This window comes from Leptidea sinapis, chromosome Z (assembly GCF_905404315.1).
Source record: "Leptidea sinapis chromosome Z, ilLepSina1.1, whole genome shotgun sequence".
NCBI classification, from domain to species: Eukaryota; Metazoa; Arthropoda; class Insecta; order Lepidoptera; family Pieridae; genus Leptidea; species Leptidea sinapis.
The window spans coordinates 19,556,614-19,690,641 of record NC_066312.1 but is presented as its reverse complement, the minus strand read 5'-3'; the positions used below and the strand labels follow the sequence as shown (position 1 = coordinate 19,690,641).

The following is a 134,028-nucleotide window of genomic DNA, read 5'->3' as shown; positions in this document are numbered from 1 at the left end:
GTAAGATACATCGAGCGTCTTAAGTTAAGAATTGATATTTCTTCTTCTTTGCGTGTATTCTTCTCAGAGGAGGTTGGTGATCATCAATCCACATCTCAAGCCAAACCACCCGTTCAGTTTTCTCAGCCATTAAGGTTCAAGTTCTTCTTCTTCTCTATTTTCCTTTGATCTTTGCCTGTATGTTGAGTTGTAGGAGTTGGTACTTATTACGATATGGTCAAATGACTTAATATTTCTGCGTAATGTTTTTTTATGACAACACGGGACGAGGCGAGTTGGACGTTCAGCTGATGTTAATTGATTCGCCCTGCCCATTACATTTCAGTGCCGCTCAGGATCCTTGATAAACCCAAAATTCTGAGCGGCATTACAACTGCGCTCGTCACCTTGTGACATAACATCTTTAGTCTCATTTGCCCGGTAATTTCACTAGCTACGGCACCCTTCACACCGAAACACAGTAATGCTTACACATTACTGCTTCACGGCAGAAATAGGCGCCATTGTGATACCCATAATCTAGCCAGCATCCTATGTCCATCGAAAGCTGCTCTTGGTAACTTCAACCAGCCGTCCATGCCGCCGTTGCACATGAGGAATGACACTCTGGCCCATACGGCAAAAGAGATAGCCGATCTCCTGTGCGCTCTTTTTGCCTCCAACTCGACTCTTGACGACAACGGAAAAACACCGCCGACCATCCCGCGGTATCAGAGCTCCATGCCTGAAGTACAGTAAAGTACATACAGTTCAGACAAAAAAATGTTCGGCGAGCTCTGTTTTCGTTGGACGTCAGGAAGTCGAGCGGGCTGGATGGCATTTCTCCAATCGCGCTTAGAATGTGTGCCCCTGAGTTGACGCCGGTGCTAACGCATTTATTCCGGCACTCTTATTTAAAAGGCGTAGTCCCTGACTCATGGAAGTCAGCCCTTGTCCATCCGATCCAAAAAAAAGGAGACAGTTCGGATCCGGCAAACTACAGGCCTATAGCGATTACCTCCCTGCTTTCCAAAATCATGGAGAGCATAATTAACCGCCAGCTCTCGGTATACCTTGAGGGTCACCAGTTGATCAACGACCGGCAGTACGGCTTTCGCCATGGTCGGTCGACTGGCGATCTTCTGGTACACCTAACACATAGATGGGCGGCGGCTATTGAAAGCAACAGGGAAGGCCTGGCAGTTAGCCTGGATATAGCGACGGCCTTTGATCGCGTATAGCACAAGAACTCCTCTCAAAACTTCCATCATTTGGGCTTCTCGAGAGCTTATGCAAGTGGTCGACAACATTTCCCTTAAAGCCTCGCCTAGTATCGGAATACTGGGTCTCGAAATCTCGAGCGATTGCCAATTCCTTGGCCATCTCGAGGGCAAAGCCAAATTGGCTTCGAAGAAGCTGGGGGTCATTAATAGAGAACGGCAATACTTCAAGCCGGCCCACATTCTAGCACTCTACAAAGCGCAGGTCCGGCCACACATGGAGTATTGCTGTCATCTCTGGTCTGGCGCACCCCAGTATCTGCTCGATCCATTTGACCGGGTGCAACGCAGAGCAGCTCAAATTGTCCGGCACCCAGTGCTCTGTGAACGGCTGGATCACTTGGCATTGCGTAGAGACGTCGCTTCAATGTGTGTCTTCTACCGCATTTATCACGGGGAGTGTTCCGAAGAGCTGTTTAACCTAATTCCTGCCGCCGATTTCCACCTTCGCACGACACGCCACAAATTAGGATATCATCCCCACCATCTGGATGTGTGGCGGTCCTCCACAGTGCGGTTTTCAAGGAGCTTTCTTCCTCGTACTACTAAGCTGTGGAATGACGCTTCCTTGTGCGGTGTTTCCGGCACGATACGACATGGGTACCTTCAAAAAAAGCGCGTACACCTTCCTTAAAGGCTGGCAACGCTCTTGTGATTCCTCTGGTGTTGCAAGAGAATGTGGGCGGCGGCGATCACTTAACACTAGGTGACCCGTACGCTCGTTTGTCCTCCTATTCCATAAAAACAAATGTACATGAGCCTTCCACTGGTAAAGATTGTGTGTTGTATTCTGTGTTTGTTTAATTTGAATTTGAATTGAAAATCCCTGTCAGAGGCCGGCCACAATGCATTTCTTTCTTGACTTCACTCTAGGATGCTTTCCTTTGACAGTGACAGTCCTCCACCAGACTTGCATTGAACCAGCAATGGCTTGGCTTGTATTATCCTTGGACCTTCCAGCCTAACGCTACATTTGGCTGAAATCATTTCGAAGTACAAATACTTTGGACTATCCAGTATAAATCATGATTCTTGAAACGTACGATAAAAGTTATTTCCTAGATCAGTCGGCAGTATTACAGATCCATTTCTCTATTTGTTATATTTTTAATATATTTCCTTTGCTTCTGACACTTCTACCCTATTCTACTTACCATCCACAGCGGCAAGACGAGCTGGTGCTATTGTATTAAGGACATATTTTTTTTTAACTTTACTTCTCTATTCTTTTATGGTCTATTTAAAAACGTGATCGTAGCATCACTCTTGTGTCTACAGATACAGGACTCATCTGCAACATACAAGGGAAAATGTTGAATGAGTGAGAAAAAAAACACGTACACTGTCCTAAAAGGCGGTCAAGTCAAACTCCTTTAATTCGTGTGGTGTTATTGAAGAATGTAAGTTACCCTAGTGTGTCCTCCTCTTCCATGAGAATAAATAAATTCCACCAGAGTTCTGCTGATATATGCATAGAAGGTATCTAAGTTCTTATGGTACATTGCTGTCTTGTATAGATTTGGAACAGAAATACCACAGACATAAGGTGATAAGACGCAAGTTATTTCTAAACGTTTCGTAGGATAGCCAACGGGAAACTAATAACAAAAATCCGATGCCTGTTCGTCTGCCTGTCTTTCAGCAGGCTATTTATACCTCATAAACAGCATTAGATACAAGACTGATACTTTGGCAGACTATTTCATCTGTAACACAATTAATAAAAGCCATAATGAATATTGTTTATCTTACAAAACTATTTGAAAACTTCATGGTGCATCACTTGTAAGATGTTAGGTACGTCACTCTAAATCACATTAACGTTTTGTTCATATATTTTAAGGCACTTAACTTCACTCGCACTTCTTACAGGGAAACTGTTTATAAAAAAGGCCCGATTAATTAAATAGGTCCCTTGCAATGGGTAACTCGAATTCAGAACCAACGAGTCGTGAATTACTTCTGCAAAGCTTTTCCAAAAAGGCTTAAAAATGAGAGGGTTGGACCACAATTTGCGTATTTATTATGGGGACGGAAACTTCAAGAGGTCGTTTTGAGTTATTTTTATGATTATAGCGGTGGAAAGAGTTACTTATTTTTGTAAATGATTCATTCTACATTTTAACGGACTCTTTATGTTTCATGAACGAAAATGTAGTGGAATAAAGAATAAATTAATAGAATAGTTACTTTTTGTGAAGTGAAAACATTTATAAGCGTGTGGGGAAATTCATTTTGTGGGCATTGAATAACTTTTACCTGTTACTCTCGGCTATGTAACGGTCATTCGGGTAAAATGAGAATCGGAAAATAATAGAATTAAGCTTTCGATAGTAATTTATACACCCACATAATTATATCTGAATGTAATGAAACTCTGTACGCATGTAAACATAACCACACCGATGAACAATTCGAGTTACGTTAGCTCCGGATAGATGGAGCTAGTGGCAGTGATTTTAATCAATTAAATTTATCTTTTGAATAAAAAGGTCGAATTGATATGAAATTTGGTATACCAACTGGTTACACTGGTAAATGCGGAATGTTACCCGTAATAGCTATATTATATTTCAAATGTAATTATTTTCTTAATAAAAATCACAAAAAATTTTATATTTTGCATTATTAACTTCCTCAGGATGATTGTTTTACTTCCATCGTGTAGTTTTTAGCAGACACCTTTTTTCATTTGTTATTTATAATAGTGTCAACACTCCTTTTAAAAATTTCATCTGTGCAACTTTGCATGAAACACATGAAATAACTGGCAGATACATGAATGGACAGTAAGCGGAGACTTATTGATAGTGTTCTCGTTGAATTCGCTCGAAGAAAATTTTGAATTTTTTGTATTTTTTGAATCATCAGAAAATATTTAATTATGCAAGAAATACTTTTTAAATAGTGTTTTTGGTGTTTTAAAATATTTTTTTCCATCTCGAAAATGCCAACATGCATGTGTTTACATACGTACATACACAATAAATACGAGTATTGCAAACTTATGCACAGAGGTGTCGGTAACGGTGACGGTGTCGTGAGTTTATTGTTTTTTTTTTCATCTCCCAAATATGACATAAATATGTATCTAAATACGTACATACACAATATATGTACATACTTACATACAAAGTTGTCGGATAACGGTAACGGTGTCACAAGTTCATTATTTTATCCATCCCAAAAAAATGCCAAAATGGAATTTGTATCTGTATACACAATACTTACATACACAATACATGTACATACTTATATACACAATATACGTACAAACTGACATACAAAGGTGTCGGTAACGCTAATGGCATCACGAGTTCAATAATTTTTCTCGTGTAAAAAATTAAAGATGCGCCTTTCGAGTTATGAAAACTTATAATCACTAAAAACAAACTTAAAAAAAACTCAAGAGATAGATCACTTTAGAACACGTCGTTTCTTAAATTATTAGCTACTGCTGCTATAACTCAAAAAGATGTATGATAGTGTGTGTGAAGTAATTTAATTCAACAAGAACAGTGTGTTAGCACGAACTAGACAATATAAAGATGATCGGTCGACTTTCAGACTCATGTATAATGTACATACAAATTTAAGTGGGTGCTGGGAAGGCGAGTGACGATTTGACTAGCTTCTTATGATAAGAGCAAGGAAGGAGGCACTGTGACACGTGTCCGCCCAACCCAAGCGTCTTGGAGGACGCTGTTCCCCCTAACATGTGCCACAGTTCAGATAATATACAGTTGGCTTACAGTGATTTTCTGTAACATTCATTTTAATTTTAAATCATCGATTAATGAAGCATATCGATAGCGATAATAAATTCCACAATTAAGAGATATCACAGTTAATGTGATGATTGCAAGTTTTACATGAATAATCCTGGTTTATAAGCTCGGTACATAATATAAATACACGTAAAAGGAATAAAAAGATATAATCCACTCTGTTTAAATAATTACTAACGTACAAAAATAGACTATGTCTGTACCCTCTGTCGATGTAGTAAAAAATTAAAAATGTAATCCAACAGTACATGAGCTCTGCTGCATCACGCATAGGCATTATTCTGATATTTTGTAATATTTAAGTGTTAACCCTCAGTCCTCGCGCCTCTCGGGTTACGTTCCAACACTCTTACCAACTAAGCCCACCGTCTGCTTTATTATTATTATGGAAAAGTAGGACAAACGAGCGTACGGGTCACCTGGTGTTAAGTGATGAATGTGAGTGAAAAGGAATCACAGGAGCATTGCCGGATTTTATGGAAGGTGTACGCGCTTTTTTTGAAGGTACCAGGTATTGCATCGTCCTGAAAACACCACACAAGGAAGGAAAATCCACAGCTTTGTAGGATGAAAGTTCCTTGAAAACCGCACTGTGGAGGACTGCCACACATCCAGGTGGTGGGGATGATATCCTAATTTATGGCGTGTCATGCGTATGCGGTGGAATTCTGCGGCAGGAAAGTAAGTCACTATTATGATACAAGTCTATATAATTTCATAATTTTTGATTCTCAAGTGATCTGAGAACTGTATTTATTCTGTACTGTGTCTTTACCTCCTCCATGTAGACTGTACATGTGTAACAGCCCGTCGACGCTTACTTGCCACGTTCTAGGACCTCCACTACGAATTCGGTGTCGTACAAACTTTGTTCCACTCTCATATTTACATGAAACGAGATTTCTGTACACTTCCTCATGCGGTAACACATTGTTGGAAACTGTATTCAATTTTATACTTTATATTCAAGATAGTTATACTTTATAATTAAAGCTTAGAGAATATAAGGAATTAATCACATGTCTATATTGATTGTTATTATATCGTAAATATATCAATTTCAAAAGTATTGTCATTAAATATTATGAATTCGCTAGGGAATATGCTTAGTGTTATATCTCTATAACACAAAAAACATAACATTCAGTTACAGAAAAGTTGGAACCCCGTTTAAATGTCAGTCTAACAACTAACTTATTAACAAGCTGTATGTACTTATTAGCCATTTCTGTGCAATATATTCCAATACGCCATTAGAAATATGACTTTCCTTTATTGCATCGCTGATATCGCAATTAAAGCGGACATATGTCATTTTCTTTTTACAATTTGTAAGCTCATAAATTAAAACTTTTGACACGTGAAATGATACAATAAAGAACACTCCACTGAAACCGTTAAACACTTAAATATTTTGATGTTCAGCTATACAAGAGCTTATTTAATAATGGACGTGTCTGTGAAAGCGTCTCGACAAACCCTCAACAAATAATTCCAGTTTAGGAGCTTAATACGTTGATAATAATAACGCTTTTAGCATCTACATTGAATTCTATGAGGCCTACATGAGTGTTTATATTAACATACAAAGTTCAGGCGCTCCCCTTTAAGGAACCACCCTGAAAGGGTGGCGTTATTAGTATAAGCAGAAGAGGTACACCCCACCTCCGGAGACGCGAGCTGCATACAATGGCATTCACATTGATTTTGAGTTAAATCACCCCTTTGCCTATCTCCTGCATTGTACCTCGAAGTTGTACAAATACAGCGATATGAATTATTGTGACTGGTTCTAACATGTATGTTTTCATGGGTATTTAGTAAGAATATTACGTTACTCAAACGATTGATCCATACATACTTGGTAATATAGTGTATTCCTACAAAATTTACGTAATATCATTCGTTTCCCAAGCTAACGGGTTATTGAAACGAGTATTTTTTCAAGTATACTTTGTTAGTCGCACTGAACACTTTAACTTGTGGGTAATACTTGTTTTTTTCTACAAACGCAGAATTGCACGAGGAATAAATAAACTTAAAGATGTTTGCTTTGTTGGGCCAAAGAAGTATAACTTCTTTTTTTTACTTCATTACTCCTTTACTTGTAACCTGAAAGCTTTCTGGACAGTAGCTAAAAATATGATTTTTAATATTTTTTTGGGAGAGAAGGTCTATTAATTAGCGTATGGGTCGTCTGATGTTAAGTGATCACCACTGCCCAAAATCTCTTGCTACACCAAAGGAATCACAGGATCATTGCCGGCCTTTTGGCATAATATATGCCCTTTTTTAAGGTACCCATATCGTATCGTCCTTAAATTACCGCACAAGCAAGCTCATTCCACAGCTTGGTTTACATGGAAGAAAGGTCCATTAACTCCACACTATGGAGCCACAAATCCAGATGGTGGGGATGGTAACCTTATTTGTGGAGTGTGTTGGAAAGGTGGTGTTAATTAATGTATAATTAATTACTACTATCTTTATTATTTGAACCGTTACATAATATTCAAGTGCGTTTTAATTCCAGATTAATTGTATAAGTTTGTTATGTGTAGTAAATTTTAAAATATATTAATCTACTAGCGGCCCGCTCCAGCTTCGCACGGGTATAAAATATATAGCCTATGTCATTCACTGGAAAAATGATTAAAATCGATTCAGTAGTTTTGATTTATTTATTTCTGCTGGTGGGCCCGCACGCGTTAAACCGCCGCGCCGCAAACGCTACGTCCCGGAATTTTATAAATCTGTAATATCTTCGAAAATATCCATATAAATCATATGCTGTAAAAGGCCATATAGATCTATATTAAATCATCAATGTATTGAAGCTATTAAATTAGATAAGGATTAATGCCGTATTGGTTAAAATCGCTTCGAAAATTAAGCATTACCTGTCGTAAAAAGTAAATGACAAAAAAATGTTATTGTGAGCACGGACGAGTAAAAAAATAAGGACTCCGTGTCACCTTATATAACAGTGAGGCACCAAAACAAGCCGGAAAACGTGTAAATACATAGCCCCACGCACACACTCACACTAACGCAAGCCGATCGGCCCCCATTATGAGATTTGCCATCGTCTGTGATAGATCAGTTTGCGTCGCAATAAAATATTTTAAAAATGCTGTCGTGCGTTGTGAAAATGTGTTAAAACTATACTATAAAAGTTTATATATTATGATTATTTAAGGGAGAAAAAATTGTGCAACTAGTATAACCCGTAACCGCACGCACACTAGCATAAAGGTGCTTCACTTGCTAATATCACGGCGCGGAGTCCTTCTTTTTTTATTAGTCCGTGATTGTGGGATATCCATAAGAGATAGACATATACCATAGCGGAGTTTTCTGTAGACCTTTTCAAGGTGTGCAATACTTAGTACATTGTTTTGATAAATCTTGTAGTGTTCAGCCTGCGTTTGCTATGTAATCGGAAAAAATGTAATCATTCACGACATCACATTAGAAACCTCAAAAATAACAGTTTTCTCCACTATTTAATGGATGTTATTATACATACAAACCTTCCCCTTCAATCACTCTATCTATTAAAAAACCGCATCAAAATTCGTTGCGTAGTTTTAAAGATTTAAGCATACAGGATATAGGGACAGAGAAAGAATAATTTTAGACCAAGTATCAGAAAAAAAAGTAATTAATTATATGAAAAATTTTAAGCGTAAGTATAAAACACGTTTTATCTATAATTTGTAGAGCAACTACGCTAGTTGAAATTTTTTAGATGGCACGGACGATAAAATATTTGTTCTCATGAATATTTCCTCGGAAATAACCAGAAATTTACATCAACAAGTCCTCATTTAAATAAGTTACACAATAAAGAATGACGGTACAATATTGATTTTCATGATCAAAAATAACTTGTTGAATAAATTGCTATATAATGATTGACTCTTGTAAAATGAGGATAAATGGAGGTATTGATAAACTGACATTACCTTCAACTTTTTATTTCAACAGCAAACGAGAAATGGGGCTTGGATATATTTTGGGATCCACTGATAGAGATAGCGTACATGTTGGAAACTAAGTTAAAGCTAAGATAGTTGTAGGACGGAATAAAAGTAACTTAAAGGCAAATAGTATGTCTAGAAAAAGTGAGAGAAAAAAGATATAAATAAAACGAATTATAATTAAGTACTATTATTATTAATTATACCAAGTTGTGTGGGTATAGGTTTTTGTTACAGATATTACAGATATTGTTATTTTTGTGACTATAAATGCTTACTGTATCATCTTATATATAAAATTCTCGTGTCACATTCGTATTTCGTGAATCTTAGCGTGCATATCAGCTAGGGTGAAAAATCGAACAACATCTAGTATTCATCCCCCTAAATGTTAAGGGTGGTCCTAAAATTTTTGGTAAAAAGTTTTTTTTTCTTATTTTTTTATGATACAGCATAAAAAACACATACAACCCTAAATTTTCAACCCTCTACGCCCTTTATAATATTCTATTCCATCCACGGATCCGCAATAGGGTTGCAAGATGGCAATCGAATAATTGTAGTACGATATATTTGGTAGGTCTGAGAATCGGTTGCATCCCTAAAAATTTTTTTTAATTACTTTATATGGTAATACAACGTTTGCTGGGTCAGCTAGTAAAGTATATAATTTAATTATTGTATAAACCTAGCTATTCAGGTTTTTAGTTAAATGTACGTAAGTAGAGAGTACCTACAATTTATAATTACCTAGTATTTAAAATAATCGTTACAGATAGGTACCTTTTGCACTTATTGTTCGTTTTTCCTAAAATAAATGACTGTATTGATTTAATTTAACAGGCATTGAATTAATTTTTTTTAGGATTTTTACAACAAATTCATAGTAAAATTATAATTATAATTTATATCAACTTGCCTATGTCCGATGTTTTTTAATTTTTTAATTATGTTTCAGTTCTGTCATAGTCCTTTCCAGCCTATTGATTTTAGTTTTCCTTGTTTAATATATATTGTGAAATGATTCAGTTTTGATTTAAAGTTTCAGTACTGGGCTTACAAATTCATATTCAAATATTTTTTATTCAAAATAGGATTCAAAATCACTTATTGAACGTCAAAAACTACCCACCCAACCCATTCGAAAAATACTGCCTCAGACCTGAGAAGAATGGGCGCAAGAAACTCAGCGGGCTATATTTTTATATAAAAATATAGATCACAATGTGATATCGTACAATAAACATTTATAATTTAAAAGCCTAAGGGTGTTCGCTTCATTCCCACTCTGTGGTGTCACTAAGAAAATCGTTTATGCTATAGTAACCTTCCCACACAAACGTTTATTAACAATTCTTTTGAATTTCGTAATACATTTGTTTTGTATATTTTCTGGGATCATATTGTAGAGGCATATTATACATCGTCCAATAAAAGACTTACTAACTCCACCCAACCGAGTATTAGCAGTAACAAGTTTATGTTTGTTCCTCAAAAGACGTTTTCAGCCCACGACTCCAAAGAACTCTCTTACCACTAACTTAATGCTACTTACTTATAATATACTGCCGTAAAGATGACCTGACAGGCCGGTAATGCGTGAGCTATATTTATTTGTCAATGTGTACGTTAGCTAGTGGTTTAATATTCAAAAAACTAAGGAGCTAATGCAAGCGTGGCTGACTTTCGACTTGTCAAATTCGGTTACAGTAACAAAATAATCGTTTCCTATTGTATCTTGCTGTATCACAGTTATAAATTTCCTTCTGTTCTAGAGAGATGTTCTAATCAATTGTAAGTCTATGAACTTAGCCGTCCTTACGAAACATCCCAAATACATTTTGATATTTTCTTTGTTTAAATCTCCAGTTGTCAGTGCTTCTACAGGATTTACTCAATAGTTACAATTAGGAAATCAAGAATATTGCCAGAAATTATTTAAAGGAAATAAAGATAATTAATTAATCCCTACACAGAATATACGCGAAAAGTAGACCCAGACGTGTAATCTATGCACACACGGAATTGTGTTCGATAGCGGACCATGTTAAAATATCAGAAAAATTGAGAAGATATTACTTACAAAATCTGTTTCAAAAAATAATTTTTTTTGAAGTAAACACAAGTGTTCTAGTGGATAATGCAAGTCCAGAAGACTCTACTAATAACGTCAGTGCCACAAAAATTTGAATAAGGCACTAAAATCCATCACCGATGCTAAGCCATAAGAAAAAGCCCTTCAGACCGCTCCACCAAAGGACAGTTGCTAAGCCAAATCAAAGACTTATTTATTCACTTCCTTTTCTTCACATGCCTCGTGGCTGTTTTCACTTTCGGCAGTACCAAGTCCTCAACAGTACGAAAGAGGGTCTAGAGGTCAAGCCAAAACACTTTTAGCTTGGAATGGCACTTCAATAATTGCGCTCGTCACCTTGAGAGATAAGATATTAAGTCTTATTTGCCCCGTAATTTCACTAGGTACAGTGCCCTTCAGACCGAAACACAATAATGCATCCAAAATCTAGCCGGCATCCGGTGCAAAGGAGTTCTCTTTCTCTTTTTATGCCCTGGGGAAGCACAGGGTGTTGTTTCTAATAAACCATAAAATGATACATTTGAAGAAAAATACTTGTAAGCTAGTTGAGCATTTAGGTAATTACCACAGTATTGGATCTTTATCAAATAGTTTATCCATATTTGGAAATCTTTAGCTCATAAGATATATAGAGTTATATTCCCAGTATTTGAATGTTAGATTTGCTACAAGTCTTAATAGACTTGTAGCAAATCTAAAGAATTGTCTATGCCAAAAAATAAACCATTATTGTACGATAGCCACTTATTTACAGTTACAAGACGTATAGAAGGCAATAAACGATAAATTAGAATATATTTACAGACTTTTAATCAATTTATGTAAATCATGCCTATATTTTGAATAATATGTTTGATGCCAATATTGTAATATGGTTAAGGAAATGTTTTGGCGGAAAAATACTTCCGCGGATATCTTGTTGGTAAGATCAACTAAATGAAGACAAGATGAAGTGCCCATTTGCATGCACTATTATTACAAATTACTACTGAAGATTATTTGGATGAACAAAATGTTTCTTGTGTTAACAGCCTACGCACTAGAAAAATTTAGTTCCACAAACTGCTATAACTTTTTCAATGGGTAATAAAATGAACGCTGTCACTCGACCGTAAGTTAAACAAAAGTAGATTCCACATAAAATCCAAACAAATTTCCAAATATGTTACGAATACGTAAACATTACTTATTTTTATGGTTAACAGTCACATTTTGGGTTTGAATTAAGTTTGGTTGAAGAAAATTCACAACCCAATGTACCTGTGTCATCTATGTGTTACAAAATTGGTATGCCTAATACTGTAGTTATACTTCCTTTGGTGCGTTAAAGATAAAATATCAGCGTGACTTTTTAAGGTGCGCGTGCACACCGTCACGCAAATTCGACACCCTGACGTTGAACTGAAGCCCGGCTTAGCAAGTTTTAAAATAAAAAATCATTTCTCTCTAAATTATGCGGTACAATAATGTTTTCACTGGTTGTATTTATTTTATCTTTATTAAAATACTAGCTTTTAGGATACTTTACAAATAATACACTTACAAACTGCTCTTTCCGCTGTTGGCAGCGCTCCTCATATTATACAGCGCATATCCCATGTCATTGTCAGTCACTTAATAGTATTTCCCTTTGAACTTTAATCTCATATTTGATACCCATGTAGGTCAATGTTTCAAAAATGCTCCATCAAAAATTTATAAATGATTTCTTATCAAATGCCTTAATACAATGTTTCATGGTTTTCAACCACTTCATTTATTTTTTTGCAATAATGTAAACTATGTCCTTTTCTAAGCTCTAGTCTATATCTGTACTAAATTTTATCAAAATCGGTTTGGTGGTTTAGGCGTGAAAGCGTAACAAACGAACTAACATTCATATTTATAATATTAGTAGGGATTGTATTTTGTACAGATGTAAAATAGCACGCGGAATTACTTTTATAAGGATTTTTGTATTAATACGCCAAAGAAGAATAACATCTTGCGTGCGTATATAAACTTTTATTGTAACGACATATACATTTATTTATTAGCTGTATTTATTTATATATTATTATGTTTTTATTTATGAGCATTGCCAATATAATAATCACTAACTAATTACATCGAATATTATTCTAAATAAATCTAAATCTTAGTGTACTCTCAGGGAACGACCATAATATGCAAATATTACATTTATTAAGTACACATAAATTTTTATTTTTATTTATGTAACATTAGAACTAACAATACTAAAAATACAATATAATTAGTACAAAGTAAATTGAATTTTTTTTTATATAGTAACCAATTTTTAAATCTCATTCATATCTATACCAATCTGTTCTCCAAATCCAATGTTTATGTCAATATTACAAATTATTATTTTTTTTTTTAATTTTGTTATTGTTATTAAGAATATCTTCTCTACTAGCGTTGTATCGTGCAGGTATAGCACGCGGCCACTAGTAAGTTTAACATCTTCCCTACTATCGTTATATCGTGCAGGTAAATAGTACAGAGTGAGTCCATCGGTGTACTATAATACAACATTTCACTAGTTTAGTTAGCTACATATTTATCAAGGTGAAAATCCCTAAGAGCTGTATTACTAGATTACCGCTGCCGATTTCACGTTGGTTAGACAATGTACAGGATATGTACCTACAGCACTAACTAAGGTGCTATGACTTCACATTATCTAGATATTCTAGATAGCATTCAGCTATCTTCATAATTCAATAAGAACTCTCTTCTTAGTGAAACTTTAAGTTGTGATAGAATTATGATACACAAAGTAAAATCACAAAGTATAGAAATCTCCTAATATTATAGTGTTTAATTGGAAATGTGACACAGAAAACTTAAAGTATTGAAAATTTACAATCTTATATAATATAGAATTCTCGTGTCCCGTTGTTTGTTACCAAACTCCTCCGAAACGGCATAACCAATTTGTTTGAAAATATGTGTTGGCCGGTAAACCTATCAGGTAGGTCAGAGAATCGGCCAACATCTATTTTTCATACCCCTAAAATTATTTTTTGACAATTTATTTTATTTTTATTTTAATATGATTCAGCATTATAAAAACAACTTCAAATTTTCACCCGTCTACGATCAACACCTATTTTTGTATAGGGATTTTTATATTATTCTGTTCTATCCACATTTCCGCAATAGGGTTGCAAGATGGCAATCGAATACAATAATTATTATAGTACAATAAAATAAAATATTACAATAACTGGCAATTCACCTTATGCTGGGTCAGCTAGTAATCTTACTATTTATTAATTTATATTATTATTGAAAAGGATCCTGTGCTAAGAGCTGAATGTTGTTGATTCAATATATCATCAAGTTCTAATTAACTTCCTGATGGATATTTTCAGATTGGATGAGTTAATTATAGGGCCATAAGTTCAATAGCCATCTTTAATAACAAAAGTATGAATCGGTCGCTTATATCGGACGAACATCCGGCCTACTTATATCAAAGACCATTTATATTGAGAATTACCTGCTTTGATGTGTATTTGTCAATAGGGTAATCCGTTAACACAAATACTTCTTTTTTTGTAGATAAGTTTGTTCAGGTGCACACTTGTGACAATACAGTACTCTCAGGCGGTTTAGGTGTTACTTTTTGACAGCTCAAATTGGATTTGATGTTCCTTTAGATTATAAGCCAATAGCAAACCGAACTGCTCTTTCTTAAAAGTATTAGATTTCGGTTTTCGAGCTTATATGTGTATTTCGTATGTTCTTCTCACGAGCTCTACTTTATCTGAACATATGGTAGATTCAGTAATTTAAAATAAATATTAATGACGAATCAAAAGCGCTTAGTTAAATAAATTATTTTTGACTTTCACTTTATGTTCATTTGTTCAACGCTCTTGTGATTCATCTAGTAGGTAGTACAAAGGGGTATGGGCTGCGGTGATCAGATACCATTAGTTCACTTGTATGTATACTCATTCTTCCGAAGAGGAAAAGTACGTAAGTACCTACATGTGTAATGGATTCCCATTCGGCGTCATTAAATTCGCATTACGCTCGATTGAGACCTTTCAATAATTCATTGTAGGTACTTTTCCAGTATCCCTGACAAGACCTCTAACATACTCACCGTTTTTCACTTGCAAGACGCTGAAGAAGATACACAGTAAGCCGAGACAGTACTTTACTACAAATTAAAGGCTGCAACCTTATAAGGCACAAATTCTGCCTGACATGTAGTTTTGAGCTGGCTACCCAGTACCAGCTTCTTCCATTTGACCGCATACAATGAAAAACGGCTTGAATTATCGACGAACAAGACATCTACGATCGTTTTTTTTATGCCAATACGAGCACGACGTTCTACTGATGGTAATTGATACGCACTGCCCATTACAATACAGTGCCTTTTAGGATTCTTGAAAAACCCAAAAACTCTGAGCGGCACTACAATTGCGTTCGTCACCCTTAGACATAAGATGTTAAGTCTCATTTGTAATGATAATGTCCCAGTAATTTCACTAGCTACGGCGCCCTTCAGACCGAAACACGGCAGAAATAGGCGCCGTTGTGGTACCCATAATCTAGCCGGCATCCTGTGAAAAGGAACCTCCCACTGGTAAGTACACTTTGGCGTTGCTAAGAGATTTATAGGAGTGCTCAGATGAGTTCTCAGGAATGATTTGAGCAATTGATTATTCTCCGGACATTACGTCAAAATGCGAAATTTCACCCGCATCATGCAAGACGCGTTTTGCAAGAAATTTTTGCCTCGTACAGTCACTGTGGTATCTATAACCGGCTGCAGTTTTCTCGAACTGATACGACTTAGGCACCTTCAAGATAAGAGCGTATTCCCAGAGTAAAGACCAACAACGCATCTCTTGATCACCACGTTTCATTAAGTGAGCCTCTAGCGTATTTGCCGCATCTTATATAAAAAAACCGTGTGGTGTCGTGGGACACCGGATAGGAACGAAGTTCCTTATTATAAAAATATTAATTTTAAGATCCACTCGAGGTATAAAGAAAATAATTATTCGAGTATAAATTTTTATTATGTTTTTTTTGTTGATAAAAAAACACTACTTTACTAAGTTATCAACTTTATTTTATTTACAATGATTTATAAATATCTATGGTTACCACGTGTTTTATTTTGTGGTTGTATGTGTATTTTTATTTCTAATACGATTTTTTTTATATAAATTGGATTATTTTATTTGTTACGTTATTCATGTTGCATTAAATAACCGGAAATATATTGTCGGGTAGCAACGCTTCGACGTACATGAAGAGAGTTGTCAAACTTCATGTCTTACGTTACGGACGTTTTTCCCGGTCAGGGTACCCCTCCTCATTGTCCCATAAGGAATTTCGTTCCAAAATTAGAATTAAAGTTAAACGAACATACAAAGTCATACTCGCATTTATGATATAAGATAAGACTTTTTAATCAAACAATGAATATTCTACTAGCCCATCAAGGGTTCAATTACCACAAGAACAACGAATCTCAAACAGCCAATCCCTAATGCGAATACGCAGTCGCACCAGAACAACAAAAAATACAAATGTTCTCGCCGCTTTGTCCTTTATTCATATTGGATCTGTGAAGCGACAAAAAACAATAATTTCACGGTACAGCATTAACGCATGTAGGCATAACAGTGCGGGACAGGCTAGAGCAAACATAACCATAATATATTAAAATGTTGTCGATTCTATTTACAGTCATTTTACTCTGTGTTTATCTTATAAATCTATTGTGTGCACGGCGGTTGAAATTATGGGATTTTTGTGTAAATATTGACTGAAAGCGGGTTTGTCGGTCTTTGCGTTTAACACGTCCCACCGGTCGATCGACAGATGTTTTACTTTGCCGGTAGGTGGCGGTACATGTCGAAGAGTTATGTTCTGAGAGTAGTACACCTTGGTGCAGTTGCACCCGTAATTTATATACATTTATAGATAACGAAATGTAATTAAGATAAAAGTTACTCATATGGACTGACAATATTGTTTTAAACTTTTATAACAGTTTCGTCATGAGTTTAGACATGACTAAAATTGAAGTACTTACTTATCTGTTTGGACTGTTTAAATGATACCTTAATTTATAATTGGTAATTAAATCACATAAGAATGGATGATTTCATAACCATCCTTTGAATGTCCGTAAAGAGTCGAGGTAAAAAGCTTAAATATTATTTTACATAAGCATGAAAAAAAAATTACGTGTAGTTGTAGTTTAAAACGGATTTTATACTATACATTCACTCAATTCCCAACCACTTCTAAGTTGATAAGTACGCTTAAGAACGACTTATATAAGTTACATTAAATAATCTGCACTAAGTATATTTTAATTAAACGCGACTTAAACTCGACCGGAAAATTTATTCAGCAAAAAACCAGACACAGGGTAAAGATTATTGTTTAATCTCTATACAATTATTTTTTATTTATTCTACATTTTTATTGAATTATACAACCAGTTACTTGTTAAACAGATGTTAAAAATGTTAGTTTATTTACGTGGACATTGAGATAATCATAAATTATTACTCTAGCTTACATTCAATGGATTTATTTTATTCAAGTACTTGATTTTAACAAAATGAACTACTTTTATATAATGCAACGTAAATTAAAATGTAATATTAAAATTTTTGTTTTTATATTTTGAGAATATTTCACAAATGCATTGTAATTACCGTTTCGAAAGTTTTTTGCAATGTTGGTCGTCATTATGTTAGGACTGCAACCCTTATCTCTAAGCGATAATATTTATAAGCGAAAAGTAAGATACCTGGAACACGACGTTTAGACATCTAGCTGGTGCAATATTTCCCCATCAAAACCCGTGTTTTGTAAAATTCATCAAGAAATTTGATAATGTCTGACATTATTATTACTCGTTTTATAGTATTCATTCTTTTAGACTCCTTTGTCGAAATCAATTATCGCATCTGATTAATATGAAATAATGTGCTTGATAAATGGTTGGCTTAAGAGCTGTATAAGAAACCTATCATGAATAGTTTATGGACATAAAATGGTTTTGAATTGAAAATGAAGGTCGAATAAGGTGAACAAAATGTTTATTATTTTAATCAACCTGAAATAACGGTGTGGGTTCTGACTAGAAATTAATTTAATCCTGTACTTTGAAATTGTAAAATGTATTGTGTAAACTGTTTGTTATCCCAAAGAAATAAAAAGTGCTGACCCGCCAAACGTTGTTTTGCCATAGAAATTTAGTACCCAGGACCCGCTCATTATATAAATGGTCACATTATACAATGAAATATTATTACATAATATGACTGAATCGTTTGTATAGCGGCTGGAACCCGAGACAAAAGTGATAACTTAAACTTATCAAGTTGAACTCTTTATTATTAATATTGCTTAGCTTGAGAACAGCTTAGGTTATTATTATTAATTAAATTTTATGTAATATATTAACATGATGATATATGGAAAGCAAATTTATTAATTAAATCTTTTATTGATTACAAAATATATTTCTTTCTTAGTTAAAATTCTTGAATATGTATTGCAAGTTTGTGTATGAAGATTATTAGTATAATTATTTAATCCTATAAAAGTAACAATTGGTTAGAATGGGACAGGTGGAGCCTTCCTATCGCTGCCGTATTCGTGAGAGAAAGAGAAGCCAGACCGTCGAAGCGGTTCACCCTCCCGTACTAAGTTATCACTTCAAATATAGATATTCACCAATATATCATAGACTAAAACTTATGGTACAAATATTATTCTTTTCAGTTCAGTAACTTTACTAGTTAGTAGCTCTCCATTTACTAGTATAGATTATATTCTATTAAAGCTTTTCGTGGACACTTGCCTTATGACGCCGGGATGTCATTAATGAAGACTGCCTTTCTAATGCCTAACTGCGCACCGCCTACCATTGTCACGATAATAATGAGCAACTAACGACTAAGACGGGAACAAAAATTTAAAATAGTCGAGCATTTTTAGCAGCGATATCGAGATTCATTAAAATCTCCATGCGGGAAGTTATAATAAAAAGTTACCGCATTCGATCAACCATATTCATTTTGCATTGTCACAGCTGTTTTTGAACGCAGATGGGTGGATATTTAAAAGGTTTACGACGATCTGGATTTTATTGTTGGTTTTTAAGCGTTGCAAATCATTGTGTTTATCGTTTTCGCTCATATCATGAGTCATTTGTTTTCATTTGATAGTGTTACCAGGGTTCAAATGGTTGCCCTTTCAGTTCAATCACGTAAAAGATATAGCTGTATTTACTTAATAATAATAGTAAAATTTATTACAATGACGAAGGAGTTACTTAAATATATATTTATGTTATTATTTATTTAATTTTGAATCATAATATGATCACACACATCACAGCCATTGTGTAGATGTAAGTGCTCCTAAATAATGGTAGAAACAAGCCAGAGCTTGTGGTGCGATTCTGGATTCAGTTCAAATACTTAATTGTACACGCAAATTATAAACTCTTATAGGAGAGTTTTTATAGTTATATTTGTACTAGCCTTTCCCACCCCCTTCGCTGTGGGAATTTTAAAAAGAAGAAACGGTGGTATTAAAAAATAAGTAGTTATAAACCATCTAGGATAAATTTCGCATCGAATGGTGGTAGTTTCATCTTGGTACGATCAGTGGTTTAGGCGTGATTGAGCCTCAAACAAAGACCATTTTCATTATATATATATATATATAGAGATTTAGATTTATGAAAGTACCTATTTGGTTATATTCACTTAATTTAAGTCTACGATACAATACAGAATTCATTACGGGTTTAATAATTGTTTTATTATATACCAGTTTCATATTTCACGTTACCTTTGTAATTTATCAAGCAGTGTTCTTGTCAATACATTTTTTCTTGGATCTTGCGGTATAGTATGGGCTTACAACACAAACATAGTTTATTTGGATTCGTGTGATTTATCGACGCTTTAGGATCAACTGCGTCAAACTGAGGTCATCCCCTGATTCAACAAACTGTGTAAATATTACGGTGAACCAAGGCGGAGCAAAAGCAGGGCTTACAATATTTAAGTTTTTGAAAATATACTTCTTCAGACGCGTTATGAAAAATGATGAGAGTGAAATTTTTAGATGCACGCGCATCACTGTAAAACAAAAGTAACAGGGTGAAGTTGGATCCTAAACTTTTCTGCCGTTTGCGATATTCGATTTTTTTTTTGGTGTCTTCGTCCATTATTAGGACAGGCAAAGGGTTCAAGCCCATACAGCCGTATTTCGTTATTAAATAATGAATTGTCAAAGGCATCTTTTGCAAGATTTTTACAAAATTGTTCTTTCTACAATCGTAAAATAGCAGGAGCAATAAATAATTTTAAAGATTTTTGCATTGTACGCCATGGGTACCACAATAGCGCCTGTTTCTGCCGTGAAGCAGTAATGTGTAAACATTACTGTGTTTCGTTCTGAAGGGCGTCGTAGCTAGTGAAATTACTGGGCAAATGGATGAGACTTGACATCGTGACGAGCGCAGTTGTAGTGCCACTCCGAGTTTTTGGGGTTTTTCAAGAATCCTGAGTGGCACTGCATTGTAATGGGCAGGGCGTATAAATAACCATCACCTGCTCGCCTCGTCCCTTATTTTCATAAAAAACACACATCACAACATATCGTAAATAATAGTTGGTGTCTATTTTGAATTTAAATAATATTAATGTTTTCCTAATGTGGTTAGGCGATAAAATTAAGATATTGTTACTCAGATAAATACAATTATCCAGACAAAGATAGTGTTGGTAGATGGCGTGGTTTTTACACTTACTGCAATTTGTTCCATCTGTATAAAAAAATTCATACACCAAGAAAACAAAATTGTTTGCATTATTTACATTTTGTAAAGCAAACCTTTGTCATCCATATCACCGCCAAACGTTTCAATGACGAGACTCAATCTAAAACGATGCATGGAAAACAGTATGGATATCAGTTACATGCAGTTAGCTTGACGTTAACCTACATGACATAGATGCATCCACCTACAGTGTGTTTGCAAATCACTTTGCTTTTGTAACGGCTAGCCAAGCAAACATTGAGAGCCTACGGGGGCACTGAGCGTAACAATATACATAGAAAGCCTGTAATGTTTGCTTTCGTGTGATTTATTGGCTTCGTCGGATTTAGAAACACGCACGGGAACTATCGGTGTTGAGTTACGCGGATAGATTCTATTCCACACTATAGGATCATTTCCATTAAAGCTCGTAACCGCCATTATTGCAATTATCATGCACGCCATTTTGTTTAGTTTTTATTGAAGTTTCTAACAACTCAGACACAAGTGTTGTTCAAAATTTAAATTATTTTTAAGATATTCTACTAAAACAACTACGACATATTTGTCTTTTCTCAAATTAACATGTTTAACTATCATTGTATTATTATACGTATGAAATAATCTTACAAATGTATGATTTAAATGTTAATTTGTGGTTTATCATGTTAGTGACAGTACCTACATCGTAATGAGAATCAAATAAATGTATTATACCAAATAAATACACTTTCAATAAAGTCAATTTTTTCAATGTAGGTAATTTTAATATTTATTTAAAATGAAATATATAATAAAAAATTTCACACATTAATTTATAAAACATATTAGTTATTATTGGTTGAGGCGACAGTAAGTAGAGCTGATGTGGATGAAAAAAGATTAACTTAAGTAATTTTTGTAGCGAATGTTGGCGGAAGATGAGTATAGAACCTAGAACAAATTGGGTTGGTACAGATCCAAATGAATAAATAAGCTTGCATTAAGGACTTAGTGATTTCCAAAAAACTTTACAGATTTATCACAATTATCTTACGAGCAGGCCCCGCGACTTTGTCTATGTAGTTTTTTTATGGAGATTAGACAAATGAGCGGGTCACCTGATGTTAAGTGATCACCGCCGCCTACATTCTATTTTAATACCAGAGGAATCACAAGAGCGTTGCCGGCTATTTAGAAAAGTCTACACGCTTTTTCGGGTTCCGTAGCCAAATAGCAAAAACGGAACCCTTATAGATTCGTCATGACTGTCTGTCTTTCCGTCCGTATGTCAAAGCCACTTTTTTCCGAAATTATAAGAACTATACTGTTGAAATTTGGTAAGTAGATGTATTCTGTAAACCGCATTAAGATTTTTACACTAAAAAGAAAAATAAACAATAAATTTTAGGGGTTCATCATACTTAGAACTGAATCTCAAAAAAATTTATGCATCAAACCCTGTGGGTCTTCAAAAATAATATGTGTCCTCCCTCTGTAACTTCTAAAATAAGAGAATGATAAAAGTAAAAAAAAATATATGATGTACATTAAGATGCAAACTTCCACCGAAAATTGGTTTGGTCTAGATCTTAAGTAGTTTTTTTTAATTAACACGTCGTAAATCATATTATCAATAACTTGGATAATATGATTTATAATTATATAAATTAAATATATAAATTATATAAATTGAAATAAAATACACTATAAAACATCGATCAAAGGTACAACGAACTACAAGAAGTTCTATATTCTGTTACTTGCTGCTGTGGAACCCTTCACGGGCGAGTCCGACATGCACTTGGCCTCCTTTTTGAAGGTGCCCATGTCGTATCGTCATGGAAACACCACACAAGGGACCTCATTACACAGCATGGCTTAGCGTAGTTGTGAAGACCGCTGTCAAGTGTCAGCTAAGCAATACAGCCGCAGTTCAGCGGTCTTCTTGCGGGTCACACTGTGCGTAGGACTAGGAAACTAACCTGATAAGGCTGCACCGATAGTGATACTTAATCGGGTCCTTGTTTGTAGTCCAACTGGTTGAAGCCGTCTTCCTCCTCTTCACGTATCGTTTCGCGGCGCGTTCATTTGGTGCGAGTTCAAATGGTATAAATATGTATGTATCTTATATATAAAATTCTCGTGTCCCAGTTTTTGTTACCAAACTCCTCCGAAACGGCTAAACCAATTTATTTAAAAATATACGTGTATATCGGGTAGATCTGAGAAACGGCCAACATCTATTTTTCATACCCCTAAATGATAAAAGGCAGGCATAAGAGGCATTTATTTTCTCAAAATTGATTCCTTTAGAATTCTTTTTGATGTCATTTCTAATAACTACTAGATACTACTACTGCTTCGGAAACAAATGGCGCTCTGAGAGAGAGGAAGCGGCGCAAGAAACTCTCCCAGCATTCTTTTTATTGCGCTCTTTTCAATAAAAAGGGTAAGAGTCACCAACCCCTAATTATTTTTTTTGCCAATATTTATGTTTATTTTATTTTGATCAGCCTTAAAAAATACATACAACTTCAAATTTTCACCCGTCTACGATTAACACCTATTTTTGTATAGCGATTTTAATATTATTCTATTCCATCCACAGATACGCAATAGAGTTGCAAGATGGCAATCGAATATAATGATAATTGTAGAATGATAAATTTTATGTACGATATATTTGGTAGGTCTGAGAATCAGTCTTCACCTTTTTTTCATACTCCAATAATTTTAATTCTTGAATTTTTTATATTACTTTATATGGCAATACAACGTTTGTTGGGCCAGCTAGTATAAATATATATATATATATATATATATATATATTATAGTTAATTTGCGAGTTGCGGAGCAAGTTCAATTATTATATAATATATAAGTGGTCTTAACAGTAAGTTATCTGTAAACATATTGAATTGAAATCTATATATATATAAATGTTTTGCTGTTCGTTAGTCTCGCTAAAACTCGAGATCGGCTTGACCGATTTGGCTAATTTTGTTCTTGAATTATTTGTGGAAGTCCAGAGAAGGTTTAAAAGGTGAATGATGAAATAAATATGATATTATATGAATTCTCGAAATTAAATAAAAACAACAATTTTGCTTTCCCTTTGATGTGTTCAGAAATCAAATTGAAAGAATAGTTTAAAATGAATATCTAATTAGAATTTATATCTTTCTAACATTCTCAGGAGGTAAAAATAAACTTTATACAGAACAACGTCTGTCGGGTCAGCTAGTAATCAATGGAGTTTGCGTTGCCAAATAATAAAGCTTCAAACAGTCATAGAATATTGTAGTATCACCGGTAAAAGCAATTTCTATTGATTATATTACTTCAGACCACATCTCATAGATCCATAATCCGTATGCTATGGGTTTTATTATCATCAACTTCCATTATCGTCAGATATATCTAGGAATTTTATTGCAAAATAAATATTGGTAGTTAAATCACATTTACCTTGTTCAATCGGCCCTCTGAGAATTCCAGTATATAAAAATCTTCAGGGTTCCATCCCCGCATAAAACAGCCATTCTTCAAGGCATATAATATTATTTATAAAAAAAAAAATATTTTAAAATTCAAGATACAAAATAAGAACAAAAAAAAAATGCATGTCTGTACTTTTGTATGCACGTAAGAAATTATTCTTCTTTGGCGTAATAATTCAAAATTCCTTGTGCTATTTTACGTTTGTAGAAAAACCAATATTACAGTAAAGAAAGGATTACATACAACCAATGAAAATATTATTATACAGCATAATTTAGTTGAATAACGAGTAATTAAGTATTATTAATTTTTTTTTATACAACTGAAGTGAAATATTTATTTTCTATTTTAAAAAAGGAATATATTTTGAAATTATTTATTGTTTTTTTTAAATTCTCGTCTATTGGATGTGGTTCAGTACACAAATTGTGATTTACAAGAGTCTTGTTAGCTGAGGTAAGATACAAATGGTCTACTTGACCAGCTAACTTCAGGATGTCAAATTTGCGTGACGGTGTGCGCGCATCGTTAGAATTCACTCTGATAATTTTTCCCTAACGCGTCAATAGATTTAATTAAATAATAAAATAACAAAAAATCACTTTAATTGGTCTGATAACTCGTCAAGTAAACCTAACTGTCACAAATATTACAATTATTTAACGTAAATATTTATCTCTACTCAATGTTATTACAAAGCCCGTCGAAAAGGTTAAAATAAACGACATCACACGACATATCCGAACACACCATACTGTAATAAGGATCATTAAGAGATTGGACACCTTCGGAGGCCTCGGGCTCCATTATAATTAACGCGGCGGCCTAAGCCTCGGCCTCGACCGGTCTAACAATAAAAAGGAGGGTACAGTATGTCATCTGCTTTCAACATAATTAAAATCACTTTAAATATCACCACGAAGTGGCCAACCCTGCCGAGGTTTTATTTTACTGTGCTATTAGCATTAAATTTAGTTTTGTGAATGATTATGTCCCGTTCAGGCTCCCTAGAATATGAACAGCGAGTGCTTTTTGTGAATTATTGTTCAGGACATACACCCCCGCCTTTTATAACACGCTTATTCCAATTTTTCACTACCGCGGGTGTTAACTCGAAGGGTGGGTTTTGAGCGGAATAGGAAATCAAAAGAAATTTAATGACCCGAGGAAAGTGGCTGCTTTTTAAAGGACTCTCCACCGGCGGATTGGAGCATACATTAGCCCCTATTATTTTCTTTTTGCCCGTCATAAATACTTATGATGAGTATTTAATAGATTCAATTGCCTTTTAATAATGTTTTAAGCTATTTTTATATTATTTCCCAGTAAATTGACTTCAGTGTGCCTTCCTTTTTTAATTTATTATTGCAATCGTTTTCTCGCTACTTGTTTTCAATTTTAAACTTATAACATTAATTAACGTTACCGAATAAACATAAGCACAACAATTTTACACCATGTTGGAGAGATGACAGCTGTCATTGACATAGTTTTAGTGTGCCTGTATCTGTGGTTATCGGTTAAAAATTAAAAACAAATAATAAAATACATCCAAAATCAAATATTTTCATTCAGTTTTGTGCCTGGGGCACGGGGAAGGACGCTGGTGTGGGAGGCGACATGCGTCGACACTCCTTTTCATATCCATGTTACGTCAATTGGTGATTTTGCTGCTGCCGTATGTACTACAAACGTCGCAAATATGTCGGTCTCTGTGAGTCTTACATCTTTGTGCCGTTTGGTGTCGAGACATTTAGCCCGTGGGGCCCAGAGGCGCGGAGAATGTACAAAGTACTATTTACACACCTCAATAAGGCTACTGAAAACCCAAGCGCAGGCAACATTTTCGGTCAACGGATCAGCCTAGCTATCCAACGTGGAAGTGCTGCCAGTATTTTTGGTACACTTCAATGATAGTTTCCATTTAATGTAATCATAGTTAAGCATTGAATTAATTTTTGATGTCATTCCAGAACAATTATGAAAGAATCTTTTATAGTAACTCAATATGTATTACTTTAACAAGTAAGCCCAATGATAGATTTTCTGAGATATCTGCTATGTACAGACAATTTTCTCAGAAACGTACACATTGCCATATAATTCTATCATAAATATTGCTCCAACTTAAAATTTAACTGAAAATATTTAATATTTTAGTTAATTTTATATGAGAAATATACTAGGGTCGAAAAAACAAAATTTCAGTTTTTGCCTTGGATAAAGTTGGTACATGGAGCTTCCGGTATTTATAATATATAAATACCTTTAAATGCTTGGTATTATATTGATCATACATCATACTTAATTTGTCAAAGACAATCAATAACTTGGGTGGCTTCGTGCTGCTATAATATTAGAGGCTGCAATGCTGTTAGAGCCACGTTATAGCCCGTATAGCGAATACGGGCTATACTATATAAACACTGTAATGAAAATGACGTGGGAACCTTCAAAAACTGTCTAAGAAGCCTGTTCCTGTGATTTGTCTGGTGTTGCAATAGAATGTGGGCGGTGGCGATCACTTAACATCAGGTGACCCATACGCTCGTTTGATCCAAAAAATTAATACGAGAAATAAAGGTTTCCGATATCGATGTGGTGACGTTTAACAAGACCAAGGACTCAAATCACTTACAGTTGAAAATAAAAGGATCGAAGAAACGCCTGACATCGAATAACACAGGTGAAAAGCACATAAATATCCTCCTTTCTGATTAAAACAATTCTTCACGATTGAAGAGCACTAAATTAAACAAAAAACCAAATTTATGATCGGCTCTTAAAAAGCCTCCAAAGAGGTCTTACATTTGCAGCATGGTCACCATTCTTAGTCAGTTATGGTTTACAGGGTTATAAATGTCACAGAGCTTAATTATTTTGAAAAAAGAGTGATGAGCCATAGGTGTATAGGGTTAACGCGTAACCTTGACGCGTGTATTGCAATCATCCCTTTGAAGATATGCAGAGGCGTTTCATCAGCTTCAAGGCAAAATCTTCAAGATTTTTCGTTTCTGATTCTGATAAAACTTAGGTACTTGTTTAGGCGACAGTGCTCTGACAGCATCTTGATAAATAGGCATACGCTTTTCCTATTCCGTAGTAGGGCTTCATTGGCGTGTCTATTTACTGTTGGTTGCCTTAATCAGCGCATTGGAAAGGCTGAAATCTGATAATTACCTATAGCGTAAAGATATTGTAAAGGAGCAAATATGTTGATATTGGCTTCGAAAGGCCCACATATAGGTTCCAGACCAGATTGGACTGCTCTGGCTCCAGATCTAGCGAGCTCTTCACTGAGCCATTTTGTTGCCTATTATTCTGCAGTTTTAAACGAATTTTGACGCCGTCAATTCTGCGTCTAGAGCCAACAGTGCTGCTTGACCGTCAAAGGGAATGAATATTGTTTGGTTGAAATTTCCACGCATTCAATAATGGCGTTTACCTCTGCCTGGAAGATGGAGCAAAAAATTCCCAAATTTGGCTGGATTTAAACCTGAGGTATTCTCAACAGACAAAGCAGAACTTCCGGACTCCATAAAAATTCACTTCCCATTTTGTACCTTCGGGTACACCATAAGAGGCTCCTTTTCTTTCAGGAGACTTTGTTGTTACTTCAGCAATCCCTTATAAGTGGTCTTGCAATACTGAGTGTTCTAAGGTCCTGAGACATCTAGTAACATCACTCCCTCTAGGAGATTGGCCTCAACATTCTTGTATTCACCTGATGTTATAAGAAGAGTGGCGGTAGGTTAAGATAGGCCTCAATATCTACATGTAGAGTAGACGTCACTGCCCCAGGACTCACCCTACAGGCAAGTCTTTCAAACCGAACTGCAGGATCCTCATTTAGCCTAGACGTGAATCCGTAATTTATGAATTATTGTAAGCATTACTGTAAATGAACTGCTCTAAGCAAAACACTGAAACTCAATATCATTATAGAAAGCATTGTCTAACTAAATTTCTCATGGAAATAGTGCTAAAATCCAAAGATTACTTTCCAAAATATTACATACCATAACCATTTAGAATTTTAATGTTATTATTATTTATTAACTGTCTAACTTTCAACAAATATGTAAGTTTTAATAAAAGTAAATACTTCATAATAATAGACGTTTTTTTCTATGTTACTAGCTGAGCCAGCAAACGTTGTATTGCCGATATTAAAATCGCGATACAAAAGTAACTGTTGATCGTAGATGGGTGAAAATTTTAAGTTGTATGTATTTTTTAATGCTGACTCATAATCAAACAAATTTAAAAAAAATGTCAATAAAATTACTAAAAAATTTCGTGGAGCTGGACTGATCGTAAGGATGACCATCGAGGATGGTCATCCTTAACATTTAGGGGGATGAAAAATAGATGTTGTCCGATTCTCAGACCTACCCAATATGCACTCAAAATTTCATGAGAATCGGTCAAGCCGTTTCGGAGGAGTTCAAAGTTTAACACCATGACACGAGAATTTTGTATATTAGATAGAATCTAAAACTGGACTAGGCTTAGTACAAATAACATGCAACTCAATATAGATTATGTTATTATATAGATTATTTCACAATTTGGTGAGCACTACACAATGTTGGACATTAATTACAATTATTATTAAATTGAGGAAATAATTACAATACGGCGATCAATTTCGAATTGTAATTAAAATTACACGACGAACTTGAGCACGCGAGGCTACCAACAGGAATACATACGTACCGACAAGGGGACATAAAGTTTGCTGAGAACAAGTCTTATCTGACTTATCGGCGGCTAAGATCTGCAATGAAAAAAAAAATCACAATTCGCTTGAATTCTTTTAATTTATCCATTGCTGTTTTAAATTCGTGTTAAGATTCACTGTTTGTAACATTTTTTTCAATTATCGCTTCACATCTCTTCGCGTCTTTGCGGACGCTACTGCCTCCAACACGCCAGTCCCTCAGGCTAATACGAATAAAAAGAGCTTAATTCTGAATGCTTTTGTTCAATCAACATTTTACACTTAGTATTTCGATGTGATTCACTTCAATGTTTACACTTTTAAGTGCGACAAAATAATTTGTAACAGCTGAATTGTACCGAACAAATATTTATATTATCAATTTTAAATAAATATTGAGTGGAGGGAATTTAAATCTGAGATTATTACTAATGTATGTAATTTTTTTTAAATTAAATTAAATTCCGTAATTAATTCAATGTAGGTTAGATTACTTTAAGATAGTTTACTTAAAAATATTCAACCGTGAAATATTCAGTACAAAAAGGGTCCATTTTATTCATAATATCAGAAAATATTAACTGACATACACACAACATTGGCCTTCCAGAGGTATATGTAGGTATTGATTTCCACTAGGCGTGCAAATGGATTGCATCGAACCTTCCATAACTTTTTTCTAATTTTGTACTCATTGTGGTGAGCCCAGTGGTTAGTGAACCTGACTATATAGCTAGAGGTGCCGATTTCGATTACATTAACGTTTATTTCCGAGTAATGTGCTTGTTTATTTTTTTTAAGTATGTATGTTTATTTATTTATTCATATTATTTATTATTTCTTCAAGCAAAGAAAATCCTATAATCATATTATTTACTATTCTACATACAAATGATTACGTTAAATTAAAACTATCATTATGGGGAAGTGTACCAAGAATACTGGCAGCGTTGCCTCGTTGGATAGCTAGGCTGATCCGTTGACCGAAATAGTATGTTTATTGTACTAATTATTTTGTTGGCTGGCACCCCATAACACAGCCTTTGCTAAATATGTGTAATATGGGACTCGACAATGTGTGTAAAGTGTGTTATATGATAATAGCGACAAATAAGAGCGTGGCCTTCGAGTCGACCTTTGAATTATTAGGCGGCAAATATGTAGAAATACAAATTTTACTTGAAAAAACATGTAATAAATACACAATACGGTTTATTTTATCATTATGTGTTATAATAGAGTAAGTGATGAAATAGTAGATAGCCCTATTAAACGGCATCATCAAAACAAATCACTAACAACCTAAGAGGTAGCCTATTAATGCGATTCAAATATTTTTATTCAAAATAAGATGTGACATCACTTATTGAAAGTCAAAAAACTACCACCCATTCCAAAATGAATGCCTCAGACCTGAGAAGAATGGGCGCAACAAACTCAGCGGGCTTTTATTTTTCATCGAATAAATATGTTTACAAAGTAATATTGTACAATTAAACTTATTATTTAATAGCCTGAGGGCGGTCACTCCATTCCCAATCTGTGGTATCATTAAGAAAGTCATTTATGTTATAGTAACCTTTACCACACAAACGCTTTTTAACAATTCTTTAGAATAACTTCATCGCTTAATTGATGTTCATCATCGTAATAATCTACACAGAATCATCACAACGCTTATTATGGCGTTAATCCTCAATATTTACTTAATTCTTAATAGTTTATATTACATCTTGCTTTAAATATCACATCATTATAATAGTACGTGTTATTTTAAATTAACATAACCCTCCATTATTCTACGTGTGTTTCAAACAATAAAATAATTATCTCGTATTATCATTACGACGAACTTCGGTAGATTCTCCGTACGGATATAGTTATCAGTGAGCTTATTAAAACAAATTTATTATTTCTGTGAAAATATTAACAAGCCCCTGGTTACCTAAATCTACAAATTATAAATTCTTACTAACGCAAACATACTTTAGTTACTATTATATTAATATCATTAAAATATATTACAATGGAACAAGAAATATACATTAAAACATGATAATGTCTACAGAAGGTCTACAGATATATAAATTTTAAGCTCTTTTGATTTACTTTACCTTACCTTTAAATTTAATTAAAATTTGGACGATTTTTTCTAAGACTGGCGAAGTTTCCGGTCTTCATTCGGGCTTAGGAATATGAAAAATAGGTAATAATAGGTACCTATAAGTATTTTTATTGTTATTTCAATAGAATGATTTTTATTGAATTTAACTTCTTTAGGCGCGACTTGAGTATAACTCAGATTTATCAACCGTAAAAATTTTGTAGTTTTGAAAAAATTGTTTCAAATTTCTTAGCTATAAGGTGTTTTTTTTTATTTTTTTTTTTGAATATGTAAGTGGTATTAATGAATGTTATATAAAAAATATAGAATTAAGTAATAATCAGTTAAATTCAATGGTGGGGTCGCAGGAACATTTTTCATTTATAAATAAGAATCAAATAGAAAATCAAGAACCCGTTATGACATGACCTGTAAAAAACGTAAGTGTTTATGTAATTGTAATGTAATAATTGTAATAAATTAAAATTATATTCCTTGTTACATTCTTTGTAGGTGCAATCATTTATATGATGAATATGGATGTTTGTTTGCGAGTCATGGATGTTTTATATGTATTCATGTACGTTTAAGTAAGTATATTGTATTAAATATATCGTTGTCGTGTGCCCATAGTACAGGCTATGCCTAGTTTGGGGCAAGATTATTTGGGTAAAAGTGTGTCAATATTATTATTATTATTGTAAATTTATAAAATGTCACTTGTTAGAATAATATATTTTCAAAGGAATTTTATTATTCTAGGTAGAGAAAATGTCAAAGATTACGTTATATCCTCAGTGTTTGCAAGAAAAAAAAATAGCTTACAAATCTAACAATGCTCCAAGCTCTCCTAATATAACGTCGCAGATATGTTGGTCACAGTGAGTCTTACATCGTTGTGCCGTTTGCTGTCTTCGGCAATTGAAGCAGCATACTGACGTAGCTTGGACATGAGAATGAGAATTCGTGAATTGTAGTACATTATAATTTTTTTTTTCAGGTACCTGGGCGTTATAAGAATATATTTTTTTCACGGAGCCCCTTTTCGATCCTCGCTCGCCACGTACTAAAGCGCTTTCAGTAATTGATTTCATATGATGATGATATTTTATTCGATTCGATTTATCCTTAAGGTACTATGTTATATGTATGTCCGTTAGTTCTCAATTCCATAAAGTAATAATGCTATTATTATAATACCAAAACTAATACTAAGAGATAGATACCTACCGGAGTCCGTATATATTCAGGACACTATAACACCATTATCATTCCCATATTTATTATTGAATTTTGATGCAATTGCTACAATTTGACGACACGCCGTGGAGATTATGCAGCACTATATGTAATTAAGTTGATATGACCCTTCTATTATAAGCGATTCAACGTTTAACACATTCAGATAAGCTAACTGAATGGTTTTAATCTCGCCTTGGGACCGAACTTAATTTGGTTTTAGTTTAATTCACTTATTTCGTTACGTTAGGGAGCTCTTCTCTAATCTTAGGGTGTAACATTTTTTATAAGGACGGATTTGTTTTATTGGGCCGTTGGCACACTGATTATTTGCAAAATGATTAACTTGGAACGTAGAATCTATAGGAAAATGATTTTTAAGTGATATTACAATATTTAGAAGTGGGAGGCTCCTCCTTTGTACAGGATGCCGGCTAGATTATGCGTATCACAACGGTGCCTCTTTCTGCCGTGAATCAGTAATGTGTAAGCATTACTGTTTTTTGGTCTAAATTGTATAATTATATAATTATAATTTGTTGGAAATTACTCGGCGAATGAGACTTAACATATTATGTCTCAAGGTACGAGCACAATTGTAGTGCTCGGCTTTTTTTAGTTTTTCAAGGATCGCGGCACTGCATTGTAAAAGGCAAGGCATATCAATTACCATCCTCTGAACGTCCTGCTCGTCTCGTCCCTTATTGCCATAAAAAAATATAAATAAATATTACCACAATTCTAATATAATTCAGGTCATACTTTATTGTTCTATTTGGTTGTTGTGAAACCAGAACACTGATGATGCGCAGTTATTATAATATAATATAAGAATCAAGAATGTAGTAAGTGAAAACCTCTTGGCTTCACAGACTTGTAGAATTTATTTTTGGTTTGTTAAGAAATATTTTGGCAAGGTTTTTTAACACTGTAATTTTTTATTAGTATTATTGTGCTGTTTTCTTGAAAAATAATGATTGTATCTATTAAATATAATTTATATAAAATTTTATCAACAGCATTTTCAACAGTATTTTCATCAATTTTCAATCAAAATGACAAATTTCACCTATTGTAAAATAGAAATATAATATTATCATTGTTAAGATAAGAATAACGAACAATTTTAATTCAACTTTTGAATTCCTGTCGAATACATGGTATGCTAATACTTATTTTGATCTCTTTGGTTATGGTTACGCATATATGTCTATTTACCCATCCGAAAGGTAGCTAATAAAATAAATTTTCGCTTCAAAATTAAAATTATTTGTGTTATTTTATAATAGAAATTCGTTAGACTTCTAATGATGATTGATGGTCTATTAATAATAGACCTAAGCTTTAATAGACCTCTATAGACCGTCCTTAGACATTGCTCAGACTTTGCTTGCGTAAAACTCAGCTGAGTGTAGGCATAATCTTTGATCTTGTTTTTATGGGCATTTGATAGCTTAAATTATGATGAGCTTAAGCTAAAAAAGTTTTACTTAAGTCAAGTCTAGGTACGCTCTAAAGATCACAGAGCACAGCAGCCACTGTGTTCTCAATTATACCTATGTTATTAATAATTACATCAGATTCATTACTTTTATCCCTTTTGCACGAAAGGCTTTTACAAAATTCGTGTCTTCTCGTGAATCGTTGTGCGAAATTATTTTAAATAAATAAATAGCGACACAAAAAAATAACCTGAAGCATTAAAAAAAAACACCAGAACAACAAAAGACGACAAAATTTCGAATAAGAAAAATATGAAATTGACAATTAATACTTTTATTTTACTATTATCAATTTCAATAGAATTTACCTACATTAAACAGGTATCAATACTTGTATTGGTCACAACTCACGCACAATAATTATTGCTATAACCTAAAGTGTAGGAAGTACAATAGTTCAACATCAAATATTATTATAATTTACGATCATGATTAATAATTTGATTGATAACGCTTTGCAATTTCACAAATGACAAATGTCTTGTACGATAACTTATCTCCTTCGTATTGTCCTTTCATTTTACACTAGTTTCGTCTGTGACATCGTCCGTAACGATAAATGAAGATAAATGCTTACGATCATAGATAAAGAATGCCAGATCTTTAAATATTGGATGAGATAAGGCGTCGCTTAAGATCTTGTTTTCAAGAACCGTTTCCTACGCATCAAAATTTATTGTAATCGTATTTTTTAACTATAAAGATACGAGTGTGCAGTTTTATGAATGTTACAACTAATTTACTTACATAACATAAATATAATCCATTGCTTTCCTGTTTCCCACTTCGGTCAACCAAGTTGCTGACACCTCTCTGGCTTCTTCTAATGGCATTAACTCTTACGTGGAAGCTATTTTGTTCATAGCTTAGCTTTTAACTGGTCGTAACTGGCTTGACAATTTTTGTCTGGTCGTGATATATAACACCTAAGTCAAATTTCGCAATACTTTTTTGTAGCATCTCTCTATAACCAAATTCAAAACAAATCTAATCTTATTTGATAAATCTATTTGCAAAATAAAACAAACAGATTGAGGTATACCTTATTATTTGTATGTAGGGTTTGGCATAGAATCAATCATGGCATTCTGTTCAAAGCAACATGTCTTGTTGTATATAAGCGTAGGCGTCTTCATCGTTCTTAACTCGACGTTTATTGCATTCATTTATTATTATTAATACTTTGCTCACATTATATGTAAAGTTAAATATTGATAATAAGTGTCCACTCTTATTTTCGTTATTTCATTTGGTAGCTGTGTAATATAGAGAAAATAGATCGATCCTGGATAAGAATTCGTCCTACGTTTCGGTGATAAATTTCATTGTTTGAGTACAGATGGTATAAATCCATCTAAGCCTAACTCTTGCGTATAAAATGGTGTCTTTAGGTAGGATAGGAATAGGACAAAGCGTTGTATCACCGATCGCCGCACGGAACCACAACGACGTTAACAAATTACAATGGCTGTCCACTTTCTGAAACAATATACCAGTTGGCGTTTAACTTATCTCGGGAGTTTTCGTCCCGTGTAGATAAAGCGCTGTATTACTAAAATGTCATTATGCTCGAGGCAGCCGCGGCACTCTTGCGTTTCGGTCGGATAGATAATATTTCATTGGGCGCGGTCGAGCCGGTATCATTCGATCGCCATTGCAGTTGCCGTAACGATTTGTTTCCTTATCTACTTACTATACTTCGACCGAGGTTGTGAGGTCAACATTAAGGTATCTTACGTTTTAAAATCTACTAGTTCGACAGTCCTCAACAATTTTCAATAAAGAATACTCCTATTGCTAGAGGTTCAGTCTATTGTTCCACGATTTAACTCAATAATTTTAATGGTATATCATACAATATATTCCGGTTCATTAGGTTGATTTTAACTAACCAAAACGAAACGATTATTTCCGATTCGATAAATCTTTTATTACAGAACACGTCAAGTTTGTTAATTAAGAGTTCAACATCACACGGACTCTTAATTTTACAATTATAAGATTTGCATTTAAAAAATGAAAATGTGTTAAATTTGAGAGCGAGCTGCAACTGTTTTTACATTTAATTACTTATGAAACACGGAGTTGTATTATTTGTTGCTTTACGAGTTTATTCAATGTTTGTTATATAGAGTATAAATACAAGTGGGAATTAATTATGCGCAGGTAATTATATGGAGGTAAAATCGCAGTGAGAACTAAGAAACGTTGTCCACAAAGCGTTACAGAAATATTTGGAGTGAGAATACTTTTGACACCTTGCACTCGTTGGCCGCGAACTTCTTTTCAGACATATAACCATCACATTACTATAATATACTGTTCTATAAACCCATATAAATAATCTGAAATATGTTTCCTAATGAATACAAAATTAATTTATTTTCATGAACATAGTGTTAACGTTGAAATAATTTATTATTACTGAATCATTGATGTAATTACAGGTATGTATTATTTGTTTACTTTACTAAGCTTATTTTGAATTTATTTAAAGACATTAATTACAATCCACTTGCATCAATTTTTTTAAAGTAAGCATTACAAAAAAATTATATCTAGATAACTTTTTAGTTTATTCTCCAAGAAAAACGCAAACACTTGCGTTTGGGTTTAGGTTCTAGGCCAAAATCATAGGAGAAACCTGGAGCGAAATAATTAAGTCAGATACTTAGGACCGTCCCATATGGACACACATGACGTGTAGGACATGTAGAGTATCTCTGCATCTTCTTTGGGTATATATTATCGGAAGGGTTCAGATCAGGTTAATACTGGTTACAACTATGTCACCATATACACATACACAGACTTATACACACACACAAGACTTAGAGACCTTCAAGCTTATAGCATACTCCCGCCTGAAAGATTGGCATTTAAAAAGTTTATAATTCCTCCTTGCGTGGTAATTGTAGACTTGGTTGATTCTCTTTCATATTCCTTTCCATGATCTGTATGTTTAAGTTAGTTAATTGAAATAAAAGCCAAAAGTATACTTTTCAATAGATCAACGGATCAGCCTATCAACGTCGTATAGTTTTTATGACTACCATGACTATTTTCATCATTGTCATGCTACTCATGGAACAGGGATTGACTGCTCAATCCAATCCACTACCTTTGGCTATTAAGCCATGATGCCTTCTAGCATTGATAGTTATTATGACGCATGATATGGTCACAGCAGTGTAGACTCCTTTTCGGTGTACTTCAAGTTTTCCCCCACCTTTCAAAATTTCAGTTCCTCTACTACCACCACATTTTGTGGATCATTATGTTTTAAATGTATAAATTATTTATTGTAAATGAATTTATAATAGAAACTAAAAAACATATTCGTTATAATTTTTTTTCTATTTACAACCGCATCTGTAAAAAATAGCTTTAAAGACAAAGAATGGCAATACTCAAATTGGAATGGTTCGAGCATTTAGTTTGAACTAAGCGTAGGTTTTCTATTCTTTTGTTCGAAATAATCATAAAATCGAACATGGCTGCTCTTTTAAACAAACTTTTTAATACAATAATCGGCATAGTTTTAGTAGCATTCAGCTTAAATTACGAAACAGAAAAGCAATCCAACAGTTTATTTGCAATTATTTAAGTGTGTTTTCATCAGTTGTCGGAAATAAACCTAAACTGTAACGAGATAGAGTTCATTTTCAAACGAATAGCAAAGCGTATATAATTTTTCCTTCGCGTACAAAAGCCTCAATCAGCAACAGTAGGGTTAGCTCGCTATAATTAAACAATAGCTCAGCTTTAATTACTGTGCGGACGCCTTAGTACTTACTCACCTAATTAATTAACTTTCGTAGTTCCTAATTAGTAGCCCACCTGCCTCTTGTTTCGATTACTGGGTTAGTCAACAATCATTTTTACATTCATTATTTTACATATCCGCTATAACATGAACATGATCATAGCAAAATTATATAATACTAAATACTAGTTTTGAATATTCTAAATAATATTATAGGCGTATGAATTTTGGTGTATGAGTTTTTTGACGAATAATACCGTTATACTAAACATGTCTAATTCTTAAAACTTTATACTATGTTTGCAACATAACTTTTAGAATTCCCGGTAAATTGTAAGACTAGTCTACAAATCCAACGTGGATGCCACATCGGTTAGTATTACATAAAATCCAATTATGTAGTTTGCTTCTGTATACCGTTCACTCGAACTTAGAACGATGTCGCTTTATCGCAACAGAAAGGCATCGATTAAACTCTTCTCCATCATGTTGCCACGTAGTTTTGAATGGGATTAGACCCGAGTTAATCTGACAGTAGTATACACGATAGCATCTCATCTCAACAGTGATATATTGAGTTCTTATAGAAACAGCGCTGCCCACGGTTACGGCGCGACGAGAAAGGTGACCGTAAAAACTAATAGTGCTGCTTTTTTACTGAGTGCCGGGATTGAAGCTCGAAGTGATTTGTCTAAGGCGATGCATCATTTGTGGATGAGAATAATTAGTGTCAGCGGTTGCATCGGGACGCGACCGCGCTTGCGATTACAATGAGCGCTGTGACACGCCATTCAAACAAATCATTAATAATTCTGAGCGTTTTTCTCTGACGTCCGCTGTTGTTAAAAATGGTTCTTAACTAGCTACTTAGGAGGACACTTTATCTATGTGACAAAGAATATTTCACGTTTCACTATTTGCAGCATAAGCTTAATGATCTTACGAAGGTCAAGAGACTCCCGTTTTCGGAATACTTTTGTGCGAATGAAATGTTCAAAATATTGAAGGAATGGTTGGTCACGGTCCCACAACGCGTTCCGTTGGAAACGAATCGATGTGAACGACCTGAGTACATACAAAATATATTTTAATACGCATTTTAAATGTTAATAATGTTCCTATTGTCTTGTGTGTCGGAATGTATTATGCATAATAGTTGTAACGAGACGTCGTAAAGTTTCAAGAAATGTGTGGATTATAACAAGACTTACCTAGCCTACTGTTGCGGTTTCAGAATTCAAGTTACAGAATTGGCTAATATATACTGAACTCCTTTTTTACACTAGATTAACATGCAGTTCTTTTAATACTTCAGCGTATTTTGCGGAACTCTATTACTGGGCTAGATTTGATATCAATGAAAGTAGATGAAACTATTGATCTGTCAGATATTGTAACAATTGACAGTTAAGGCATACTTCGGCTAAATTATACAAGAGATAACACTAACAGGGTTAAGATTATACAAGGGATGTACTTGTGAAATACGCGTACTTTGTAGAGGGTGTTATATTAATATTATGTAATAAATTATTAATATGGAATTTTGGCTTTTGTATTTATATTTAACTATGCTAGCTGACCCAGCAAACTTTGTATTGCCAATTAAGGTAATTAAAAAAGAATAAATAAATAAAATTTTTAGGCTGTAAAAAATAGATGTCGACCGATCCTCAGACCTACCAAATACTACAATTATTGTATGCCGTCATGTGTTTTATTATGCTAAATCATAATAAAATAAAAATAAACAATTTTGTCAAAAAAAAAAAAAAAAAGTATTTAGGGGTGGGTCACCTCACCTCATCTATATGACGCCTATGCGTTTGAAAAATAGATGTTGGCCGATTCTCAGAAATACCGGATATGCACACACAATTTCATACAAATCGGTTCATTCGTTTCGGAGGAGTTTTATAACAAACATCGGGACACGAAGAATTTTATATATAATACTAGCTGACCCAGCAAAACGTTGTATTGCCATATAAAGTAATAAGTTTTTGGGGTGTAAAAAGTAGATGCAACCGATTTTCAGACCTACCAAATTTATCGTACCTCAATTCTTGTAAGTATTGATCCATTACCATCTTGCAACCCTATAGCGGACTTGTGGATGGAACAGAATAATATAAAAATCGCGATACAAAAATAGGGGATGATCGTAAAGGGTTGAAAATTAAGCGTTGTATGTATTTTTTAATATTGTATCATAAAAATATAAAAACAAAAAATTACATCCAAAAAATTATAAAAAAGAATTTAGGGGTGGACCCTTAACATTTATGTGTATGAAAAATAGATAGTAGCCGATTCTGAGACCTACTGAATATGCATATAAAATTTGGTAAGAATGAGTAAAGCCGTTTCGGAGGAGTAAGGTAATTAACATTGTGACAAAATTAATAATTAATTCTAATGGCGTAATACAGACTCTGTCAACATTTTAGTTGTCTAGTTAGGCAAGGCAGTATCTCATAAACCGGAATAACTTTTGCAGTAGCGACACTATGACAGGCAGAAGGACAGCGGAGCAATATTAATAGAAATAGAAACGGTTCAGATCGTAGACTTAGAATATACTAAAGTATAGCCAAGCAGACAGCTTGAAAATCCATGACCAATTCTGATTTGTCAATGAGTACGTAAGCTAGTAGTTAGCAAGTTTAATTTTCAAAATACTTAAGCTTAACGTCAAAAAAGCCAAAAAAAACGTGTGTTACCAAAACTATAGATTTGCTGTCCTTTTCTATCTTGTTGTATCTTCGTTTAAAATGTTACACTCTCTCGCATGCTTTATTTGTCTATATCTATCTCTTTCCTTTTTTGATTCACAAAATAGATATTGTGAGTCTATGGTCTTAATGTTCAAAATTCAAAGGCACAAATGCCATTCCATTCCATTTGATAAACTTTTTAATCATTTCTCATGTCGTAAGTACCAATTTCAATGCCTACCTATCTACCTTTAGCATGGATTGGTGTTAAAAGTGAACAGTAGCATTTTCGTTATATTTTTTTATTGAGTAGGTGTCCAAACGAATCTACGGTTCAATTAATGGTGAAATGGTTGTCAATATTGTCTTAATATGCTAAAACATTGACTTCTTTTAAAGCGAGCCTTCAAAGGCACATACTCAATAATTATGAAATATTTCAATAACATATGTCGGTTGTTTTATGTCTTATCTGTTTGCCTAACATTGAATTGCACCCACCATAATCATTGTTGTTAAGTATTTTATAATTTGGTGGTAGAATATAAATAAAATTCATTTCATACAATTTAACGGCCTGGTTTTAGTAACATAGCACATGAGCGTAGCGTGCCGCGGCAGCGGCCAGCAAGAGTCAGAACTGAATCAGCCTTTATTCACTACTATTTCAACAATAATCCCAGTTGGAACATAGAATACACTGCTAACTTCATTTGTAATATACAGAGATTTTTTATAATAATATAAGTCACTAAACCAGGCCGTTAAATTGTAAGAAATGAAGTCGATAGACAATCTACCGTTAAATTGCACTACTTACCTTTGAGAATATACCAACGACATATTATATACCAATATATCTTCTGTTAACCAATCCAAATTGCGGAATGTTTGAAAAATAATGAGCAAGCACGTGAGATAAGTTTTTTCAGTACCCTAATGTAACAATAACAATATAAATTAAAATATAAATGAATTTTTCTTGACGTATGAAAGCTACACTTAAGATACAATTGTATAGATTTTAATAACTAATATTCAAATAATAAATTTAATAAAGCGATGACATGGTTGCATTATACGATAGGATATATTTTTCACATCGAGGCTTTCAGCTAATGTTGAAATTTAAACATGATGTCATAACATTATAAGAGATGACACGACGTAAACCGTCGTAACCCTATAAAGGATAATGGATACGGCGTGTGAATAAGGGAGAATCGATACTGCCTTTCAAATGGGAGCTAGCTGTACTAAATTACTTCCTGATATAAACATTTATCTTATAAATATTATTAAAAGTTTTGTTGTTACGATAACGCTAGTTTAGTACTATAAACATGTCTAAAACAGGCCATAGTGATTAGTGACTTTGATTTACACGGGGTCACTAGTTAGAACTCCGGTAGGTGCAAACATTGTTCTGTTTTATAATCATGGATTATTAATATATGTGTTATTTATAAGTGGATAATTTGTGAGGAAGTGTGCCAATACAAAAAACAAAGTAGGTGCGTGTAATCTTTACGCGCGATTGAAGTAAAACGTAATAATGATTAACTTAAGGAATAATTAACAGACTTTTTCTGCCGGAAGTACTAACGTTACTTCCGTCAGAAAAATACTCCGAGTTCCCCGAAGTCACGCCTAAAGAAGTTTCACTTCAAAAAGTTTCGCTGATAATGAAATTATAAATCCAAGACCATTCTCATAAGTATAATAGCTATTAGAATGTAATATTTACTAGATGTACAGAGGTTAAAGTAAAGTGTCCTTGCGGATTCCGCAACCCTTATTGGATTTGGTGCATCCTTGGCAACCCACACCACGTCATTTCTCTACACTGTTTGCAAGGATTGTGTTATGTCTTAGGGAGAGAAAGCTTAAATGAATTCAAGTTTCAATGTATTTAATCATTTTCACTACAGAAACTGGGCATTTAAGAGTAAAATCGTTTTTGGATGACCAACTATATATCATAAAAACAATTTTCAATCCAAAACCTTTGAATATCTTTACTTATAGTATATGGAGAGCCGGTGTTTTCCTTCGGTTATGCTGCAAAAACTACTGAGCCAATTGGAATAATACTTAAATCTTATTTAAATAGTGCAGCGTGTTTTGGAGATGGTTTTAATTTATGATTTGTTGGTGACTACTTATCCGGAACGTATATTTTTTTTACGTATACATTACTAATTTACCTATATATTCGCACACAAATAATTTAGTTAATGACATTTCACTACATAATATGCCAATTCATAGAATGAGCTGGCTGAATGACCTTTTTACACGCTTTTTATTAGCTTCACCTTATATATGTTCGTAACCGACTCATTTGGGCGCGATTATGACCCATTTTAAACAGCCAGATTTCATTCAAACTTCATAGATTTATCGATGAAAATACATTAATTTGATAATAATTATTTCAATTTGTAAAATAAGATTTTTGTTAATTTATATAATTAGTTAGGAAGTGATATTCATTTTAAATTTCAAACCATTATCTTTTAACCAATGTGTGTTTTTTAGCTTTTTAAACTATTTTTTATTATTTAAACATAAATCAATCAATCAAGGCAATCACAGTTATATTTATATATTTTCATGTATATCTATGGACTGACCATTAAGGTATACAATTTTATGCAAACATTAATGAATGTGTTGGTAAGAATTTAATTATCAACATGGTTATAGCAGTAATTATGGGATACATCAATATATCATACAAAAACGAGCGAAATCTGTATTAGCATAAACATGAAAAATATTCTGGGCCAGTAATTAAAACTACACTTGACGTAATGCCGTCCCAAATGATTTTCTTACATTCACACGCAATGTAGGAGGTTTACAGTTAATTATAATATAAGTCTTCTACATCAACATATTACATGAAAATTTAACCTAAAGGTATGTATTATGCCATTTTAAGTTATTTTTTAATCTTATGGATAAATAACGGACCACTTAACCGTAAGTAAATGAATTAAAAAATATATTTTAAGCGTATCCAACAGAGCTTTGAGGCTTTGGCAACTCCAACATAAACCTTTATCTATTATTCTACTTAAATGGATTAACAACTATTTCAAGTGCACACAATTAATATTATTTTATAAGGAAAATTCTCAATTAATATACCTACAAGTCAATTTATTAACTATTGATTTCGCAGGTAAACACGAGTCGCCCAAAAAGATGGCAAATACTAATCATTGACCCACAAAACTGACTTTTCAGTATCGAATAATATTCAGGTTGTGACTTAATGGAATCAATCCATGCAATCCCAATAAACTATCCCAGAATTATTTTCATTAGACGGTTGGTATTCTGGTAGACGGTTGTAGATCAATTAATTTAATTATTTAAGAAATATATGTAAAATTACTGGAGACTCAATTAAAATATAGGAATATATACGGATCATGCAGCATGCGGATGGTTGGCTTAGGTGTTAAGAGGCGCTGGAGCGTAAGCGTATCCACGAAAGCAGAGAAGAGAGGAGACGAGAGGACATAAGCCGCGAAGCTGTCAGGTTATTTCCACCAAAGTGGAGATGTGAGCTGTGCTTATAACATAGTTTTCGGGTGTGCGAGGCGCGGGGAGAAGGCAGCGGGGAAACGGACGTGCGAGGGAAAATTCTATAGACAAATGAGACATCTCCTGTCCTCTCCGCTTGATCAATTTCCACCAAAGCTTAGCGGAGAGGAGATGTCAAAATCTGATTGGTTATCGAAATACATCTCCTCTCCTCTCCTCTCCGCTTTGGTGGATACCGGGCCAGCCAGAAAGGCGCGGGTTCGAGTCCCATATCGTCCATAAATTTTGGTTCAAATTAAATTTGTATAAAATAAAACTAGTCTCGGAAATAAATGGAGTTACCTTGTCTCCGTATGATCAGCTTTAAGCTGATCAGACTTAAAGTGAGATTGTAGGTATAAGTAAGTACGTACAGAGAAAAAGGGTAAGAACATGTTACAATGAAAATAAACACTGCATGGGTGTATTGTGTAAGTAGATCTAGGATACTATTTTCAATTTGCATACACACCAGGATTCAAATCAAATTGAACCAAATCAAAAAAAAAGAAGAGGCCAAAAACTTGATGCCACTATTTTTAAACAACACAACACTACATATAGTCGGTGCAACAATCTAGAATGTTAATAAATAAAGATGTAATGTAAAAAATATGTACACAAATGAAATAATTATAGAAAAAAAAACTAACATAATACTTTATTACCCTTTAAACCTGAGTTCACGTTAGCAGAATGGCCTAGTTACCCCAAGCAACTTCCGTTCACGAAGACGATATTATGGACTAGTCACCGCTACTCTCGTCATATTTATGATAAGCTCACGAATTTTCCACAATGGCGTCAAAATATATATAAATTTATATAACCATAAAATGTTCACAAAATACCTCTACTTACAGTGCATGTAACACGGTTAAGTTTTATTTCCCAAAGCCTCTATTGTACTCTTTTAGTATCTATCTATATGCGGACTAAAATCTATGATGGTAAACGACTTGGGTACAAAAATCTTGATATGTTGCAATTCAGTATTAAAAAGGGACTGTTCAACGGTATACCGTTTAGTGATGTTCTGATTTAGTTTTATGTAAATAGTATATAGAATATAAAATATAGTATCATCTTTTGGCGTTGACTCAAGACTTCGTATAACTTTCTTCTACGCCACGGAGAGTCTAACACATCTCTGAGCTGTAGGGTAAATATCGCTTCATTAATTGCGTCAATTCCTATATCGCATCAAACGAAACTTAAATATCATTCTCAGAATCTGGACTGTCGCCTGTGTGTGTCGTATAGGAAAATACAATATGCACATTGCTAAAACAAATTCGATTATTTTTTGGACGAAGATAATCATTACAAAAAATTTGTCGGGACGATTTATAGAATAGTGTAAATAAAATATCAAACGTTTGAAAACCAGCATATTCTTAAATCGTTTCGAAAGCATAAATCTAAGAAAACAATATTTTAAATACCCTTAATATCGTGCGCCAGATCTTGCTAATTTCATAATAAGCATCCGCTATGGATGTTTCGTTTTCTTTGAGTTTATATCAAACAGATGATATCCGGACGGATTTTTCGGTATTGGCAAGAATACACAAGAGTACCGCAGCGACGAAAGATTTAATGACTTAACCGAACAACACAGATATCTTTCACCTGAGTATTTAGCTCTTTGAATAAAAATAAATCTCGCTTTCTCGGAATACCAACAGTGTCAAGTCAAGTTGTCTTAGAGCAAAGATTATATTTGTCAACGACGATCGTTCGCTCGTTCACGGGCTGTCGTCAAATAAAATGTAACTTACGCAATTATATTATGAACAAGCCGCTGCCTATGACTTCGCCCTCAAAGATCTCGTAATCGTCGTAGCCTATTGTTCATCGGATTTTGTTGTAAATTTTATGGGTTAAAATTTTTGTGCGCGGCAAAATAAACCAATGTCTAAAACAAGTAGCCTTGTTACTTCTTAAAACAATCAACTATCTGCTATTGAAACCGTCCCGTCAAAATTTATTGGATATATTTTTAATTACCTACTGACATCATTAAAAATAATGTATTGATGCAGTTTAAACACTTTTTTCATATATGTTTCATAGAGACGATAGTAGCTTCCGAATAGAACTAATCTTAGAAGGTTAAGAACAAATATTTCAAAAAAACTAATAAAACATAAATTGTGTCTATATAAATTATCGTATATTGTATGCATCAATGTTTAGAGTTTAGATTTATTGTTTTTGTTAGGATGCTTCGTTAATATGATGGCCAATTAGACGGTATAATTAGTAGATAATCATAAATTATTATCGTGGACCAGGGCCCAAGAAGTACCACTCTTCACAAAGTGACGCATGGACCAGCCGTCGTTCCTGTCTCACATATTTGAGGGAAGGAGAAATACGACGCCACCGCAAGCAATATTTGCAATTTTTCGTCAACGGTGGTACCTTCGGTCGCCATCCAAAACAGTTAAACAAAACTGCATTAGAAAAATAACGAATTTTGCAAAATTAAAAATACTTTTTAACCTCAAACAGCAACAAAATCACTGCAAAAATTAAATCGTACATATATATTAGTAAAACATACTCGACACTTTGTTGGCTACAAAGAAAACGCAAGCGACAAAAAACGTCGTAAGCCGAAGATAATTGTGGATTCGCTAAAAAAATCTGTTAAAACTATTAATGAAAAATTTGAAAACATATTTTTTCCCAGACTCTATCAACGTTTGCCACGATATTATCTTTATTTTAATATAGGTTAGCATAGAACAGCTGAATGCAAATTTTAAGTAATGACTTACTTGTTTATGTCTGCTATACTTTGTCAACAAAATTCTCTCTTAAACAAACTAGTACAATGTTAATAATAACATACACGAATTTATAATTTATTATCTGCTGAGTTTCTTGCGCCCGTTCTTCTCAGGTCTGATGCATTTTTTTTCGAATAAGTGGTAGTTTTTGACTTTTAATAAGTGATTTCAAATTCAATTTCGAATAAATCGACTTAATATTATAGTCTAGTAGTAGACGATTTTTGATGAATTAAGACGATGGGTGTAGATTTTCTTTCTATGCGGATCCTCTACTATATAGAAAACTGTCAACACCGTAATTTATAAGAGCCACATTTTAATAATAACATTATGCTACTGTCATTAAACATTGATGAAATGACGAAAGCTGTAACAAATAGTGTTCACACCTACCTTTTTATCTAAAATGTAAGAATTGGCCCCTCCTTATGCAGATGTATTTCTCGTCTTAAAATAGCCTCAAATTTTATACGACTAGTGTAGAGCGGTTTATTTATAGAGTTGTCATCTCGACTTAAATACTTAATGATCCGTTTCTAATATGGTGGTATGGCAGCACTCGTTCAAATCCCTGTTTGTTTACTTAATTACTACCCACACGTCACTGTGATGTTTCTCGTTAATGTTTTAGGATTTAAGGGAGGGAGGATTTTTATTTATGGACTTCCTTTTACTTTACATTTTGTACAATTTATTGTTAGGTGTGTTTCACAGATCACACGTTCAGATGTAGTTAGGTTCGTATAGATACATTTTTATCAACTGCAAGTAGAGGTACTTTGCCAGAATATTATTTTCTATAAATATTTAATATTTTGTAAATTCTGGTTGAGTACCCGTGGAAAGTGCTCATTTATAAAAAGGTGTGTCTGAACAAGGTGTGTATGCACCCAAGAAGTTATACCTCTTTGGCCTAACAAAGCAAAAATCCTCAAAATTATTTATTCCTCGTGCTATATATACTCCGCTTGTAGAACGAACAACATTGTAAAAATCTTGCATCGATGGCTTTGACAATAATTACTAAAATACGAATATGGCTATACGGGCTTGAACCCTTTGCCTATCCAAATAATAGACGAAGAAACCAAAATAAAATAACGAATGATTCAGTAAATTTTAAGAACCAACTTCACCCTGTTACTTTTGTGTTACAGTGACGCGCGCGCTACTTAAAATTTCAATCTCATTATTTTTTCATAACGCGTCTAAAGAAGTATAACTTGAATAATATCATTACTTGTGACAATATCGTGGTAAAGGTACCAAACCAAACATATAGTTAGGGGAGTAATTACTGATCCATATGCCATACTTGAGAGCGGACGCTGCTTTTAATAGCTGGTCCATTCTATCATTTGTAATAACCTATTAATATACCATTTTAAGTGAAATTCTAGTAAGAGAATAGCCTCTAAGTTTCTTTTTGTATAATAATAATAATATTGACACACATTTTACACAAATTATCTTGCCCCAAATTAGGCATACAGCCTGTGTTATGAGTTGCAAGACAACGACATATTTTATACAATATACATACTTAAACATACATAAATGGATATAAACATCCATGACTCGGAAACAAACATCCATACTCATCATATAAATTCTTGCACCGACCAGTATTCGAATCCGGGACCTCTTGCTTAGTAGGTAGGATCGCTAACCACTCGGCTATACAGTTCGTCAATTATTTAAAATATGTATGTAATTGCAATACCGCTCAGAATTGTGAGTTTTTCAAGACTTGAGCCCTTTAATGCTTTAGCATTGTAATGGCAACAGCGTATTTCTTTCCTTCGAGTATTTTCACTTCTTAACTTATTATCGACTTAACCTACCGGCTTGTTACAGTTTTTTAATAAGTAATTATAGTAAGTTAATATAAGTTTTTTAATTATTAAAAAAAATATATATATTTTATTAGTAACTAACTGTACTCGTCTAGCTGTAAGTTCTGTTACAAATATATTTTTTAACATAATGACATTTTTAAAATCTAATTCTGATTCTCGGCTAGGTCGAGTTAATGAGACTTTTGTGGGGCGATGTATTTGCTTCTACAACAAGATCCCATAAAATGTTCAAAACAAATTTATTAAAAAATTCAGAAGTTAAAAGACGTTTGTGTGGGAAAGGTTACTATAACATAAATTACTCTCTAAATGATACCACAGATTGGGAACGGAGCGATCGCTGTCACGCTATTTCAATGATAAAATAGATTTTATCGAAATTTTATATAAAAAATCAGCGCCCGTTCTTCTCAGATTTAAAGCATTCATTTTCAATTTTGAATAAAAATATTTTAATTTACATATAACTTATTGTTTAATATAATTTATATTTAGATATATGAAAGTTATATTATGTTTTAATTTATTGAAGTCTCGGATATAAATAACAAAGAGAAGAAATCTATTCAAAATGCCTACCTTTGATTTCAATGCAGGCTTTTAATGTGACTGACCACGAATCTATCGTTTATACATTATCTCTATGGGAAATTTAGTCACTGCTTGTTCTAGAGATTTCTTAAGCGATTCAATGTCGGCATGTTGTTTGCAACTGGCCATGTATTCTAAAATATACTATTATTTGTAGTCAAATGGTGATAGTTCAAATCCGTGATAGACGCGGGTCAGTCCTTAGCTTTTATAAATTCCGTTATAAACTTTGACTTCTACACAGGCTTGGGTAGTTCGTGCCTTATGACCAGGTACAATCTTGCTGGAAAGTTCAAAATACATAAACAAAAAGGATTTCTGAGAGTTTTTAGATTTAAAGACAGTCTTTCATACACTTTGGTTGAATAATAATACTATTATGCAGCTATTGTTCCAAAATTACAAACTCATCGACTCTCAATTACTGCACATCGCCAACAAAGCATCAATAATACTTGTTAGTAAACGGTTCGTGTGTCAATATTAAAATTAATATCAATCTTGTTACAGAACCCGTAATACTTAAACATAAAGAGTTACTTAATGAAATGTTGAAATAAAACTTAAAGCAAGAAAAAAATTTAAAATTATTCACGATCGAAAGTAATCAACGCGGCTAAAGGAACGAAATGTGATATTTGAGACCGGAACCGTGAATGATTTACAAAATGTCCCTGCGCTAGTGAACACAACCTCAATTCATTCAGATTAGGCTTAAGACTTAAATTATTATATTAACTTTTAGTGGAGTACGAGTAACTGCGTTATGTTTTTTTGGATCACAATTTTTTTGTGTTATAACTAATTGATGACCTGAGTTAGTTGTAGGCGTTTCGCCATATGCCTGACGAGCTACTATGTATGGGTTTGATCCCCAATGGCTGCTTCCGAGCCTTGTGTTTAGTAGCTTTGATCTTATGAAACATTCCGAGCTTAAATCTCGACATTCAAAAACGTTTGTTTCCGAATTGTGGATGTTATATATGTACCTATATTTAAATGCTTACATTTGTGTTTTGTATTACATACAGTAACATATGTAACACTAAAGATACTTAAGAATGGGACTCGGTACTTAAATATCATTCTAACCATGTTACAAAATTTGGTACATTCTTAATTTTTGAAAAACAAAACTCTTTATATAAATGAAGTGTGGATACATCACTGCACGGCGTGATTCTTTCATTACCAAAGCGCAAGCGCCAATAGGTCCGTGTTGCTGCTGTTACGTACGTATAATCCGTACGCGCGCACATTGGTTAATAAATTACTTAACTTTTTGTTCACTGAGTAGTCAATTAATTTGTTATTTTTTCTTTATAATATGGCACGCTATGATGGCCGTTTTGACATATTATAATAGTATAGTCAAATGAGGTGGTCTCCTGTACTCTCTCCTCGACTCCAAAAATTACAATAATCGTAACTAGAATTAGATTTCTAAATTAGATTGTATAAAAATACGCAATTAGTTGAATACTTTTTAGTACATGTTATATCTATTGTTTTGGAATAGTGTTTTTGAAGTTGGTTGTTTTTTTGTAAATTTATTTTATTTTTAGTGAATTTGAAGTACACTTACTAAGAATTTGTCTAAATATGTGTAGATATACTAAATTTTTCAATGCAGCAATGAACGTAAGCGCTTAATTGAAGAGTTGCGTTACTTCGCCATGGATTCCGTAATCAGAATCTAACCAAACTCTCACAAAACTATCTTTGAAGTATATATCCTTTCCAATAAAAAAGAATCATCGAAATCGGTTGGCGCGATATTGAGTTATTCGTAAATTTATCATCCACTTTGCTATAAGTATGTGTAGCAAATTTAAGACTTTTATGGTTTTCTCATGGATGCCATGGTCAGATCTGGACCAAATTACAATGGGACCACACGAGAAGCACCAGCTTTCAAATAAAAAAGAATTATCAAAATTGGTTCACCCAGGCGAAAGTTTTGAGGTAACAAACATAAAACATACCGACGAATTGAGAACCTCCTCCTTTGAAGTCGGTTAAAAAGTATTACGTTATTCAAAAGAATTTTTAAAAAAACTTTGTGTGGTTAAGGCTACTATAACATAAATGACTTTATTAATGATACCACAGATTGGGAATGGAGCGACCGCCCTCAGGCTGTTAAATAATAAGTTTAATTGTACAATGTTACTTTGTTACTTTGTAAATGTTACTTTAATTGTAAAACATGTTTTTGATGATAAAAAAAGCCCGCTGAGTTTGTTGCGCCCATTCTTCTCAGGCCTGAGGCATTCATTTTGGAATGGGTGGTAGTTTTTTGACTTTCAATAAGTGATGTCACATCCTATTTTGAATAAAAATATTTGAATTTCATGTGAAATGTCAATTTACTCTCGAAAAAAAAATCAAATCTATTCGTTTTTGTTGCAAGTAGTAACTGACTAAAAAGGTTTAATAATATAAAAATATAAATGTTTACTTAACATATTTGACTTAATTGAATATTGGAATGAAAATAATTATACGTACATTGTATGCACATAAGAAACATATGAATACAAAAAGAAAAAAAAAGCAAAAGGCCAGATTTAATCAGATTCGCCCATACTGCTATTTTCACTGTCGTCGCTGCTATCATCACCTACATTAATTATAAGTTCGTTTTCTAAAATATATCTATTTTCACACATCTTTCATAATCTTCCCTTACTAATTAAACAGTTCTATTCACAACCTCTTCCCAGTCTCCTTTAGTCACATGTTCAGAATCTTCTTCTTATATTTTAGCAATTTTGTTGTTGTAAATGGGGGTTCTGTATTGCGTCTTGCAGCATATCCCTTAATTTGAGCATTGACGCGAGTTTGCCGGAGGTTGAAGTTGTGCTGGCCAGCGATTCTATTTGACGATCGTATTAGATTTCATTTTTAAAAATTTTGAATTTCGAAAAATTTATTCCGTCTTTTGTGGTAAATAAGTACGACACCAATAATTAGAATCTTATAAAAATAAAAAATGGATGTTCGCGGGACCCTAATATAGTATAGAAATCAATTTAATAAATAAATTTTGTGTCCTAAAATTATACATTCGATATTTTTTATGACTAACTGCACGTCACTATGGACAATAAAGAACAGTAATTTGCTCCTTCAATGTAATTATTAATTAATTCGAAACTTGATGAGTGGACAAACGTCAAAACGGCCATCATAGCGTGCCGTACGTATAGTGTCTCATCAGTAATGTCACTTTAATACCTACAGACCATGCCTATAATGGGGCTTAATAATTTGTGAAAAGTATGTGTAATTTTTTCCCAGTCTAACTTAGTGTTAGAATACGCGCTATTGCGAATGATGGAATTGTTTTTACTTCCCAGTCACAAATGTAATGTTTGTTAAGTTTGGTTTGTTTATTTCAGCGTAAGTTTATAAGCCTAGTTACTAGAATAAAAAAATAAAAACTCGTTGAGCGTGATAAATCTCATAAATATTTGAATTATGCATAGATTATATAGGAGTAGATTAACTCCAAAGAAATAGCACAGGATGCCGGCTAGCCACAGCAATGCCAATACGCAGTAGTATGTAAGTATGGTTTGAAATGCGCCGTAGCTAGTCATTTTACTGGGCTAATTTTTTTTTTTTTATTGAATAGGAGGACAAACGAGCGAACGGGTCACCTGGTGTTAAGTGATCACCGACGCCCACACTCTCCTGCAACACCAGAGGAATCACAAGAGCGTTGCCGGCCTTTAAGGAAGGTGTAATGGTACTTAATATCTTGTATCAAGCTCAATCGCAGTGTCACACAGAATTTAGGGTTCTTCAAAAATCCTGACCTGAATGGAGAAGTCGTATCACAATCATTGAACCAGATGTTACTTCACAATTAGCTATTACTATAGGTATATGTGCAATACTGTCTTTTAATTAGGAACACAAATTGTTTCAACCATATGATAATGGAAGATTAACATGAACATGATATTGGTGCTAAGGCTTATGTGTAGATGACATGAGCTATCCTCAATTGCTGTCGCAAGGTTCCAGGTACAACACTGCTCCTTACGAATAAATCATATCTATTCATTCAACTACAACTAGGTTAAAGATTGCCACTGACTAGAATATGTTGTGTAAATTATATAACAAGTACTTGTTTGGCATTGATCTCTTCATCTTAGTGATATTGCAACTAAGATTCAACAAAAAAAAACCAACTATTTTTAATAACCTTAAATGTTGATATAGGTGACAGTTTTGTATTTTCGTATATAGATAGTTTTTGTAAAATTGCATGTTCTTGTTTAATTACATTTGTAAGTTCATTCCCATTCATTACTAATATCCTTAGGCTTATATATTTTTAACAGGTGGTGGAATTGTGATTTCTAAAACACTTATATTTCAGCTTCTATTTTTTATAAAATTAACTAACACTAAGATTTGGGCGTGAAAAAATCAAAACGTTTTTCTAAAAACAAAGTTGCTAATTATATATGTGTTTATTAAAAAAAGATTTAAAACAATTTGAATTTCAAGGCCCTAGAGTTTTCCATTTATTTTGATTTTCCCTCGCCATGGATTAGCCACCTGTTCCATCCCACATTCAGAGTTTTTCGGACCCACGGCTGATGCAAAGTTCCTTGTTAATATGCAAATTGTAGTTGAGCTGCGGAAGATATTGAGGGAACATTTCATCAAATCTTACCTGCGAATTTATTATCATATTATAGTATCATCTTATATTTTCAATTTATATATTATGTTATCAAATGAATTTACAAATTTTTACTCAATGGTATGCTTTTTTTAGCCACTAACGGCCGTTTTCAATAACGTATCTCTAGTTGCGGATATATTGCTGTCACCGTTTAATGACAAGATCTATCCATAGTTATGTCCAATATAGTTATAGTCCAATGCTTTATGTCGAAAGGTTATTGAAATGTAAGTAAGCTTAAAAGGATAGATTATTCTACCTCTAGTAAGTTAAACTAACGATAGATAGGTTATTGAAATAGCCGTTAATAATACTGCAACTCGCAGATATGTTTACAACTATTTTCATCCTTAAAAAGCAAAGAAAAAACAGGAAGTGCTTAAGATACACAAAGATGTTCTGGTCATGATCGCCGGCATAGAAGGGCAGCGCAGGACCGATCGTCGAGGAGATCTTTGAGGGAGGCCTTTGTCCAGCAGTGGATGATTTGCGACTGATGAGCTAGGTTCTACTTTAGTAATGACTAAGTACCCCATTTAAATCTCAGCCTTAGACTTAAAAAAAAACTAAACTTAAAACCAGATCCTAGCAACGGTACTCTGTTTGTAAGAGATCATAGAATTACAAGAGTTACTTATTACTATACCTGACAGAAACAGAAACAGATTTGAAATAAATGTTATTATTATAATGAAGCCAAAATGTAAAACTTGTACTTAGTGCTTATAGTTATAATTACCGTACCCTCGTTTGATTCTTATCTGGGCTTGCTTGAATGAAATATACACAAAATAATATTTTAAGGACCCGGCAGTAGACAATGTCTAAGAACTCGTATTCAGATAATAATACTTGAGCTAAACAATAATTTAACCACTCACATTCTCATCTGAATGGAGGTATCATAGTATTTAATTATTTTCGCCATAATTTAAAACTTTTATGAAAAATAAAATCATACAGTAAGAAGCGTTATTTAAATTTTAATATATGGAAATGGATACGCAATTAACTCTTTTGTCCTATTGTTGTCGTAATTAAGTGTTTATGGTGAAGATCATTATAAAATTTTGAATGATGTGCAAATGATGCAAAATGTCTATGTGTATGTGACCGGCTTATTATTAACAATGGTTTTTCGTGAATTTTAGAAGGAATAACTCATCTATTTAAATAATAATGAAATGCAAAATGTGGTAAAAGTCGAAATCGGCTGGAGCAATTTGGATAACATTTTCTCATATTCGTTTGCGAGCTTAAAGAGTTTGGTTATTTATAAAGAGAATATTTATTTTTATGTCAAGCTTGTACAATATTTCGAAAGCTACATTTAAAGAATTCAATCTGTTCAAACAAAACAATCAACAATTTTATTAATAATTGTAGTTTGTAGAAGAATTAATGGCTGGTCTTATTTTGATAGAGTTTCTAGTGCCAGTTAAGTTTAAGGAATAACATGTTGGAATCGTCATAATTGTTTCATAACTAACCCTTTAATTTGCGATAAAAAAATTGAAAATTGGATGACTAATGATTATATGAATAAAATTACAAGAACAATGCCTGTTTAGTTAATACAATAAAGGAAAATCCCTAAAAAAACACCAAAAATTTGAATTCTAGCGTTTAACCTTCTGTTGCATATACAGCATATTAATAATATTATCACCAATACAAAAAATTTTAATTATTGAAGTGAAACTTTTATTACATCGCAAATTTTTTCGTTCATCTAACGCATGTCACATTACAGCCCGCCGCGGAGTAAGGGTCAATTATTACCAATTATTATTCCAAACTTGTATTCAAGGCAGGTTGGCCGAGTCGTGTGAGGCGAAAGATTGCAGCTCTTGTTTCCGAAAAGGAGTGTGGGTTCGAACCCCGGGACCCCCCCGTAATAAAGGTTTTTTTTAATAATATTATATTTTTATTTTATGAATAATAGTACCTGCAGCTATTTAAATTTTTTTATTTACATAATTATGCTGATATTTGTGCAAATTGAGAAAAAAAATCTCTTGTACACACGTCACACAATTACTTTTATCAACACATTTATTTTAATCATTTTTAATGACTAGATTTTTTAATAAAAAAATATTTATTGGATAGCATGAGGTCTGAATTAGTGTGGAAATTCAAATTCAATGGCTAGCTACTGCTAATTTAATAATAAGTGAAAATAAATAATAAGTGAGTGAATACAATCTCCATTAGCGCATTAGTATAGACGCGGTCGCAACTGAAACCAATCACCGCTTGTCTACTCAAGAGGACTACAATTTATAGCATGCCACTTCATTGGTTTCCGAGAATCTATAATCTATATAGATCTTATTATGTGTTTATGACGTAACCATATTATGTGCCTTAATCTAATCTATGTAACCACATATTCTATCCCACATACTCACATATTGCTGGTAAATTTTATAGCACTAAAAGCTAATTAAATAATATTTTTATGAATACTACGTCTTAACCTCGTGAGTTGATTTATTGGATTTAGCACCTGTGTGTGATTTTTTTTTTTAATTCCCGTTTATTTAGTTCTTTCTTATGGGTCCGTTTCAAAACTACTTAGTCTGGCCATAGATACTGCTACAATTAGAAATAAAAAAATTATAAAATTTTAAATTTGGAATCTGTCATTTTTATATGATTGTTCATTGAGAGTTCTCTTTTTGGGACCAATACATTGCACTTTTTTTCCGATATTAAAATGGAGTGGGTTGATAACGAGAACCGAATCGCTTTGATTGCATTACACAAAGTTGGTATGGAGCCACATACAATTTTTAAAACTCTCCATACGCTAGATATTAGTAAAATGTTTGTGTACCGGACTACTAATAGGAACAATGAGACCTCTGTTTGTGACAGAAAAAGATCTGGCTGTCCACCTAGTGTTCGTACGCGAAAGGTGGTCAAAGCAGGAAGGGAAAGAATTTGAAGAAATCCTGTCCGAAAGTAAAAGATTTAAGCTCGAGCGATGTAGATAGCACCTAGAACCATGACGCATATTTTAAAAGATGACTCCGGACTTGCAGCTTATTTGAGACGTACTGGTCACTTCTAAACTGATAATTTAAAAAAGAATACGATAGTAAATTCAAAAGAACTTAGAAGTGGTACGCTGATCACAGAAAAAAAGTTTACGGATGAGATTTTTTTTACAATTGAGCAAGATTTTAACAAACAAAATGACCTTATTTATGCTCAAAGCTCTAAGGAAGCTTCCCAATCAGTCGACAGAATGCAACGTGGGCACTATCCAACTTCATGGTTTGGTGGGGTATTAGCTATGAAGGAGTGACTGAGCCATACTTTTGTGAAAAAGGCAATCAAAACATTGGCACAAGTGTATCAAGATACTATTCTTGAGAAGGTAGTTAAGCTCCTTAACAGCACCATGTTCAATAACCAAGAATGGTCCTTCCAGCAAGACTCGCCGCCGGGTCATAAATCTCGGTCTGCGCAGACTTGGTTCGAAACGAACGATTCGGACTTCATCAAAGCTGAAGACTGGCCGTCGTCTAGTCCCGATCATAATCCGCATGGATTATGATTTATGGTCAGTCTTAGCGAGTATCGCTTGCTCTAAACGACATCATAATTTGGAGTCCCTAAAGCAATCCGTACGATTGGCAGTGAATAATTTTCCCATGGAATGAGTGCATGCTTCTATTGATAATGGCCTCAACGTTTAAAGGACTGTATTGCAGCCAATGGAGACCACTTCGAATAAGCTTTTTACATTTTAAAGTGATTGTTGTTTAACGATGAATTTGGTTAGGCTATTTGAAATTTATATTGGTTCCGAACCTCACTGTATATTTATATAATTTTTTACCACTGAAAATAAATTTATATAAATACAATACACCTAACCTACTATAGAGTACATTAATGCTAGTATCTTTATTTCATTTAATAAAATAGTTGGAAATGATACATAAAATAAAATATAATTTTTATAATCAATTAATCTAAAATATTCACTAGTTTGCTTTTAGGTAATCGGGTACTATTCATGTGTGTTCACTTCTCGTAACAAATACTGAAAACAAATCTTTCGATAAAATTTATCATAAAATAGTATTTATTCACTGTCCAGTTATATGGTCTTCTTACTTTCTAATGAAGACCACAAAAGATTGTAATATTAAATATTATGGTAATAATCAAAGGCATTATATTCATTTAAATATATAATTAAAATTAGCGGTTTATTTTATAAGACGTGTATTATTTGTACAACACAGACATTAAAATCAGAACAGATGAATTGCGTCAGACAAAACAGTTATACGAAGATAATATTTAACGCGTTAATTAACACTTTCGTAGTTTGCGTGTCCTAATTGCTTAAGTATCAACAAATTAAGATGTATCAGATAAGGGATGACAAGAAATACAACAATTATTAATTCATGAGCTTTCTAAACAGAGCAGTCATCAGCGATGATTGAGGTCCAGAATTAATTATGTTATGAATGTATTTCGTATAAAAAATTGTTGTTTATTTGATAGTCCCAACAAAATAACATTTAGATGGTATGACAAAACCGAAGCCCGTCAGGATTGTTGTCGAATACTAATATGGCTAAAGAAGAAATAAAGGCTCGCATTATGTTGTGTCGTATTTGTAATATGGACGTCGATAAATCATAGTGAACGAGCACAATCGTTCCGATGACATGGCATCTCCGCAAAAAATAATACAAACCATCATTTGGATGGTCAGGAGGAAAGAGTGGGGGGCGCGGATTTGATGCAGGGTTGTCTAGCTCGAGTGGCCTTTAAATTATTTTAAAATTCAATGTTAATATTCATATAATTATTAAAACTCTCGTGAGACATAATAACTTTATTTTATTAACAACACCAAAAGTGCTGATGATTACATAGTTGACATTGTGAGTACATTTTGTGCACTCGTGACCATTATTAACCCCCGCCTTGTCAAGCCGGGTGCTACGAGCACAGGTCCGTGGTATGAGAACGGACGTTATCGAGAACCCACTCCACTCACTCTGATGAAGGACCTCCGAATGGTCCGAAACAAGTCGGTACCCACACCGATAAGCTAAAGACTTATGTTTACGGTATAAAGCTATAATTATAAATAAAGTTAATGTACATGTAATGTTCAATGTATCATAAACTAAAATGCATTCCTGAAAATGAGCAACTATTCAATCAGTTCCGATTATTTTAACCGTAAAAAATGTCCAACATCTAACATAACAAATAATTTTATAACTTATATTATTGATGTGAGATCTGTATATTTATTTTAATTTAGTAGACTAAAATATAGACCTCTTCTCTTGATGAATCTCAATGATCATACATGATCCAATTTGAGATTCATCAAGTAGAAGTTATGTGCAAAATCTAGTCTGGAATACACTTTGAATAATGAATTAATAAATTCTATTCTTGTCTATGAATCTCCTCTAAAAGTAGCAACAAAACATCGTCTTAACAGAAGACAGCTTGCAAATATTGATAGAATATAAATATAATGTTCAGCAATAGATTGGAATTGTGTTATGATAAACGCATTCGTATACTTTCAACAAAAAATACTAGTAGATCCATATTTACTAACGATAGATATGTATAAAAAAATTGTAGGCTTAATATAAAGAAGAAAAAATTTGACAAAATTTTCTCTGTTCATCTTGTGAATGACTAAAAACTAGCTATGAAATATTTTTGGTATGCCACAGAAACCTGGTAACTAAAATACGAAGTTATTTGAAATTGGCTTGATGTATGCCAGCCATGCCAAGATCCGAAAATCCAAAAGAAAAAGAGGAATTTTTGTTATTATCTCTTTTACTCTTAACTTTATAGACTGTTCGAGTCAAAGTCAAGCATTTTTAACACTGTGACACCGTCAATACATAACAAGTTTTACACAAATTTGCATTCAATATACTTACTTTGAATTTAATATGTTGCGGCTACATTCATATATATGGAAATACTTTAAAAATAGACAAAATACGTATTTTTTTTTAAAACCATAAGGAAGTTCCCTCTAACTGGTTCTCCAAAATACGACACGTGTTGTCTTGTACACGTGACGTTCTATACTTTTACTAGTACACGTTTGCACTTTCGTAGCGGCTGTCCCTTATCTGTATCACCTAGTTTCATATTGTATAAATTACTATTTTATTATATTAATTCTGTTCAAAATGGATGTAATAAAGCTGACATTACAGCTGCATTTTATCTATTTGCACGTGACTTATTAGTATTAGTTGAAAATAATGTTGACATGTAAAGTATTTTGTACGAACCCGGTACAGCCCTGTTTTTGTACATATCGATACTAATATGATAACCATGTAGGTACCAGGAATAAATTTGAATCATGAATTTTCAATAAGGGCAGTTGTGTCGCTTTTTGTCGAAATTGACTACAGATCACGATTTGATTGCAAACAAGATAATATATATCTAACTTGAATTATAATATGGATTAGTCTTAATAAATTTATCTACTTATACGATGACATTATAAGATAACATCGCAAAATAAAAGCGCTGTAGGAATCTCTACATGTTCCAGTATAACTAATATATTTTCAAAGAATATTTCCGACATGTGGGACAAATTTTAAATATGCATACATTCTCATGCTGATACCGACTCATTGTTTGTTACTACAGAACGAACAAAACAGCAACCAAGATGGAGATGTCCAATATTTCAGATGGCATAGCAGACGTCTTTCGAACTCGGAATTCTTGCCCCAAGGATTCTCTCATTTAAGCAATTGGAATTTCACTTATAAGTCAACAATATATAGAGTTCCAATTTCATTAACATTTTGTTGCGCAACCAAGCCGTATCTGGTCTTGAACATTTAGATTAGTCGATTTAGTGATCAGCTATGCAATAGATAATCATGTTTTATGCTAATTCTATAAAGTGAAACACCCATTTCAAATTTACCAAAGTTAACAGAACGCTAGAGCCAACAAAGAGGATAATTTCGAAGCGTCCACCAGAAATATTTCCGTCTGTGTGCATATAAAATTATGAGCAATCAACACTTAGATTGTTACATTGAATTTTACCCGTCATCGACTATTAAGATTTCTTTGTTATAGAAACATGTTGGACTATTTACATAACACGCTTCTCAACGCTTTGTTAAAATAACAGAGTTTTTTACTTTCTTGTCGGTCAAAGTATATCTCAGGAGTATTGAATGAAATCTTCAAGTCACTGGAGGTATGCGACGTTAGAATTTGCTTTGAATATGGCTTTATAATGTGAAAGAAGGCCTTATACTCGATGAAGATATAACAATATGTTGGCTCGGTGCGACAATGATTCGTGATTGGTGCGTGAGAGAGTAATTGCAGTGAGAAATAAAACATTTTAATATGAGTCACGTCTGAGAAATGTCGATTGGTGTGGATCTGTCGATGATCTCGTTAAATGTTATGTACTGCTTCAAATGTGTTGACTACCAAATGTTAATTGGTGATAAAGTATTGGTTTGAAATGTCAAACGAAGCATGTCGTTTCAATGATTATATAAGTTCTTATGGTTTGTTTGTTGTAACATTTTTGGGATTATTTAAAGACTGGGTTTATTCTTTCTTTCCGTCAGCCACCAAAGGATGCGGCCACACTATAGGGATTTAACTCAGCTTTGTATATTATTAAAAATATATGATTATAAATTAACTGTCAAGGCTTTGACACTATCAGTGCAATAGTTATAGAAGTTAAGTGTTTAATATTCTACTGCTTAGAGCGTTGATCACATAAAAAACGATCACGGAAAATATTTAAGTTCATCACTGTTTATCAAATTATAGCTAGGTATATAACCCACTCTCTTAGAAAGTCCAGCGTTCTTTTTAGTAGCTAAAAGTTTAAGAAAATAAAGTGGGATGATCACTCATATTTTCATATTAGATGACAGTTACAATAAAAGTATAGCTGTTTGGTAGAAAAATATGCTGAATCTATTAAATGAATATAATATTAATAAACAAATCAATTTAACTTATGCTTGTTTTTTCGATTTTATATAAAATTAATTTAGTATTAAGACAAGCGTTGTATTCATATCAAACGTATCCTTAAAATTTTAACTCATAACGGTTCACCATTCATTTTTTACCTATTTGTTCCTACAGAATCAACTTAATTTTTAGAATATATATAAACAAAACAAACCCAAGGGTCGACTTAAGAGTATTTTAATATGCAAAACGAATTTTAAAGTATTATGATTTAAAAAATCTAACGTGTTGCAATGTGGTTATTATAAAAATCTACAAAAATAATCTGTCAGTGTAAATATATATTATATAAAATAGTTAAAGTAATTACTGGTTTATTAAAATCTGATAGTATAATAAAATAATTTTAATTTTAAAATTTTTGTATTCTGCAATTTAGAAATATTACTATCTTATTTGATCACTTGTTTTTAAAAGTAATAAATTTAAACAAAATATTCAGTTACCCTTAGTAATGTAGTTTTCATATTTTTAGATAAGTATTAGATGTAATGATAGTTAAAACCAATATTGGTACACAAACTATTACTGATTTGGATTCAATACGTCATGTCTCGTGAAGCTTGCCTATTAGGCAGATCTACTCACAGATTCCAATATAATTCAATCATCCCTTTCAACATCGTCACACGTTCACGATTTATTTATTTATGGTGTGGACGCTTTCATCTATGATACTTGGGTAAATAATGAGTGTACAACATATTATTATTATAGGGTGATGCAGCGGCGTCACCGGACATGGGCCACTTCAAAGGGTTATATCCAGGTGATTTATGTGTATTTGTTAAACTCCGACCTAATTACGGTTGAAAATTTGTGCATTTTCATAATGAACTTATTACCACTGTGCGCCTTTGATGTACTAATTGGACTTGGCTCATCTTAGACCATATTAGTATGAATCTTGATTGATTTACAATGGGATAAGACTAATGTAAAACTTTTATGTTTGCAATTGTCAATTATGAAGTTATTGCGTATAAAAGTATTCTTAAATTAATCGTAAGTAGATATTTGAGCATAATAAAATAATGAAAAGCGATTATTTATTTTGGGTATTAAATTTTATTGCATCTATTCATACACTTTCCTGTAAGTCGGTTAAGACGTTGAAGCTCACAATATATTTATATATATATAAACAATAATATTGCTTAACTTTACTCGTGAAAAGTGTGGTCGTGAAATTAGACAATTAACATCAAAAAAGTAAATCTGTCTAAATTTAAACATTACCACTAACAGTACTAACACATATGAATATTTACTGGAATTTAATATATGTATTTGAATACTCCGAATCGTAAGAACTCTTTCGTTGCACACATAAAGATTGTTCTTAAACTATATACAATTTCTTTGCAATTTGAGAACATATTGTTTGTGTTAACTATTATTTATTATTCTTAATATGATTACAATATAATATGTATGCTAATAACAGAGATGTAAGTATTTACAAAACTAAAGACTCAATTTTGACTTTCAGTCTCTATATTGGAGAAAATATTTTTACAATATTATATAGAACCAAATTAACGGTGACAATTTTACAAATATACAAGGCCATGGACTTATAACTATTCTGAATAAAATACTAACAGAAACAGTTAACAAGCCAATATCGTACGTAATTATATTATAATATAGATCATAATTTTGATAATACCGTCAAATTTAAACATTTTGTTTTTCATTTGAAGGAATTCGGTTGAAATATATCAAATGAATTGCGTTTTATATATTTTATCCGTTCCATTTTGAAAGCCTTTGAAAATTATGATTTTTAAGTATAGACTCGATCTGTAGATTACTTAGTCTGGGTAAATTTACATGGTATTGTACATAATGATTTTTCAAGAGTTAATTGCTATAGTAGTCACCATTTCATTTAAAATAATGTATTATGTAGACAACTATAGTCCCCTGACTAGATATTAATAAATCAGATAACTTAAAGATGATGTTCGGAGCTAAATATCAACGCACTGCTATTACTACTGACCTCGCATCAATAAATATTATAATTCGTATGATAAAACGTTCACAAACTTTTACACAATATAGGATATTGGACGTAATTAGGCACTAAATATAAAGAGAACGTTTTAAAATAATAATTTACAATATACACATTAAATAATAATCTAAAACAGTGTCGTTTATAGTAGACGAAACGTAACACGCATTAATACCTATACTATTAAATCACTTCGTTTCATCAAACTGTGATAGTATGTCCGGAAACTTCACGCAAGGTCCAATTTGAATTAGCACCTAGTATTGTCGGTCGGTCGGCGGCGGCCAGTCGGACACGGGACGCATCCGACACGGAAGCGGCACGACGTCAGTTGCGAGCGCACGCCAAACGGCTCACATGTTGTGTCTCTGTCCACTATCACAATTCTAAACTTCACTACTGGTGCCTTATTAATAATTATTATCACGAATATTATATACGTATGTATACAAATTTATATAAATGGTATTTACAGATGGATCGCATCACTTATTTATTCTGCCGAGATCGCGGTTTATTGTCGGTGCACGAGATGCGGACGGGTGGCGAGCGGTCAAGCGCGGGGGGGCGGCGGGGGCTCGGCAAGCGATGATGTCGACGAGGAGGACGGTGAGGGCGCAGGGGGCGCGGGGGCTGGAGCTGCCAGAGCCAGAGATCGGGAATATTCTAGAAGTGCCATATCTGCTGGATGTGTAGGTGGATACAATCCTCTGTACAACTCAGGCCGGTATGGATGCGCCAAGCGAGCGGCCGCAGCGGCAGCCGCGGACTGGTAAAAGGCAGATGCCGAGGCTGGTGGCGCTGGAGCCTCTCCTTCTTTGCTGGCCATATCAGCGAGAGACCATATTCTTGGCTTCGCAGAAGCTGGTGTGCTTCCAGGTGGTGCTCTTGAAGGTAGATGTTGAAAAGCGGGATGAATAGGCCTCTCATAAGGCTCAGGTGATTCGGGACCACTGTCAGCTCGTGATTCCGACCATTCCGATTCAGCTCTCTGACCCAGAAGGTCTAACCTTTGCTGGGGCCTCTCCCCATCTTCACTAGAACCAGTCCCGGAATCCTTTCCATCTGAAAGAAAACTGTTATTAATATATTTGAAAGCAGAGAATCATGCGCTCTATACTAAATATTTCGCATTTTTTATCAATTATTTATGTACCCATCTAGAGAAGTATAGTAAAGAAAACTTTTAATCCAAAAAAACTGTAGATATATCAGTAAAGGTCCAATTAACTTTGGACAGCGTAGAGTCTGTTTTGATAGTATCGTACAACGAGTGTTAACATACCTAATACATCTTTGCCATCATTGCTCTTGTGATCGTCATCATCATTATTATTATCGTCATCATCGACCCGGTTTCTTGGCTCCCAAGTCATTTTGTTCTCCTTCTTAAGACGTCTACGTGCATTTGCAAACCATGTCGATACTTGTGTTAGGGTCATTTTTGTAATAATTGCTAGCATAATCTTCTCTCCTTTTGTTGGATAAGGGTTCTTCTTGTGTTCGTTGAGCCACGCCTTCAATGTACTCGTAGTTTCCCGGGTTGCGTTTTTCCGCCTTGCTCCATTGAGATCCATACCGTATCTGCCAACAAAATCATTAATTTTTTATTTTTCTATTAAATAATGCAACAATTTACCTTAAGTATGAATATGTGAAGTATATTATATTATAATAATACAAATTTTATCTATAGTACCAAAATTAAGTAAGTGACGGATATCACATAACAATAACGAACTATATACTATAATGTTTTGTCTGACCTATCACTCTAATTTAGGTTAATAAGGTGTAATTAGGTGTATAATTGTTTTAATACTTTTTTAAACTAAATTAAAGTTATACTCAAGTGTTAGTGTTATAGATAATACGTTATATTTTAACACATAAGTATTTATTTTCTGTACTAGCAATACATTGACGAATATTATTGCAACATTTTATGCTACCATCACTTGATTTGTAATGACATAAAGAAGGTTATATTTTAAAGTCAATGGCATTAAAGGATTTAAACTGATTTTGAGTGTTCATACATGATACACTTGGAATTAGAGGAGATTTAGAGAGATTGTGAGCCCCTTCCGAAGCGTCGCCTCCAGGGGTCGGGCACTCCAATGAAAGCGCTAGTATAATAATTGAAATCGAGATAACCCATCGGCTACTGTGCCGACGTTAAGCCGGAGCTTATCTTCAGCGTCCGTACGCATTCGTTTGCAGACCACGCACCACTATACAAACGTATAAATATTATCTCGATTGTAATGTGTGACCCGTACAATCTTATCTATACTAATATAATATAGAGAGTGAGAGTTTTGCCAGTTCTTGTAAATCTAGATGGTAATGTCCGGAATCACAGTGTTATATTTATAAGCTTTTTATAATATGAGAAGTGACAAGACACGTGGGATATTCAACTTGTGGTAATATATAATCTGCATTGTCATAAAATAGTCAAATAAAAGGAAAAGACGTAAATTCTCATTGGCCCAGCGTTTTAAATTTTTTAATTACCAATTAATTAAATCATATACTCGAACATTACCAATTTCTTTCTAACTGTTTATAAAAAAATGTTACTTATTAATGATAAACTAAAATCTGACTGATACAGAAGGTATCTCTTACATATTATTAAATATTGTGATCAAATCGAATCAAAACTATCCTCGAGTAGGTCAAGGAAGTAACACTTCTAAATGTCATAAGTTTTCTTTTCTTTTTACATTTACGTTTTTGAAAAAAGTTGTAATATAACGAGAAGAAGTGGCAAGAAACTCTTTTAAATGAACATTTACAGGTTCATCGTTTTAAAAATCATTTCAATTACATTACATTATGTAAAATGATGTAACAAATATACTTAATGCCTTTACATTAACTGTATTGAAGAAGGTTTAAATGTTCATAAGAGGTTAACATTGTCATTACTTTATTTTTCCATATATTACTATGCCAGAATAAAGACAAGAGTTCCTGGGAGATATTTTACTTTTAAGTAACTAAGAAGAGTACAAAAGAAGAGGAAAAGTATCTCTTCCCAAAGGAATAACAGGAAATTTGATGTACAATAATAAAGAAAAGATGTTTAATTATTTAATAAGCACTTTTACGAGTCGTATCGTAAACAGAGTCCATATGCCACCGTTGCAGTTGGTAACCGAGAAGGGTGGAAAATAGGGATGAGTATGGGAAATTAATAAAACTGTCACTTAAATCGCAGAAGTGACGGGCATCGCCCCTGATTCAAGACAAGACAGTCGATTTTGAACTTTATTACTAACAGAAAACCGTCTTATTTTGCACCATATCACAAACGAAATGAACTCGCTGCCTATTGTTAAGTTCGTTGTTGACTTAATTCTTCTCACCCCCCAGAATGAGATTGTCGTAAATAAATATGAAATGGAATATTTTGTTTTGTTACCGTTTTCATTAATTCCACCGACCAGCCTAATTTAATAACGTTCAACTCGCTATAAACAACCAACAATTTGCGATATGTACGTACAATTATTCGTGAACAAAATTGTCAAGGAGAGATTATATTTCAAAAGTTATTGTTTATTTAAAATGTGATATAGCTTGGGCGTAATATTTAACGAAGGCTTGGCTGAATGAGCTAAACAGCCATAGAATTGAAGTGACAATACGAAAGTGGGACGCAGCTTAGGCGTATTCAGTAAACAAAAAAACGTTCATTTATTCACAACGTGCCACTTTCACAGCATCCGTGCTCGCGGGGATGGGTACGTTTCATTTTTTTATTTTTTCCCAACCCACAACGGGTGGTTGGTTAGCTGTGGAGTCACCCCACGCCTTCAATTAAATCCCTATCTGTGAAGCCACCTCGCGTTTCCTACTTAAACTCGTAAAAATGAGATAAACACAAAAATATTGCTGCTACCTATCACGGTTATTTAAAAGAAGCAAGCGCTCGTCCCTGATTCAGTTGGTTTATAGATGATATCTGGCTGGATTTTATCGTATCCTAATTATGAATGAACTGCCTTTTTATTTTTATTAACAGCAAACACTTGGGTGAATGAATGAATGCTTGAATTTATTAATACTCCTTGTTGTTTTTATACTTAAACACTTGGCGTAGGGACTCTACCGAGAGCATTTGACTTATAAATAGTAAAAAGTTCACAGTTGGTATGTGAAGATTCCTAATAATGTGTTTATTATCTTTTATAGGAATAAATTTTTGATGAAAAACTTCTTTACTCAGGCTTGACTTGAAGTTTAAACTGGTGAATGCGTGACGAGAGCGTTACGCGAACGGTGATTTATCGATTCGTAACATCATTTCGTTCTTGAACAATATTCTAAATTAGTGTTTTGTTTTACTTCAGTCATGTGGTCTAAAGCAAACTCTATGTGTTGAGGTGAAACTTCATAGCACCAGCTTGACTTAAGCTGGTGAATGTGTGACGAGAGCGTTACGCCCGAACGCTATGGTTACGTGAACGGCAATTTCTTGATTATTCCCTAATATAATTTCGTTCTTGAACAATTTTATAAATTAATATTTTGTTTTACTTCAGTCGTCTGGTCTAATGCAGACCCCTTTTTCGTCATATAAGTATAAATTTAATTCTAAGTTGTTATAATTAATTTAGACTAGTATTATAATTGAACATGACGTGATTCTACCAGTTCTTTTTGTTGCGCCTTAACTGCACAAACAGTATTAAAATATTGCGAACACGTTGACAGGGGTACAGAAGAGGTAAAAGGGATTTATAATATAAATTTTGACATAGGTAACGTACGAATTTCTACAAAGTATTTTACTGACTAAGCGGATTCGATTAAATGGCTGTGACAGATACAATCAAGGAAAATTAAAAAAATAACTATATTCACATCAAATTCTTCTCTCCAAGCATTTTTCAAGTGATATATATTACATAGCATAAATCTATCCATGAAATATATATACATATATATTTTTAAATTATTTCATTTATTTACTTTGATTAACACGGTTACAATACATTAATCACGTACATTGCTATTGCTAGACACTATTATGCGAGCACTCACAAAGTTGGAACAGCAACTGTACCAATACCTTAAGTCTGTTAGTAAATAGATCACAATCGGGGCGGGCTTCTACATTTATTTATTTATTTAATAGGTACACACAACAAAATTACAACAAATAATTGGAATTCATTCATTAAATAAGATAAATAAGCAAAACAGGAAAAAAAACTATTTATCTAGTCACCCATATCTAGCCCATATATAGTCGGCCTGACATGTTGACTATTTGGCTGGTTAAATCACTTTTCAACTTATTCTCTTACAGAAAGTAAGTGTTAGATCTTTCGTCACATGTTAGATCTCTCGGGTACCTGTAGAAGTATTTTTTACAAAAAAACTATCAGCTAAACACAAGATATTCTGCAACTGCACGAGGGTGTGTACACAGCATGTTTATCAGAAACCAATAACTAATAATACAATAATAAAAAAATCGATTTTATAACTAGTTTTAGGTGATTTTATATTACAAAAGAAAGTGAGAGAAAAAATATATATATTTGGACAAATAGACGGGAATAATTATGGTAAGGGTATATATAATATTAAGATTTTATTAAATAATTTAAGCTATTAAAGGAACTTATACCAACTAGATTTCCATTTACAAACAGATGAACTGTGGATGTCAGTTACTTTACTATTTTTAAGTAGTAGGGCATTGTATTGACGACAAATCCTATAGATACGAGTATATTTATGGAAGGACACGTTATTATTACAGGTATGATAACATATATCCGAAAAACTGGATTTTGTGAGCTTCTGCGTACCTACATGTGAAGTTTAATCTCTGGAATAGTGGTTCCTTAATAACAGAAATAACCTTTATAGGAATAAACCTTTTGTCATTTTGATTCTATCTGGAATAATGCAAATTTATTTGAAATGTGCATTATTCACGGCCATTATATAATATATGGACGGTGCTTATTGCTCTGTATTTTTTCATCTGTTTACTCAATATTCGAATTACATACTAAGGTCGAGTTGAGACTTTAATAAAATATTGGCTTGCCCGCAAAATAACCAACGTTGTGTGATGAACATGCTTAGCGCATAAGCGTTTATAATGAAATATAGCCTGTACATAATAAGATACAATAAAAAGTAGAGTAACCAGTTTGTACAACCTTTAATGTGAAAATATAACGCGATAGTAATATGTCTTTGAGAAGCCGCCGCCGCCATGTAAGTACGAACAACTAGGATTAAGTTACGTACTATTCAAATTTACCAATGACAACGGCCGAGCCCATACAAATGTGCATGGCGTGAGGTAATAGTTGTGCAGTGTGTAAATATAATCGTCCAATATAGACCTTGTTCCGTTGACATACGTAAATGCAATGACAACATCTATGTCTTCCACGCCAATGAGTTTATCAGTCAAATGATACACCGCCTATGAAATTAAAGACGCCTTCTTAACTCTCAGTGACAGTTTTGTGTTGATAATTTATCGGGCATTGTACAGAAGATCGAATTACGTGTCAACTAGAGAACGACTTATGTTTCGTTATAGGTGAAATTAGAAAAAATGCGACGACAAAATTTTGTGGAGCTGACTTAATGTATTCTTCTTATTTCTATTTTCAATCAATAATTCAATCAGTTAGTCCACTGTGTAACATTCGAAATAGTTTTGAAAATATCTCAACCTTTTTACCATGAACTCTAAAAAACAATGCCAAAAGATCTGTGTGTCTCTCTTGTGGATTGTGTGAATGTATCTCTTTACCAGTGGTAGACTCCTTTGCACAGGATGCCAGATAGATTATGGGTACCACAACGGCGTCTATTTCTACTGTGAAGAAATAATGAGTAAACATTATCGTGTTTCGCTCTTAATTACTGGGCAAATAGGACGTGTTGCAATTGTATTGCCGCTCCGAATTTTTGGGTTTTTCAAGATTCCTGGGCAGCACTGCATTGTAATGGGCTGGGCGTATCAATTACCATCAGCTGAACGTCCAGTTGGTCTTATACATTATTTTCATAAAAATATCTTGTTATTACTCTGGTGTTACAAGAGAGTAACGGCTGCGGTAATGACATACCATCAGATGAATCTTAAGCTCGTTGATTTTCTCATAAAAAAACGTCTTCCTATTGCGTGTATGAGATACAGTCTAAACATTTGTTTAAGGGTTACGCATTACGCTTTAGGTACAGAATCATAGATATAATACTCAGTAAGTCATAATTAGCTAATAATATGGTATATATATATATATCTAAATAAAATTGGAGTGTCTGTTTCTAATATTAAAATAACATGTATATGAATATGTAATATACGGGTACATATACCAAAGCAATTTTTTTTGTACATTTTGTCCGTTTGTTTGTTCCGGTATATCTCTGAAATGGCTGGACCGATTTTGACGGGATTTGTGTTGGGAGGTAGCAGATGTAATAAGGAGTTACTAAGGCTTTTATTTTAGAAAAATTATTTTATTTTAGAAAAATAAAGTAATGTTAAAAAAACAGTCTAAGTCTAAAAATAATTTATATGGCAAAACAACGTTTGCCGGGTCAGCTAGTATGACTAGGATCTCCAATAAGTAGTTAAATTGGAATTCATTCATTAAATAAGATAAATAAGCAAAACAGGAACAAAAACTATTAATCTAGTCACCCATATCTAGCCCATATCTAGTCGCCCTGACATGTTGACTATTTGGTTGGTTAAATCACTTTTCAACTTATTCTCTTACAGAAAGTAAGTGTTGGATCTTTAGACCCGATAGATCTAACATGTGAATGTTAGATCTATCGGGTACCTGTAGAAGTATTTTTTAAGTTATTTTGTGGCTAGATACACAAAGTAACTATCTATCTAGTAATATCTTCAACCCAAAGTTTAGATATAATGTCACTTCCAAAGAATTGAACTTGTGAAATTCATAAGCTGTTATTGAAATCTGTGAACTGTACAATAGACCTATTTAATTAAATGATATGTGGTTTGTTTTAAAACAAAAATGTATTTAATTTACCTCCAAACCAGAATCCTCAACACGTGATTCATGGCTAAATAGATTTACACTAAACTATTTTTCAAATTGGATTGTTAATTCATATTAAGTGATAAACAACCAATAAATTAACCCATCGTACTTACATGGTTATCATACCCTCCAGTGTTATTATATTCGCCTTTAAAACAATATAAAATTTAAGCACTCAGTAACAATGTATATTTTTGGCTCGACTCCAAATTAACCCGATATTAACAATATACAAAACATCAGCTAACCAACAACAGACCCGACAGCCACGAAACAAGCAATCCACAAAGAATATATAAATCACAAACACAAAGCGTCCATTAATATCGTAATTTTACTGATAAAGCTAATTATTAAAATACGACGCAATATAGGAATCGACTCACGCAACAAACAGTCTTGCTATGACGATGTTTTATAAAGGTATGCTAAATCGCTACTAAATAATGTTTGGTCAGTATTGTTGGGGCGCGCCATGCCAAAAACACATTACCTCGTTGAAAAAGTACTATTACGGCCTACCACACGCATTCACATATGCGATAACGGTCGTATATGATATCACGGGGCTAATAATTGACCGCTTCGAGACAGCTGTCACATGTGTGGTAATACGCGGTCATAAGAGGGTGGATTTTGGGACTTTAAACCCCCATAGGTAATGTTTTATTCTGATAATAGGGCGTGCTGGCCTCGACTGGGCGGTAGGTGTTTACAACCTAAGCGTAATTCCACCGCTCGTATTTAACAGCCATCTTTATTTTTATTAGAGGGTTGTTTCATAATTTATACAGCCAATTCACAATTGGTTATAACAGTTTATTTTACGCTAGTAAATGATCTAATTTATATTGCAATTTATGTATTCAGGTATAAAGGTTAACACTGACAATAGTGATTGTTTAACTAAATAGTCGTAAAGTTTCACATTATCATGTCAAAATTTTGTTAATGCATGTTTATGATGTAAATGATCGTAAAAACTTTAATTTTATATGCGTTGTTATAATTTGCTCGACACAACGATAAAACGATGCATCACCAAACCGTCAATAAAGTTATTTGAATGCAAACATTGTTTATCAATAAAATATAGAACTTTATTTACAGATTATAAACTATCTTTGTGTTTATCAGTGGCAAATTATTTTTCTGTTTCATTTGATTCTTGACCTCTATATACGTAAATGATAACACGGCTTGCATACGAATATGTACTGAGTTTTAATTAATTTAACAATAATAATAAATCAAAGTGATAATATAAAGCTGTAGGTTGCTTTGAGTATAACGGTCACATTACATTGTTATAAAAACTCTCATCTCACTAGAAAGTAATCTCACGTCTAAACAAATACAATATGTATGTTAAATCATTTTATTTTGTATTTTTATAGTTAGTGAAATTATATTATAGTTAAACATGAAACTTTCACCTAAATTAGTGTTAATAAAAAAGATAAAACAACTGTATTATGACATTGTCTACGAATGGAAATCAGTTTGAATTTGATATAGTAAGATGAAATATACTTGCGACTTTAATATTACATTGTTTAACCTGTTAATGATAGCGTAGAAATTTTACGTAGGTGTTTAAATAGGAGTATAAAAGCTTTTTAAAATCATAATGTTTTAATGAACAATATTGTATGAATTATCATTAGGTTTTCTTCGCTAATTCATCTGTGTTGTCATCTTTTCATTACTGATGATCGGGTCTGTGAAAGTCTTGCCTTATAGGTAATAGGCATATCGGCATAGGCATATGGTATCGATACTTGTTGATTTCCGATAGGACTCTGCTTATCATCACAGGAATTTTGAAGCTTGGTTCTTAACGTCTGTATAGAGGTTATGCCCTAAACATATTCTTATAGAGTTCAAATGCTTGTTGTACCGATACACGATGAACGATACGAATGAAAGCAAAATGACGAATGTGTTCGCTCATAACTCCAAAGAAGTTTTACAAGGGTTTGGAAAATTCTAACGTGGTCATCATTAAGGAGTCATAAAGCTTCATTTATGACTCCTTGATGATGTAGACTCTGCATCTGGTCACAAGACTCCAAGCACCCAAGCTTGGCTGGAAGCCTACGTGCTGGCTCTTAAGAGAGCTGAACTGCCTTTATATGTACCAGATCTGAACATTTTGGGCTACGATTTTTTGACATTAACATGGTTTCTTAGTGAAAATAAGGGACTAGACAAGCAGGACGTTCAGCTGATGGTTTATGATACACCCTGCCCATTAGAATATTGCATTTTAATCGCTCAGGATTCTTGAATAGCCCCAAAAAATTCTGAGCGTCAACAGTTGTGCTCGTTCCCTTGAGATATAAGATGTTAAGTCTCATTTAGCCAGTGACTTAACTAGCTACGGCATAGTTCAAGGCAGAAATAGGTGCCGTTATGGTACCCATCATCTAGCTGGCATCCTGTGCAAAGGAGCCTGGTAGCGTAAAAAATATGAAGTTTATTCAAAACGATCTCCATTGGCCTTTGTACTTTTTACTGTTCTCTAACTTCTTTAAGGAAAAATTCTTCATTGCTTACCTTATTTAAGGTCTGTTTATCTTGATCATTTTAGGGACTCCAAATTATCATAGCATTAGATAATACTATGCTCTATCAATTCACAATAAATAATCTCGCGGATCTTGATCAGGCCAATCTCCAGCTATTATGAAGTCAGAATGGTTCTTTTCCAACCATGAATTGAATATAAAAGACCTGGATGAGCCTTACTCAGTGTGAAAATTCTGGAAAAAACGTTTTCCACGCTCATCTTTGGCACACCTGGATCGGTTTTTGTCAGCAAAAATTCGATGTAGTAAATTACAACCAAATCCGTTATGAATAGATTTATCGGTATGAATAAATCAATTATTTAATAATATAAAGTCATTGATCAAAATGGATACTTATGAAGTTATTATGTATATATACCTATGTATACATTTTTATTTATTTTCTTTATATTTGCTCATCCATTTGATACAAAATATACATGTGAATCATGTAATCATTTTATTTGGTTAAAATCATTTGTGAACTTGTTAATAAATTAAAGTGCTAAAATATTCTTTATTGACCAATGAAATTTTACAATGGCCGGGTTTGATTTCGTTTCTCTGTTTTGTATTAATATGATACTATAATGATTCGTAACACAAATATAGTAGCAATTAGAATTAAACTACCTTTTTTATAGATCTAAACAAATTATGCGAGTAATTAATCTTCTCATATGCTCAGTTGCCAAAAAATATTAGAATAGCTCATTCATTTCATTTACCACGACTTTAACTCTCAACAAGAGTCGTGACTCTTAGACTATGCATCGTATAAGATATTGCAAAAAAGGTTTAACTGAATACGTCATTTTACCGCTGAGATTTAAATTAGTATTCGGATTCGCCTTCTTAAAATGCTCTTGCCAAAATATAAATTGTAAGGATGTACCTTTACGTGATTAAGTAAATATTTAAAAACAATATGTTAAAGTCTTTGGGATCATAATAGTATGACTTCGAAAATTGATATCATATTATATCTATATAACCACGTTTTACAAGGGCTTACTTATTAAAATTTTGACTTCCACATTGATTGATTTATATATTTATTTCAAAAATTATCTTTGTTTTTGATTATACATAAACCTTTTCACACGTCCAGGTAATAAATTGGCAAAACTCCAATGTAATCTGACAAATTAATTTTCTTGTATTAGATGTTCAAAACACATTTTAATGCTTACAATATTATTTCACTTATACAGTCAATAATAAACTTAATTTATGACACACAGACACTTATTGTAGCAAGTAACAATTAATACGAACAAATTTGTTTACCGCCTTGAAGTACTTATCAGTTCTGGTGAGACGTACATAATATGTCAACACCGCACTATCAAATGTCAGTAAGCAGCAGTATATTAGAAATGTAAGACTGTTGCTTGGCGCCAAATGGCTGGACCCCACAAGATGTCTTAATATTCGCCCTACATAACGAGTATACTATATCGGCTCTTATCACTAACATATTATTAATATTGATGAGAACATTGAATTTACAAAGTGGGAGGCATTGTTTTGTAATCATTTTTAATTATGCTGCTATATTTGTTGTTATTTTAAATAATAATTATCAGCGGTTGAATGGTCAGTGCCGCAGATATTAATTTACTTTCATACATTGTCTCATATTATATTACTTATAAACATTATTTATTTTTAACCATTAGCTGTATTAAAATCACATTAATAAATAAATATATCGCTTGCTCTTTCGGCATACGAATGTACATCAAGATCGTTGAAGCCATTGTTGAGTTATAAACGGAAAAGAACTTCAAAGAATCGTTTAAAATGTAAATGCAGTCATTAACTTATATATTTATATTGTCGTATTGATATATATATATACTTACCCCCTTATTCATAATAGTCTGCTAACTTAAAGCAGTGCTAATTCTCACTCTGTCTTCTTCTATTGACCTAAGTCAGGATGAGAAAAAACACTCCTTAGCGGACCATTATGAATAAGGGTTACTGTAAGTATTCAATTTTAATGTAAGACAACTGTTTTTTTTTTTATATTTGCATCACCCCCCATCTATTATTTATTACCATGTATTATGTAAATAATAAAATATTTATAACTAAATAGATACCCATTGGTAAAGTGCTAGCTTTTATCAGGATAATTCTAATGTGAACAATTTCAAACTTAAGTAATTATTATTAGCTACACATAACTCTAAATTGTTATTTACGAAACTCTATCATAATTTAGTAAAAAAATAAATAATATTTCTAGAAGTTAGTATGTACAAAATGATATTTCAAAAAACGACCTGTGCTAAGATCATACAAAAGAAGTGCAAACTTCATTATAGTCGTACCGGTCACCTGATGTTAAGTGATCACCGCTGTCCACATTATCTTGCAGCACCAGAGGAATCACATGGGCCTTGCTGGACTTTTAGAAAAGTGTTCACTCTTTCATTGAAGGCACCCATGTTTTATCGTCCTGGGAACACCGTATAAGAAAAATCATACACACACCCACAGCTTGGTTGTACGTGGAAGAAGGTTCCTTGAAAACCGCTCTGAAGAAGAACGCCATACATGCAGGTTGGTGGTGATGATATGCTAATTTGTGGCGTTTCATGCGAAGGTGGATTTCAACGGCAGGGAATCAGATCAAACAGTTCTTCGGAACACTAGACATAAATGCGGTATAAGACGTTATATAATGAAGCACCGTCTCTACGCATCGCCAAGTGATCTAACCGCAGCAGCAGAGTATTGGATTCTCGACAGTTCGAGCAGCTCCGTATTGCACGCAGTCAAATGATTTGAGCTTACTCTGGGGTGTGCCAGACCAGAGATGACAGCAATACTCAGTCCGGCATACAGCCATACCAATACTTAATCCGGTAGAGTCCTGGCCGTTCGTGCTGACGGTAGTGTGACTCTCCCACTTCTAAAACCCCTAATGCACCTCTTACGATACCTAGGGCCTTGGAAACCTTATTATTTTTACGCCCCGGGAAGCACAGGGCAAATTATATCTATTTTGATTTCAAATTGTAACAAAGTATGATGTACTGGTACATGCTTTAATACGTGATTTCCATCGCTTGTATTAAATACACTTTTATTTTATTTATTACTCTTTGAAAAAATATAACTATCACTTGTCTACTTATGTTTTCCTGTAACCTATAAAATTTTCAAAAACTTTTACAAAGAGCCGTTCACTTAAAAATAGCTGGAACTAAAATAAAAGGTTCTAAATAAAACACATAATCAACAGTATAAATTAAAAATACTTTTCCAATATAAGATTTTCTGGTAGCTATTTATTTCTTGTTAATAGGAATGAAGGTTAGATCTGCTGACATATCCATTTACTCTCCCACAATGTTAATGAATATAGACGTGATTCACTTAGAATCGGTTTTGTGACCTGAATCTAATATAAAACTAAATGATATCTAGTGGCATATATTTATCTGACTGTCACTTTAAATTGTTACGATTCTATTATAACAGTATTATTTACACGTCTATTTTCTAGAAAACTTTGATATGTATGATTATTGTGTGTACATGTTTCCTATGTCTAAAGAATTTTAATTAATGTCGGATTAAGAATGTGTTATTGTAATAGTTTAAATCTTTTCTACGAACTTGGTGGAGAACAGTTCCAATTTAAAATATGACTGATGTATCTTTTACGCTTCTTATTCTCCGTGAGAAAGTCAGTGACAACAATAATTTAGATCAATATTTTTATTCAAATTATTCTAGAAAATCGCTAATATACATGCGCAAAGTAAGTTCGAACAAGTATCCTCTGGGTAGTTTGTGTAATATTTAAGTTATGACGAAGTGACGCGGGCTGACTCGTGGCCGCCGCTGACCGATAGGAAAAAGGAAAGAGGAAGCGTAAAATGTGTCTAGAATGAAATTAGCCCCTCGGTCAATTACTTCGAACCGACTGAGGCTTACTAATGGCACGCGCGCGTTCATAGCATACGATTCTGTTCATTTATATGCTGTAGCGCACACTCTTTATTGTTCCATACTTCGGTAATACACGGGAGGACTGGCAGTTTATTATGTAAGTACACGTATACACGATAAACAGTGGCTAAAAGTTAGGGCGAGGACACATTGATCATTCAATCCAATATCATATTGGAAACTTATTGTTATTAGATTGACTTTACTAAATTCATCTGAACAAGAAAGAAAGAAATTATTTTTATGCATAATATTTGTCCTCAGGTTGATAAATGCAGGGCTGTTATATACGCTGACCTCAGCATTGGCTTAGACAAGATAGATAAAAAAAATGCTCATCATCATCACTTTAAAAATAGCTGCTTTGTGTCACAAGGAATCGTATTCAGGTGCTATGTAGTATATGCTTGCATTTAATTATCTTAGTCCACGTATAAACACTCATGAGGTCTTTCATTCTTAACACCCCAAGGGAGTTCATTTGGTCCTCTTCTTTTTATAACATTAATTTATCAGCAATAATTGTAGCGCTTTATTATTTTCATTTATTCCTTGATTTTTATCAAGTCATTTTAAACACTATCGCTGTTTCAAGAACAAATAGCGAGAATAGAAGCTCAAGACTACTTGGAGTGGTATAATATACGTTATTTTAATAATAATACTTTTAATATGATGAAAATAAATAATTTCTAAAGACAATCATTTTTTACTTCCAGGCACTTTTAGTTTATGTAATCTGCAGTTGAGACTAAATGCAGACACGTTTTTTAATAAAACTTTTAAATTTATTATAATAGAAAGTATATTAAATTTCCCTACTAATTATTGTGTATTTTATATAGTCAACTTTAATTAGCAACCCACAATTCCTTATATCGTACGTTGGAGCTATTAATAATAAAAATTTAAGCAAAAAGTAACAATTTTTGTGAACACATTATAAGTATTACTTTTTCATAAATATACTGTGAATACACATTCATATAAACTATTCCCGAAAAGACTGACCATAAACAAACTGATATAGAGCACAGCTCTCTTCTGCTGTGTAAAAGCTTTAACAATATTAGGAAATTTTAGTATGTCATAAAATATCTCACCCCACTCAATGGTTTTACTAAAGGCATATGAAACGAAAATCTGTATGACACCAAATACATGAGCTTAGACATTAAAATTTATTATATTATATTAGGCTTTATACTATCTTCTACTACTAATTACGTGTCAAATTCAGTAACGTTTCGAGTACATACTTCGTGTACTTTTAATTTCATTTTAATACGACACCTATTTCGGTATACAATATTCTTTATATCACTTGAAATCCTTTAATTATATTTATCAATTATAATTTTCCTTTTGGATTGAGATAAAAAGTGGCAACGTATCAATTCTTGGCGTATAGCATAAATGATCTGAAATTATTATTAGTTGCAAGTTTTCCTTGATTAAAAATAAGGTTTTAATGAATTTTATATGTTTTATTAAAATGTAACTAGATTATAGGTCAAACAAGTTCGAAATGCTCTTGCCACTGTTAAAGTTAAAGATAACAATTAGGAGGAGAGACGAAGTTATAGGTAATCTGGTTGTAGGTGATCACCACCGCAATTGCTTCCATTCGAGCTTTACTGGCCTAACAAATAAAAAACATGTTTTTATTTACTATAGTGACAAAACGAAAAAAAAATCTCTGCAAATAATTACATCCATCGAAAAACTATCATAACCACTAATTATATCTACCGTTCCTTGATGGAAATTGAATTATTAAATTTGATTGAAGGTGCAAAATAACGGGTTGTAACAATAATAAACAGGCGTTTGTCGTCCCTTTGATATGTTTCTGACCTTATAGGTGGAGCGAAAACCATGTGAGTACAAGCCGACGATGAACAGTAAGGTGATGTCATGTCAAATAGACCACACAAAACACAGTGACATGTCTCTACTTAGTCGGTAGATACGTTATGAAACTCACCCTTCACTAAGAATGTCTAACCAACTTTTGCAAAGCAAATAATTAATCCTTATTAAATATTCTTTGACTTGCTATATTATGTTCTTTTATCCAATACCTTAAAAAATAATGAGAAGGTATTTTGTTGGGTCGCATGCATCTCTGTTAGGTTCCATTTTAATAATTTTACAAACCCCTAAATTTTATTGTTTTATATTGAGCTTTTTAATGTTTGCAAGACACAAATAACAATAACCTTAGAAAGGATATAAAGGATAAATCCATTGATATTATTTTATACAAAACGGAATATTTTTACTGTATGATACAAACCTAATTATTAATTAATTTATATTTTAATTAATACTAATACAAAGAAGTTTCAATACTTAAAATTTTAAATGAGTTCTATTAAATAATATAACTTTGTAGAAACTAATAACATTAGCAATTCCTATGGATTATGTAAAGAAAATCTTCCACTAAACGCAAAGCTATAAGAAACTTATAGAAAAGAGAGAGATTGTATAAAAATCATATAAATACAGTAGATATATTATAACCAACTTGATTAACGTAATCTAATCAACTTTTAACTTAGCAGGTCGAGTGGAATGTAAAATGTTAAACAAGCTGCAGTAACAGTAGATGTAAATATATCTACTCTGTTATTCAAACAGGCTAGGCCACAATTTTGCAGTGCACCGTGTGATTATACACAACGCATCATTGAAATTTCATCGATGCCGAAACGCACCATACTAATATGCGATACGTTTACATGCCATTTAGTCGCAATCACGATCCGTTTGATTATTTAATGTATCGTTTCGTGCGATAGCTAATCTAGCTATAAATTGAACAGAAATCCTACACCACAATGAAACGAACAGGATAATTTGATTTAATATAAAATAAACTAGACCCATGGGGCCCTGAGGCGCATAGAAATTACAAAATACTGGCTATTGGAAATCCAAGTGCTGCAATTTCGGTCAACGGATCATCTAAGCTATCCAATGCTGCCATTATTCTTGGTCAACTTCCTCGTAGTGGAAAGAATTGTTTTGACTTGAATAAATCTATACTAAAAAATGGGAACCGTATTATTCCTTCGGTTATACTGCCAAAATTATTGAATCGATCGGATAGTACTTTTAATAATTTATGGAGACTACTTCTAAGGAACGTTAATTTTTAATTTGAAATCTTTAAATTTAGTTAGTGACATTTCATTACATATTATGACAATTCACAATATATATATAGATAAACATATTTTCTGTGTCGCTATCATTGGACGACGACCTTTAATACAAGTACATTGGTGTAGTTGAAGCCAGCAGGCGGGCGATAGCTTACAACCAGTTGTCATACATATCAAATTAGCTTCGCATAACTTCACAGTACAACCTGAATGCATGCACACACCTACGCTTAGCATTGATTTGCGTTCGTGTTACATAATAATATTTTCTCTTGCCATATAATTATTTCTTTACATAAGAGGGGCAAACAGGCAAGAGGCTCATATTATGCGGTGAGGCAACCACCCACGGATATCGGCAACAGAAATGTTATAAATTTTTTAAATTTATCATAATTTTTACCTTTTAGATAAAAATAATAAAAATCTTTGTTATTTTGTACAATTTTAATTCATACTTTATTTTATCGATAAAATATTCAAAAGTTTGTCAAAAGCAGTAATCAAACAAACTCTGATAATTGATTCGCAGAGTTATAATTGTTTACACAAATATTATAAAAATGATTTATAATATGCTCCCGTAATTTATAGCAGACATAACTTCATAAAGTTACTGCATTAATAATAAGTATACAAAAGGGTTTTATCCATAAGTAATTAAAAGATTCTCGACCATCCGCTAAGTGCTCATTAAATACGCTAAAACTAAAAACACAATTAATTGATAATCCATTTGTGCAAGCAAACGGGCGCCGGCTTATTGGGAAGTTATAACCATTAGGAGAAAACAATTGCAATTTCTTCCTGTCGTAAATAAACTTTGGCATGAGTAATCGTTACTTTGTGTGCATGATATCGAATCGGTGGAGGCCAAATAGATTGGTACGTGCGTCGCATCCTGGTCAGTCCTGAGGAGCATTGTTTGCAAATATCGCCCATATAGCAATACTCACTAAGTCGATAATTCTCTGATATTGTACGCAATATAATTTTCGTTTTGCTTCGACGAAATTCGTCTTGATTGTCGCGTATAGTGTAGTTGAATTTTCCGTTTGTAATTATACCGGAGCGGAAGTGTGAGTTTGAGTTAGTAACCTCGTCACGATTGACGATCGGGTAACGGGTCCAAGCTTCAAAAGGTCTCCGGCGCGACTAATTCATAAGGGAGTTATATAACATAATATATCTACAACTTACATTAGTCATATTTCTTTTAGAGGAAACTATAGTGAATATATAGAAAGAATAGATTCTATTACTGCGGTTGAAGCGATGAATCTATAAATATACGAGTCTAATAATTTTAAGATAGCAGAAGACCCCGGTTAAAATCCAGATGTCCTATTAGTTTTTTTTTGTTCAAGTTTTGTACAAATCTAAATATCCGAGCAAAGCTCGGTCGGCCAGATATTGGTTTATTAAGTTGAATCCGCTAAACTCATTTTAATAATCTAATAACATGTCATTTTGATGTTTTTTCAGATGGTTGATTATAAAGGCGTTAGATCGTTCCGATAAGGTCTTGACTTTAGAAACGCACCTGCCCCTTTAAATCGCTTCAAAAACTCCCTCTTACACCGTTATTAACATTTTGACACCCTCTAATTAACGAAGTATTTATTCAATTATTAACATCTCTTAAATATACTCATATTGCTAGCGATTCTGTGAAATTGTTTTTGATGAATTTCTTGATGTCAGGTCACACGAAAGGTATTTTGGCGATATTATTTAGTTTATGATCTATCTTAGTCTTTTTAGTAAATGTAGACTTAACGAATTGGTGATAAGTTTGAATTGAGCTAAGGACATTTGCAAATTTGTCCACATCTCTATATAAATGTGGGTAAAAATCAATTACCTTACAAAATTAGGACCTCCAAGTCTGATATTAATGATGTTAAAATGACTCCATCAGATGCACATTATTGCTACCTTTAATAGCTTAATAGTATTATTATTTAATTATGAAACATTACCGACTTTAAGAAATTACTCATATTTGGTAACCAAACTAACAATGTTCATATTCAAATCTTATCAAAATATTTTCAAAGAGAGGTAACGTCTCCAGACTTTTGGTATTTTCTATGTCAGCTTACCTGTAAACTCTTTCCGCTATTAAAAATGCGGATCAAGCTGTGCCAGGGCAACGACCTTTGTAAGGTCACGCCACATATGTAATGTCTACTGTGGTAAGGTGAAACATAGCAAGTCGTCATTAGAGTTAAATAGTATAATTAACACAAAATGAACTACGTTCCAAATATTATACCTATATGATCTATGTATCTATAGAACATTGTAGTTTTTGATAGAATTACATTAAAAGCCTTAATTGCTTATGGGAAGTTAAGCCACCGCGTTAGTTTCATGCACTTTAAAGAAATAGGCGAGAGTGGCGTTTTTGGTCCTTCTGCGCCGTGATCTGCCCCGACGGTGTAAGCTCAATGTCAAAACAGTAAGCTGTATTTGAATCTATAAAGTGACACTAAATTTTGGTTTTTCCTATTTGATTTTATGCAAGTATGAGAGGTTTTAAATATTTTTTCATAAAAAACGCGAAGTTTACAGGAAAAATATAATATGCTTGTTATTTATAAAATATAGTAGACATAGTTGAATGACTGCTGTTGGTGATGAAGACAAATGCTTCACATTAAAACAATAAGAAGATTTATTTGATCGTCATTATTATAAATTAATATAAACAAATTATTACTATATTCTTCAGCTTATCTGTGAGCACTTGTTTTCTTCTTTGAGCCAATAAATTAATTTTAATTAATTGAATTTAATAAATTATTAATATTGTTTATTGTTGATATCACCCTTAGTTGTTATTTATAGAATATCTATTTGTTCACGTTGATAAAGTAACTAAAATGTTTCTTATAAAGTTCCAGAAACAAAGATGTTTAATAAAACATTGGTGCTAATACAAATAAAAATAATTTATTTATCAGATCGTGTGCAACAGTCGGGTTTTTACAAGGGGATCTTGTTTAACAATGAAACTTACAAAAATAAAAATACCCTTAGTGGGGAATCACTCAAGTGCATATTCTTAATGGTATTAATAAAAGAGCACATATCATAATTGTGGGAGAGTTTTTAGTGCTGTATCTTCTCTTTCAGAGGGCTATTTGTTTTCGGAATGGTAGAAGTGATCGGAGATAAATGTAATTTGTCTCAATAGACTCAAGTTCATTGCCAAGCATTGTAGAATATGTCATACATACATGTTGTTTTTTTTCCACTTCTATAAAAGTAAAGGATAGAAGGCAAATCTTAACCCGCATGGTCACCTGGTGGTAAGAAATTATTCAACCAGTCATTAATACGATCAAGCTTTTCTTTTTTTTCAACGTCAGCGCAATTTGTTTCGAAACGATTATTGTGTACTAAATGACGTCTAAAAGAGTTATGAAGGAATAAAATTTTAAAATAATTGAAAAACAATTTAAATGAAAAATTCGATTTCAATTCAGAATTTCGTTACTCTGTTTGAACGTTGTTACATTTTTTAATATTCTTAGCGCATCGAATATACTCAAAATACAACATATTATAATACTATGGCTAGGGAAAGTTGGGAGTTTCAATACAAGATTCATAACACAACTTACTGGGAAGCTTCAGCCACTACATTGTTAAATTATTGTTAAACAATCGAATTTTAATATGTATTAATCGCTGCGTTAAGATTGGGACTGTTCCGGACTTGGAACCAGCAAGACGAGCAGCGAAGATCGTGTATAGAAAAAAATTGGCAGTTTCTACAACTGCGGATAGAAGTGAAATCTTAAAACTTTTATTATTAAATTTTAATTTCATAATGTTTTAGAACAATTAAAATATTAATTTCAATTTATTTATATATTATTTTCAATAATATATCAATCGAACAAAAACACTATATCAACAATGCACTGTATATCTATACACATTGAACTATGCACTAAATCCATTCAATTTCACTTATAAGATACCCAGCAGTAAAGTTGCACAATACGTCAGCTGTATAGCTACAGGTAATCTGCTATAAGTATTTCTGTGACTCGAATCCCAAAAGATTTTGCTCTACCAAAAAGTGCCAAGGGCGGCTAATGATTTTTCACTTCAATCAAAGTGAATATTGTACTCCCTGACAACAGACCTGTATGGGGAAATCTGGCGTTCTCTTTGTGGTATAGTATAGCAACTTGTTATGTGCACAGATCCAAACGTTATCAAATACCAATCGACACCAAAGGTAAGTAAACCCGCAATCAATCAATTAGCTATAATCAGACACGTATTCTTCTCGACCAGTGGACTTCTAGAAATTGAAATCACTATAAATCCAGTTGGTGTCAACAGCTTGTTAAACTAATTCAATATCGGCCATATTTAATAAATATTATGGCTTAGCAATTTACATAATATTTACGAACAAGTGTTATTGAGCCGTTGAAACAAAACTAGTTAGGTTACTTTGAAGGTTATGTGAAATGACGGCAAAATATATCAACGTACAGTGCTTGTATTTAATTTACGAAACTCATATTAGTTGGTACTTATTAATTATGATAATTTTAACGATACCTTATTTATTCTGATTATTCATAGAACTAGTAAATTGCCTCGACTTCGTTCGGCTAGGAATTGCAAGAAAAAACTGGCTAAGTAATTCGTACAATAACACATAATTGTACAATATGTACTTTATTTTGAAGCTATTAGGGCTGGTATGTGTGAATGTTACTTATTATTATTATTATGATTTGGGGATTTCAATGCACTTAAATCCTAGATCTATTGTGACCCCTTCTTGTGCTAGAGCGCCTGCCCTCAACTTAAAAGTTAAGGAGGAGAATCGAGGCTACTAACTAGGATACGTGTTACTGTGCAGGGATTTAAATTATATTCACATTACTTTTAAGAAGCGTAGGATTCTCAGAGGGTCCAGTATTTTAAGACATCCTTTAAGACAGCCTGGTTCTGGCTGTCTTAAAGGATGGCTTCGTATTCTAGAAGGATGAGTATGGGGTCTTCAGTGGCTTCGCAGCAGAATCTGCACAGGTTTGATTCACTGAGACCCATTCTGGCTAAGTGCCCATTCAGCTTGCAATGGCCGGATAGGAACCCCGTGAGGGTGTTGTTTCCTTGGAGTTTTGTCCTGTCCAAGCCTATGCATTTTTGTGAATATGACTTACTGATGTGTCTCTCTGTGCCATCATTGCTCCCGACCAGATGGACCGATTTAGATTAATAGTATGTTAGGGGTATAAAAAAATATGTATATAGGTTTAACTTCATACAATGCGCATTTCACAAACTAATGTCGAGAAGAGGAGTGTTATCTATGTTTAGATAATATTAAATCCTGATGTAAAAAAATTATAATATTTCCATCGAAGATTGAACCTGGGACCCTGCTAGATTGTTTTATGGTACCATTCAATCTACGAACTCTTGATAACTAATACTCTCATAATTGTGGCCTATTTAATATTACGAAGTTATTTAAGTGTACATTATAATTTAAATCCGCGTCCAGTGTTGATAAGAATTATATTATAACCTATTATTGTTTTAATAATACTAGCTGACCCAGCATACGTCGTATTGCCATATAACATATTTAAAAAAATCAATTATTAAAATTTTAATGCAACCGATTCTCAGACCTACCAAATATATCGTACTACAATTATTGTATTTGATTGCCATGTTGCAATCCTATATCGGTTTGGTGGATTAAACCGAATAATATAAAAATCGTGATACAAAAATAGTTGTAGATCGTAGAAGGGCGAAAATTTTAATTTGTATGTATTTTATGTTAAATCATAATAAAATAAAAGTTGTCAAAAAATTAAATAAAAATGTGGTTGACTACCCTTAACATTTAGGGGGATGAAAAATAGATAGTAGCCGTTTTTCAGACCTACTGAATATGCATATAAAATTTGTTAAAAATCAGTAAAGCCGTTTCGGAGGAGTAAGGTAACGAACATTGTGACACGAGAATTTTATATTAATAAGATTGAGTAATTTATTCGTTTTGCTTCAACATTTGAAGGTGAATGATGTTTTTAGGGATTCATAGCCATATGGCAAAAAATGGAACCCCTATAGATTCGTCATATCTATCTGTCTGTCTGTCTCACTGTCGTATATCACAGTCACTTTTTTCCGAAACTATAAGAACTGTTGAATCGTGGTAAGTAGATGTATTGAGTTTGTGTCCCATTACAAGTTATATTATGTGTTGTAGTCAAGAACGACGCACCACGAGCGAGTGAAGTAAAGTAAAGCCTTTGCGAAGTGAAACTGTCATGTAAAATACCAATAACAACCGACAACCACGAAGATCATCACCATGTGACCGGCCTTGCCCCGTTATATGTGCATATGCTTATTAAGTAGCCTTTTGCAAAATTATATAAGTTTAAATTTTCATACTTGTACATTATAATAATACTCTTTAGTTTATTCAGATTTCTTTATCATTATAAGCATTGATTCGAACCTCAAGCTTATTGATTTATTTTGCATACTTACTAGTTTCAAATTTACGTTACATGTGCTTAGAACTCCATGTTCCAAACCTGATTGAAAATTTCCATAAGGTTGTGATTTCTTTCGTTCGTGTAGTTTCATTTATATGGCTGTACTATTTATAGGGTGATGAAGAAGAATTGGTTTGGTATTAATTTCAACTTCATACCTGCACTCGTTCTGGAGGAAATTTGTTTTGACAGACAGATATACGAAGCTCTTACATTATAAGTTGTTACATGTTCAAAACACGACCCTCATATTACACTTGGACTAATTATACATAAACTCCTAATAACTGTAGAATAAACTTGAGCAACAATGTTCCAAGCTTAGAGTAATACATTTTTTGCAGTCATGTTATAATGCTAGGCGTTATCAACTTTGTAAAGAACATTATTACTATTTTTTACCCCGTAGCCAGCAAACTGGAACCGTGTACTTATAATTAGCAATTTATGTCAATTTAAAGGGGAGGAACATGATTTTCCTATTACGTTCGTGTGTACATTAGTTTACGTCGGCAAAAATGTACTCGGTGTACATGCGTTGGTGTTGATTTTCAGAGTCAGGCTGGAACGATTAATAGTGTTTGTAGGTGCTTTGTCAACTTCGTTATTGGCAGAAATACACCCACGAAGAAAACGTAATTAACACGCCTACTGCCCGGTTTAAAACTTTAATATCAAACTGGATTTGTTTACCGCAATTTGGGATTGGTCGTGCTCTTTTGAACATTAAAAAATCTAGTATAAATATAACAAAGCAAAAATCACTAAAAAAATATGCACACTCTGTATCTTGCTAACGCAAAAAACTTTGATTTTGATTTTCACTTAATAGAGTTTATGTTGTAAGGATAACTTATGAAAATTATCCTAAGACTACAATGAACTAAATTTTTTTTACAGTTACTATACAATTGATTGCAGATCTCTAATTGAGACACCTTCTGAAATATGGAACCAAATCCTTTAAATTTTGGTGATATCATGCCTGAGAAATAGCATGGAAAATCTCATGCCTGTAATTATAGAGGTACTCACAAATGATTAATAATTAATACCCTTAAATGAACGATGCTAATAAACAACAGGTTAGGTGTGCCGAATGGGCCAAATATTTCTACAACAAACGGCATACATATGTAAAACTTACTGTAACTGACTATTTTTTAAAAAGAAAAGGGGGACAAACGAGCGTACCCGGTCACCGAGGTCACCCGTTGTGAAGTGATACTCTCATATTCTTGCAACACCAGAGGAAACACAAGAGCGTTGCCGGCCTTTAAGGAAGGTGTACGCGATTTTTTAGAAGGCTTAATACCCACATCGTATCATCCCGGTAACACCGCATACGGAAGCTCATTCCACAGCTTTGTTGTGCGTGGAAGTAAGCTCCTTGAAAACCACACTGCGGACGCCACACATCCAGATTGTGGGGATGATATCCAAATTTGTGGCATGTTCTGCGAAGGTGGAATTCAGGTTGAAACAGCTCTTTGGAACACTTCCCGTGATAAATGCGATATAAGACACAATGAAGCGACGTCTCTACGTAACGCCAGTTGTTCAAGCCGTTCACAAAGCAATGGGTCCCCACTACTTCACTTTGAGCAGTTTTTCGTTGCACGTTGTCAAATGACATCAGAGCAGAGATGACAGCAATACTCCATATGTGACCGGACCTGCGCTTTGTAGAACGAGAACTAGAATATAGGCATGCTTAAAGTATTGCCGTCTGATGTCTTTGACTGTTGATGCAGCAGCTCCAGCACCAACTATGAGTTATATTAGAATAGTTAAATATAAAATTATACGACGATTTGACCAGTAGGTCATGATCAATGACACTTGTGAGGTGAACACATTAATATGTATTTACATGTAGTAGCACCCCAATGACCTTACCATTGATTTATACAATGATTCGGGTTTGATCTAATTATACAGGGTACCAAAATTCAGTTTAATTTAAAAAACAGATGTGTATATGGCCACGCTGCAGTTTTTCGATGGTTTTAGGCATAATAAACGCATTTATTTTCTCAAAATATATTCCTTTAGAATTTTTTTTTATGTAATTTCAAATATACTAGATACTACTACTGCATCGGAAACAAATGGCACTCTGGAAGAGAAGAAGATTTTAATCAACGATCGTGGATTGAGCAAGATGGAGCAAAATGTCACACCTCCAATAATTAATGGGCTCGCGAAATTTTTCGGCTTAAAGTGATACCAAAAAGAGGTGACATTAACTGGCCATCCAGTAACCTGTGTTTATCCCCAGTGTATGTTTTCTTTCGAGATACATTTAAAACAAGGCTTTCAACGGCGGTGTCTTTGGAGGAGTTAAAGGAGTTGGAGTAACTTAGGCTATTATATACGTGGATTTTAGATTTTTTTTTAATTTTAGAAATCTATTCATATAAATAAAATTGGAATGTCTCTTTGTAATTTTTTAATTTGTGTGTCTGTCTGTTTGTTCCGGCTAATCTCTGAAATGGCTGGACCGATTTTGACGGGACTTTTATTGGCAGGAGCTGATCTAATAAGGAGTAACTTAGGTTACGTTTATTTTAGAAAATACTTTAATTTTATAAAAATAATGTAATGTTGCAATGTCCAAGAATCGGTCTAACTCTAAAAATAATTTATATGTTAAAACAACGTTTGCCGGGTCAGCTCGTAATCTATATATATATAAAAATGAATTGCTGTTCGTTAGTCTCGCTAAAACTTGAGAACGGCTGGACCGATTTGGCTAATTTTGGTCTTAAATTAATTGTGGAAGTCCAGGAAAGGTTTAAAAGGTGAATAAAAATGAAAATGCTCGGAATTAAATAAAATCATCGATTTTGATATTCCCGTGTTGTGTCCCCCGTCGTTCAAAAACCAAATTAAAATAATAGTTTAAATTGAATAATAACCTAATTAGAATTTTTATATCTTTCTAACTTTCTCAGGAGGTAAAAATTAAACTTCCTTAAAACACGGGTAAATAACACTTAAAAAAGGGTTCCTTTTGTTTGTTTTAAGTTTATTTTATACAAAAGTTTACGTCTTTTATATATGGATTCAGGCAGTACGAATGCTGCCGGGTCAGCTAGTACTTATATAAAAATATGCACCTGGCTGATATTTAGGTAAGTTAGTGCTTACTAAGTATGAATATGAAATATAAGCACAAACAAATTCATTTATTAACATTGCTGCAAAGTTGGAAATCAATTTATTAGCACAACACGAATATAATAAATAGACTTATCTAACCTTGATGAGATTTTGATAAGATTCGTATTTTCTTTTGGTTGTATAACAATCTTTATGAGGTAGCATTTTCATGTAATTATAAAATTGAACAATACTCGTGTATTTCGTATCGTATTCATATCAAATATTTTTTTTATCTTATATAATTATGTCTTTTATTATATCTTAAGGTCTCTTAAGTTTGCTCGCAAATAGCAAATTAGTTTCCTATACTATAAAAATACAAATGATTTGAGTTTTCTTGAGACTCACAGACTACTTCAGTCTCGTGCCAGATTTTGGCGAGACAACACGTCCTGAGGATGCCTCGTGTAGTGGCGAAACACGTGTCGAATTGTTTAAAGACGGCGGAATTGGCGGAATTAACACTAAAGAAAACTCAAATCATTTGTATAATTATGGATTTCCGCAAAGTACCGCCTACTTCAATAAATACACTATAAAAACTTTTGTTTTCAATATAGATATCGAATTTCTTACACATTCAAAATCATTTATAAAATTATGTACATAAACCTGTTATTGTATCTGTATAATTGATTTTTCTTTAAACGGATGAACATTGGGTTCTTTGATAGTAGGTGATCATCAAATAACCATTGCCAATTGAATATTTATCTTAATATCGAATACTGGGATTATTACGATACTCATTTCACATCCCTAAATGTAGTAATAGACTGCTCGCACTAATGAATGCTCACTTTATTGACTTGTTCATTTTTCTTTTACACTTAATTGCTGGGAAGATAAGATGATCGTGCGTCATGGAATCGTTTAACGGCAGTTTTCAATAACCTATCTATCCTAATTAATAGACGTAGAAAAATCTATCCTTTTACGCTTACTTACATTTCTATAATCTATTGACAGAAAGCATTGGACTATAACTATATTGGACATAACTATGGATAGATAAGATCTTGTCATTAAACGGGGACAGCAATGTATCCGTAAGTTAAACTAAGGATAGATAGGTTATTGGAAACGGCCGTTAATTTGTGACCATCTAAATCAAGAAAGTTTTATAGTGGCAACTTTGTGGCAACCTTAGGGAAAAAGTTCCTAAGAAAAATAACCCAAACATAAGATAAAACATGAACGGGACCGAGATAAAAAGGATACATGGTGTGCAGTAGGAGGCCTACATTATTATGGTAAAAAAAAATCTACAGCAAAATAAGAGAGAAGAAGAATCCGGGAATTAACAAAATATCGAATTTAGAGTGGGCTGAAGAATGTACGAATGCTTCGATCAAATAATGGACAAATCTAATGTCATTAGATTGGCTCACTAAAGAATTCATCCAGCACTCTACTTTAATTTTGTGTTCAAATGTTTCATACCACCCGGTATGAAAGGCGCAGAAGGAAAGATGAAAATAAACGATAATAGCTTCATATTATTTTATCACTCGAACATGGTTTGTTGCTCCTTCAACAAGTCGTTACACATATTTGAAAACAACAGAATTCAATACTACGTTTGGTTACTGTAAATATAAGTCTACAGTAAACATAATTATTATCAAATTGAGCGGCTACTTACAAACAGCTCGACTTATCGGTGAAATTATTAATTACAGATGAAATAATTGCCGTCACAATACTATCATGAACTCAAATCAGTATCGGATACTCTTCAGCCTCGATACCGACATGTTTCTGTTGGTTCGCAAAACATCGATCAGATATCGATAAGTTGATACAACACTCATATCTACAAACTCATGTTTTCTAACCTTTACTTTACGCCGCTATCAGTTTACATAAAGTTCTCTATTTCTAACGATAAAATATTAGAATGCATTTATATTATTACGCTCCCATGCCAACGTTTATACATAACAAAAGTAATGCTAGCTATATAGCTTATATAGCAGTGATTTATCTTAAATAGTTACTTTGAGGATTATATTATACTCCGTTATATAGGCGTTTAGCTCCCGATATTTTGGATTGACGAATGGTCAGTCACCTATCTCATTATAAAAAAAGTGTGTATAAAAAAATACGCACGCATTGGCGTAACAAAACAAATATCCTTAAATATTTTTTGTTTACGTTAGTAGAAAGAACAATATTGTAAAAAATTGGTATTACATGAAATTGGTATTTAATTAAAAACCAATGAAACTATTACTATACCGCATAGTTTAGTGACGAAGTAAGAAACAAATGGTATCTAACGTCAGGTTGTCAAATTTGGATGTCGGTGTGCGCGCGCAAAAATCATCTCTGAAAATTTTTCCTAACGCACCATAATAAGCAAAAGTTTAAAAACAAATGTAAATCTCTAGTATACTTTTGTGTTAATTATATTATTGTTAAGAATATAACGATAATGTTCAGTGAATATAGAAATGATCGTTTTTGAAGACGACGAGAGGAAGTTGCAAATGGTTGCAGTGCACACATAGCACGCAATATCAAACAGAATAAAACGAAGCTCACTAAATGCGCGAACCGGTAATGCAACGACAGCGAAATAAACGCACAAAAGTTTTGAAAATAGTCGTGAAAAAGAATTAAGCTATCGCACATTCTATTGTACAGATTTCCACGTAGGTTTGGTGCATTGAGTAGGTAACGAATACTGCAATAGAACGGTCAACTAAAAATCAATTATGCTTGGTCCTGAGAGCGCTTGCTGAGAGGTGATTTGGGACATGAATATTAGATTTGTGGGTCCAGGTATACCCGATAGTATTGGGGGAGTAATAGGTTCAGCATTTAATTTATTTAAGGCTGTACGTGGTGACAGACTACTCAATTAGTTCGTGATCCGATTGATCATGAGGCCCAACGTTCATAGATGCCTATTTCTAGGTAGTAGCAGCATTTAGTTATTAATTATGAGTAATTTTGTGATATATAAATAGGTGATGCGACAAACCTTGATCCCTTTTTAATCATGTTGTCTGGCATGGATTAGTGATATTTTTGGGATTGACTTCTTTATTTAAAGATCGCTAGAAAATAACATTGTTGTGTTTTTTAACAAATTCAAATAAGAACATAAATGTCTACCGAATAAGGTGACAGGGAGAAGTTGTTTTAAACTTGGAGTAATTTTACGCAGCCATTATTAATCAGATAGCTCATGTTTTAATATGACAATTATAGTCGTGGTACGGCTAATAATTTGGAAAAGACTTGAGCTGAGTAGGATGTATTACTTAAAAAAATAAACATCATGCTATTCTGATAAATTCTTATCGTTAACATACAGCAATGAAAGATGTGAAGTTAAATAGATAGTTTTAGTGCTTTTCTTAAAAACATAAAGAAGTACTTACCCATTAAAAGGATATCCGGCAAAAGCAGCATCATAAGGATGGTAGACTGTCGGGTACGGCCAGCTTGCTGCACTGGCTGCCAAGTTCTCCTTCAGTTCTATGCCTGCTGCCTGTATAAAACAAAGAAATCATTCACACTATTTTTATAACATAAAAAGTCGCTATAGCTTATCTTACGAAAGATATTTCAAGATACCGTTACTAAATTAATAAAAATATGCGTATTAAGGAAAAATATAAAAGGGTTTTTTTATTCTATTATTATCCTTTTAGAGACTATATCAACGGTAGTTATAACTAAAAAAAACATAGTTATCCAAAGTTTTAATTACTTGTATCATAAAATAAAATTATTAACAGTGAAAGCGTATAAGAAGGGCGGTGTAGACGCCTGGCGATATTACGATTGTCAAAATCTCAATGGTTTATTTATTAAAATATTATAATTGGCTGCGCAAGCTCAGTATATTATTAAAAATTCACAAATCATTTTCTAATGTATTTGAGAGCATTTTAGTGACACGAACTTATACTGAAATATGTAAATAGATATACAGAAAGATAATTAGACTTTGCTCAAACTTTGCTTACGTAAAACGTAGCGAGTGTAATGTTTGCATAATCGTTGATTTCCTTTTTATAGTTATTTGACGGCTGAAATTAGGCTGAGCTTCAGCTAAGCCCAATGCAAAAGTCAAGCTCGCGTTTTATCACACTCAGCAAAATTTGACGTAAGTAAAGTCTGCGTACGCCCTAATGATCTCACCCTTAGCGTCGAAAAAAGTATACACTACAAAATCAAAACATAAAAATATTATGCAACAATCCTATACTTTCATTTCCGGTAGCGTTCACTTAATCTTCGTAATGGAGTACATCTGATTGATTTTCTTGATCGATCACTCCATATATTTTAGTTCTCAACTATTATTATTTAATGGCCAAGATACGGGACGAACACATCAATCATCGCGGAGGAGACAAATGTATCTTTTAGAGGGGATTTGTTTCGCTTTTGATTGTCTGATCACTGTTAAAGTTATTTAATTTAATAAACTAACATACTTTGTGGTAAATTGAGGTCCGTTATCTCTGGGAGACAGATGTAATATTGTGATCATTATAATGAACTTACAAAGATTTTTGTTATACACACTTACTCATTTCAACTTTTGAAGATAAAACGTTGTGTGGCTTATGACCACAGCACAGATGTACAAAAGCTTAACGAGGCGAGGTTAGAAATGAGAAATATAATTTATGATGTGAAAATTTGTTGAGCCGCGTTGGGCACTTGTTGGAAAAATCTTATGGGTCTCACATCACCACCATGCTCTTTAATAATTAAAAAAAATGTTATATAAATATATATAGTTACACACTTTTTGGATGGGTGAAATTACGTGAGTTCGCGTCAGCGAAATGCTTACAGCAGTATATCTGTACCTTTACAGCTGACGTATTGTGAAACATTAGTTCTTTGTATATCTTATAAGTGAAATTGAATGGATTTAATGAAAAGTTCAGTGTGCTGTGTATATACTGTTCATTGTTGAAATAGTGTTTTTGTTTGATTAATTAATTATTAAAAAAAAAAATTAATAATAAATTGCTTTTATACATTATGAAATTTAATATTTTAATACTTAATGTTCTAAGTTTTCTCTTGTATCGGCAGTCTCTACAACTGCCAATTTTTTTTTAATTTCTATATTCACAATCTATCTATTCATAACCAATAGTTTATATTATCATAATTATAATTGTGTATAATTTAATCCGCTAAATCGTGTTTGACTGATTGAACTCTTATAGACGACTTGAATCAAATATCCTGAACGAGTGTTAAAACCTACAAAATAAAGTTTTTAGTTACGAAGAAGTTTTTACTTTATAATAATGTACTCTAAAGCACTTTGGTATCAAACTCAAAATATTTTAATTTTCTTTTGTCAAACTAATAGTACTTACTATTACTATTTCATCTAACCTACCCAATGTTAAATTTTGATGACGTGTTTACACTAATCTCTTGATTTCCATTGAACATGTGAAATTATGTTGGAATGCTTTGAGACGTCATAGGACAGAAGGTCCGAAATTTATGGCGTCGTATTAAAAATAACTCGGGAGCGGTCCTTAATGCGGTCACCCAGGATAAATCTATCAAAAGATTTTGTTGTCCAACAACTTCATTGGTGGCCGAATCGAAAATCCGATAATAAATTTTACTCAAGTACGACAGCGTAATCCAGTCGCGATGTAGTACTTTGCTTCTACCTCAGGTATTATTCGAGTTTTCTGTTATTTGGAATAATCGCCTGAACCGTGACGTATTTCTGCAGTTACTCATATCGACTTATTGGTGCGGCCTTATTTGCTTGCCATTTAGCATGTTAGCCAATAAACTAGTATAAAACATTTGAAAAGTTTATGTGACTGTTTCGATTTGAAATGAGTTCATTAAAATCTTCTAGAAATTCATTCGAGGAACAGACATAAACTTATGATGCCTACTACTCGGCTAAGTCGAGTTAGTAAGTATTTTGTGGGGCGATGTATATGCTTTTACAACAAGATCCCAGAAAATGTTCAAAACAAAAGTATAACGTTATTCAAAAGAATTGTTAAAAAATGTTTGTGTGGTAAAGGTTACTATAACATAAATGACTTTCTTAATGATACCACAGATTGGAAGTGGAGTGACCGCCCTCAGGCTATTAAATAATTAGTTTAATTGTACAATATTACTTTGTAAACATATTTATTCGATGAAAAATAAAAGCCTGCTGAGTTTGTTGCGCCCATTCTTCTCATGTCTGAGGCATTCATTTTGGAATGGGTGGTAGTTCTTTGACTTTCAATAGGTGATGTCACATCCTATTTTGAATAAAAATATTTTAATTTGAATTTGAATTCCTTTTGAATGCTCTTAAGGTATTTTGTTTAGCGCAAGTTTAGTAATCATTTTATCTTTAAATATTATTTACTAGTTGTAACAGCGTAGATAAATCATATCCCTTTTATACTTACTTAAATTAAATTGTATTTGCATAATGATATGTATTTCGTTTAACTATCCGAATGCATAAATAAGTAAACAATACCATTAAAAGGATGATGACGCATAAGAATTTGCTTAGACAGAACTTAGTCCCAAACTATTCAGTAATAATAAGATTGAAAATATTAAGAAAAATGTATTTAGTGACAATGTCTGAATAGCTTAGGTAGCACTTAGACTTTATTATCGAAGTTTTGACATTTTTAAGACATTTTTTCGACTATTAGAAATTATACGGTGCCTCCTCCAGCTAGTAATAAGCAATAAAATTAGTTATTCGCTGTAGCGATGTCAGCTATTACATAGAGGTGACCAATTTTGTAAACATTTACGTTAAAATATGACTTTAAAAAAAAACGTTTTCTCTCTGATGTGACACAAACCAATATTTATTAAACACAAAGTCTACAATTTATTCAGTTACAAATTTGAAGACAATCGAGCGTACGGGTAATACTGATAATAAGTGATCACCGCCGCCTACATTCTTCTGCAACACCAGAGGAATCACAGGAGCGTTGTCGGCCTTGTAGAAAGATACGAGAATTCAGAATTATTCAATTTCTGCTCATAATATTGAGCTTGAGCAATTCCTAAGTGGCACTGCATTACAATGGGTAGACGTATCGATTACGTAATTTTTACTCAAAAAAAATTCGGCGTTAATTAAGGGTCACCTACGATAGTCTATATTATGGCATCTTGCTTTGCAACTCATTTGATTCCTTTATTTATTCGTTGTACATTCAGGTTAGCTTTAAATAGGTTAGTTTTTAGATTATTAGAAATGTTTTTAATTTAATACATTTTGAAAAAGTTCATTTTATTTTAATATGTCTCACGAAATAACGCCTAAAGTCCTTATCACCAGTAAAGTTTAATGGAATAATTTCCATTACCATTAATATGTACAGCTATGAGCATTTTACGCGTTGAATATTTTTATAATCCGTTGAATAATAGTGTTGACACGCTATAGAAGGGGAGCGTGGGGTTACCTTCCTTCGTTACTCATTTCGTAGTATTATTACTTCGAATATATTATTAAATAAGGTGGTTATTAATCGTGTTTATTTATTTACTCAACACTGTTATGTATGATGCCAGTCGTGGATTTGTACTAAGCTTCTTTTTTTTATGAAATAAGGGACGAGACGAGCAGGACGTTCAGCTGATGGTAATCGATACGCCCTTCTTATTACAATGCAGTGTCGCTCAGGATTCTTGAAATACCCAAAGATTCTGAGCGGTACTACATTATTGCACTCGTCACCTTGTGATATAAGATGTTAAGTCTTAATTGGTCAGTAATTTAAAAAAGTAATATAAAAGGGTTTTACCAAAAAGTCGTAAGTTTTTGCATATCTAACTATAAATATATTAAAACCGAAACTGATCGATGTCTATGTTCACTGGGGTATTTAATACCAACCCATGAAAATAACTCGTTTATGAAAGATAAAACCACACGAGCATAAATACGGGTTATGATGGTAGGTGATTAATGAATGAGTTATGATGACCAGAATAATCACAAGAGCGTTGGTTGCCAACCTTGTAAACCGTCTAATAAACGTAGATACATATGAATTCGAAAAGCAAAAACACATTAGATCCTGGCGGACAAGGTTCTAACTGAGGCCACCGTGGTAAGTGTTAAAGGTCCTAAGTATTGCGACATCTACTCTTTCTTAATTTTTACATTAATTGTTTATTTCCGTTAATATCAGAAATGGCTTTAATCAAATCAAAGGCTGTTTTTAGATGTATTAAAATAATAAGGGAAATATTTATAGCCTGTATAGCCGAGTGGTTAGCGATCCTACTTACTAAGCTAGAGGTCCCGGGTTCGAATCCCGGTAGGTGCAAGCATTTATATGATGAATATGGATGTTTGTTTCCGAGTCATGGATGTTTAAATGTATTTATGTATGTTTATATGTATGTTATATGAATTTATGTATGTTTAAGTAAGTATATTGTATTAAATATATCATTGTCTCATAACACAGGCTATATATGCTTAAATTGGGGCAAGATAATTTGTGTAAAAAGTGTGTCAATATTATTATTATATAATATATTATTTAGAGCTTGTGCTGTGTCACTGGGTTATAATTAAAAAATATCTTATGAGAAATTGATATTATTTAGATGTTTAAATGAAGATAAATTAGGTAGAAAAGATCATATGAAATATTATTGCTTTCGTGGGCATAAAAATTTGAAATGTAGAAGAAAGTACTAAATGCTTAAGCGAGCCGGGTATAGAACTTGCCAGGCAGCATGGAGGTTGAGATGAAGATTGTTACAATTGACATATCGATTATTGATTATACATTAATTTGAAATAAGTTTTTAATTTAATTTTTATTTAGAAAAGTTTTTGAGACGGGCAAGACGTTCTTCTGAATTTCACAATACAATGCCGCTCAGGATTCTTGAAAGAACGAAAATTTTGAGCAGGATCTCAATTGCGTTCATCACTATTTGACATAAGATTGTAATTCTCATTAGTGCAGTTATTTGCACATTGCTAGTTCACGTCAGTCACGTCAAAACTAATCTAGCTATGTATATATATACCTTTATAGCATGTATTTAAAATGTTAAACTATATATAAAAAATATTTGAATGATTGATTCATTGAAGTGAATGTTACATTGATTTCTTTAATGATTAATTTAATAAATCCTTTTAAGAAGTAAATCGTTGATCTAATTATTTTTTCCGTTTAGGTAGACCAAACCTTATGCAATCCACGGTTGTAAATGGAAAAGTTACTCTAAAAGAAATTTAAGACGTAAAAGAATGAACTATTCAATCTCATAAGCTGTTGTAAATCCTAAACCGACAAAATAAAACGTGCGTATTAAAAAAATAAAAAAAAAAAGGCGCGATCGAACGATGCATGGACGTCTCAACTTAACACTTTCGCCACCGATGCGATGATAAATGATCATAATATCTACATGAATGATTGAATCGTCAGGTCGGACACGTTCATTCCGTCCCACCTTTTAACACCTTCCTCCAAAACTTTACAACACGCCATATATTACGTGCTGTGGTTACTTTTATATTATTATGATTATCATTTACTCACCCACACGCCAGCGCTGTGGCGGCAAGCCTCTGAACACTACTTTATGATACCAATCCTACATCAATAATAGTTTTCACGTGTGAAATAAGTAACGTTTAATTTAAAACAATATGTTAATTAATTCATAATAACGACGCTGTATTACGTAGTTGGAATTGATTCGGTCGGCAATAAGGAGGTCGAGTTGAAGTTATCAATAATTCAAAAATGTCGACGCATTGTTGCGACTGGAATCTTCTATACTAAGGAGCTTTGAAAGGACTTGTTAAATGTATTAAGTTATTAAACCCAGCGGAGGTAGAAAACAACTTTTTTGTGAGTAACATAAGAACATGCATCATCGGATTATGATTCTAATTTATACGAATTCTTTATTAGAGGCTTATTTTTGATGTCTACTTAACACGATGAAGGATGCTTACTGCCTTACTTGCCGGCTCTATTTTGACATCGGATCCTAATTATTTTAATGTTTTTTAGAGAAGGTACGTGATCATGTTTTTATTAAGCTCTTAAAGCATTTTTTGCGCATTGTTTTGATTGCTTCTCTATAATCATAGTTAAATTAATGCGTTACTTATATTCAGATATAACGTTGTGTATTTACACTTATATATTATAAGTTCTAGAATGGGCATGGATTTCACTATTAATAAACCTATTTAATCTCCTTAACTGTTTCGTCTCTTTCCGTCAATTTAAAATTTTATTATATTTGATTGATGATAGGACAACAAAATATAGATAAAATGTTAATTTAATATATTATATTACTTAAAGTAGTGATTTAGGCGTCTGTTGTAACTAACTGAACTCATAAACAGCTGAACCGATTTGAATGAAACTTTCTGTGTGTCTTCAGGTGGATTCTATAATGGTTTAGATTTACAATTCAACTACCTCCTAAGCGGCTGGACTGATTTTGATGATATTTTTGTGTGTTCCAGTGAATTTGAGATTGGTTCTCAATTCCGTCCATATAATATAATTCTCCTGCTCATGTGTATGTTAGTTAACTTCTCCTAACGGCTGGACCGACTTTTCAAATTTAAGACGTAAGTATATAGATTTCGAGATGCCTTATGCCTATGCCTTATAATGATATTGTAAACTCAGTTGTATTGTACACGGTATACAAAGAGACTCGTGTTATAATCAAAAATTCAATCGTATTAATTATGACATTTATAGAAGTGGCTTTTAAATGATTAAAATCTCGTTAGTATATTTATAATTTAATAACATACAACGACCTGATTCTCCATATTGATAAGGTAGATAGTGCAAAAACGTGTCAAAGCATGTTTTGTATTTTCTAATGATTAGGTATATTCAACGTTTTCTTAAAGTTTTATCGTCGGCAGCTGTATATTATGAATAATTTATTATAATTATCTTGTTGTTACTCGATTATTTATTGTTAATTCCGCGTTTTTTTTTCATAATCATTGTTTTGTGTCAAAGTTTACGATTTCGTGAAAAATAATGTGTGTGAATCCTTAGGTTTCCTACCTTTCTTGTGACGAGTAAAACTTGATTCTTTTTACGATCATTGTAAGCATCTAATATTGTTTATAATTTTCAGCATAATTTTTTTTTAAACTTAGATTTGCGTTACTGAATAGTGCTTGTGTACCTTTTTATTTTTAGTATTATCAACTGCGTATTAGTTGATTAAATAACGTTATGATTTGATTATAAATTATTTGAGCAAGAGTACAAGGTTATTTGAAAAAACTAAAGCAAACTTCTTGAAAAGAAAAAGTGCTTTACACCACGTCGTCTATCTACACGTTCTTAAGGAAGATAATATATACAAACACAGCAGAAGATTAACAGGAGCCTTGCCGCCTTTTTAAGTGAGTTTATACGATTTTTGAAAGAGCTCATGTCATTACAGCCCATAAACAAATACAAGGAATCCTATTCTACAGTTCGGTTGTACGTAGAAAAAAGTTCTTTTCTAACAGCACTGCGCGGCGGTAGAATGCAATACGTTTACATGATTTTATTCTAATGGTATCACAAATTATTTTGATGCTCGGAATGAACCAGACCCTACCAATTATAGAAGCAAAATTCTTAGCACCATTATCATCCTTTGAAAATCATGTGTAACATTTGACGAGAAACTTGGAACTTTCTAGATCAGCATCAAAAATCATATTAACGGGTCATAGTTACCTGTATCGAGACTTATTCGGAAATGCCAGTTAAAAGCTCAAGTAATATTGTCGAGTAGAACTACTATATTATTTTATTTTAAAACTTACAATTTTAATTTGACACTATCGGTCGTAACTCAATCATTCATTTGTCATCGCAGGGCCTAACCTGTTTTTAAGCAGAACGTGCGCTAACGCCTACGTTATTCGGCTACTTTTTATATAAAGTCCACCTTAGCTTATAAAGCGTTATAAACAAAAAAAGTTAGCTAGATCACTCTGCATTGCGTAGAGACGTCGCTGTCAGGTCTAGGTCTTCTTCCATTAAAACAATAATAGCGTTTGAAAGTTTGACTATGTATCATCATCATCAGCTGGAAAACGTCCACTGCTGGACAAAGGCCTCCCCCAAAGATTTCCATGACAATCGGTCCTGCGCTGCCTTCATCGAACGTATTCCGGCGATCTTGACCAGACACTCAGTCCATCTTGTGGGGGCCTACTAACACTGTGTCTCCCGGTACGTGATCGCCATTCGAGGACTTTACTGCCCCAACGGCCATATATCCGTTGAGCTATGTGCCCTGTCCACTGCCACTTCAGTTTTGCAATCATTTGGACTATGTCGGTTACTTTGGTTCTCCTACAGGTCTCCTCATAATTGATTCAATCTCGCAGGGAAACTACGAGCATATTCTCCATTGCTCTCTGAGCGACCATGAGCCTTCTAATACGGCCCATAGTTAGCGACCACCTCTCGTACCGTACTGCGTGGACTATGTACATAATTTATTAACTCGATGGAAGCGTTTTTAGTACCTAAACCACGTGAACGACACTTGGTTGCGTCATAAACATGCTAACGTTAACAGTTGGTTATTATATGGAACAAACTACTTATAAAGTATACTTTTTGTTTTTCATTATCTATTTAATAAATTCTTGTTACTATGAGTATTAAGATTTCAGTGCCTTACTATTATAATAAGGAATGCATGTGTGTGAAATACCTTAATAATTACGCAACTTGCAATAATTATTGGATTTTATTACAGTACCTAAAGTTTTGTTTAAATTATCAAAATGATTCGAGCACACTAACAAGAGTTACATTTGAACACATGTGTAATCGTGTTCAAACTAATTATGGTGTAAGTACATAGAACTTTAATACTTACGTAAGGTCATCGCGACACCTGTTATGTCAAAGTGTTTGTATTTGTAATTATAATAACGTCTATTAAGTCTAAAATAGCGTGATATTGATCAATACGAATAATGTGCGAACAAGTTTTTTAAATTATGATATTATTATGTGTCAGTATATTATTTCTGTTTGAAGGTATCAACTTTAGTTAGTTTTTTTTTTATTTACTACCTAGTCCAATTAGTATGGTAAATTACTTTACATGTTGTCCTTTTTTGTGCTTCGTACCTCAAAAGGAAAAACGGAATCCTTATAGGATCAGTTTATTGCCCGTCTGTCTGTCTGTGAAGACCCTTTATCTCAGGATCTTGTGGAGTTGACTGGAAGCTGGGCAATGCAAACTTCTAATTTAACGTAAAAAAAAGATACGGCCGTTTAAGTAATCACCATTTTAAGTATATTTTCCGTAGACCAAGAACTATGAAATTTGGCAATTAATACCTTGTTATACTACCCGGCATAAGGAAAAATCTACAAACTACATATTTGTAAGTAAATCATGAAAAAAAATACGGAACGTCTCGGTCCATTCCGCACTTTAGTTGGTTTTACCTATTTTATTGCACAGAAATTGTGTCAATAATCAACATAAAATTAAGCTATTGAATTGATACTTTTATACCAAAGTTTTGGTTTGAAAGTCGCCGTAGTCAATGAAATTACTGAGCTAATATGACTTAACATCTCATGTCTCAAGGCAACGAGAGCAATCGTAATTTCAGTAATGATACGTAGGTATGTTGTTTTGTAGGTATGTAGTGAATGAGACTGAGGCATCACGCTCAAATATGTAACGCTCGAAATTATACGAATAAGATCTTCGCTTTCTCAAGGTGTATTAAGCGTTTTTAGAATACCGTGTTATCGACAGTTGGTTGTGTCATAACATTATTATCTAAACATATAATAAAATCGTGACAAAAAAAAACTGTACATAGATTTTTTTTGAAAGAATTCTTACTGTGTGTTTTAGAAACATTAGATACAATAAAGTACGTCATAGCATTTTTGCCTGTTTGTCTGTATGTATCCGGACAAAACGTAAAAGCAAATGAATATTAAAATATTAAATTCAAATTTTTCAATACCTATCTCCACGGACAAGAGTATCATTGCGAGTTTGTCTAAATATCGTCGGATTATTTCCGAGGTTGGCTGATAGTATTACCAACGTAAAGTCCGTCGTATTCGTAGTTTCACGGAATCGCAAAACCTAGTTCCACCTTTCATTAGAAAAAAGGTAAAAGCAAACGAATATTCGCGGCGAGCACGCGCGAAATAGCGGCAATTTCGCCGCGAATCGTAATACATCTGTGACATAATGCTTGTCGAAAGAGTAGTCATCACATCACCGTGAAAAAATTGCCCGATACAAACATGAAAAGAATTATAATTTAGAATTTGGTGACATGGCAGTATACCTCTACAATCACTGATAAAATACAAGCTGACCTAGCAAACGTTGTATTGCCGATATTAAAATCGGTATACAAAAGTAACTGATGATCGTAGATGGGTGAAAAATTGAAGTTATATGTTTTTTTAATGCTGACTGCTAATTTGGCGTTGACCACCCTTAACATTTAGGGGGATAAAAAATAAATGTTGTCCGATTCACCCAATATGTACTCAAAATTTCATGAGAATCGTTCAAGCCGATTCGAAAGAGTTTAACTACAAACATCGCGACATGAGAATTTTATATATTAGATAATTCGGGAACAAAACTTTATGTTCACCATGAAAATGAACTTCAACTCAGGGTTATAATACTTTTAACCGAATTTAATTCGATTATCTATCGCTATAAAACTATAATATGAATACCTAGACTTTTCGTGAGACATAGCGTATTTAGGCTTGGATGTAGACATAGGCATTATGGTATGTAGTGTGCACATGGGATGGAAGTTTTAAAGGGTTTTTTTAAACGATGGAAGATCAAAGGCCTTTTTGACTTAAGTACTTCGTGCATAATAATTAATAATACGGTGAAATCCAGTTTTTTTCCAATTTGGTTGAAAATGATGATGTTCTTGGAACATGGGAAAATATCCTATGGCAATATCACTTATTGAAAGAATATGAAAGTCAAAGACTACCTTACCATTCGAAAAGTATGCCTCAGACTTGAGAATAACGGGTGTTAGACACTCAGATGGCTTCTTTTTTTTCATAAATAATATGGTTGCAATGCTATATCGTCCAAAAAATCTTATTATGTATTAGTAAATCTGTAGTATCATTAAGAAAGTCATTTATGTTGTAGTAACCTTTACCACACATGAGATTAGATGTAGTATAACATCATAGAAATTCACATACATTTTATATTAGGTTTGGGTGGTCTTTGCTGATATGAGATTAATTATCGACCATTGTTACACTAACAGCAAATTTACTGTCAACATTGCTTGTCTGTGCACTTAAAACATATTATGTAACAAATGGCGCCAGTAAGTTCGCCTACATAGACAATATTTAGCTAGCTACCTGATTGTACAAGGTTTTATATACAATCTCTGGAGTTAAATTTATATTTGTAGTTATTTTTCACTTTAATTTCCTAAAATAAAGCTTGCCTAACGTTACTTTCTTTGTCGTGAGCTATGAAAGGCCCTTCAATATGATAAGTTCATTACTTATATCCAGGTAATTTACAGTTTTATATATTTTTATAATCGCTAATAAAATCCTCGTATAAAACCAGGCAAAAATAAAGTCAACGTGAATAATTTATATTTATGTTTAACATAATTAAAACTTACATAAACTACTTAAATTAGATGAATTATAATATAATCGAAGCTTGATTGAGTTAGGCTTCGTCATCTAACATTGATAAAGCCAATGCATTACGAGTCATGACACAAACGAAAAAGTCCTCGATCCCATCACTTTACCAAGTCACTCACAAGACTTAAGCTACAACTAACTGCAACTACTCACAGGTCTTCTTCTAGACCTTGTCAAGCTTTATGAGCACGTAGCCAAAATTGTTTTAAGGAATCCAACCGCATAGGTCCTGCCGCAGAACTGACGAAGTCCCTAAAACATCCTACTGTAGTGTGAGCTTGTCAAAAAGTCAGCATATTTAAATAATAATACCTTTACTAAGCTCGTAAGCTTGTTTGACTCTTTAAAATCGCACCACACACATAATTTTTGTCACACCATAATAGTAGTAGAAAAAAAAGAAAGATGACCAGCATTTTCAACCTTCAAAACCGGAAGACCAGTGTGCTATAGATGTTGCAGCATTCCTACACTGGCCGATCTGTATATACAGCATTACTGCTATTGTATAGAAAAAAAAAGTAAATAAGAACTTACAGTGTTGGCATAGAAAGGTGGTTGGTCAGCTGCGAGCGCTGGGAAGTAGGCTGCCATGCCTGCGGCGGCCGCGGCCTCCGGGTACGGTGAGCTGTACATGGAGAGTGGCACGCCAGACGCCAGCCGCTGGTAGTTGAAGAACTCGTACTGGCATGAGCACACCGTCTGCCCTGTGATGGGGTCCTGGAATATCGGGCGGCCGGTGTCGCAGCAACGAGTCGTCGCCGCGGCTGGGGAGGTCGGCCTCGCGCCACTTCCGCTCCCTCCCCCTGCACTCATTCCCGCCTGCGCCGGCGGCGGACTGTTGGAGGCTGTCGATATGGTGCTCTGTAAGTTGTAAATTTTGAAATGCCTTTATGTTGTCACATTCGCCTTTGCAATTGCATAATTTATAACAATATATGGAGGCCTCCGTGCGCACAGCAAAACATTCGCATACCATTTGCTTACGTGGTTATCCATCAGACTTGACGCATATTAAAATTCAAGCGGAAAAAATGGGTTATAGATGAGTATTTAACGATTGCAAGGGGTGATGCATGGGCGTCGCAGCTACCTCATCAGGCGGGTACGCAAATAGAAAACGTTCGCGAAACCCTTTGTGTGTCTTGTATAGAAATTAAATTAGTTGTCATCTTAACGCTAATGCGATACGATTGAATATTTTTGAATATGGATATGGGTATATCCTATTGTTGTTATAATAGAATTATCGTCTGGACTACCTGAACAGTGCGGTCACGGAATAAACATTCATCCGTTGTGAACGAACAAAGAGGAATCGCGATCCCTTCCCGATCGAGCGTCGCGAATTCATACGTGGATAAATAACTTTCTAAATATTTGTCATTCGAATGAAAAATGATCACAATCGTCTAACAAACGTTGTCCTCTCAATAGGATTAGAAACCGAGAAATGCCACCCGACCGCTTGCGACTCCGTCAGTCGAAGAAAATAAGAATTAAACCTCCTTTGTGTCCTTTCCGTGTTATTATAGGACATTTCCGGATAAAATAAATTGTGTTCGATTATAAATCTTCAACGTCGTTATGATCATGACATGTTTATATTTGACGAGGCGTTAACGTAAAGCTGTATTGATTAGGAAACCTTGCTTATGTACGTTTTAACCTTTAGTTGCGTAACGTACCTATATTATAAGCTAGAAGTGGAGATGGGTGGTACTGTAACTTGTGAGCCGACTTGATATGGCTTCATCAACCCTAACCACACACCTATAGCGACACATCTGTACCATTGGAAAATTTCAACCTATCGCAAGGCTTACCCGCCGCCGCAACTGGCTAAAAACATTTATTGTGCCGATAGTATTATCGAGGTAATCCCGAAGCCGTTAAATGTCGAATCCCTGCATTACGTACATTACATACCCTGCATAGTTATTTAATCCTTGCTCGCAGTGTACCGCTTGTTTTAGTTCTATATGTATTGATGTGTTTTGTATACATTGAGCCTACTAATGTGGGTTGTAATAACGCTTACATCGACGCGTTTGAGGCATGATACACCTATGTTTAATATGATTTGATTGTTATAAAAGTTATTTAATGAGAAGAAGTAACGTGACGATCAAAGCGCTAACCTGATAATTGATACCCCCTGCCCATTACTACGCAATGCCGCACAGGATTCTTGATAAACCTAAATATTTTTTCCCGGCATTGTAACTAGAGACAAAGATGTTAAGTGACCCCAGCTTAGTAATTTCACTTGCAGTGCTTGCGCACTACGGCTTTACAGCAAAACTTTTTTTAAGATTTGGTTATGCTTACATTTTTATAACTGCTACGGTTATAACACTATTCGAGTGATTTAGGTTCCCCGATATTTCAATGTTTCATAAACAAAAATTCGTTATGATCATAGGGCTGCTAAAGTTGTCAGCTGGAAGATATTCTTTAGTTACATTACTAAAGGTTTCATTTTCGAACGCAACTCGATCAATATCAAACGACTGTGCGCATCGGTTGATTTTAGGAGATCTCCGCTTTAAAAACTATTTTAACTAATCAAGTACTGAAATATGTATTATTCGAGATCTTTCAGAACACATAAAGTTTGTATTGTATTTGCAAGAATTGTTTATTAACATAGGGACAATAAACTTGTAGTAACAAGGGCTTTCCATTTAATATCTTAGTAGATCATCTGGTGAACTTGAGTTTTTGCCGAGTTGACAGTTGAGAGTGTTATAATCATCACATGTGATGGGTACTCATCACATTCGCACTCAAGGGACCGACGAAGGAAGTGTGCACTTAAGAAGCTACATTTGTAAACCTCGCCTTGTTTTTGTTCATGCCTCGGTCGTGTTTCTAGCAATAAAATTGGAATGCCTGTTTGTAATGTCAAAATAACAACCTCTTAGTTTAGTATCTTAGCATATGAAAAGGTATAAATTACATTTATTTTCTTAAAATTGGTTCATTTTGTATACTTTTGAAATATCGGCGCAGGCAACTCGCGGAGTATCATAAACTTAGAATATACTAACGTTTGGACGACCTATAAGGTGGGACCTATAATAATTGTTAATATTTGCGTTAGCTACTGGTTTTTAATACGCTTTTATTAGCTTCGTACGGATGTGAGTATGTAACGGAATCTTTGAGCATGATTTTGACCCCCTTCAACACTTCGGAAATTTGGTATACTTATTAAGGACGGAGGACAATTCAATATATAAAAAAAAAACAAAAAAAAGGAAAAGTAAATAATAAATTTGAATTAAAAATAGTATAAAAAAAAAGATTTTATTGTAATAAAAGCGTGGTTTTAAACTATTATTTTTATATTCAAAATACTAAGGAGGTAATATCAAGCGTGCCTAACTATTTACGATAGTAAAAATCAAAGGGAATGATCAAACTAACAAGAGATTAGCTTACTTTTTCTATCTTGCTGTATCTCCGTTAGAGATATTCTTCTCGCTATGTATGTTGTCTATAATCTAGTATATTACGAGTCTATTGCGAGCATCATTATTTGCGCTCTTTAATTGAAAAGTTTATTTAAATAAAATACTTTTAAAGGATTAAAACGCGTGTAATTGTAACGGTTTTACATTAGATGTTTGCGTAAAAGTTACATTTTTATTTTAGTTAACCCGACGTATTTCAAGACAAGACCTTTCCAGATCTCGTTCTCAGGGGGACTGCAGATGAAGTGAGTCAAAGATAGTATTTGTCATAGTTGTCACTATGAAGTTAAGCGCCATTCATTTCCTCGAAACGAGATCTGGAAAGGTCTTGAAACGTCGGGTTAACTAAAATAAAAATGTAACTTTTTCGCAAACATCTAATGTAAAACCGTTACAATTACACGCGTTTTAATCCTTTAAAAGTGTTTTATTTAAATGCGTAACACTCGCGTTAATCAAAGAACATATTATGTTCAAAAGTTTATTTTAAAACTATTTTGGGTTTTTGATTTTGACGTTTTTGTGGGATTAACGGTTCGGATAATGTCTATATATGACTTAGGTAATTTTCTTTCTAGAAAATTAAAACAGTTTAATAATTGTAAACTAATTTCGTTATGTGTGATCTATCCTTTAATAATAATGTCATTACTATATTAGAAATTGTAACATATTGTAGAATTGTTCCCACATAAAAATAATGTCGAAACAATATAAAGAGATAATATATATTTGAGATTTGCGGCCACTAAATGCGTGTATACTTTTAAGATTGTTTCAATTTCTTAGCGTGTATCGCCGTACAAAAGAACAGTAAGTAGAACTTATCTTGAACCAATATATCAATAGCGAAGAGTTTATACGATTTTAAGTGGGCGTTTAAAATCATCGGTGATGATTGAAGCGCTTCAGTTATCAAAACAAAGGCATATTATTTCTTATCGTGGCGAAACATTTCGATAATCACAGCCTATTAGCTGTGTAACCATTTTGTTGGGCTTCGAGCTATGGTTTGGAGATTATTATATTTATTACTGTTATATATAATAGTAGATTGTACACATAGAGATTATATACTTGATTGTAAATTAGAATGGTAAATATTTCAAACAGCTCAGTGGTCAGTGACGTAGGTAGCTACTGAGCTAGAGGTTCTGGATTCCAATCCCGGTAGGTGCGAACATCGATATGGTTATTTGGATTGGTTGGATCTTTGTTTCCGAATCATGGATTTATTTATTATTTATTGTTTATATTGCTAAGCAAATATATTGCATTAAATATATCGTTGTCTTGTACCTACAGCAATTTGAAAGGAAATAAAGACTTGCTTTACCTACTTTGACACGTGAGTAGATTTGTAGCACTGTAAAATGGTTTATTTATCAAATAAGTTTTATTAAACTTAAATTGAGTCGTAATGAATCACAAAACGACCAATGATGAAGCTTAACGCGATACGACTTTTTACGCTCACATCCACTCATTACTCTAATTTTGTAAAACATATTCAGTTTAGCTGAAACATTTTCATATTTGCAGTAACTTTTTTGAAATATTTCATGAGAAATGACAAAATTTTCTGGATACTACACTAAAATAAGTACAAAATTATTATCAGTAGTATAATATTATAAGTTAAGCCTTCATATTTAAGCGTGTTCAAATCAACGATCCAGAAATTATTTAAAATCATACCACGCGGTTAATTCTACACGCTGTTTTATGAAGCTGTTATTGTAATTTAAACTCAAATACTTATAAAATTCGTTCGGAAATAGTTAATTTGCATATTCATTAGAATATAATGGTGAGTTTTAAGTACTATTGCAACTTATGTGAGATACGCTCCTACATGTATGTATGTGATGGTTATTAGATTAAAAGATACAAAAAAGTTGTCATCGCATCCTTTTCAAATATCGTATCGTACAGGACTAAAGTGCCGCTCATCTTATCTCTTGCAGACATCTTTTAAAAAACAAACACGACGAGTATTTTCTTTTTGTCATCTTTTTTATCGTAACCCGCAGGATGTGTTAGAGTCGTTAAGCCCTTTTAAGTGTTAAACCATGTAACTGAATATTCGAACGTACAGGGTCCAATCTATTTGTTAAATAATGTTAAAAAAGTTAATCTAAGAGAAATCGAATCGAATGACATGAATTTTGTTATAGGCATGGGAGCAAAAAATGCCGATGACATGTTTTTGGATAGCCGGCGATATCGGCAGGTAAGCAGTGTTTTTGTACAGGCTCCTTTAGCATCATTACAGTATTCAGTTTACGATAACGTTGATCCTAAACAGATCAACAGTCTTGCTAATGTGTTTAAAATTAAAAGCATATGTTCTGGTAAGTAATGTAACTCTTTAATAACATTAAAAATATTCCAATTTGATTTTATATATTGAGACATTGACAAAGTTGCTTGCAACGAAAAAAATGTACTTTTTAATTATTGAAATAAGTATATACATATATATATGAGATTGGCTTACAGAAGATAAAAAGTAAATAATATGAAAACGAAGTTCCAGTAACTACGTGGACAATTTTGCTTTTTACTATTAGCACTTAGAAAGAAATGTCACCATTGACTCACCACATGTTCCCGATTCGATCCTTGCCCCCCTCTTCCAATCTGTGTTCGGTTTTTGAATTCATTTGTACCACTATATTCGATGCTATAAACGGTTGGCACTGCTTACGATGACTCTGGATGTTATCAAAGAGTGATTATATACCATTTGATGACTCTGTCATGACTCTCTTTCTTTGTTAGAAAAAAATATACTTTAATTCACAATTTGAAAGGCTGACCAATGAGGCCATATTCACGTAGCTATTAAGTTGATGTAAAAATATCTGCCCAAACAAAAAATAAAACACAATCTTTCATTCAGAAATTGCTGTTAGAAATTGCTATCAGTATATAAATAGAATTACCTACTACAAATTTGTTTTGCAACTACATAAAACGTATCGGAATATTCGAACAGTAAATTTGGTTGGAATCTGCTTTGCCGAGCGGATTGAACGTGAATCCGTATTATAGGCTATTGTTTACGATCCTGACAATCCACCGTAAGCTAGTTTAGCGTGGCTCGTCATGAGATCGAAAACAGTGCATATTTTATTTAATGTAATTTGATTTGGATGTAAAAAGATTCAACTGTCTCTATTTAAATGCTGCTTTACAAGATTTTATATACACAATATACCTATTGGTTTTACTAATGTTTTTATTTGAAATAATTTTAAAAGATTAATGTTAATATTACCATTTTTACTAGTAGCTTAGTAAGTGATCGAAATAATACACGGAGTATACAATTATTCTTAGAAATCGATACAATCTTAAGCTATAACACTTGTCTCAAGTCACTTAAAGAACAGAAATACCTAACATAGTCTCTCTAATATATTACTTTTAAAAGCCAGACTTTTAATGCCATCGATGAACGCGTGCGAAATAAATGTATTTAGATAAAACTATTTTATACTTGACAGAAACTTCACAGGAAAATATTTAAGATACTAATGTTGCATATTATTTTCTACAGTACTAGATGTTTCCATAGAAAATAATTTCATATATTCCACCGCAGAAGAAACATTTTATAATGGCATAAAATAAATTAATTGTACGCTTTAATAACGTCAACTATCTGCGAAAAGACATAAAGAAGAAAGAAGAATAAGGAAGTTATTACATGTAAAGAAATAAAAACAAAATAATAGAGGATTGATAGAATTGACATTATTAACAAAATCCTGTATTTGAAACATATTTGAAATTTGAATGAATAGTTGACATGTGGTCATTTTTAGAGAGCAAGCAAAACCATGCTATAACTTTGTACATTACTTTGTTGCAAAATACGTATATATTATCATTTGAATTTCATAACAACGTGTATGAATATTAAAGTGCTTCCAACTTACAAGCAGAAACAATCGGTTATCGTCGTCACACTAGATGGATTCCTACGTCTTCACTGGGGATACATTGTGATAACACATTTGATGGATCATGATATGTACAACCTTTAGTGATTTTTAATGATTGCTAGGGAATTTAGCAAATAAATTTTACAAAACAAATAATTACATGGTAATAATAATTAAATCCTGAACATTCTTAATATCTCACTAAGAGTGCAAGTTATTCCACAAAAGTTTTGTATATTATTTTGTAAAAATATTACAAATTGAGAATTTAAAATTTTCCAACAAAAACTGGTCATTTAATTGTTTAAAAATAGTGAGCAACGAAAACAAATAAACGACAATTTGTTACTGTTTGTTACTTTAGGGCAGATTTGATTCTACTAGCTTCCCTAACTTATATTATTGTGATTAATTTTTATTAACAGTTTTTATCATAACTGATAGTTAACACTATGTGAAACTAGCTACAACTATAATAATACTTTTAATAAACACGCAAAAAGTAACAGAAGACTAAATCGATCAAGCTGGCTTTGAACTTTTTACAATTTCCTTTATTAAAACTTCCTTCGTTAAAGATAAGCGCATTCAAAGCGGCTACAATAATTAACATGACACATAACTTACTATAAAAACATCATTATTATACGCTAAAACAATGCATATCTCATAATCATTGGATTTTTAATTAACTAAGCAAGCGTTAAGGAAACTTATTATCAATGTACCTATCACTATAGCACATCGATTTAGAACATGCGAATACACTGCAACATGGTTAAATGTACTATGTAACTTGTAACCATTACTTTACCTGTATTTTCCTTATATTATAAATACGAATGTAAGTTTGTTTGTCAGACTTCAAGCTTTTAATAAAAAATCAATCGTCATGAAATTTTACCAACTCGATATCACTGGCTCAGAAAATGTCATTGGATCAATTTTGTGTTGAAATTTTGAAGAATTCCCGTGGGAGGGAGCTTTATAGTACGGGAACATAAGCTAGTTTAACGTATTGCTTTCCTTCACCGTTTCATTTGTTTTAAGCTTTTTAAAATAATTTTGTAACAGAATAATACTATTTTTAGGTTTGTTATTAAATTCACTTCAACTTTCGTCTGTATTTTCTCAGTTCACTGACTTGAATCACCTTTCCAACGATATAACAGTGTTGTATAAAGCAGCTGTTGAGTATAATTTTCCTATAAGATATTTACATAAAATTGTTCATTTAATTGGACAATTACATGGCGCGTCAAATTTAAATGCTCTATTATTCGGTTGTATTGTGCCGAGATATCAGTGGCGATAAGTAAAATTGGCCCACCCCCGATCTCATGATGCCCTAAAAGGTATTCACACCTTCCCTAATTAAGGTTGAATTAGTGAAGATTGAAATATAGGAAGGAAACCGACTTCATAAATACAAGCCAAAGAAACAGATAAACGCGCTTTTGTGGATACATAAATTATGATTGTTTTGATAAAAAATATACATTTGTGAGTATTATATTGTTCTACGCGTTACATTATTATCATAGTTGAATTAATATTACAGAGATGATTACAGTTAATTACGAATTTAATTCTTAAATGTAGGTATTAGGGTTAAACAAGACTTAGTTAAGGTTACGTGGGCCTAACGGTTTTCGTATCAATAAATTTTTAGAATTTAAATGATAATATCAAGTGATCTAGGATCTAAATGAAACAATAAATATTGGACGGAGGCACAATACAAGTAATAGAACAGTAGTGTAACGCAGCGGTCTTCTTGAAATTTATACCTACGTCGACATACAAAAAGATTGACGACGCAGACGGCGGGGCGCAGCTAACTTAATTCGGATAGCGACTAGTCTCGGCGGCGCACGGCGTGGCGCTTAATAGTTTTGTCTTCCCAAGATTGCTAAGCGGCCGGGTAAAACATTTGTATGTATGTGTGAGTACGTCGATTCGAGCGTTCTAGTATGAAGTTGAAGTACTGTTAAAATACTATTTACTGTATTGTGATGGAGATGAGTGGATGCGAATAGGTGAAAGAAGCTAAACCATGCATAAGCCATAAGGTTTCTCGTAAGCCGATGAAAGTAACAGTATCAAGGTTACTTAAAATAACTCATGTGATACTAACGTGTCATAGCCCTGGCAAAAGTTATCATTTTAATATGTTACCGACATTCCTCTGTGCAGGGTTTGCATGAAGGCAGAAGAGAAGGCCGCACATATCATCCTGGAGCGCAGAAGTATTTTCACATTGGATCACAAAGGACTCTCCAAGGTCATGGGTGACAACAGAGGCTTGAGTAACTTTCTTGAGGAGTTGCTTGATGAAAAATTAGTCTCCAAACCCTACCAGGCATAAAAGGGGAACAGTATAGACGTTGAGTTGCGGAGATTACCGGTGATTACTATACCTATAGGTAGTACCCGAGTAAACTCTTACATATGTCGTTATTAGTAATTAGATTTTGATCTTATAAACAGCTAGTTCAATGCTATTAGTATACAAGAGGTCGTAATTGACTTTTCTCGAGTAGATTTCTACATATTTCATGTAGAAATATGTAGAAATCATTATTTTCATAAAGTTAACTTTTTCTTTGCTATCTGATAGGAATGATACAGACGCTAAATGTTACAGTAAGCTTGCCATATCTCATCAGTGAAAACAATATTTAATTCGGTTTAGCTGTTTCTGAGATCAGCATTGAAAAAATGGATAAAAATAAGTACGTACAACGTCTTTAAATAATTTTTTATTATTTAACTAGGTCATCCCCCGACTAGTCCACGTCATTATTTTATTTATGTTGTCCCAACATCTTGTGTGTGTTCGTGTTAAATAAGAACAAATTCTATTCAGGATTTTTTCATACAATGGTCATACATACAATGAAATAGACAAAAATGTTATTAAGTACTCTTTCCGAATATACAGTTTTTACTTTGTTACTTTTTAATTTTATCATATCTATATAGACAAGGCGCGATTCTAATTCTATTAAGTAGGTGATACAGGATAAAACACAGATGTAGATTAAGATGTTAAGATTGCAGGTGTTCACACTAGCCTCGCTTCGCGCGTGTTTGCACTTTAGGATTTAGCCACAATACTCGTTATGCTAAGACTTGTAAGAAATTATACTTTATCCACGGCTTATATCAAGCGACGCCGTGTTATTGTGTTTCATTCAAACAAGTCATTCATAAAATTGGTTCTCACAACCCAATAATAAGATGATTCGGTCAATCAAATTCGGACGATTTGGTCAATCGACTTTCTAACAAGGAGAGCTAACCCCACCCCGAAGATGATTGGTATACAAAATATATTTACTGGCGATTCTAATTTAAATTTTTGCACAGAATTTATTATTATTGAAGTACCAAAATTTTGTGGTCATTAAAATAAATAAGCTTTACTAAGTTGCTACTTTTTAAGCGCTATTAACTTTATTTTCCTACTTAATTTAGTCTTCTCCTTCTAAGGAGAGCTCTAGCCTAGGCTCTATGAAAATACATACTTTAGATGAAATTTTGATCCTAAATGTTTCCCCATACTTGCGTTTCATAGCTACTCTCAACCACGGGAAGCATATTTTTATTGGCATGTTACGGCAATACTGACTAATATTCTAAATTCTAGAGTAAGTTTGTTCGTTTGTTTCGGTTTCACGCCTTAACCGATCATTGTGAAATTTGGCACTTACTTTATCAGAGACGTTACGTTCACAGATTAGGACATGAGGTACTTTTAATTTCGAAATTATTGAGTATGCCCGAGGGGACGTTTTCCGAATTTAAGAACGGACTGAAATTGTATATTATGGTATAGTAATCCAAGATGGCTGCCGCGCAATATTATCATTGCTACAATTTTAATGTCGTTCTCAAGATTCTAAGGGGTGCAAAGAATGAATTTGGGATTATACTTGAATCCAAGATGGGCACCACGTAAATTTAAAATAATTACCATAGTACGGGTAAACATAGTATGGGTATACATAGTATGGGTATACATAGTATGGGTATACATAGTATGGGTATACATAGTATGGGTATACATAGTATGGGTATGCATAGTATGGGTATACATAGTATGGGTATACATAGTATGGGTATACATGGTATGGGCATCGTTTTCAAGACTCTTTGGGTAACCAGACAAATATGGTTTTATTAAATGCACTTTACATACGTTTTAAGGTTCTGTACGTCCAAGTGAATAAATCTGGAACCATTATAGGATCACTCCTGTGTCTGGCTGTCAGCTTATTTTATTGGCTTATGGTTTAAGTAGATTAATACGATATTTTAATATTCATTAACACGTTTCAGACATTTCGCACACAACATGACCAATTTTTTAATACTTAGTTTCCTAGGGATCAATGATCATTCGACGCGGCTTGGATAAACATGAATAGGTATACGATTTGTTATTTCGATTATTCTGATCACGTGACATGATGTAGTTCCCTTAAGGATCCTGCATTTCTAAGCTACCTATATTTTTCTCATTCACTCCCCTCAACGTTAAAATTACAAATAATCATATCATAAAATATTTGAAGATTAATAAAATAAAGTTATGGTCCATGTTGCAATTGTTTGGGTTTATTATTTGACAATGCCTTGGTAGAAGGAGGAGATACAACCAATATTATAAGTATAGATTAGAAATACACAATCATATAATAGCATTAGAAAGGTTTTTAATCAATCACGTGACTGGGAACACGGATTATTGAACTAATGAAGTTGTGTCAGAATGCTCACGATAAATTTATTAGCCCTTTCCTTTCAACATACTGCATGGATTCTAATAATAACTTGAGCGTTTCACTTAATATTGATCAATTCGTTATAAGTTAAGAAACGCGGTTATTTAAGTATACACTACAACCACTAGCACTAGTCAGTAATATTTATTTAAAAATATATTTGAGTCAGTTGTACTATTAAGATTATAAGATTTATTAGATTGTACTATTAAGTTATACACTAAAAAATATTTATGTTTCATTTTTTCATTCCAGAAAGTAAAATATATAAAAAGTGCTTCCCAATTAAAAAAAAATTACATGTCTTCTATGACTTTACATAGTATACATCAATGTATTTCTGTACTATCATTTGTTTTGCCTTCTATCCATACCCAGCCATTGATTAATATTAAATACAAAATAATATTTGAAATCAGCATAAAATCTATGGAATTTACTCACAATGCAATCGTGGCTATCTTCACCTCTCTCAGCACTAATTTCACTTTATCATCGGCATCATAAAACCCGATAGCCCTACACATGTTCAGATCGCATAACGCAGCCGTATATTGAATTATCGAATATTGGTGCCATTAAATAGCTGCCGATTCAAAACATCCCGTGCTATACCCGACCGATCCTTTATTACTGCCTGTCGTTACCTACTAATCGACCACTATTACTAAAATAACTGCGAATTCCAAACCGTCCACAAACAACCCAACACGTATTTGCCAAGCGATTTAATTGAATTATAGATTATATTTGTAGTTTTGAGTTTCTATAGTCAGTTTATTGCTTCATTATCTCATACAAAAATTCATTCATATCGTGTAGTGTTCGCAACACTAATATCGATAAAGGTTAGTTTTACTTAGAACCATATACAAACAATGTAATAAGTAGCCGACAAAACTAATAATCGGTTGATCGAATTTGATTTGAAGTCCCATTCACTTGTAGATGGTGATATTATGCAGTAAGTAAGTATTATGTGCAGAAGGTGATAATAAAACTTATCTACTGCGATCCTATCTCAATTCTACACTGAAATTGTTGAAAGGTTATCAATTAAAAAAAATATTATATATTTTTCTCATTAGGTACTCCGACCATCAAAAGAGTTTGTTTACAATATAGTAAACCATAGAAATGCTGATCTAATGAACACATAACATTGGTATGAATTAATTTCACACCAGTATCTTTTAGCTGAAGTCTGCTGCCTAAAAGATACTGTTACTAGGTAGCTATGTTATAAATACTTTCTAGAATATTTTAAATATCATTAATTGACTACTAAATACAAATATAAATAAATAAAGATAACACCATTGGCTTAATAAACCTATCTTAGGTGTCGCACTGTTTTGTCCCATTCTGTCAAATTTCATTTCAACTTGACAGAAAGAGACAAAACAATTGGATAAGCTAAAGTAGGCTTAATAAGCGGTGTTATTAAGAAACAAACGGTTGCATAAGAAAATTATTTTTCCTAACATAAACTTTTCTATCACCTCTGGTATGGTCTTCTGAAATAGTCTCTGGTCTTTTGATATGTAAACTTTGTGCGTGATTTAGCCCTTTATTTTGTAGATGTGGTGAGTGTATGGAATGAAACTATCTATGTAACACTCGTTAAATACAGAGCAAAATTTACCAGAGTTATTGATACATAATTATTATTATAATAGTATTGATGTTATATTTTGTCGAAATAAAAAAACGTTGTATTTCGTATTTAAACTGCCTTAATGAATTTGTCACTTTTGATTTGTCTGTGTGTCCGTTAGCTAGTGGTTTAATATTCAAAATTCTAAGGATGTATTCCAAGCGTGGCTGACTGCTTATGACTTGTGAATAAAAATTGGTAATACACTCGATTTTCTATCTTGCTGTATCTCCGTTAGGAATGTCCTCTTTTGTTTGTCAATATTATGTTATTATATTATAAGACTTTGATGACGGTTGATAAAGTTATACACGATTTAAATACGCACCCATGCATTATTGGCTTGGATATAGCATGAACAGAATGAAACAGGCCATATTGACGTCTGAATGACGTCAGCAAGAAATCGTCAGCTTGTAATCGGCACCTTTGTATGACGGTTTTTTGAAGTGTATCTTGACCCTTCACTAGGAGGGCGCTGTGCGGCCAGTACAAAATTTATGGCAATGAGGATATTTAAATTTCTATATTGAAAAATTTATAGGTTTATTCAGTAGATATGAATATAAATTGGTTGGAGAAAGTTTGAATTTTTGGATATTTGTTACTCAATCACGCCAAAACAACAGCATTCAATGAAAATAGTTAATCCATCTAACAATATGCACACACAGATTATTAGATGGATCAAAACATAGAATATATTCTGTTAATGTCATGTCAACGCGAACAAAATCGCATTTAGAAGATAGTACCCTATATATATATAGGGTACATATATATATATATATGTACAAATCAGTTAAATCTTTACAATAACAAAAATACTCAATGGTATAAGTAACGTGACAAATAAAAAGTTAAGAAAACAAAGGAGTTATTGAGGACAGCAGATGAAGCAAGACGCGCAACAATCTCGGCAAATGATAGTATTTCACTCAGTAGGCTTGTTTTCGTGTGTGACATTTATGCGACGATGTCTGAACGAAATTGTGAAGTGGTGACAACAGGACTATGTGAATACCTCGTTCATTACAAGATCTTGTGGGCGATACAACGCCACTAATTATCTAACATGTGTATTTTGAGTTCACGAATGCTACAGAATTAGATTATATTGCTGATTATCTGAGCTGGAGAGAAATGGAAGGCAACCGTCAAGATTACTAATCCCGCCTTAAACTCTTCGATTTAAAGATCGAATCACCTTTGCAGAATAAGAATACCGTTTATTAGTTTAGTGATGTTAATGTAAATAATGATAGATTTTAAAAGATATGATCACTCCAAAAGGTTTTCTCACAGCCCAACCATTACGTTGATGTTAAAAATAATAATGTATTTTTTGGTTAAAAATGATTATTTATCAACATACTTTTCAATGTTTGAAATATATAAATAATCTAAGTTAAAACGATTTTCATCTACACTAATAATGTCTGAATGTTGTCAACTTTAAAAAAATAGTTTCGTTTTAGGCAATACCACTCAACCGGGAGAAAAAAACGCTAAATGTAATGAAAGTCTAGTAAACAATTAGCCGATTTATATAAAATAATTAAACCGAAATAGGTATTTTACGACAGAATATAATTAATAAATTATTTCTCCATAACGTACACTTATGATCAAAGCTCAGAATTATCAAAAAAAGAATGAGAGAATTTTCGTTTACAATCGGCATGACTGAAATGCTGTTGAAAGAAATGAAAGTAATTTATTGCTTAAAATTTTCATTAGGGTATAACTTTCGTATCGTTTCAATGTGATTATCAGTTACCAGATTCCCGCCAGGTGTTGGCTTAGCGATCATCGTGAGATTTTACACTCGATTAAAAATCGACGCCTCGTGTATGAAAAATTCGATTTTTTTGATCGTGGCTAATTAATTAAGGGATGGTCCATTGGGCAATTATGGTGCTAAAATGCGATTTAACGTGCTCATTATGAACCTTGGTAAGCCTATATTAATTTACAATTTATCGGTCATGGAAAAAAATCGCGTATTCTGATATAAAGATTAAATTTCTTAAACCATTTATGTAGGATCGAGTCTGTCATTAGCTACTATAATGATAGAAGGTTATGAATATGTAATAGCTTCTTTATCTTTGGAGTTAACGTAGAAGTATATATTATATTGGTATCACTTTGAATAGGTGTGAATTGAAAAAATCCGTTAATTATGAACCTGTAAATATTGATTTTTTTGAATTAAAAAAAAATATTTAAAGAAAAGAAATAAAGATAATTATTTCTACGCTTCGCCCGTCCGATTGAAATTGAGACAAAGATCACCTCAGTAAGGAAGGATCAAGTGATGCTGTTAACTTTTTATCAAGAGCGCAAAAAGATTACTGTGAGACTTCCTTGCGGCCGCGTCGTTTCTTCCCTCTCAGCGCTCTATTTGTTTCCGAAGCAGTGGTGTGCTATAATTTACATAAGTAAGATATGATATTCAATTTCACTTTTATTTCCATATCTATCTATTAATATCACGCATTAGAACAGTTAAACAAGTACTATTTTAAATATTAATGCGTTTATGCAAACTGGCCATGTCGGGTTATTATAAAAATATCAAATTACGAAATATAAAACAAACAGAATCCTCGTCAAGAACAATAGAGAGGCAGGTTTACTTAATTACGTCTTTATTATTCTTTGAAAATCGAAAAGGTAAGCACGAAACGTTAAATTGCGTACGAACAAAAAGAGGTCAGACGACGCTGTGCAAACTGCAGAAATGATGAAGATTGTTCATGGCTCATTATGAACATAAATGAATGGTGCATGGTTTTGTTCGCTTTACGACTTGCGCTCAACGCTTGTGTTGGGTTTTGACTAACTTCGAAAGAGGTTATGTCCGTTAGTGCTTTCTTTTTGAATTATCGCTCCATTTGTGGCATTTAAAGCTAATAGAAAATTGTAGATGATTTACGGGCTTAATATATAGCAAATCGAATATTGTTTATTTTTATTTAAATAAAATATGCATGTTTATTAAGATTTAGTAAGAGGCAAATTGCACCATATTTCCAACACTATCGGAGCGCTGATAGATTTATATTTTATGTTTTTTTCTGTCATTATAAAAACAAAAAGCTGTATTTATTTTTTGTCTTGATTATAATAGTAAACGATTTTTAGGTTTTTCTAGCCCCTTTCTGACCACTTTCGAAACAAACATCATGAATGCAGAGTGCACTTCACACTATAGTAGAGGAAGGTTACCCACTAAATTCAGTGTCGGAAAATTATGTAATGGTACACGTGCATTGTAAAAAGTCACTGTAATATTTATTCCAAAACAAGCAGTTGAATGACATTTAATGATAAATAATAAATCATTTAATGATTGTGTTAAGAATTCTAGTTGGTGATCATCTTTCTGATGTCCCAAGTCCCAATTAGATAGCACCTTCTGTCCTATATCCCAGCGGATACTGATCCATAGAGAGTGCCGCTTGCGCCTCTCTCTCTCCAAGACAAGGTCGCCTTTGAAGAAGGCTTAGAGGGCACTTGCCCAAAGCCAGACTCAGGTGGTATTTAGTAGGTAGGCACTTAGGTTTTACGTGAGTTCCACATAACCAACGCAGACTTAGGCTGCGTTGGTATGCATGAGCATTCACCACCTCCCTCCCGTCTTATCCCGGAGGGTAGCCCTTTCCTTTTGGCTGGGCGCAAAAAAAAATCAGTTAAATCAAACTAAAGTATGGTTAATTGCACCAAGTTCAGCGGGCTTAAGCTCTTCAACCTTCGACACAACCATGAATAAGCATTTACAGCCTATTCTTGTACTTAATTGCTATTAAAATAAAAACCGTAGAGCAGTTGAAAACTGCGTCCGGTGTACTTTGAAATCATACCAGTGCAAGTAAAAATTGTAACGATTCTGTTTTTACGACGGCTTAAATTTCAATGAGTTCTTTGTTAGGCCAAGTTAAAGAATTTTGTAATTTATTTTATGTAATAGGTTCTAAATTAAATGCTACAAAAAAGCCATAGTGACAATTATCGCATATTTTCTAATAATTCTATTTCATCTCAAGTAAAGTTATTATAAAACCACGGAAGAAAACAATCTCATATGTACGATTTAAAAAAAATACTGCCTCAAAAATATAACGTTCATGTGGATAAGATATTGATACAAATATACTTATTAAATTTTTGTATATTAAAATATAAATCGCCAAAAATTTGCGTAACTTTGGATAATTAATTACAAAAAACCTCTTGAAATAATATTAACTGTAAACAAAAGTAATCATTTTATTATCACTCTTATCACAATAACTAAGTAAAATTAAGTATTAAATATTACTTTTGTATATCATTACATAGTAAGAGGTTTTTCTTCATTTAATAAATCATAAAGTTAACTACTTTTATAACCAGCTAACTTGAAAGTATTCAAATTTCATTAATTATTAATAAGATGTAATTTTAATTTAAAAAAATAGTTAATACGTACGAACAATGTTTTAACTGTTTATAAGAGTCAACAATAAGAACCTATGTAGAGTTTTATTCATGTTAATTAGGAATAAAACAATAATAAAACTACATATTAAGTATTGTAATTAAAATTAAGTAGGTGATGATTCTCGCATAGTTTTCAACAGTTAAATTTAATCAGTGGGACTTGTCGAGTCTTTGGGAGCGGAACTGTTATATTATTATGGATATCATGTTATTGTTATTTATATTTTAATATTTTCTATGTTCATATTTATTTTGAATCAAATTTATTGGTAGATACTTTAAGATGGCTTATAAACGAATCAATCAGATGACGCACTGAGAGATAAATCATTATATATTTTAACTGTTTGTATAACAGAGGATATCTACTGTGGTACATACCTTTTATTTTAGTTAGGTACCCTATGCTCATTAAGTCATTATATTTATTTTGAAACTTTTGTCAAAAGAATGTATTACGATAATAATATGTGAACTGCTTGTGACAAATGAATAAATAAATTATTAAGTTAAACAAAACGTGTCTGTTAATATACATTTGTTATAGAAGTTGTAATATTGGAAATTAAAATGAATTAATCTTAACATTATATAACCCCTTTGTTTAATTGAACAAAATATATGATAATTTTTATACCAACAGGCTATTTGGCATAATATCTTCACCAAAGAATGACGATATCAATTAAAAAGTACATTTGTTAAAACAGGATAGAGTTTTTTACCAAGTATGTACTTTTTCTAGATAACTTATACTTTATACCGAGTACACAAATATGGAAAGGTTTATAATCAATTATCACTAAATTTAAAAATATTTTGTTCAAATAGATCCAAGCTACAGATGTACATGATCCAGGACATACATGACCAGCCCAGCCCTGTATATTGCTCCAGGTTTTCCTGTAAATATTTTCAAAATTGTAACTTTATCTCTATATTACTAGCTGGAGACCGTGCGTTTTGCTTCACCTAAACAAATGCATAATTATAATACCTATATAAATGATCATATCCAATTTTTTTTTATTAATTACTAGCTGATGACTGCGACTTCGTCCGCGTAGACAAACGGTTTTTAAAATTAATAAGCAAGTTTGAAATTGAAGATTACCTTACGTCCTATTCCAGTTCCGGTTCCCGTTTTCGCTCCCGTTTCCAACATATAATATGAATCTTAACTTGAGGAAAATTGCTCTGGACAACTAAACCTAATATTGGTATAGTGAATTTAAATTATTCACAAATCCCGCGGGAGCCATAGATTTTTCCGGGGTAAGCTCTAGTCTATCGCTCTGCCGAATTTCATCAAAATTGGTTCAGTAGTTCCTTTGTAAAAGCGTAACAAACAAACTTACAGTCAAATCTATAATATAAGTAGGGATAAAGTAGGGTTAAGGTACAGTCAATACAATAATGATTTCGTTTTTCTCTGTACTTGTTATGAAATAATGTCACGGTAGAACAATCAAACTGTGCGTTAAATGTGTTTTTCTCTGTATTCATTTAGAAATTACAAACAATTATGGGATACGAAATTAAAACTATTTTATCTCTCAACTTGGATCAAACTGCACACAGTATGCAAAATTTAATTAATTGGTTCAGTAGTATAAAAGTTTATCGCGGACAAACAACGTGACACAAATTTTCAATAAATGAAGTGTTTTTTTAGTTAATGGCTGGGATATATTGTCTTAATGCGTACTAGAAAAATCAGAAGTTTTAGTAAATTAATTCTAAAAGATTCAAAAAGAAAAAGGATTGCAATACTAATGTGCTTATAGTAATGTAATATTACCTAATAGAAATTATAAAATAGATGGGGCTCAACTACTTTTTAATTGTACCTACTGTTTCAAAAATATCTAAACGCCTCTAATACTGTTAGAAGTATTAAATTTATTAAATTATAATTAGAACGCACAAGACAAAAAGTACTTGATAAGATTTAAGTCACTAAGCTTTTAGAATGGAAGACGAAAGGCGATTGACCGCCCACAATATAGATGCTATTAGGTAGCAGTTGGTCTGCGTAGTAAAGCTCGAAAATAAGAAATAATGAGGATAATCCTCTAGAGTGAGGGTCCGGCCCTTCAGTACATGCTGGCGTCTTATCATGGAGATAGCAAACGTACTGGCTATCAGGCACGCACGCGGCATAATGATTCCAAAATAAACCTTTATTAAACTCCCACTATTCACCTAATATAGTTAAATGCAGATAGGATAATATTAACACGACATCCATGAAATTTAATAAACTTTTATCAGGCAACCTAACAAAAGTCAATTTAATAAACATCCACTCACAGATAGTGACCAAATTGATTTTGATATTAATGAACACCTAAGCTTTGAATATTGAATTTTCGGGGTATTAATACGTTGTAACTATCAGCTAAATTTGTCAAGAATATTGTACGTGACTAGAAGTACTAACAGACTAATTATGTGTGGGTAATTGTAGATCCGTTATACAAGGATAGCCTGTAATTACATGGAGTTTATACTTGTCTTCAACGTGTACTTTGTGTGGGTTCTGACAAGAAAATTGTCTTAGTTTTACGATGAAAGGGGTTAATAAAGTTGATTTACAATGGAATTTTCAGGTGGTTAATAATAGGTGAAAATTTAAATTAACTACAGCAATAAACTTAATTTGTTATGTTGATAGAGAAATTGTTGTGAGACAATATATTATAAATATGCCATTGTGTTTGTTATTGGTTATATTTTAGCATTATTGATATAGTAATTTTATATATTGGTATATATGTTATATATAAAAACTTTCGAAAGGCCAATTATAGTAGGTTTCTTTTGTGGAAGATGAGGACAAATGTGCGCACGGGTCACCTGATGTTGACTGATCATCGCTGCCAACATTCTCTTGCAACACCAGAGGAATAACAGGAGCGTTACCGGCCTTTTAAAAAAGATGTACATGCTTTTTTTGAAGGTTGATCTTACTGGAAACTACGCACAATGAAGCTCATTTTACAACGCGGTTGTACGTGGAAGGAAGTTTCTTGATAACCGCACTTTGGAGGAATGGCACACATCCAGATGGTGGGGATGACATGCTAATTTGTGGCGTGTCGTGCGAATGTGGTATTCAGCAATAGGAATCGGTTCAAAAAGCTCTTTGGAACACTAACTAGGTAAATTAACTTGGGACTCTTGGCAACCGCGATTGTCGATTTACTTAAAAAAAATCATGAAATACGTAGAGATATCTATATTCTACTATACTAAGTTCAAGATTTTATGTGGTTGGATTGTATTAATAACTAGATACCAAAAAAAAAAAAAATTAAATGAAAAAGACTTCAAGTTATTTTCTATGCAACATTATCTTAATATGTTGAGTCAAAACTCTACAATTCATAAGCGCTCAGATAATAACCATTTAAAACAGAATCACACATCTGACTGCCTATATAGCCTATATCTTTTGTTAGTTGATTTATTGATTTAAATAATTATATCCTTGGTATGCTTACAGCAACGCCATATCGCATACCAAGTCAAAGGTTGCATATCCAAAGTTTATTAAATTCATATAAATTAACACTAAAAATACTAGAAACATATAGTTCTTGGTACCTGAAAAGTTAGCGCATTTTCGAAAAAAAAATGTTCGCGTTGTTGCTTGAAAATAACAAATAGTAGTAAAAAAAACTAAAAAACACGCTTTTTATAGAAAAACAAACTAAACATTAGAAATAAATTTTAAATTAACATCAGTTCCTGCCTTATCGACGATGGATGAAAATTGTATAATAAAAAAAAAACTTATTTTGCAAATTTATAAATGGAATAGTTTTAACGAATTCATGTAGGTATTGTCATCGGTCCTCGATAAATCTACGAAGTTTTAACGAAATCTGGCCGTTTAAAATGGGTCAAAATCGCGCCCGAATTATTCGGTTACAAACAAACATACATACAGGTGAAGCTAATAAAAAGGCAGACAGATACTTAATTTATATTTATATACTTCAATGCAAATAACTGAAACAGTTTAGAATGAAGAAATAAATTTTGCTTAATTTTTTGTATGCTTATGATTTCATCTGTACTTAAAAAGAGCCACTTATTAGATTCAAATATAATTTATATCACTCAGAGATATGTAGCCACATACATATGTGTTGGTTTCAAAAGATATTAATATTTTAAACCTTCTAACGTTAATAAGTTGAGACAGAGTTAGCACACGCGCAAGAACATGCGGGCACAGCTCGTATTTCAATAAAATAATATGTAGGTCTCCTAACATTGATTTAACAATAATTTTTTCATAGATTAAATTATTTATGTGTACATTAAAGATTTTCAAACAAAAATATTTAATAATTACCTCAATACTTAACAAAAGAAAATACTTTCAAATCTAGGAATAGGACTAGGTAAGATCTATAACCAGCGCAGTCTTTCTTACCTTACTATAAATAAAGTATATAAATCAAAGCTTCCTTGTGCCGTGTTTTCGGGACGATACGACATGGGTACCTTCAAAAAAAGCGCAACGCTCCTGTGATTCCTCTGCTGTTGCTAGAGAATGTGGGCGGCTGTGATAACTTAACACCAGGTACGCTCGTTTGTCCTCCTTTTCCAAAAAAAAAGCATATTTTTATTTTTTTAAACTTTGTTTAGTTTTGTCTTATGTATACCACATACGAAGGTTCAATTAACGGTTAATCATATTTATAACAGCTTTTGTAGTAATATCTAAGGAGGAAAGTATGTTATACGTATATATACCTACTTAAACCACCTTAAATTTTATAGGTATTTATTGAATTTCTTTGTTATAATTGTATTTCAAAACAAAAAAGTTCTTTATAACTGTTGTTTAAATTTGTACACTTTTAACTGTTTCAAGTCTAATTCAGATTAATGTTTTAAACAAATAAAAAAATTATTACTAATTCTCAGGTATTTTCTGGTAGTAATATCGCGTTCATAATGAAATACAAAAATTTCCAATGTAGGTAGTGTTTCTGCATCTTCTTGGGAATTAATCGTTGAATTATAATTTTATAGTAAATAAATAAGTTATTCTTTGAGAACGACATCGACCGCCGCGGTTATCTGTTTTTCGCAACATAATCAAATACTTCCGAACGGATTTTCATGCTCTTTTCAACAATGGATAGAGCGATTGATTTAAAAGGTATAAGTATATAATACATTAAGGTTTTTTGAAAATTATGATTAATATTGAAGATTTAGGAAAAATATGCCAATTGAACCTTAATTGCCTTCCGCCGCAAAAATCAATTGATTTTGTTATTTGAAAACAACGCATTATGTAGTAGTTCCTCTAAAAAATTTTAAAATAAGACGACATAATATTAGTAGGTATCTACTAGCGTGCGAAGCCGGGCTGGTTTTCTAGTATTATCATAAAAGACACTAGACAACATTTACTAATGTGAAAATAAAATTCATAAAATAATAACTAAGAGAATTTAATTTGAGAGTATTAATCCTTATTATTCTAGGCTGTTATAAACATTTTTTTTTATCTATTATGAATTTGTAGTGTCATAAAAATAATTAATTGCTTCTAAATACTATAGGAACATGTAAATGTAATTTTTATAACATTTAATCTATTAATAACAAAATAAAGAAGCTTGTTTTGATTTGCTCTTGGCTATAATCTATCGGAATTTAATTACAATAAAGCTATGCAATTAATTAGAAGAATATATTGTTTATAACTTATGATCTGGATAATTTCAATCTAAAGCACACACACTTGAGATTGCAAGCAAAGAATTTTATTTAAATAATGATTCAGCGGTGCCTAAATCCAACTTGTAGATCATAAATCTAATACCAAGCTAGGATTAATATTATATTTTCAATCATTTTGGCGACGGGCATAACGTTCTTTGAAACCTGAAAGAGTAATTCTTCATGCGTTTTAATTCTTTGAACAGTGTTCCAATTATTTTGAATTTACAGTCGATTCTTGCAGTGTTGAATATAGGTATAATATATAGGTTTGAAGCCCTGTATATATAATATAAATTGAATTATTTCTAAATTACGAGTACAATAGAATCTATGTCACATCGTACGTACATTTGATAAGAATAAATAAGTACCTATTTTAAACGCTACATTTATCAATCTGAAGTAATAACTTTAAGAATGGTATAGTATTTCACATTGTAAAGGGTATTGGAGATATATAACATTGATTATTAATGTTATAAGAGTCTATTCATATTAAACATTAGATGGAAAATAATATAGTTACAAACTTTTGAAAAAAAAATGTTTTTGCAGTCAGTGAAATGAAAATCCTATTAAGAAATCCTATAAGTATTTACTGTACCTAACTATCTCTAAGTTCGGTTTGTCTATTGCTTAAACCTACTTCTGATACTAAGCATAACTTCGTTACAAAAATATGCGGTGAATTATTTATTTTATTTTTATAATACACCCATTTCAAATCAAGTTACGTATTTTAGTATGTGACTCTACATTCAATATGTAAATATATTCCAAGACATAAATAACCACGTAAACAAATAATTTAATTTTGAATTAGATTTTAGTTAAACAATAAAATTTTTATTATTTCGCTGGGCTCACAAGAAATTGTTTCTCAAAGTTCCTGAAGTTGTTACCTGATTTGGCGGAGATCCACGAAAAGCAAACTGGGAGGTCATTTTCACAAACTTCGGTCCGTAAACTTAACACGCAATGTCCGTTTCACAGTCTGCACTCGATGTCACTTCACAGTTTCGATAGTCACTAGGGTCCGAGTCATAGTAGGTGATATTTGATAAGTAGGGTGCAGTCGCGATCGATCGCGAAGACGCCGGTGGCCCGGAGCAAAATTACCGCGTGTTCGCGCGCGCGGTGGCGATGGGTAATGCGGTAGCTAGCCGCCAGGTGATAGTAATTGGCACCGGCGTGCCGTCCCTCTCTCGCGTCGTCCGTCCCTCTCGGCGCGCACACGCACACTCGCGGCTGTGTGCGTGCGTGCTCTTCGCTCGTCGACCGCCGACCGTCGCGTGACGCGTCGCACACCTCTCCTTCTTTTCACGCTCGTCGCCGTTTGACCCCGCGCGCAACTCGCAAGCCGACGCTCTCGATTTTTGCGCTGCGATGGGTGGCGCCCGCTTCAGGGCGGCCCCGAGCGGTGGGGGCGATAAAGGTGGGGGAATGCACTCCTTTCTTTTTTAAAAGCGTCTCTTTCTTTTCTGGTATTTTTTACGCTGCTGTTGGTATGGAGCGCACTCTTTTATTTCATTTCTATACTTATATATTGTGATAATTAATAGTGGCGACACGCACAAGGAGTGACTTCATAGCCGACTTCTTTATGATAGCCTTGCATGTTAATAAAGGTAATCTTTACATTTGTAATTGTATGTATATACTGAAGTTAGGTAAATGTTGGGTACAAACAGATTAAATATGCGGGAACGATTAGTTTCAGAAACTTATAGGTGAACAATTACTTTATAACACATGAAGTGACGTCACTACTAAGAGTTTCAGTGTGTTGATCGTCCTATATATTTGTGCTTACCTCTATATGTAAGTGATTATGCTTTGTTCATCATTATTCCCTTATTAAGGCTTAGTAATTATTTAGTAAGTGTAGAGGTTTTAATGTTACTATTCCTAAAGTTAGTCAATGCTGAAATCAAATCACTGAGTATAAGTTATTATTGAAATGGAGAAGCAGTCTAAAGAAAAATTAATAACTACCAAATCTCTATTATTATTAATTCGATTTAGAAAATTAAGAACTTTGAGTACCTACTTGCCGAACAGAATACTATGTAGAATTCATCAACGTGCAACAAATGTCTGAACAGTAATCGGCAAGTACAAGGATGAAAACTTGAGACCACAATTAAACAAAAGCAAGTGTCGAAAAAGCGCAGCACCCGATCGATCCCCTCTTTCTTATCGCGCGAATATTTCACAGTGAACGCAAAAAACTCACACAGATATAAAATATTCAAACGGTGTAACATAAAATAAATTATCTTAGGTGATGTTTGTGTGTGTGCCCCCTCCTCTGGGCGGTGTCGGCGACCAATTGGGACGTACGTCGAACGGCGCGATGCGGGTGCCGGCTTCATTCGAAGCGTTGTTTGCAACGGTGTAGCACGCTCTACATTTAATACCGATACAGACATGACATATCTAGGGCTCACACACAGATTTATTTATATCAAAACAAATTAAATTAATGTGCATTCATATTGAGCATTTATGTCTT

General features: G+C 33.1%; 1 protein-coding gene across 2 annotated transcripts; it reads right to left on the bottom strand.

Annotated features, from left to right (window-relative positions):
- Nucleotides 1-63,159: 63,159 nt before the first annotated feature.
- LOC126978437 (homeobox protein caupolican) lies at nt 63,160-132,813 on the bottom strand. 2 transcript variants are annotated; one of them, XM_050827227.1, is made up of 5 exons: nt 132,416-132,813; nt 107,930-108,256; nt 95,054-95,163; nt 65,423-65,721; nt 63,160-65,202 (listed from the first exon to the last, which is right to left on the bottom strand). In XM_050827227.1, the coding sequence occupies exons 1-5, from the start codon at nt 132,455-132,457 to the stop codon at nt 64,691-64,693; spliced, it is 1,290 nt and encodes a 429-aa protein (XP_050683184.1). In that variant the 5' UTR covers nt 132,458-132,813; the 3' UTR covers nt 63,160-64,690. The 2 variants fall into 2 exon arrangements, with proteins under 2 accessions (XP_050683184.1, XP_050683185.1); XM_050827228.1 differs by having other exon boundaries at nt 107,930-108,240.
- Nucleotides 132,814-134,028: the final 1,215 nt, after the last annotated feature.

What these genes read in the sequence shown, in the direction of transcription:
- LOC126978437 (XM_050827227.1), bottom strand. Translation starts at nt 132,457, where the DNA reads ATGACCTCCCAGTTTGCTTTTCGTGGATCTCCGCCAAATCAG. An exon ending in GTGGATCTCCGCCAAATCAG is followed by an intron (nt 108,257 to 132,415) that starts GTAACAACTTCA and finishes TACAACTTACAG; the next exon opens with AGCACCATATCGACAGCCTC. An exon ending in GCCGGATATCCTTTTAATGG is followed by an intron (nt 65,722 to 95,053) that starts GTAAGTACTTCT and finishes TTTTGTTGGCAG; the next exon opens with ATACGGTATGGATCTCAATG.